Below are 138,599 nucleotides of genomic sequence, written 5' to 3'. Positions count from 1 at the left end.
ATTTATTATTATATGTAAGTACACTGTAGCTGTCTTCAGACACACCAGAAGAGGGAGTCAGATCTTGTTACGGATGGTTGTGAGCCACCATGTGGTTGCTGGGATTTGAACTCTGGACCTTCGGAAGAGCAGTCGGGTGCTCTTACTCACTGAGCCATCTCACCAGCCCTTCCTTCTTCATCTTGACCAAAATGTGATACCTGGGAGATAACTTATCAGAGTGATGAGTTTATAGAATGACTTAGCACCTCTACTAAGTTGATTGTTTTGCTCCAATAAGTTGTTTTGCAGGAATCCCACTGTTGTTTCTGTCAGGTATCTGGAGCAGCTAACCTGCTTGCTATCTAGGTTGGTTTATTTTTCTGCACAATGAGGAAGAATTTCAGTGAATCTGTATGATTGGGCATTCCCTAGGTAGCTTTTGGTAACAGGCTTTTGATATGTCATATTTTGTATTGCAGAAATGATTCTGGGGACCATTCTGACCACATGCATTACTATCAGGTAGGCCTGTAACACTTTGTGAATGTTATTTTAAAATAATCAGGCAACTAAAAGGATGACAGAATTTCCTGTAGTTGGTGACCATTAAGGATAGTGACTGTTGTACACTTTCATAACTCTAGTTTTGGTTTCTCTAATAGGGTAAAAAATATTTTCGAGATAGGAGAGGAGGAAACAGAAATTCAGACTGGTCTTCAGATACAAATCGACAAGGGCAACAGTGTAAGTAACTTGTTTTGGTTTTCTTGGCTTTTTTTCCTCCCTGACTTACTAGTCATTACTTAAAATCTGTGTGGTCACAAAAGTAGCATAGAAATTGTTAACTTATCAATGAGTGTATATCTCCTATAGGCTCTTTACTTAATTGAATTGGCCACTGTAATTATTTATTTGTTCTTAGTAAGCCCCCCAGTAACTATTTTATTTGACAGGAACTAATGCTGGATCTGATTTTATTCCATGTAGCATCATCTGACTGCTACATATATGATTCTACTACTGGCTACTATTATGACCCCTTGGCAGGAACTTACTATGATCCCAACACCCAGGTTAGTTTTGTTTTTTTGTTTTTGTTTTTGTTTTTAATTTGCTCTGTCAGTAGATTTTTGAGAAAAGTACCCATAATGTGTTACTTTGAGTATTTTATTCTCTGGATTCTCTGGATGCTCTTTGCTTGAAAAGTGGAAACTTTATGGAATCTGAACTGTTTCCTATATGGAAAAATCAGTGCCCTGTGGCATTACAGGTAAGAACAGCGCCGTTCTGGGAACATCAGTGGTGGTCTCCGTGTATCCTCATTCGCCCCTGAAATGGGTTCTTAGATTGATATGGGTTCTTCTGCTGCCTTGAAAGGAAGTATATTCCATAAGCCTGAAATTCTTTAAAAACAAGCATTCTGTAGACTTACTTCTTTCATACTGTATCACAGCAAGAAGTCTATGTGCCCCAGGACCCTGAGTCACCTGATGAAGAAGAAATCAAGGAAAAGAAATCTACCAGTCAAGGAAAGTCAAATAGCAAGAAAGAAACATCTAAAAGAGATGGCAAGGAGAAAAAAGACAGAGGAATGACAAAGGTAAGGCAGCTCATTAAGTCTGCGCTGTTTATCACATAGTTACATGGAAAACGTGGCCACTATGAGCAGAGAGGGTGTGGATTTAAGGTGTAAAGTCACTGTAAACATTCTCTCGGAAGAGCTGGAGACAGAGCTTAGCAGTAAAGAGCTCTTGTTCTCATAGAGAACCCAGGTTTGATACCCAGCACCCACATGGGGCCCACAGCTGGCTATCATTCCAGTTAGCTCCAGGGGATCGAAATCCTTTCTGAGTGTATGCACTGACATAAATGCAAGCAAAATACTGGGGGTGTGGGGGTGCAGTGGTTGTGCACACTTTTATTCCCACCATGCAGAGTCAGAGGCAGGCAGATCTTAGAATTTGAAACCAGCCTAGTCTGCATAGCAAGTTCCAGGACAGCCAGCTAGGGCCTACACAGAGAAACTCTGTCCCAAAAAGAAAGCCAAGTATAAATACATACATATATATAATTTATAAACTATATAAATTTTGTATGTATGTGTGTATATATATATGTGTGTGTATATATAATATATATGTATATATTTATATATTACATAAATGATAAATTACTTTCTATAAACAACAACAAAATGAGGAAGGGACATCTGGAGAGATAGAACAATGATTAAGAGCACTGACTGCTCTTCCAGAGAACCCAGGTTCAATTCTCAAAACCCACATGGTAGCTCACAACTGCCTGTAACTCCAGTTCTAGGGGATAGAACTCCCTTTCTGATCTCCCTGGGTACCAGGAATGCATGTGGTCCATAGCCATACATATAATTAAAATATCCGGGGGCTGGTGAGATGGCTCAGTGGGTAAGAGCACCCAACTGCTCTTCCGAAGGTCCGAAGTTCAAATCCCAGCAACCACATGGTGGCTCACAACCATCTGTAAAAAGATCTGATGCCCTCTTCTGGAGTGTCTGAAGACAGCTACAGTGTACTTACATATAATAAATAAATAAATCTAAAAAAAAATGTAAAAAATATCCATACATACTAAAAAAACAGTTTTTTAAAATACTATAAGTGGGAGGGAGTTTGTGGAGGGGAAACCAGGAAGTGGGGGATAACATATTTAAATAAATATAGTAACCGGGACTGGAGAGATGGCTCAGCAGTTAAGAGTACTGATTGCTCTTCTAAAGGTCCTGAGTTCAAATCCCAGCAGTCACATGGTAGCTCACAATTATCCATAATGAGATCTGATGCCCTCTTCTGGTATGTCTGAAAACAGCTACAGTGTGATTCCATATTATAATAATAAGTAAATCTTTATAAATGAATGAATAAATAAATAACCAATAAAAAAATAAAATGACCAAAAAAAAAATACTGTAAGACCCTGCAGAGATGGCTGGGTCCAAGTTCAGTTCCTAATATATGCAAGTCATCTTATAATCTTCTATGGCTCCAGTTCTGGGAATCCCGTACCCTCTTCTAGTCTCTGAAGGTACCAGGCATGCACATGGTGTATGTAGGAGCTCACACAGAGTAGCATATTCACAAAGATATGTAGGCAAAACATTTAAACACATAAAATAAAAACAAATCTTTAAAAAAAAAATAGACCAAGTTTAGTGGTGCACTAGAGAGTCTGGCATTCAAAAAAACAATTAAACTGATTTCTTGGTGTAGTAGTCCACTTATCCTTTTCCCCATAAGGTAGCTCTCTTCATTTTACAAATGGTACATCCCTGTGATCCCAACACTCAGAAGGCTGGGGCAGGGGGATTGACAAAAGTTCCAGCGCATTCACAACCTTATTTTAAAAATTAAAAACCAAAATAAGGACTGGCAAGATTGCTTGATGTGTAAAAATACTTGCTGTGTAGCCTGATGAACTGAATTTGATCCTGAGGACTCAGATGGTGGAACAAGAGAAACCTCCCAGCAAGTTGTCTATGGAGTCCAGCACTGTATGCCACTACTACGAGCCTGGCTGGGCTTTTGTTTGTCTGTTTATTATTGGTAGGCGCATCCCGTGGCATGTATGTGTGTGGTTATTAGAAGACAGTTTGTAGAGTTGGTGTTCTCCTTCCGTTATACGGATGGCACTGAACTCAGGTCACTATCTGAGCTGTCCTGTCAGCCTATACCTTTCATTTTTATGCCTTGTCCTTTTAGTGTGTGATTCTGTATGTACACTTCTCGTGGTGTAATTGTAACAGAAATAGCTTTTGGGGGTTAGGGCACCTTCTATGTGGAGGCCATAGGACAAGTTGTAGGAGTCAGCTCTCTCCTTCCAGGTGGGTCCCAGGAGCTTTAGTATCTCTAAATTTTACTGTAACGTTTCACGGGTTTTTTGTTTTTTGTTTTTTTTGTTTTTGTTTTTCGAGACAGGCATTCTCTGTGTAGCCCTGGCTGTCCTGGAACTCACTTTGTAGGCCAGGCTGGCCTCGAACTCAGAAATCTGCCTGCCTCTGGCTCTGCCTCCTGGGTGCTGGGATTAAAGGTGTGTGCCACCACTGCCCAGCTTACGTTTCACTTTTTAAATTACTTTCTTAGGATAAAATTTCAGAATTAAAAAAATGTTCACATCTTGTCTGATCATTTTATGAAGAATTATATTGGTATTACCTCATCAGCACCCCTTCCCTCAAGACAGTCTCTCTATGTAGTCCTGGCTATCCTGGAACTTGTTCTATAGACCAGTCCAACCTCAGATGCAGAGATCTACCTGCCTTTCATTGCTGGGATTAAAGGCATAGGTCACCACATATGGATCATCTCATATCAGTTATGTATTTTTTAAAATGAGGGAATTTCTTTGAAGTTCAATGTGTAACTTTTTTGCTATTGTTTGAAAAATATAGAAAAAAGTTAAGAGACTTATTTTTGTTGAATCTGTGCATCTAATAAGTTAAATTTTCAAATCGTGCTGTCTTTATGTTTAGATTCTGTCTCTGCCTCTAACATTTTCTTAATTTTTTTTTTTTTTTTTGGTTTTTTTTTTTTTGTTTTTTTTGAGACAGGGTTTCTCTGTGTAGCCCTGGCTGTCCTGGAACTCACTTTGTAGACCAGGCTGGCCTTGAACTCAGAAATCCGCCTGCCTCTGCCTTCCGAGTGCTGGGATTAAAGTCGTGCGTGTAGTCTTAAATCTTTTTGAAGTAGTAATGGTAATGCCTGCTAGAATCTAGAAGGCTTGTAAGTAAAGACCAAAGAAAAGAATGCTATGTATTAATGCCGCATATGGTACCTAAAATGTTGTAAACACACAGTTACACTAAATGTTTCCTTGGGTAGGTGTTTGTTGGTGGAGGTCTTTTCACATGCTAAGAGCTCTACTCTGATATACTCCAGGCCCAAATGTTATACTTTTAAAGGTTCTTTCAAAATCACTAACATGTTGCAAATGTTTGAAGACTTGGAAAACCAAACTGATTTTATCAAAACTAACTCCTTAATCCAGTTTTTATTGGTGATTATCATATAAAAATTACTTTTGTCTTTGGTCAGTTTCAAGAAAGTACCAGTGAGGGGAAGCCTCCCCTAGAAGATGTTTTTAAGAAGCCTCTACCTCCTACTGTGAAAAAGGAAGAGAGTCCTCCTCCAGTAAGGCTGATTCTAATATTATGGGCTGGTCTGGGAGGGGAAGGAGCCCCAAAGCCTCTGTCTGGTTTTGGCTTTTTGACTCTATGTATCCCAAGTTAAGATTCCTCTTGAGTGTAAATAGTAGGGAAAAAATTGTTACATGCTAAAAGGGTGTTACTAACTAATCAGAGGCTGTTGTCCGACCACTTTCATCATACCAGGTATTGTCTCCTCTTTGTTTTGTTGTTTTGTTTTGTTTTTTAAAGATTTATTTATTATTACATCTAAGTACACTGTAGCTGTCTTCAGATGCACCAGAAGAGGGCATCAGATCTCATTACAGATATGTCGTTGCTGGGATTTGAACTCAGGACCTTCAGAAGAGCAGTCGGTGCTCTTAACCACTGAGCCATCTCTCCAGCCCCTGTCTCCTTGGTGTGTGTGTGTGTGTGTGTGTTTGTATTTAAGTGTGCTTGCACACATGCACAGAGTTTAAGACGAACTTTATGGAATCGGTTCTCTCCTTCTACTTTTATGTGGGTTTTAGGACTAAACTCTGGAGACCATGCTTACACAGCCTGCACTTTCGTGTGCTGAGCCATCCCGCTGTTCCTGCTGTTTCTGTTTAAGTTATGGTCTTGTTCTTGTCCTTTCTTTTCTAAACCATGTTTTCCTGGCCTTCACAAAGTCAAACTAAGCTGTGTCACTTTCATGTGGGAGGTGAGCCATATGGATAGTGGACATGCTCCAAACCTAGTCAGAGCGAAGAAAGAAGATACAGCCTTATCAAAACATCCCCAAAATGGAAGTTAAATTTCAACGCTAACCCTAGCCTCTTTGTTCTAGCCTAAGGTGGTAAATCCACTGATTGGTCTCCTGGGTGAATATGGAGGAGACAGTGACTATGAGGAAGAGGAAGAAGAGGAACAGGCTCCTCCTGTGCAGCCTCGCACAGCACAGCCTCGCGAGGAAATGACCAAGAAAGAGAATGAAGACGACAAACTCACTGACTGGAATAAACTGGCTTGTCTGCTCTGCAGAAGGCAGTTTCCCAATAAAGAAGTTCTTACGAAACACCAACAACTGTCCGACCTGCACAAGGTATTTCAGGACATTTTTTACTCTTACCATTGCTGTAAATTAAGATGCTTAAACCTCCTTTGGTTTTAATCATCTCAAATTGAGTGTGTGTGTACATGATATGTGTGTGCCCATATGTGCCAGAGCACGTATGTAGAATGCAGAGGGCTATATGGTCATGTCAGTTCTCTCTCCATTTTTACATGGATTCTGTGAATCAGATCAACAAGGCTTGCATAACAAGCCCTTTTATCCACTGAGCCAAATTGCTAGTTTACTCATATATTTTTTTTTTGTTCTGTTTTGTCTAGTTTTTCATTTATTCTCTCATTTTTCATCCCATCTGTAGTTTCCCTTCCCTCCGCTCCTCCCAGTATCATCCCACCATGTACCTTCTCATTCCTCCAGATCCGCTCTCCATCCTTTCTCCTCCCCTCAGAAAAGATCAGGCCTTCCAGGAACATCAACCAAATACAGCATAACAAGCTACTAGGAAGCCAGGCACTGATTCTCACAACAAGGTTGCATGAGGCAACCCAGGAGGAGGAAAAGAGTCCCAAAGGCAGGCCAAAGCGTCAGAGACAGCCCCCAGTCCTACTACTCTTCTGTTTTTAATTCAAGAGTTGTTATGAATTAAGAGGTTTTGCCTGGCCTTAGAGAGCATAGCAGTTAAGAGTTCTTGCTCCTCTTCCAGAGGACCTGAGTGCAGTTCCTAGTACCTACATGGTGACAGCACAAGACTATAAGTCCAGTTCCATTGCCCTCTTCTGGCCTCTACCCTTTTTTGGACTCTGTGGTTACTGCATGCATACAGGCAAAACATTCATACATGTAATTAGTTAATTTTTAAAATTTGTACCTGCTCCCATATTAGAACTTCAGTATTCAGACCCAGTACAAGCAGTATGACTATCAAACCAGATACACAAGATGTGTAGTGAGAAAAAGGACTTGTAGATAAATAACTTGCCATTAACTAACAGTTGAGATTCAGATAAGGTGCCAATCATCTTAGATACTGGTCAGCCTCACCTGGTTCTGTCCTGGTATGATAACATGTTGTTATCCCATAGGTATTCTAGTCCCTGTCTCTTCATGCAGTGATTATTGCTTTAAGTTGTAAACACAGGAGTATTTGAGGGCATTATTTTGATATATGTTGATTCTCCCCTGTAGTCTAACCAGCAAGCCAAATTATAAAGAAATAAAGCCTTTAGATGGGCTCATGTTCTCAGAGTAATTTCTTTCACAGTTCTTCTTAGCAGATGTTGCAACATATTTAAAGAGACTATTTTGAACTTCTCAGTATAGAACTAAAAGTCTTTCTTTGCCAAAACCTGAGAAACCCTGTTTTTGTTCCTAAATATATTGCTTTGTCCCAGCCACCATATTTTGTAAAACTTCTAGGATTCTAAGAAATTTCTCCTGATGACCCTTGGAATAGACAGCCTCCTAAGTGTCTGTGACAGTGAGATTCTGAGTCAAGAATTTCAGCACCTGCAAAATTGCTAATAAATGAGAAAAGAGATTAAAAAGTAGTTTGTTGGAAGAAGAAGCCAAAGATGTGGTAAATCCATGAGCTGAACCTGCCTGAGGACCACGAACTGGAGCACTTCTATGTTCATGCCTGAAGATTTGTGGAGTTTAGACCATGTTCAAGGAATAAGGGACTCTCAGAACAGTTTTTGTTCTTTCAAAATCTTGGTGTTTCTTTTTCATATTCCTCTGGGTCTGTGAAAGTGTCTAGGGTTTGGCTGGGAAAGTGGTAGGCAGAATGGGGCATGTGATTTTTCTTCTTTGGCTTGCCCAGACCCCTTTTCCATTATTTTTACCTTAAATCAGAAGATAAACCATGGGCTGGAGATAGGTCAGTGGTTGTCTTAGTCAGTGTTCTATTAAGAAATACCATAACCAAGGCAACTCCTTTTTTTTTTTTTGGACATAGTGACACAATTTTTTTTTAAAGATTTTATGTATATCAATACACAGTCACTGTGTTCAGACACACCAGAAGAGGACATCAGATCCTATTACAGATGGTTGTAAGCTACCATGTGATTGTTGGGAATTGAACTCAGAACCTCTGCAAGAGCAATGCTCTTACTTCCTGAGGCATCTCTCTAGCCCACTCGTGGTAACTCTTATAAAGGAAAATATTAGGGGCTGGAGAGATGGCTCAGTGGTTAAGAGCACTGGCTGCTCTTCTGGAGGTCTTGAGCTAAATCCAGCAACCACATGGTGGCTTACAACCATCTGTAATAAGATCTGATGCCCTCTTCTGATGAGTCTTAAGGCAGCTACAGTGTACTTACATACAATAAGCCTTCATAAAAAATAAAGTAAAAGCCGGGTGTGGTGGCGTATGCCTTTAATACCAGCACTCAGGAGGCAGAGGCAGGCAGATTTCTGAGTTCGAAGCCAGCCTTGTCTACAGAGTGAGTTCCAGGACAGCCAGGGCTATACAGAGAAACCCTGTCTCAGGGGGAAAAAAATTAAAAAAATAAATAAAGTAAAGGAAAATATTTTTTGGATGGCTTACAATTTCAGGGGTATAGTTCATAATTGTCAAGATGGAAAGCTGAGCTATGGGGGCATTCATATTCAAACCACCACAGTAGTTAAGACTAGTGGTTCTTGTAGAAGTCCCCCGGTTTCTACCAGCACCCTCATGGAGGATCAGAAACATCTGGAACTTCAATCCTGGATGATTCATACTCATACATTTTAAAAACATAAATTAGAGTGAAATTCTCTTGTGTGGTTTACCATGTAATTTGTGTGTCAAGTAGAATATAGTTTGCTTATTGATGAAACTCAGGCAGAACCAGCTAGATATTTTTCGTTGCAGGATATATTAGTCATTTAAGAGAGCCAGTCAGAACAAAAGTTACCACCCTAAAGCCTCTGGGAAAGGCCTAGAAACATTTCTTGGCGTGTTTTGTTGTTTTCCTAGACCTGTACTCATAAAATTTCTTTTCTCAGCAAAACCTGGAAATTCACCGGAAGATAAAACAGTCAGAGCAAGAGCTCGCCTATCTGGAGAGGAGAGAGCGGGAGGTAAGCTCTGGTGAACAGTTACTCACTTTGTCTAAACCTTTTTGCCCCGTGGTGTATATTTTGTATATTGTACTGATTCCTCCTTACAAAAAGACAGAGAAGAAAAGGGGTCCCTGAACATAATATGTGGTGGGAGAGACTGAGAAAAGAGGAGGGAGCTGAAACTGCAGTCCAGGTATAATAATGAGAGGATAATAATTAACTAATTATGTAAAGGTATATAAAATAAAACCACAGTAGAAGCTGAAAAAATATATATGTTCATTGTTTATACCTTAGTAAATTATTTAAATTATTTTGTTTTTTTTTTAAAGGTTATGTTTTGCTCTCTGGGTGTGTGAAATAAATAGCACTCTTATTCTCTATTCAGTTTCTGTACAGGTCTAAAGATTTATTGAATCTATTGAAAGATTTATTGAATCTACTGAAAATAACATTGCTGGGCGTGGTGGTGCACGCCTTTAATCCCAGCACTGGGGAGGCAGAGGCAGACGGATTTCTGAGTTCCAGGACAGCCTGGTCTACAAAGTGAGTGAGTTCCAGGACAGCCAGGGCTACACAGAGAAACCCTGTCTCGGAAAAAAAAAAAAAAAAAAAAAGAAAGAAAGAAAGAAAGAAAGAAAGAAAGAAAGAAAGAAAAGAAAAGAAAAAAACATCTTTCACTATTTTAAAACTAAGTTGGAGGAAGAAGCTTAGTGTAAAAACAAATGGACTAGCTATCTAACCTGAGGTTAGGCACCCACTGCTACTGCAGAGCCCACTGCCTCAGGCAAGGTTTTTCTTTTCTTGTTGTATTCTCATATTCTCATATATTCTCTCTCTCTCTCTCTCTCTCTCTCTCTCTCTCTCTCTCTCTCTCTCTCTCTCTCTCTCTCTTTCTCTCTCTCTCTCTCTCTCTCTCTTTCTTTCTTTCTTTCTTTTTTGGTTTTTTGAGACAGGGTTTCTCTGTATAGCCCTGGCTGTCCTGGAACTCATTCTGTAGACCAGGGTGGCCTCGAACTCAGAAATTCCTGCCTCTGCCTCCCATGTGCTGGGATTAAAGGCATGTGGCACCACTGCCCGGTTCTCTTTCTTTTCTTAAGGCAGGGTCTCAACTATGTAGCCTGGGCTCTCCTGGAACACACTATGTAGACCAGGTTGGCCTTGAACCCAGAGAGATCAGCCTTTCTCTGCCTCTGCAGTGCTAGGATTAAAGGTGTGCATCACTGGCTTTCATTTTTTTTTTTTAATTCAATCTCGGAATGGTGGCCTTGCCTCTACTACTTCCAGTGCTTTGAGGCTGAGGCAAGAGAATTTTCCTAAAATCAAGGTCAACCTAAGCTACAAGGCAAGACCCTGTCTCAGACCAAATGCATAACAATAAAGCATGTGTATACATAGCACTTGGAAGGCTGAAATATGAGGATCACATGATCGCAGCCTGTGAACATAGCAAGATCCTGTCTTCCTAACCTCAACCCCTTCCACAAGAATGTCAGGAGTGGGTAGAACTTCCCCTCCAACCTCTTAAGTGGAAATCTCAGGTCTCCTCTTCTGTTTCCCACAGGGAAGGTTTAAAGAAAAAGGAAATGACCGAAGGGAAAAACTACAATCTTTTGATTCTCCAGAAAGGAAACGGATTAAATACTCCAGAGAAACAGACAGGTAAGGACAGACATTCTTCATCCAGCCACTGCCTACAGACCTAGTAATAGAACTATTTTCTGCAAATGATTTTACTTTCTTTCTCAGAGAGAGATAAAGTTACTGGAAGCTAGTTTTGTCTGGACTCCAGTAAGACCACCATGGCCATTTGACCACTTTTTTTTTTTTTACACTGAATATATGCATGTTTTCATGGAAGGTTGGCTGGCTGCAATGCTTCTGCTACTGAAAGCCAGGGCTAAAGTGGCTATCCTCAAAACTCTTACCAATAGCACTATATCTTCTTATAAGCCTGATAATGTCATATTCTTGGACTATTTCTCTGTGGAATCTCCATTCTCCAATTGCATGCTAACTGTTGCTGGATATAATATGACCTCTCAACTTCCTCTTCTTGTTTCCAGTCAAACAGTTCCCAATCATAACCCCAGAATTCCATCAAGTCTGCTGATAATCTGCGATGTATTGCCGCTGTACTAAGTGCAAGAAATTAATATTAACATTAATTAATATTAATAATTGTTATTAGTAATTAATTAATATTAATAAAGTAGACAAGACATACATTTGATGTACAGAGTAGAGAAGGCTTAAGTGATAATGTAGCTCACAGGAAAGCTAGAAAGGAAGGGAACAGGAAAAGGTTTCAATGGGAGGAAACCATGTTCAACAGGATTTTTTTGTTCTTTTTGAATTGTTTTTGGTTTTTTTTTTTTTGTTTATTTTTTTTTTTTCTTCCAAGATAGGATTTCTCTGTGTAACTTTGGCTATCCTAGAAATCACTTTGTAGTCCAGGCTGACCTTAAACTCAGATCTGCTTGTCTCTGCTGACCATGCACTGGCATTAAGGGCATGTACCACCACCACCACCCAGCTTTTTTTTTTAAAGCAGATGGTGTATTTGACAAGTGGTTTGACAGAGCTAAACAGTTGGAGTATGTTGTTGAGTGACAGGAAATGAGGCAGCCTAACTGATTAGAGACCAGTTCACTTTCAGCATACTTTTAAGTTATCAGGAAACCATTTAAAGTGGGGTACTAATCTACTTTAAGAATTATTTTTTTGTTTTGTTTTGTTTTTAAGATTTATTTATTTTATATTTTGAATACACTATTGCTGTCTTCAGACAACTCCAGAAGAGGGCATCAGATCTCATTACAGATGGTTTTGAGCCACCATGTGGTTGCTGGGAATTGAACTCAGAACCTTTGGAAGAGCAGTCAGTGCTCTTAACCACTGAGCCATCTCTCCAGCCCTACTTCAAAAATTATTAAGTTTACAGAAGATACACTTAAACAGAGACTATTGATGATGCTTACCTTATGGGTCTAATGAGAGATGATTGCCAAAGGCAGACTGTGACTGGGTTAAAGAAACACTTGAAGTCCACCTTGCTTTGTGAGTAGTGGGATTGAAGAGTCACTGATAATTCTTGAGTTTCTTTCTCCTGTTTATAACAAGAAAGGGTATTTGAGGCCTTGAAAGAAGAAAAAGAAACTGACAAAAAATGTTCCTAAGCAGAAGGGAAGGAGGCAGAATGGCTTCAAACCAGACGAAATTAGCCTGCCTTCCCGCCCACCCCCTCCCCCAAGTATCTGGGTTAAAGGCAAATGTTACCTACCATGCTTGCTTCCTCTTCCTTTACAGGAATATTCCAGACATCTTCTAAGGTCCTGCTCACTGTACTCTTTAATTCTGATTCCTCCACTTTCTCTGTTTGGACTCTAATGTACTCAGTGCCTCAGCTGCCACAATAAGCCAGCATGTCAGTTCTGTTTTCTGAACTTCAACACTTCTGGTGCCTCAAACTTTTAATGCCAGCACTGTAAATTCACAGGCAAATGGATCTTAAGACTAGCCTGTTCTACGTAGTAAATTCCAGACCAACCAAGTCATAATAAGACCCTATCCCATAAAACAAAACTGTTTTCAGGGGCTGGAGAGATTGCTCAGTGGTTAAGAGCACTGACTGCTCTTCCAGAGGGCCTGAGTTCAAATCCTAGCAACCACATGGTGCCTCACAACCATCCGTAATGAGACCTGACTCCCTCTTCTGGTGCATCTAAAGATAGCTACAGTGTACTTTCATATAGTAATAAATAAATCTTTTTTAAAAAAAACAAAACTGTTTTCAGTTACATCTTGATTATTTCTTCTTGTGCTTGTCTGAGGCTCCACATTGCACCCCAGTTTAGTACTTCTAAACCTTCAGTCAATTCCTTCATAGCCTTCTGTTTCCCCTGTCTTACTCAATCTTTCTTCTTTATACTATAAAGTATATAAGTGGAATGAAAGTTTATTAAAGATAGTGTTTTTAGAATTATATATTTGAGGGTTAGAGAGATGACAGTGTTCATGAGTACTTATTGCTCTATTAGAGGACTCAGATTCCGTTTCCAGCACCCACATGTTCTTGCAACTGTCCATAACCCCAATCCAGGGAACCCGATGTCTCCTGACCTGCATGGGCACCAGGCACATGTGGGTACATATACATGCAGCTAAAATATTCATACACATAGAATAAGATAAACCTACAAGGATTATATATTCATATATTAATATTACAGAATGTGTAGTAAGGAGGTTGTATATGTGTGCACCATGTTTATGTAGGAGCCCATGCAGGCCAGAGAACTGGGTGTTGAATTCCCTGAAATGAGAGTTAAAAGCACTTGTAAGTGCTGGGAACTGAACGTGGGTCAAGTGTTCTTATATGCTAAGCATCTCTCTCAGCCCTAATGAAGATTTTTTCTTTTAATAATCTGACCTCAGAACCACCGTGTCTTTATCAGTTCCTGCTACTCCTCTACCAGACAAATACTTTTATATGCCTGCTACACATTTTCTAGCTCATAAGCCCCTCATTTGTCCAGATCCATTTCAGAGGTGTCTTCTTGCTTAAAATCCTTTGACTTTTGATGATAGCTGTTCAAATTCGTGTCCCCTTCATTGTATTTCTGTGGCACACATCCATCATTGCTACATCCATGACTGATCTCAGTGTCCTGTAAATATCCATTCACAAAGTCTTCAAGTTCTTTCCCATGATCAGGGCCCAGTCATAGTCACCTCTGTGCCCACAGGACAAGCCTAGTTACATGAATATCGGGTTGTGTTTAATATACTTATTAGGAAGCAGATCTCAGCAAGAGATCAGCAGCTCACCTTGAAAATGGTGGTAGAAGAGTATCTGTCTCTCTTACAGTGATCGTAACCCTGTTGATAAAGAAGACACTGACACTAGTAGCAAAGGAGGCTGTGCCCAGCAGGCCACTGGCTGGAGGAAAGGGGCGGGCCTGGGATATAGCCATCCTGGATTGGGTTCATCAGAGGAGGTAAGATGAATCCGTCTTCCTGGGAGTTATATGACCCTTGAATATATTTAACTTTTCTGTCTGGCCTCAGAGCACATGCCCAAAATAGAGATCAGAGGACACTTTCTAGAAATCAGTTCTCTCTCTACCTTGTAGTAATCAAATCAGGTCCTCAGGTTTAATGGCAAGTACCCTTATCCACTAAGCCAACTCACCGGCCCTTCCCACCTAGATCCTGGGTTATAACTTGTTGTGCTGGGCCTTTGGTGATTTCCCCGGCAGTGAGAAGAAGGCAGGGAGGTTGAATAGCGTTCATCATACTCCTGTGTAAGGAACAAGCAGTGAGGGCAGTGTAGGAGCCAGAGCCAAGAGAGCTGACCAGTGACGAGGAGGTGGAACACTCACTTCTCAATCCGAGACTCTAGTAATGATACCAAAAAACAAACAAACAAAAAGGTAGGGGTTTTGAGGGAACACAGTGACTAAAAAGAGCCAGGAAGCCAGTAGTCAAAGATTAGAGACCCCTATCTATGAGAGGGATTGTCAGCACAGATCTTTGATAGCTAAGATGTAGTTCCCTGGAAAGATAGAGCTCGGCTTATTTTCAGGGAGTGCACATAGCCAAGATGGTCAGAGGAAGTATTTATTGCCCATTTGGATAGGGTTGGGCCTCTACAATTGCTGACCAGCAAAGACTTACCCATTTCATTTCTGTTAAAACGCGTGTCTAATATTGAAATCTTTATTTTGAAAGCATGACATTGTGGTCTTCCTTATCTAAAGATCTCTTTTGATTGTTCTGCAGATTGAAGGGCGGATGAGGGGACCTGGGGGTGGTCCCCCAGGAAGAACCAGCAAGAGACAGTCTAATGAGACTTACCGAGACGCTGTTCGAAGAGTCATGTTTGCTCGATATAAAGAACTCGATTAAGAGTGGAGACACCCCGCAGGACACAATTTCCTCTTTGTTTTGTTTGTCCTTTTCTCCTTTTGTTTTGTTACTGTTCTTGCTGCTAGAACTTTTTTAAATAAACTTTTTTTCAATGTGAATAAATTTTGTTAAAGTTTTTTTTTTTCCTACAATGGGTAGAGATTAGAGCTTGATGTTAAAAAGTAGAAAATGGAGCTGGAGAGATGGCTCAGTGGTAAGAGCACTGGCTGCTCTTCCAGGGGTCCTGAGTTTAATTATCATCAACTACATGGTGGCTCACAACCATCTGCAATGAGATTTGATGCCCTCTTCTGGTGTGTCTGGAGAGAGCAACAGTGTACTCACATACATAGAATAAATACATCTTTTACAGAGAGAAGGAAAGTAAGTAGAACAGGCATGCCATCATGTAGGCATCTGAGTTAATGCTGAAATGCTCAGCTGTGCTAAAGCAGGCATGGAAGAACCACATTGATCTCAGCAGGGAAAGGAGTCTCTCTGACCTGTGGGTGTTGGTAACTGTTAAGGTAAAGCACACCTCCATTGTAGGTTCACTAATTAAAGACTCAGAAGCTCTTTGACCACCTCAAGGCTATAGGGAAAACAAAGTCCTACAATTGCCTCAAAGCAAAGATGTCTTTCACTTTTTTTCTATAGCAGTAGTTCCAATACTGGGACAAAACATTTAATCGTTTATTTTTTTGCCACATAATCAGAGAGGTGATTGGTTGGGTTGGTTTTAAAAGACTCATGAAAGTGATTATGTCACTGGGTTAGGTTGGTTTTTTCGAGACAGGGTTTCTCTGTGTAGCCCTGGCTGTCCTGGAACTCACTTTGTAGACCAGGCTGGCCTCAAACTCAGAAATCCGCCTGCCTCTGCCTCCCAAGTGCTGGGATTAAAGGCGTGCGCCACTGCGCCCGGCTTACTATTTTTATTTGTCTCTGCGTGTAGTTTAGGTGCATTTAGGGCCAGAAGACGGCATGGGATCCCTGGAGGTGGTATTATATAGGCTTGTGTGCTACCTGATACGAGTGCTGGGAACCAAATTTGGATTCCCTGATAGAGCAGCAAGCACTCCATCTCCAGCTTTTAAGTTTTTAAAATGAAAGACTTAAGATTATTTTATTAAAACTTTGTTCAATAATATATTTGCTTTTTTGTGTTGCTTAAATTAGAACAATTTCCATTGTCTTTGGTACATCGACTACCAGATAGCCTAGGATATATAGTCCATCTACTCACAAAAACAATTCTACTCAACAGACAGACACAATTGAGAGGATGCCATTCATCCCTGGATGGAATCTGTCTAGGGATAGGGGAGTAGCTTTTGAGTTTAAAATTGAATTGGCAGCATGGTGGCTCACCTTTAATCCCAGCAACCAGTGAGTGAGTTCTTTATATCACCCTGGCTTTCCTGGAACTCACCTTTTTAGACCAGGCTGGCCTTGAACTCAGAGATCCAATTACCTCTGGGATTATAGGCATGGATCACCACACCCTGCTATAAGTGGTTTCTATGATCTGCAGACAAATGTATATTTTCTGCGGTTAAGTGTGTTATATATACTCAACCATAATTGGGCATATCTTAACATTTACATAATTGTATACTGAGAATACATAGATACAAAAGAAAGATGTTGAGTATGTGTTCCTTCAGCTGTGTTATCAGGCATTTCTAGCCAGTTTCAGTCACCCTAATTCCTGCACACCGTTATTCTTATCAGACTTGTAATCCCAGAAGGAGGTGAAAACTGGAGGGTCAGAAACAGTCCCACACTAAGGAGATGGATCTTGGTCAGTCTACATTGTGAATTCCAGGCTAACCAGAACTATAGAGACCCTTTCTAAAGAAAACAAAAGGGAGGGAAGGGAAGAAAAATTAAAAAAAAAAATGAGGGAAATCTGCTCCCTAATAACTACATATGCAGAGGACAAGTTATGGCAACTGGATGACAATATCTCCACAAAAAGCAGAGAGAGGGGGGGGGGGAACCTCTAGGGTTTTGTCTGTTTTGTTGGATTTTTTTTTTTAATGTGTAGTTGGGTGATGATTTGGTTTGAATTTGGGCTGCTTTGCATTTACTTATTGTTGGTGTATTTGAACACACATCCATGTTTGCCACATCAGAAGACTACTCTCATGCGTGGTTCTCTTTCCATCCTGTGAATTGCAGGGATGGAACTCAGGGTTTTAGGCTTGGCAGTAAGCCTTACCTGATGAGGCTATCTCACAGGCTTGGTTTTATTGTTGTTTTGTTTGCTTGTGGCAGGGTCTTACAACAAAATATCCCTATTGTTCTGGAGTTCATATTCTAGTGCTGGCATGGCTTCTGAAAACAAGCTAGTTCAGTTTCCAGTTTACCGAATTATTAGCTCTGTATGTTTGTAAAACGACTAGGGAAGTAATCCGTAGTATGCCTTCTCTACGAACTGGATTATACGTTTTACAGTGTGTCAAGCGCTGGTAAAGTTCACATCCGGGTTCTCAGAAGCTGAATGGCAGCTTTGTCATGGAGCAGATGAAATACGCAAAAAAATTAACGCAGGGTATAGTGACAGGCTGCCTGGGCGACCACACTTCCCGGCAGCCCTCGCGCAGACCGGCACCCTCGCTGATTGGACGCCTCTGGAGAGGCGGGTAGGATGGGAGGTGGGGGAAGGTCGACGCGCGAGGGACTGTGGGTAGGAGAAGACGGTCGGTGGAGACGCCATTTTGTGGAGCGGCCGAACCTTGTAGGAGGTTCTGGGGCGCAGAGCCGCTACTGCTCCTGCTTTGTTCCCTCTGTGGGGGTGAGTGCGGCTGCCGTCCATTACACCCCAGTGATTTTGCAATTGGTGCTGTCCCTTAAGTCTGCCTGTCAGCCGCCAGAGGTGACCGCTCAGCCGAGTCTTTGAAGAGACTAAACTAAGCAAGCGCTTGAGGGCCGCGCCCCTCCTCGCCTCTGGCTCTGCTGGCTTTCATAGGTTGCCCCCTAGCCCGGTCCTCGACCCGCCTCTTTGGAGTTGTTTGTCTCTTGCTGGGACGTTGTCCCGAATCCCCTGTCGTGCGGAGCTGTGGAGCGCCTGGCAGTCTCTTAAGCCATCATCGCCCTGAGTCTCCAACTGAATCTCGCTGTGCGAAAGGTGGTTGGGAATGGGTGTGGGGAGGGATGGATGGAAGATAAGAAAGATGGACTGAATGCCGGATTCAGTTGCGCCGCCATCTCGGCTGCGATACCCCGCGGAGGTGGGCATGGGCAACCTCCCTGGGAGGTGGGTGCGGGCATCTCGGGCGAAAACAAGGGACAGCCGTAGCCGTTCGACCCCGGAACTTGACCCACTAGATGTCTCTTATTTTTTAAGTCAACGAATGTTTGTTAAGTGCTTGCTTTAAAAGACCAGATTCTAGAAATGGCAGTAACTATAGTTTCTGGGACATCACAGGCATCATAGCTGTGTGATGTTTTATTACGGCCAATCGGCCGGGGAAAGGCTGTGGGTCACTCGGTGGCCTGTTGTCGATCAGGGCTGGTCCAAGACATAGGTGTTATTGATACACAGATATTAAGCCGAGTCAAGGTTTGGTCTTGTCTTACTGAAATAAATTGAGATCAGGCGATGTGTTATATATGTAAATTTCAATCAGATCAGCATTCCAGCTTCTAAGTTTTTGTCAGAAAAATTTGAGATCGTGTTACAATTTTAGTGTTGAATTTTATATTAACGAAGACAGTTGGATGAATGCTTTAATCATTGTCCATCTCAATAAATAGCGTTGCTTTGGTTATGAAAATCAGGAGCTTTTTGCTTTGTAATTGTAGTGGGAGTGTCCAAGGTGTCTAAAGCCTTCACCCTTCTTGAGTTTCTTATTGAATATATGATCTTAATATGTTAAAGTGACCTTCATCTTCCTGCTTCTTAACACAATTATGACTTAGTGTTGACAGCCTCCTTTTCCTTCCTCTTTTTAGTCATTGTTAAGTATTAGCCACAGTTTCTATCCCAGTTTGTAGGGTTCTTGAATTAAGTGATCTCTGAAATTTGCAATTTTTCTCTTTCCCACCCCTAGGGGAAAATTTAAGCCTTTTGAAGCAGTGTGCTAGCTCTTCCGTGAGACGATGGGTTCAGACAAAAGGTGAGTTTCAATACATGACATGCCTTTGATCTCAACAGCTTAGTTGGGACTGAAATATTTGTTTAAAATTGTTTATTCAGCCCTGTGTGGTGATGGCAGCTTACAGGTTTTAATCCCCGCAGAGACAGGCAAATCTCACTGAGTTCAAGGCCAGCCAGGGCTACATAGAGAAGGCCTGTCTCAAAAAAGGAAAAACAAAAACAAAACAAAGCAACAACAGTAATAAATTATTTATTTTGCAAATGAATATTTAAATGTCTATTGTGTTTCAAGTGTTCCAAATGACTACTTTCATGATTCTGTTCTCACAAGCTTCAGTCTAGTGAGAGTTAACAGTTAGGATAAAAAATGTAAAGTACTGTCTGGACACATGAGGAGAAAGGGAAGTGTCTTGGGGAAAGTATTGTCGGAGGTGCAGTCCAAAGGCTAAGAACTAGGTTAAGGAAAGCAGTGTGGAGTAGGCCATGGAAAGTTCCAGCTGTGGGCAGGAGCTATTCAAAGCCTGCTTGAGAAGCAGTGAGTGAGTGCCAATCCTTGTTATTCCCTAGTGATAGATACAGTGGCCTGGGAGGCTCAAAGCTGAGCAGCCTAGGAGCGTGGCTTACATCAAGACGATCGAGAAAGGGAAAAGCTAGTTAACATAGAACAGATTAGGACTGGGATACAGCTCGCCTGTCAGTGGTTTATGAGGCATGAGTATCAATCCCCAGTAGGTCCAGATACATTAAACAAACAAAGGTGAAAACTGTTGGCTGTTTCAGCAACTGTGGATATGGAGACCTCAAATCATTTGACTTAACATAGCCTTCACATGATCTTATTATTGACAGGCCAGTTCTTGTGATAGATAAAATTGACATCCAAGAAAGACTTATTTATGTCATAGGATATCATGTAGTCCTGTGACAGACTATTGCTCCAAATAACGTACGTAATTAAAATGTACCCTTTTGCAAATGTACCTTTTTGCCCATGGCTAAAAAAAAATGTTATATGGAATAAATGTTTTCTGAGCCTGTCAGTTTGAAGTAATCATCCACTTCTGTGTACAGATGAACCACTTGGTTAACAGGTTGACTGGCAGTGGTTGGAGGGAAGACATAGGTCGTCTAGAGCATTGGTCCATTTCTGGTTTGTGTGGCGCCCTTGAGAGTCTAAGTTGTTAAGATTAACTCTTCCATGCTGGCAGTGGTTGCTCTCAACTTTGGTCCCTGCACTCATGAGGCAGAGGCAGGCAGATCTCTTGAGTTCAAGACCAACATGGTCTACAAAGTGAGTTCCAGGACAGCTAGGGCTACACAGAGAAACCCTGTTTGAAAAACCAAAAAGGAAAAGGAAAAAAAAAACATTTACTCTGAAATTGGATGAGATTTAAGTAACTACTTTCTTGCTGTCTTTGGTCAGTATTATCTGAAATGGAAATAAAGGAATAATATATCAACCATAGGCTTAAGAAAACACTAAGAATAAACTTTGAGAATATGTTCCCTTCTCAAAAACTTTAATCCAAATAACTAATAGTTATATTTTCTGACTTTCTGTCAATTCCTTAAAATTGTGTGTGTGTATGTTTTCTCTCTCCTTTTCTTGAGACCTGGGTGGTCTAAAGCTCTAGAGATCACCCTCCTGCCTTTGCCTCCTCGGATTACAGGCATGCATCACCACAACTTGCCTAAGAATGTTCTTTCAGTAGATATCTTTGTAAACTAAACATGGGTGGTATGTTTTAAGGGATACATTAAACTATTTGGATGTATCTTATAAACTGATATGTGAGGCGATTTTTTTTTTCTGACTGTATGAAACTATATACTTACATGATGTACTTAAATGAACATTATTTTTCTCGCAGAGTGAGTAGAACAGAACGTAGTGGAAGATATGGTTCCATCATAGATAGGGATGACCGTGATGAGCGTGAATCTAGAAGCAGGCGGCGGGACTCAGATTACAAAAGATCAAGCGATGATCGGAGAGGTGATAGATATGATGACTATCGGGACTATGATAGTCCAGAGGTGAGTAATAGCTATTGTCAATAAAAATTATATAAAGAAGTGTGGTGACTAGAAAATTACACTGATCACTCAGAAGCATACTTAAGTTGAATGTAACTTCGAGAGACGAAGTGGGCCTTTAATACAACCAATAGCTAAAGTCTTTGTAAGGGTCCTGTGACATGGACTCCTTTGAGTACTTGAACTTCATGAGCTTCTCTGCATACCAATGCACCCTTATAGAAGATAGGCTGCAAGGAGGACCGTCAACTCTGCCAGGATCTCCTATGTTACCTCTGCTGTCCTGGAACTTACTGTATAGAGCTGGGCTGACTTGAAACTCACAGATACTCCTGTCTCTGCCTCCCAAGTTCTGGATTAAAGATGTGGGCACTCTTTCCTGTGATGTGCTCACATCTTAGAGATGAGGTGGTGGGGGGTGGGACATAGCTCAAGGAGAGAACATTTGCATAGCATGTGCAAGGCCATAGACTTGGTCCTCAGTATTTGTAGGGCTATTGGTTTGATTTAGTTTGATTTTTTGTTTGTTTGTTTTTTTAAGATTTATTTATTTATTTATTATATGTAAGTACACTGTAGCTGTCCTCAGACACTCCAGTCAGATCTCGTTACGGATGGTTGTGAGCCACCATGTGGTTGCTGAGATTTGAACTCCTGACCTTCGGAAGAGCAGTCGGGTGCTCTTACCCACTGAGCCATCTCACCACCCCGATTTTGGTTTTTTGAGATGGAGTTTTTCTGTGTATCCCTGACTGTCCTGAATGTCCCTCTGTAGACCAGGCTGACCTCAAACTCAGAGCTCCACCTGCCTCTGCCTCCTGAGTGCTGGGATTAAAGGCCTGCACCACCATCCATCATCTAGCACTTTCTTTTTTAATATTGCATACTTGTTCCTATCTGTGTTTGGAAATAGTTATACAGCCTATATACTTTTTTTTAAAAAAAAAAAAAAGATTTATTGATTGATTGATTTATTTATTTATTATATGTAAGTATACTGTACCTGTCTTCAGACACACCAGAAGAGGGCATCAGATCTCATTACAGATGGTTGTGAGCCACCATGTGGTTGCTGGAATTTGAACTCCAGACCTTCGGAAGAGCAGTCGGGTGCTCTTACCCACTGAGCCATCTCACCAGCCCGCAGTCAGTGCTCTTAACCACTGAGCCATTTCTCCAGCCCCAGCCTATATACTTTTATACCTTTTGCACTTTTAAGGCTTATTTACATTTATCAATATTTATATTGATGTTTTACGTACATGGATGTCAGTATGAGCGTACAGAGCCTCTGGAACTGGAGTTATAGACAGTTGTAAGATGTTCATGTGGGTACTGGGAATTGAACCTGGGTCCCATGAAATAGCACTTAACTATTGTTGAGCCATTTCTCCAGTCCTATGGTAATTTGCATAACAGGACACTTTTTTTGGTTTTTTTCGAGACAGGGTTTCTCTGTATAGCCCTGGAACTCACTCTGTAGACCAGGCTGGCCTTGAACTCAGAAATCCGCCAGCCTCTGCCTCCTGAGTGCTGGGATTAGAGGCGTTCCTGTGCCACCACGCCCGGCTCAGGACACTATTTTTGTGTTACTATTTTATAGTGACTTATTAAACCATTCTTCACAACTAAGAGAATGTCAACTTAAGAAATACTGCATTGAAAGCTAGAGAGATGGCTCAGCAGTTAATGTTAGCTATTCTTGCAGAGGCTCCAGATTTGGTTTCTAGCACCCACATGGTGGTTTACAACTATCTTTAGCTCCAGTTCCAAGCTATCTGGCATCCTCTTCTGTACTCTCTGGGTACCAGGGATGCACATATGGGACACATAGGGTCTAGATTGAAGGGTAAACAGTGGCCTTAATTATAATTTTGCTTTCTTTGGACCAGAGAGAGCGTGAAAGAAGGAACAGTGACCGGTCTGAAGATGGCTATCATTCAGATGGTGACTATGGAGAACATGACTATAGACATGACATCAGTGATGAGAGAGAGAGCAAGACCATCATGCTCCGTGGCCTTCCTATCACCATCACCGAGAGCGATGTAAGAGAAGCAACAAACAGCTCTAACATTCTAGTAGGGACAACAAACTTACTCGTTGTCTCATGGTACTATCTGATGTCAATTAGTGGAATAGATTTTTTCTTGGTGAACTGAAGGAAAGTATTATTTATATCTAACCTTTGAAGATCAGTATAGAATTTTCTAAAGGTTTTGACTATAATAAGCCTTGTTTGTTCATTAACTGTTAGATGGAACAGCTAATTCATGCTTTAAAGGTTTTAAAGCTGCTCATGATACCTCACACCTGTAATCTTAGCACTTAAGTAGAAGCAGCCGGACGTGGTGGCGCACGCCTTGAATCCCAGCACTCAGGAGGCAAAGGCAGGCGGATTTCTGAGTTCGAGGACAGCCTGGTCTACAAAGTGAGTTCCAGGACAGCCAGGGCTACACAGAGAAACCCTGTCTCGAAAAACCAAAAAAAAAAAACAAAAAAAAAGAAGAAGAAGAAGTAGAAGCAAGAGAGGATCTCCCTGAGGATCCATCTAAGTCATATTCTGTCTCAAAAAAAATTAACTTTTGTTTTTGAGGATTGGTCTTTCCCAAGCTCAGTCCTCCACTTGTACCTGAGTCGCCTCCTCTTACCCCCATTAATAATAAACTGCCTCTATTTAAGGGACTAGAAAGATGATTCAGCAGTTGAGAACAGTGACTGCTCTTCCTGAGGATCTGGGTCCAATTCCAGTCCCCACATGATGGCTCACAACTTTTTGTAACTCTGACCTTCAAAGGTATGAGGCACAGATATGGTGCATAGCCATACATGGGGCAAAATACCTATGTGCATAAGATTTTTGAAATTTTTTGAAGAAAAATTAACTTTTAGTGCCCAGCCTGGTGCTGTATGCTAGTAATATAAACACTGAGGAGGCTGAGGCAGATAGACTGTTGATTTCAGGCCAGTCCAGGATATATAACAAGACCCTTAGAGCCCAAAGACTGAGCTCTAACACCACCATAAAGAAAGCCAGAAAGTAACAGTATTAGTAACCTGTCTTTTTATTCTGAACAGTTAGAGTTTCTACTTGAAATCTCAGAAAAACATGTTGAAAAGGATACTTCATTCTTTGGCCTGCCTGCCTGCCTTCCTTCCTTCCTTCCTTCCTTCCTTCCTTCCTTTCTTTCTTTTTTTTAAGATTTATTTATTGGGGGTGGGGCTGGAGAGATGGCTCAGCAGGTAAGAAAACTGACTTCAGGTCCTGAGTTCAAATCCCAGCATGGTGGCTCACAACCATCTGTAATGGGATCTGATGCCCTCTTCTGGGCTGTGTGAAGACAGCTACAGTGTACTTACATGTTATAAATAAATAAATCTTAAAAAAAAAAAAAAAAAAAAAGATTTATTTACAGGCTGGCGAGATGGCTCAGCGGGTAAGAGCACTGACTGCTCTTCCAAAGGTCCTGAACTCAAATCCCAGCAACCATGGCGGCTCACAACCACCCGTAATGAGATAAAACTTTGGGCCGGAGCAAGCAGGAACTGAGCGAGCTGAGTTGTTTATAGCATGCGGGGTTGACTGGAGTGAGCCAAGGTCCTAACAATTCCCAACAAACACATGAAGGCTCACAACCATCTGTACAGCTGTGGTATACTCACATACATAAAGTAAATAAATAAATCTTTAAAGATTTGTTTACTTTTATTTTATGTGCATTGGTGTTTTACCTGCAAGTGTATCTGAGGGTGCCAAAAGTCCCCCGGAGCTGGAGTTAGAGATAGTTGTGGGCTGCCATGTGGGTGCTGAGAATTGAACCTAGGTTCTCTGGAAGAGCAGTCAGTGCTCTTAACTGCTGGACCTCCACCCTGACATTTCTTAATTTCTAATAGTATTTCAAGTGTTAACTTTTTTCTAGCCACATGTACTTGCTTTTTATTTATTGTTCTTGGGAGAATTGCATTCGCTCCCCCTTGGAGTCCCTTCTGTGTCATGATTCAGGGTCTAATAGGAGGGACTGAACTCTTCCCCTTCACCGTTAGTCTTTTCACGTAGACCTGTGCTATAGTTATCAGTGCATTTCTCTACACAATATTGCATTTCTAAAAACAGCTTTTGTCTAAAGTAATTGTCCATTGTTCTTATCCCTGAAGGGCAGTATGCTGAAAGGAATGTGAGGTTAAACATGTTTTTTGTCCTGTGTGGGGGTGGGAGTCGGGTGCATTCATGACAGGGTTTTTCCAGGTTGTCCTAGAAGTCCTTCTGTAGCCTAGGCCGGTGTCAACTCAAGAGATCTGCCTGTCTCTGCCTCCTGAGTACTGGAATTAAAAGCTTATGTTTTTACCACTACTACCACAAAATATGTTTTTGTTTTTTAAGATCTATTTACTTATGTATATCAGCACTCTATTTACATGTATGCCTACATGATAGAAGAGGGCATCAAATTCCATTACAAATCTTTGTGATCCTCCATGTGGTTGCTGGGAGTTGAGCTCAGGACTTTCGGAATAGCAGTCAGTGTTCTTAACTACCCAAAATGTTTTTAAAAGATATAAATGGGGCTGGTAAGATGGCTCAGCCGTTAAGATAACCGACTGCTCTTCCAAAGGTCCTGAGTTCAAATCCCAGCAACCACATGGTGGCTCACAACCATCTGAAACGAAATCTGATGCTCTCTTCTGGAGTGTCTGAAGACAGCTACGGTGTACTTACATATAATAAATAAAAATTAAAAAAAAAAAGATATAAATGCCAGAATCTGTTGCCCAGGAGCAAAATAATCAATGTCATAATGTTTAGTAAAACTTAAATCTAAAGATACAGATGTTTAACCTGGAAGTAACTATTATAGTAAATGTGAGATGGGCTGTTTACAGTTAAGTTGTTATTTCAATGTCACCTTGGTACAAAGCCACCTACTGTCCCTTGAAAAACCATGAACAGCCAAGTCAGCATATGATAGTTATAGCATACAAAGCAAGTTGGCATTGCTGGATATGATAGCATGTGCTTATACTCTCAGCTGCTGAGGACTCTGAAGCACGATGGAGGTTTGACATGAGTTTTAAACCAGTCTTGGCAAGACCTTTATTATTTGTGTGTGTGTGTATGTGTGTATGTGTGTGTGTGTGTGTGTGTGTGTGTGAGAGAGAGAGAGAGAGAGAGAGAGAGAGAGAGAGAGAGAGAGAGAGAGAGAGAGAGAGAGCGCGAGCAGACATGGTGAGAGTATGAGTATTCAGGGAGCCAATTGTGTGGAAGTTTTTGTTTGGGAGTGAGATGGGGATCTATGTGGTGTTGACCATGCTAACCTCAAAGATATCCTCCTGCCTCTGCCTCCCAAGTGTTAGGGTTAAAGACATTTGCCACCATGTCTAGACTTTCTTCATAAGACATTGGATATAACGTCTTGTTTGTTTGTTTGTTTGTTTGTTTGTTTGTTTGTTTGTTTGTTTGTTTGTTTCGAGGCAGGGTTTCTCTGTATAGTCCTAGCTGTCCTGGAACTCACTTTGTAGACCAGGCTGGCCTAGAACTCATAAACCCGCCTGCCTCTGCCTCCCAAGTGCTGGGATTAAAGGTGTACACCACCACCGCCTAGATAAAGTCTTAACTGAAGAACACAGGAACTTTTTTCAAGAGAAATTTTAAAAGATGAGAAAAGAGCTACATGGGGGTAGTTGACCTCAATTTTGAGAGATAGAAATGCTTGGGTTGTGTAGAAAACTGGGGAAAGGGTATAGTGAATGGAATTATGAGCTGATACACAGTATGGAAACATACTGAAGGCCTTACACAGACAGCTTTATTTGGTGATGGTCAGATGCTACTGGCAGGAGAGAAAGGTAAGAATATTAGTTGGAGGCTTTGAAAGCGCAGATAGCTATCGTTCCTGCCATTCCCAACTGGTTCAGTATCCCTAGACAATGTGCTTGTTAGGATCCCAACAGTTTCTGTCCTATGTGCTATCAGTCAACTTGATTGATTGCTGTTACATTGATTGATTCAGGAGCACACATGTGAAGGTCAGAAAACAGCTTGCAGGAGTCAGTTCTTTAGTTTCAGTGTGAGTCTTGGAGATGACCTTTGCCCACTGAGCCATAAGTTTTTTTCTTTTCTTGTTTTCCAATAAATAATAGAGAAAATCTGTTTCCTTTGTTTATTAACAAGCTAATATCAACCATACCAAACTTACAACTAAAACTGGGTTAAAAAGTGAATCTGTATGTTCTTTTATTGGTCAGTCCAACAGTCCAGAAAAGGATGACATTGGAAGGATTAGGGGTGAGAGAGTGGGCTTAGAGCACAGGAATTTTAATTTACAGCATTTCTATATCTATCTTATCTGTCCTTCCTCTCCTCTTTTGTAGCTGTTATGTAGCTCTAGGTATCCTGAAACTCCTTGTTATCAGGCTGGCCTTGAACTCAGCTCCACCTGTCTCTGCCTCCCAAGTATGCCTCAAACTTTTTTTTTTTTTTTAGGTTTTTCGAGACCGGGTTTCTCTGTGTAGCCCTGGCTGTCCTGGAACTCTGTAGACCAGGCTGGCCTCAAACTCAGAAATCCGCCTGCCTCTGCCTTCCAAGTGCTGGGATTAAAGGCTTTCATCACCACGCCTGGCTTGCCTCAAACTTTTGATCCTTTGTTTCCATCTCCTGATTGGGATTTGAGGCCTGAACTTGGCTGACTCTTTTATTCTTGGTCAAATATGCTTCTGAGGACAGTGACATATCCTGTGTTCTTCAGAATACACGTCCACGAGGTTAAGGGTTTAGTCATGTCATGATCAGAACTGTAGGATAATGTAAATAACTGGACTGGAGGAAAGTATCTAGGTAGCACATAGCTAGATTGTTAGCTTTCTTTTTTTTTTTTTTTTTTTTTTTGGTTTTTCGAGACAGGGTTTCTCTGTATAGCCCACTTTGTAGACCAGGCTGGCCTCGAACTCAGAAATCCACCTCCTCTGCCTCCGGAGTGCTGGGATTAAAGGCGTGTGCCACCACGCCCGGCTGTTAGCTTTATTTTTATGAAAAATACTATCGATAGCCTTTAAGATAAATGTATTTTAGGGTGGTATAAGTGAAAAACTTGCTGATCCTACTTCTTACGGTTTTTTATGACTGTAGCTTAATCTAACTGTAAAACCCTGTACAGATTCGAGAAATGATGGAGTCCTTTGAAGGCCCTCAGCCTGCAGATGTGAGGCTGATGAAGAGGAAAACAGGTGAGAGCTTGCTTGGTTCCTGCCTGTTATAGTTCTCTTCCCCGTTCCCACCTCAGTCCCTAAAAAACATCCTGATAAACCCCAGCCTTCAAACACATGAATTCAGAATGAAAGGTTTGCCATGGCTAAGGAATATGAATGACTTTGAAAACGATGCTAGCATCTGAGGAACTTTTTAAAAACTTTGCTTTTAGGGATTTTCCTTTCCTTCGGTAAGTAGTGATTTATGAACTCCTTGTTTGACTGTTGCATGGTTACTTAAGTGTGGAATCAAATCAAGTGGCATTTAATTCAGGTGGCTGTTCCTTGCCATGGCAAAGTATCAAGAAGATCCCCAAGTCAAGTCACATTTGTAAAGCTGCTTCCCAATTGGCTTTGTCACGCAGTGTTGAAGCAGTGGGAGAGAGATTCACCTGTTATAAAGGAACTGACTAACACGAGTATCCCGTCTATATCTGAATGCTGTCTCTAGGTGTAAGCCGTGGTTTCGCCTTCGTGGAGTTTTATCACTTGCAAGATGCTACCAGCTGGATGGAAGCCAATCAGGTTGCTTCACTCACCAAGTCTAGATATTCATGAAAATGGAACAAGTCTGTACAATTTAAAAAAAAAAAAAGGTTGAAGGTGGTTTGTTCCAAAGGAGTGACTTGACTTTAATATTTTTAACAACAACAAAAAAGCTTTGTGTATATTAAAATTGACATTGCTAGAGTAAATACAGTTCCAAGGAGACTGTTAGAGAATTTGTTCTGATTTTAAACATGGCTACCTAACAGAACTTTACCTGTGTAGAAAATCTGTGTAGGAGTCAACAATATAACCTTTCCCTGACTGATTACATTCCTGCTCGTTGTAAACATTGAGAGCATCTAAACTATCAAACTCCATTCGACAGTGAAGAGAACACAGTGGAAGTCTGTAGCAAGACACTTTTACGCCTGATTCCAACCATATGCCAACCAGAGGCATAACCTCACAGATGGAGCTTATGAGGCTGTTAAGGACCAAGTAGAGTATTTGAACAATAAGATTGGTATGGAATCAGTGTGTTCTTTCTGTCTAATATAGGCATAGTGACATTAAGAATCTAATGTCCCTGAGAATGCCTCTTAAAATAAATCATCTATTGAAGCCTTAACTCTGAAATATTCTATACTATGTCAAAATAATGTTAAGTGTTTGTCACTTAACAGATTTTTTTTTCTAAAGAACAATATATTGACTTCCTTTAACTAGGAAATTACTTGACTTGTATGTGTGTTTTTTTTTAACAGTGTTTTATGATTCGAGTCACCTAAGAGTTGGGCTATAGAATTGGCCAATAATAACCATTTATAGCCAGACTTAATTTAAGATAAAGGTATTTCTTTGGCCCATTTGTATTGCTTTGTAGCATAAGACTATAATCTTAATGCACTATCTCAAAAATATATATATATATATTCTTAGTTTCTTTACCCAGAAATTAGAACCTGTCAAATATGGTGACTCACTCTTGTAATCTCAGAATCAGGAGAGTGAGTTAGACAGTCATAAGTTCAAGGCCAGGCTGGGCTACAGAGTAAGACTTTTATCTTTTAAAAAAATCAAGCCAGGCAGTGGTGATACACACCTTTAATCCCAGCACTCAGATGGATCTCTTGAGTTTGAGGACAGCCTGGTCTATAGCATGAGTCCCAGGACAATAAGCTCTACCTAATGAGACCCCGTCTCTAAATAAATAACCAACCATCACGGTCCTCTCTTTTAAAATAGAACTTCATTTGTTTTACCATGAATACCATTCTAGTAAATCTAGAATGTCACAAAGTTTCCTGTGTAAGTCTATTTTCTTGACAGCCATTTTTGGTACAGTATATGTGTCAGAATGGATAACCTAAGAAATTAAAACCAATAAGACATTTTAAAGTTTTTGCAATTTTAATGTATACAAAGCTCTATTAATATGAATTTTTTTATATAATTCAAATTCACTCCAGAAATGAAAGGCCAGTAGGATTAGGAACCCAGTGGTAGATTGGAGTCTCTCCCAACACACATCCCTCCTAGTGGGATATGTTGATGTCTTACATTTGCTTCTGTACATCATAGTGCATAGATGGCCTTTCTGTTCTTTCCAACTTGGCCAGACATGCAATTTTGCCTTTAGATGCTACAAAAACAAAGTTCATAGCATGATTTGTAAGAACCATATTGCCCAATGGTATTTATTTGTAAAGGGGTCAGACTCCTTTTAAACATCTGAGCTGGATATGTTGGCTCACGCCTTTAATCCCAGAACTCCAGAGGCAGAGACAGGCAGATTTCAGAAACACATAGTGAGACCCTGTCTCAAAAAAATGTAAAATAAAATCTGGATATCCTATTTAAGTCTGTTCTTATAGTTTTAGACAACTATTAGAACCACCATTCCCCTTCCTGTGAAAAGAACAGAGAAGACATTCCTATAAATGAAGGCTCTCTGGGGGCAGGTGCCAGGGATGCTCTTGGCTTGATTCATTCAGCTCAGAGTTTTGACCTTTCAAAGTACAGTCCCTTTTACTCACTCGGCTGACTTAAATGATGAGGTGTTATATATATACTTTATGAACTTTCCTAACCCCCTGAAGAAACTTCATTGGCCTCCTGGTTACTCATCCTGACAAGAATACAATCCATTTCAGAGAAACAGCACACCAATCACCTAGGACATGGCATGAGACATGATCACATTTGGCAAGAAAATCTTTTAGCTGTTTTAGAGTTGGCAGCATTAAGAGTAGTCCTTACTCAGAAGGAGATAAGATCAAGTTCCCTTTTAAAATGAGACCCCCGCCCCCTCTCTCTTTGTCCCTCCAAAGAATACATCCTGAAGCAAGAATTTGGGGGAAGGGAAAATACAAAGACTTTTACATTATATAATGATGGGGGACTGGGAAAAGGTGACGCCAAGCCTAAGGACACCATGTTAAGGGCTAATAAAGGAGACAGTCTCAGAACTGGAAGAGGTCTGTCTTCTGTTTGAAATATACTGTCACTCTCAGGCATCCTGTCAATGCTAAATAGTAGGACTTCTGTCTCTGCGGGAGACAGCCTGGTGCATGTCAGCGTTTAGTGTTTGGCAGCTTTCTCAGCACTCCCTGACTCCGTTTACCTTTACTCCGCATCCCATTCTCTTACTGCCTATCTGAAGCATTGGATGGGCAGAGTATAGGTGGCGGTGGTTGGTCTTCCCCGTATGTTGTCCATTTAATTCCAGAGCACTGATTTTTCCGAAGTGTGCTCTGCCCTGGGAAAATGGACACATATATCTCACAATGGGAATAACTAATTGCTTCTTTTTTTTACAGAAAAAATTGGTGATTCAAGGAAAGCACATTGCAATGCATTATAGCAATCCCAGACCTAAATTTGAAGATTGGCTTTGTAACAAGGTAAGCATATATTCTTCCCAAGTTACATATACTAAGTTTTTCTCTCTGTTCATTTGTTTGGTATCTTAACAAGAAAATGAGAACAATGACTGGCTTGTATCAGAAGTCTGTTTTTATGTGCCTCCTGACTTTTCTTTGGTCTTCCTGTGCTGGCATTAGAGGACAGGATCCCTGGACTCTCTGGAGCTTTTGTTTTATGGAGAGCGAGGATTCTAACCTAGAGTTTCCATTACAATTTTTAGATGTGTTTCACTTTGTTGCTTATGAAATTTGTTGTTGTTTTTTAAAGATTTGTTTATTTTATGTATATGAGTACACTGTTGCTATCTTCAGACACACACACCAGAAGAGGGCATCAAATCTCATTACAGATGGTTGTGAGCCACCATGTGGTTGTTGGGAATTGAGCTCAGGACCTCTGAAAAGAGCAGTCAGTGCTCTTAACCACTGAGCCATCTCTCCAGCCCCTCTTAGGAAATTTTTAAGGTCTCAGCTTTTGACGTACCCTGTATATCACCCTCTTGTGTTAACAAACATCCCTTAGAACTTTGGTGTACAGTAGTATTGCTCCTGTCACCAGTCCTGAATGTTGAACTTGTTTGGGAGTTTTATTATTTTGAGAGTACTAAGATTACTCACTGCAAATGTGTCTACTGTGGGGAAAATTCCTGTTCATGTTATATTGTGTTTGTATATATAATTACAGTTCATGTAATGCTCTTAATATAAGAAAGAGCTTTTGTCAGTAGCTGCTTCCAAAAACCTCATCTTTGTGAAAGTGGAATCCTACTTCAAATTACAATGTTTTTCTTGGAAGAATTCATAGGGTGTGAAATTTTAGGCATATGCCCTTTGTCTAGGATAAATACTAGCAGCTTTTGCTTTTGTAGTTAGTTATTGAGTTACTGGTGGCTTCACTGCTCTAACCCACATGATGACTAGAAAGCCTGGACCAATGTAAGAAATAATTACAGATAAAACTTTTTTTTTTCCAGTGCTGCCTTAACAATTTCAGGAAAAGACTAAAATGCTTCCGATGTGGAGCAGACAAGTTTGGTAAGCGTGGATTCAGCTGTTTGGAAAATGCAATTAAACCTGACTTACTGCCTGTAAACCCGAGGAAAAAAATGTAGCTTTCTAGGATATTTAAACTAGGAACTTACATAATAATGTAACGCTTTTTACCTTGGGCTAAGTAGATGCTGATGCTGATTGTGAAAGAACAGAAAATTCTTTTCCAAAATTAAGGTGCTGTTCGCCTGGTTTGCATGCTACGTCTGCTTTTGTTTAATACATAGTGGTACTATCTCCCACTGGTCCAGTAGTTACATTCCATATTAGCGGTCAGAATTACTAGGTTAAAGTATAGCCATAGATTTCCTAAAAGAAAAGACAATATCATGGCGTCTCATACTTTTGCTGAATTAGAATAAAAAGTTCAAAGCCTACATGGGCTATATAGTAGGCTTCAAGGTGACCTAAGTTACATAGGAATATTATCAAGGAATGGTAGCAGGTAGAGAGTGGGAGATGGTTCAGTAGCTAAAGTATTTTCTGTACAAGCTTGAGGACCTGAGTTCACACCCTCGACACCCATATATATAAATAAATAAATAAATAAATAAATAAATAAATAAGTTCACACCCTCGACACCCATATATATAAATAAATAAATAAATAAATAAATACATACATACATACATACATACATACATGCATACATACATTAGGCAGGGCATGGTGGCATGATTGTAATTGTAGTGCTGGGGAAGCTGGGTGGCAGGGCAGTCCCTGGTACTGTGGCCAGCTTGCATATGGGTCAGCTCAAAGTGAATGAAAAACCTTGTCCAAAAATAAATAAGCAGTAGACACCCCAGACATAGACTTCTCCCCGCACTTACACTCATGTGACTCAGCATGTGCATATACCATACAGAGAGACACCATTGCCACCAATTTTTTTTAAATGTCTGCTAGATATGATTAAAATAAAAAGGGTTGGCTCTCAGGAGATGAAAGCAAGTTAATATAGAGTCCAGGTCATCCTCAACTATATATCAAGTTTGTTACCAACCTTAACTACAGGAAACTGTCTCATACAGAAGTACTTCAGAGTTACAATATACTTCGTTAAAAATATTTTGGCGGTGGGAATGGTGGTTTTCCTCTCTAATCCTCACAGTTCTCTGAAACTGAGATAGGATTACCAAGAGGTCAAGACTTGTCTAGGCTTTGTACTAAGACCTTGTTAAGACTATTGGAAACAAAAAGAAAATGCTCTGGGGAGGTGAAGATGAGAGCTCTTGCCAAACATGCACAAGGGACCTTGATATGAGACATGTACCCCCAACGGCCATGAAAAGGAAGAAGTGGCGCTTGTCTGTCTGTCTGTCTTCATTTGTATCTCTTTTACTCCTAGACTCTGAACAGGAAGTGCCCCCCGGAACCACAGAGTCTGCTCAGTCCGTGGATTACTACTGTGATAGTGAGTTCAGCCACGATCCTTTGACCTTTATGTTAAAAGTTGACCTCCCAGCTCCCTTACATTTTTAAAATGAGCATCCACCACTTTGGTTTTGGAAGATTGATATTTGGAATTTTCTTAGCCTATCAGGGTGAAAAATATACTAGAACCTACGAAATGTATATTTTTGCCTGTAAACCTACCTTTAAAAAGCATTGATGGTAAGAAAGCTTAATTGTTATTTTTCTCATTTACCAACAGCTATCATTCTTCGGAACATAGCTCCGCACACTGTGGTGGATTCCATCATGACAGCCCTATCTCCCTATGCTTCCTTAGCTGTCAATAACATTCGCCTCATAAAAGACAAACAGACACAACAGAACAGAGGGTTTGCATTTGTGCAGCTATCTTCTGCAATGGTGAGGGTCTCCATTGGTCTTTCAGAGTTCGTTGTGTTCCCCACCCCCGACCCCATCCCCCCCTTTTTTTTTCTTTTTTGAAAAAAATAGGTTGTTCTAGGCTGTATAACTACAAAGAGTTAACAGAGCTGAAATTTGTACCTTTAGATTGGTTGTTGTTTTTGTGGGGGTTTTTTTTGTTTTGGTTTGGTTTGGTTTGGTTTGGTTTTTCGAGACAGGGTTTCTCTGTATAGCCCTGGCTGTCCTGGACCTTACTTTGTAGACCAGGCTGGCCTCAAACTCAGAAATCTGCCTGCCTCTGCCTCCGGAGTGCTGGGATTAAAGGCGTGCGCCCACCAGCCTGGCCCCTAGATTGGTTTTAGTATTTGTTTCTGTAATAATTCTTGATATCTTCATATCTGAGGGGTGGGGTTTTTTTGTTTGTTTGTTTGTTTTTTTCCCCTGAGACAGGGTTTCTCTGTATAGCCCTGGCTGTCCTGGAACTCACTCTGTAGACCAGGCTCGCCTCGAACTCAGAGATCCACCTGCCTCTGCCTCCCGAGTGCTGGGATTAAAGGCGTTGCTACCACGCCCGGCCCGAGGGGTGTTTCTTTTCTCAGACTTTATGTCCAGAAGCAGGTTAAGAAATTATTGCTTATTTTCTTTCTTCCTTTCTTCCTTTCTTCCTTTCTTCCTTTCTTTCTTTCTTTCTTTCTTTCTTTCTTTCTTTCTTTCTTTCTTTCTTTCTTTCCTTCCTTCCTTCCTTCCTTCCTTCCTTCTTTCTTTCTTTCTCTTTCTTTTTCTTTGTTTCTTTTTTTCTTTCTCTCTCTCTCTCTTTCTCTTTTTCCTTCTCTCCTCTCTCTCTCTCTCTTTCTCCTTCTTTCGTAATGGAAAACTTTATTTTCTTACAGGGAGTAGGTGGTAGGATGATATTATCTTTAATTCTTTTTCCTTACTTTCTCCTTCAGGATGCCTCTCAGCTGCTTCAGATATTACAGAGTCTCCATCCTCCATTGAAAATTGATGGGAAAACTATTGGAGTTGATTTTGCAAAAAGTGCCAGAAAGTGAGTGGTGTCATCGTCCTTATTTCAAACTCTTTAACAGCTGCATATTTCAGTATGTAAGGATATTTGCCATTGTACCTCAGCTCCATACTGTCACCACAGTTTCCCTGGGTAGACCAAGAGGGAAAATGTCATCTTCTCTTAGGGCTTAACCTTCCAGTCCTCGATCACCAGCTAATAATGGTTGCCAGAAATGGTTTCATTGTATGGGTTGAAAACACATTCTATTCAAACTCAAGCAGTGTAATGCAAGCCTGTCCAGAAATAATCCTTAGCTTGCAGGAGAGCATGCTAATATAGTACATCACTGTCTAATGCTGTAAGTATCCTTTGTTCAGAGCCTAGAGATGGTTTAGTAGGTATAGATAGCGCTTACCATAACTGTAACCTTGGTGCTGAGGTGGAGACAAGGATATCCTGGCAGACCTTGTCTCAAAAAATAAGGTAGAGAATGAGAAGAGGATACCATATGTCAACCTCTAGTCTCCACATACAGTGAGCATACCTTCACATCTTCACATGTACAGTACACAAAGTTTCCTTCTCTAGCATCGCTAGTCATCTAACACATACCTTATAAGGATCACTTATAAAGTAGATCAGTGATCTCCACAAAGGTTTACAAAGGCCCCTCTTCTTAGGAAATGCACCCTTACTAGCATTTGAGACACATATCCCTTCCCCCAACCCCAAAGGCTGGAATGAATTTGGCACAGTGGAAGCACAAACTTTAGACATACAGAGAGAATCACATGATATTACATCTTTGTAATTTCAGAGATTTGGTCCTTCCAGATGGTAACCGAGTCAGCGCCTTCTCTGTAGCTAGTACAGCCATTGCTGCTGCTCAGTGGTCATCCACTCAGGTAAGAGTATTGAGGAAGGGTCTTTTTCCTTAAGATGGCTTTTCTTGTGCTGAACATAAGCTTGCTTGCTGAAATGTTTTTAGGGATTGCTTTCTGACATCTTTATTTATTGTATACTAATTTTACCTTTGGTTCTCTTTCTTTTGATATTCTATAGTCTCAAAGTGGTGAAGGAGGCAGTGTTGACTACAGTTACATGCAGCCAGGCCAGGATGGCTACACACAGTACACTCAAGTAAGTGAACTTGGCTGACCTTCAGCTCTTCTAATCTACAGACTGTGTCTAAGATAGCAGCTCTAATGGTGGACCTTCCTTCAGTACTCACAGGATTACCAGCAGTTTTATCAGCAGCAAGCTGGAGGGCTGGAGTCTGATACATCAGCTACATCAGGTAATCAGCATCATCTTAGTTGTGCTTTTGTTTAAATAACTGTGGTTAAGGAAATATTAACTAGACCCAAAGCTACAAGTTCATATCCTTGCAAGAATTGAGAGGGCATGTTGAAGACTGTCATTATTAGCCCAGAAGTCCCGTAAAAAATTGTGTACACTGACTCAATATAACTTCTTAGAGACAATGCTATGATTAACTCTGTTCTTGGAATTAAGCTGTGTTCCTCACCCCACGTTGAATCTTGAGTGACCACAGAAGTTTAGCTCTTCAGAGAGTACGTGGCCCTATAGCAACACCCACCAGCAGAGTCACAGTAGGAGAATGTTGGTAGGCAGTGTGATGGCCCACACCTTCAGACCAAGCACTCTGTAGACAGAGTCCAGCCTGACCCAGAGATGGAGTTCCAGGACTTCACAGCGGGCGGGGGGGGGGGGGGGGGGGACTTGGGTAGTTAGCTATGGTGGTTGTGTAGCCCGGTGTGGTGGCACACACACCCTAGAGTCCAAGGCTGGTGGACCTCTGTTTTGCAGGTGCAAAACCTTCATAGTGAAGTTTGCAGGGAGTGGAGTCTTTGGGACTAGGAATGAAGCTCAATTTGTATAGTGTTGTGTGGCATAGATGAAGCCTGGACTAAGTCCCTAGCACTGTATAAAACTGGGAATTGTTTGTGCCTTTAATGTCAGTACACAGAAGGTGGAGATCAGAAACGAGTTGGAGGTCATCCTTAGGGTTACAGCAGGTTCCAAATTAACCTTTGCTACATGAGGCTGCCATAGAAAAAAGAGCTTGCTTTAAGTTTTTTCCCACGACTATAAAATATAAAGTCTTAAGAGTCAAATCTTTTCTTTGCCCAAAGGTACAGACTTTGCTTCTCTTACTTTCTTAGCCATAGTATGGAGTGTAAAAGTTTTGGGTTTTTTGAGTCAAGGTTTCTCTGTGTTGTCATGGCTGTCCTAGAACTCACTATGTAGACCAGGCTGGCCTCGAACTTACATCCCATGTAGAGGATTCATGAGTTTGAGGCCACCATTTAAACTAAATAACAAAACCCTACTCCTCTCACACACACCCCAACCCCCAAAAAGAGAGACAGAAACAGCTTACAGTGTTACGGCTAACACGAACAGTTGTGCTGGCGCTCTGCCTAACCTTTCTGTTTATCACCAGGCACCACAGTGACTACCACCTCAGCAGCTGTAGTATCCCAAAGTCCCCAACTCTATAATCAGACCTCCAACCCACCTGGCTCTCCGGTAATCTTTTGCTCTTAAATACAGAATTGATAACTTTGTTGCTATGTTGCTATTAATCTTTCCTGGTGTGTGAGCCAGGATTGACTAATTACATACATTTTACCCAATTTCTTTATTAGGCTTTTTAAAATTATTGTATGTATGTGCATGCGTTTTAAATATAAAGTATCAAGCAGGTCATAGTTATACTTTGTAAATGCTTCCGCTTGACTTATAGAAAGTTGTCAGCATGTTTTTTGCTATAGAGCTGCCCTAGACCCTGCTGCAGAGCATCTGTCAGGGGAGTCCTTCCTCCTAGATGATTACAGTGACTTAGTTCTCTTAAGAGGCTTTACAGTTGAAATTACATTGAAGCTAATGTTCTTTCCAGACTGAGGAAGCACAGCCTAGCACTAGCACAAGTACACAGGCCCCCGCTGCTTCCCCTACTGGTGTAGTTCCTGGTACCAAGTATGGTAAGCCAATCTCATGGGACTCTTGACAGTTGGAAGGTCATAATTTTTGCCTTTGTTGTTAATAAAGTTCCTCTCCCTTTGAAACGGGTGTCAGAGGGACAATTGGGAATGTGAAGAAAGAATATTGAGGCCTACGTTAGCTCACTGGCTTAGAGATTAACATCAAGTTTCTTACATTGAATGACTTGGCTGCATTTTGTTTTTGCAGCAGTACCTGACACGTCTACTTATCAATATGATGAATCATCAGGATATTATTATGATCCTACAACAGGGCTCTACTATGACCCTAACTCACAGGTAAGTGCTATTTCCCTCCTTAATATCACTAGAAAAAACTTGGTTCAGGGCATGAGATGAAATATTCCCTAAAAGGATTGTGTGACCCAGATAAGTTGTAAGATTTTTCTTTCATTGCTACAAATAAATAATTTTCATTTCAGGACTTAGGGTTAAAAAAATATTTACAGTCCTAATGGGATGCCTCAGTGGGTAAAAGTACTTGCCATGCAAGCCTGACAACCTGAATTTGATCCCTAGAACCAAGGCGGCAAAAGAAAGCCAGCTTCCCCATACATGCCCCATTCACACACCACACATACACATTGCACACAGTACTGGTAAAATGTTCTGAGGTGAGCTAGGGCATGGGCTGAGCATTACACGCTACCTTTGCACAAACCTACTCAAATCCCAGCGCCAACATGGCAGCTCACACTGCCCATTCTTCCAGTTCTAGGGTATTTGATGGCCTCTTGTGGCCTCCATGGGCACCACGCACAAACATGGAGGAGCAGCATGTGTATGCATTCAGGAGGCAAAACACTCTTACACATATAATAGGTTTTATTGTGGGTTTTTTTTCCCCCATTGTTTTGAGGTACATTGTATATACATAAAAGTGTATATGAGTTGTGTATGTGTTTGAGTTCTTGTAAATTTTTTTTAGGTTTATTTTGTGTGTGTTTTGTCTATGTTTATATCTGTTCACTCTGTGTGTACAGTGTCCATTGAGGCTACAATAGGGCAGTGGATCCCCTGGGACTGGAGTTAGAATAGATGGTTGTTAACCACTGTGTGGGTGCTAGGAATTGAATCTTAATGTTTACATGGATGGATGCATGCATAAGCAAACACACACACACACACCACTGATAACATTCCCAGCATATCTGCATAGTCCTCATTCCTGCTGCCAATTAGTATCCTCCCTCTTCAGCATCCAGTGTTTTGATTCTATTTTTAGAGGAAGTTTTATCAAATTAAGATGTTGTGCTAGCCAAGTGATGGTGGCACACACCCTTGATCCCAGTAGTTAGGAACAGAGGCAGGTGGTCACCGAGTTCCAGAGCAGCCTGATCTACAGGAGTGGTGATACAAACCTCTAATAACCCCAGTACTTGGTGGATAGAGAAAGGCTGTGAGTTTGACCCCAATCTACATGGCAAGTTCTAGGCAGCCAGTGAGCTACAAAGTCAGGCCCTGTCTCAAAAACAAGAAAAAAAGGAAGATGTTTGTGCCAAGGATGGTGGTACACACTTAATCCACCACTTAGGAAGCAGAAACAGGAATATCAGAAGCTGGAGGGATACATGGATATCAAAACAAAAAACGCAAAACCTAAAATTGTAGGGGGCTGGCGCTCAGCACTTGATGTTCTTCCAGAGGACCTTGATTTTGGTCTTTCTCCCCGCCACTACCCCCACCCCACACCCACACCCACACCCATGGCTGCTCATCACCATCTACAGCCTCCCATCCAGGGGACCCAGAGCCTTTATCAAACTCATACACCCAGATGCAGACACACACATCTACACACACATGACTACAATTTATAAAAATAACTTTTCCTAAAAAATTTCTTTTCAGGGGATATAATACATGAGAGAAGAATTTTATTAAAAAAAGATTTAAGAAAAAAAAATTACACAGAGAAACCCTGTCTCAAAAAAAAAAAAAAAAAGAAAAAAGAAAAAAAGAAAGAGAATTGAAAAGCCTAGCTAGAAGCTTTAAATTCTAGGTGGGGTTTTTCCCCTTAATTGAAACAAAATTTAACATTTTACTCAGAATATATAATTTGGTGGCTTTTAGTGTAGTCATTTTGTTAGCAGTTAGTACCTCTAATCTACAGAACATTTTTATCTCAAATCACTCCCCTTCCTTTACCCCTGCCTTCCACCAACCCCCCCCCCAAAAAAAAATAAAAAAACTAATAGACATTTTTGTCTCTGAATTTCCCTGTTTTTTGGACTCAGACACTGGTCTAGCTTCTTTACTTAGCATGTCTGTGTATTCTTGAGGATGGGGTTTAGCACGTCTAGGAAGTATTTTATTTTTGTTAGTGTCTATAACTTAAGGAGGGAAATAACTTTAACACTCCATAAATAGTATCTATTTATACCTAAAAACTGTGTATATAACATAGCAAAACAAGAACATTCAGCAGGAAGTTGGCACTGAGTGCCTGTGGTTTCTGAGAGGGAAGTGTGAACAAACAATATGCTGCCTGCCTGTGTGCCTTGCTTCTTCCTTGGTCATTCACTTCCATCATTTGTTCAGTCTGACATCTCCATGGCAGTTCTATCTCAGTCAGCCATAGATGTGACAATCCCACAGTTCCTTTCTCTGTAAGAGACAATGCAGAGGACCCAGCTAGTAGAATAGGAGGTAAAGGCCCTTGCTATCAAACCTGATGACACAGAACCCAGATCATAGAAGAAAACTAGCTCCTACAAGTTGTCTGTGATCTCTGAGCTCAGTATGAGCAACCAAACAGACACATGCATACTAAACAGGATTTTAAGGAAGAGAAGGAGGGCAAGGTGTGGTAGCAACACATACCCTAAACAGAAGCTGGTGGGTCTCTGAGCTCAGAAGACCTAGTCTACATAGTGAGATCTGGGACAGCCAGGCCCTGTCTCAGAAACGAGTACATAAGCCAGGTGTGCACATGTTTTTCTTCCCATGTTTCTGAGGTCAAAGCAGGAGGATGAGGAAGTTCAGGGTAGCCTCTTCTACACATTAAGTATAAGCATAGCTACATGAGATCCTGTTTTAATTTTTAAATTTATATTTATTATATGTGTATGATTTCTGTGCTGCATGTACACCCGCATGCCAGAAGAGGGCACCAGATCCCTTTATAGTTGGTTGTGAGCCACCATGTGGTTGCTGGGAATTGAACCAAGGACTTCTGGAAGAGCAGTCAGTATTTTGCTTCCATGTATACCACTGGAGTACCGAGTAGTCAGTGCTTGAAGGAGCTAGGAAAGGGGGAGTCCCCTGCAACTGGAGAAGAAATCATATTCTACTTTTTCTAGAAGTTTCTGACTTTACTAGCTGGTTCATCCTCATGCATACAGAGGTGTTGTATGAGTTACTTCTGAGCAGGAAATAGGGAACACTAGTCCTAGGTATGTTTTGTTTTGTTTTTGCCTGCTGTGTTGAAAGGTATCTGTCTGGCTTAAGATTCCCTTTGTAGCTGAGAATGAAATCCTGATCCTCTCTGCTGCTCCTCCCACCTTCCAAATGCTCGGTTTACAGACAGGGGTCCAGACCAGACTATTGAGGGTTTTGTTTTGTTTTTAAGATAAGTTCTCAACTATATAGTCTAAACTGAATTTACATTTGCAGTCCTCCTACCTAAGGCACCTGAGTGCTGGGATTACAGACATGCATTACTATTGACATAATAATATTTAAAATAACAGGACTTAAGGTATAGCAGTGGTAGAACAATTGCTTATATAGCATATATATAATCCAATCCCCACTACCACAAAATCTTTATCAGCAATCACTGCATATTTTTTTCTTTTTTGTAGTACTACTATAACTCCTTAACACAGCAGTACTTGTACTGGGATGGCGAGAAGGAGACCTACGTGCCAGCTGCAGAGGCTAGCTCGAACCAGCAGACTGGCCTGCCTTCCACAAAAGAGGGAAAGGAGAAGAAAGAAAAGCCCAAGAGCAAAACTGCTCAGCAGGTATGACCTGTCCAAGGGCACCATGGTCCTTAGAGAATTAAAGCGACTTACTTCTTCGTTTTGGGCTTATTACACTTAAAGTCAGCTATATTTGGATTCTTAAAAACTGGGCTACTGGTCCTGTTGGTACAGGCCTACAATGAAGCAACCTAAGATGCTAAGGCAGAAGGCTCACAAGTTTAGAGCCAGTATGGGTTTCTTTTCTTTTCTCTCCTTTTTTCTTTCCTTTCTTCCTTCCTTCCATTTATTTTCTCCCACTAGCATCTTAGTAAAACCCTGTCTCAAAGTAAGTAAACCGCTGGTAATACAGCTCAGTGGTAGAGTAAAGTGCTTTTTGCACAAGCATGATATAGTCCTCACAACCCAAATTTAAAAATCCAGGCACAGGGAGATCGTTCAGCTGCACACAGTGCTCTTGTAGAAAAACGGAGTTTGAATCCCGGCGTTGATGTTGGGCATCTTCTATCTGAACCTCTGGCTCTAGGGAATGTGACACAATTTCCTGGTCTCTGCAAGCACTGCACTTGTACACACAGATGCGTACACATTTACGTAATTTAACATAGTATATAAATCTTTATGTGTTTGTCTACTTGTGTGTGGAATAGAGGTCAGAGACAATTTAAAGGGATCAGTTCTCTCCTCCTGTACCATGGGTTCCAGGAACCAAACACAGATTACCACTGAGCTGTCCTGTGAGTCCAACATAAGATTCCTGTTGGCTTATTGTTAGATTACAGAGAAGTAAGTGCTTTTTGATGGTGTTTGTTGTTTGATACTAGATTGCCAAAGACATGGAACGCTGGGCCAAGAGTTTAAATAAGCAGAAAGAAAATTTTAAAAACAGCTTTCAACCTGTCAATTCATTGAGAGAAGAAGAAAGGAGAGAATCTGCCGCAGCAGATGCTGGCTTTGCTCTTTTTGAGAAGAAGGTAATGTTAACAGGAGTAGCCACACTTTGTAATGGCTGTCTGTGTAACAATTGAGGCTTATGTCTTGTTCTGTTTTCCAGGGAGCCTTAGCTGAAAGGCAGCAACTCCTCCCTGAATTGGTGCGCAATGGAGATGAAGAAAACCCCCTTAAAGTAAGGAAGGGCACCGCCTATGTGTCACCCAGCTGTGCAGTTTATGTCCCGCTTTGAATCTGCTGCATCTTGGCTAATGCAATTCCCTCTTAAAATGGGATGCTTTTCTCTGTCAGTGGGTATTTGGAACAGCTTTGGCATATAGAATCCACATTGTGGGCTTTGTTTTCTGTGCCTGAGATCAGGTGAGATGGACCGATGAATGAAGCCTGAATCCCTAAGCTAAGTAAATTGGCTTTCAAGGCATTTGTAAATAGGATTTTTAATGGTCTGGAAAGAAAATTAGGACAAAGCGAAAACTTACTTTCCTTGATAGATAGATACTGGGCTAGCTGAGCCATTGCTCTGATTTGTTGTGTTTGGAGTTTTTATGCACGGTCAGTGGTTTGAAAACAGTTGTCTAAAAAAACCATTTCTTGGGCTCCGTGGGGTTGGTTCTAGAAGGCTGTTCCATTCAGTTGATGAAGTGTTGTTTACTACTAAAAGACAATGCAGAGCAATGGAGATTCCCTCAAATTTTGACGCTGTTTTATCTGTGGAATTTCCAATGAGCATTGTCATTTTTTCCCCAGAGAGGTCTGGTTGCTGCTTACAGTGGTGACAGTGACAATGAGGAGGAGCTGGTAGAGAGACTTGAGAGTGAGGAAGAGAAACTAGCTGACTGGAAGAAGATGGCCTGCCTGCTGTGCCGACGTCAGTTCCCAAACAGAGATGCCCTGGTCAGGCACCAGCAGCTCTCCGACTTACACAAGGTGGCCTTGCTTCTCAAAGCTTATTGGGGAAGGGAGGGAATTTAATGTGAGTGGTGACTCTGGTGAAGGTTCAGTAAATAACCTTCTGTCGCATCGGTGCCCAGTGCTGTAGGAGGTCAGAGAGTCATTGTGTCTTCATACACCCCAGGATTTGGTTTGGATGCTATGGTGTATTGATTTGGCCAGAATATAAAACAAAACACTAATGTTATGACTTTTCATATTAAAGTAGTCTGAATTCTAAGTGTGTCTGTAAACTCTTTTTTAATAGCAAAATATGGACATCTACCGAAGATCCAGGCTGAGCGAGCAGGAGTTGGAAGCCTTGGAGCTGAGGGAGAGAGAGGTGAATACATGGATACTGTGTTTGGATGAGAATCCTGACATACCTGCCTTTAATACTTTGTTTTGTTTAGATGGAGTCTTGCTATGTTCACAGGTTGGCCCTGACCCCCTGGGCTCACGTCTTCCAAGTGGCTGCCACTCTAGGCCTGTACTGCCACACCAGGCTTTTATTTTGCTTTTGTGTTTAGCATTTAATTCTAAGTTCCTAAGCAAAATTGAAGGGTATATCAAAAGCACTTGTTGTCCAGCCATTGTACCTCTGTAAACTGGCCTGGCCTGCAGGTGGAATGGCCTGTATCTGCTGAGCCCCACAGTGGCTTTTAGTCAGGAAAAAATGTTTCCTTGTTTGTCCTGATAATATAAGCTTCCCTGAGTAATAATGAGGCACTGAATTCAGGAAAGCACTAATGATTTCCTAGTCGTGTAGAAGTGAGGAGTGGCCTGCAAATGATAAACAGGGCTGAGAACTAAGGTTTACTAGTCTGTCGTGCCTGTGGGGTTAGTGGTTGATGAGACAGGGCCAGACAGAATAGTAAGCACATATAGAGGCCTATACATTACAAATAATTTTTTAAAAAATGTTTGTTTATGTGTATGAGTATACTGTAGCTGTCTTCAGATGCACCAGAAGAGGGCATCGGATCCCATTACAGATGGTTGTGAGCCACCATGTGGTTGCTGGGATTTGAACTCAGGACCTCTGGAAGAGAGCAGTCAGTGCTCTCAACTGCTGAGACATTTCTCCAGCCCACATTAAAAGTACTTTAGACGTTTCTTGCCCCAGGATCAATGTGAGGTGTGTGTACTCAGAACTTTTGCTTTCCCCATGGATTATAATGCCAGCTCTCCGGGGTTTTCTGGGTGAGTCTCAGGAAGCGTCTTTAACACTTCTCTGTTTCTGGAATTAGACCCGTCCAAATGCTACCTGGGGATGGCCAGTTCTGGCCTCCTCATCTTTAGGACAGTACCAAGCAATGAGACCAAAAGTGGTAAAAGAAACAAAGGGATTTGGTTTTGAAGTCTAAATAGTCAGGCTCCAAGTTAAAAGGTACTACTGCAGGTTAACATCTGCATGTTTAAGACTATTGAAAGTTGAAATGAGGATACTCCTACCTTATTTTTGTTGTTTTCTATATTAGATGAAATACAGAGACCGAGCAGCAGAAAGACGAGAGAAATACGGAATTCCAGAGCCCCCAGAGCCCAAGCGCAAGAAGCAGTTTGATGCTGGCACTGTGTATGTGATGTGCACCATTTTCCAGTTCATTAGCTAGGGCTCTGGCTGTTTTAAGTAACTGTGTGTTTGCCACTGGCAGGAATTACGAGCAGCCCACCAAAGATGGCATTGACCACAGTAACATTGGCAACAAGATGCTGCAGGCTATGGGTTGGCGGGAAGGCTCAGGCTTAGGAAGAAAGTGTCAAGGCATCACAGCTCCCATTGAGGTAAGTATAGACTCTGACATTCATGGGTGCTCGGTGTGCAGGTTTGCAGGGTATTAGACAAAGGCACACTTTCATTGAAACCCTTTCCTCACCTCCCCCATTGTGTCCTTTTGCTTTGGGGAGGGAGTTGTTTTACTTTTTTTTTTTTTTTGAGATAGGGTGTTTCCCCCACCCCTGTGTAGCCATGATTTCCCCAGAACTCACTATGTAGACCAGGCTGGAATCAAACTCAGAGATTTATATGCCCCTGCCTAGAGAATGCTAGAATTAAAGATGTGTGCCATAGGCCTAGTGCCCTTGTTTAAAGATTAAAACTTGCAGAGATGGTTTATCAGTTGAGAGTGCTTGCTGTTCTGGCAGAGGACCCAGGTGCAGTGCCCTGTACCCACTTAGGAGTCCGTTATTCCAGTTGCAGTTTTTTGACTCCCTCCTCTGGCCTCCACAGGCACTGCACACACATGTGCTCAGACATATAGGCAAAATATTCACAGACACAAAAATGACTGAATAAAGTATTCCAGGACCAACAAAATGGCTCAACAGGGAAGCCTAGCAACTTAGGCCCCCAGAACCTACATAAAACTAGACGAGATCCATCTTGACAAAGTTGTCCTCTGACGTGTGCACCAAGCCACACATGACCCCCGCACGCATGCGCGCTGTGACTGTGGGTTTAGTTTTAAAGAAAAGGCAGGTACAGTCGTACAGACCTGTTTTGAGTGGGAAGGATCCCAAGGCCTAGCTGATCAACTTAGACCCTGTCTTGAACCCACGGACCCCAACTCGCTCATCTGGAATTTAAATTTAGGAGGAGAAGAAATCACTCAATTTGTCGGAGCACAAATTGAGACAGTCCTGGGCTCAGAGGCCCAGACCCATTGGCCAAGACAGGAACTGTCCCAGAGACTGCCCCACCCACCATGCTCTGGTCCGACAACCATTCTCAAGCTTTTCTTGTTTTTATTTTATGCAAGCATGTTTCCCCTGTGCATGTGAGTTTTATTGGCATTATCCATCCTGTTGGAATATGTGCCTATAATTACCTTTGCTGGACCTCAGCAAAATGCTTTAGAGGCCGTACTAGCTACAAATGTCCACTGAACAGGCATTCAAGGGTATGAGTGAGCTCATTTTCCTTAGCCACTTTTATCGCCACAGTCCTTAGAATTGCCTGCAGGCCCCGTCTCAACCCTTGTCTTCTCTTTATGGGTAGTTTTGTTGAGTGGTGTGGGTGGGATGAGAAGTGGGTACAGTCCATACTGTGCTTACCAGCTACTAACAATCTTTTTGTTTCCCCAGGCTCAAGTCCGACTAAAAGGAGCTGGCTTGGGAGCCAAAGGCAGTGCCTATGGGTTGTCAGGTGCCGATTCCTACAAAGATGCTGTTCGGAAAGCCATGTTTGCCCGGTTCACTGAGATGGAGTGAAACTGGGGAAGCAATGCTGAGCACAGGGAGCAAGCCATCTCCTCAGTTGCTCTTACTGCCTGTCTCTAAGGGCATGCCTTGTGCTATTAATAGTTTTAGGATGAACCACTTCATTCTGAGGGGTTCTCCTACCTTAAATGAGCTCCCTTACGTGGGTAAACAACCTTCCTTCCCACCTGAGGGACTGTGAACAGAGGGGACAATGGGCTTTTTATACTAAGGTGTATATAGTGTAAATGTAATGAGTTTTACATGTTGTAGCCTGTGTTGTGTCCCTACTTCCTGGGGGCTTGAGAAGCTCGGAGTGGTTGTCAACACCAAAGCCACCACTGTCATTTATTGTTGTTATGTCTTTTCTTGGCAATAGCCTTGTGTATATTTGTATATTATACATTTGTACAGAATTTTGGAAGATTTTCAGTCTAGCTGCCACGTCTGGCTCCTTTACAAAAGAAATACCTTCAAAACTGGGTTTCCTGTGTCTTTATTGAGAGAATGGGTGGTAAAGGCTGTTGAGCCAGTTGGATCTGTGGTTTTTCTTTGTTTTGTTTTTTTTTTTTTTTAAAGATGAGTTATAAAACCTAAGCTAGCCTTAAGAGACTCTTTATGTAGCCTAGACTGGTTTGGTACTTGTGGTAATCTTTTGACTCCCTCTACTCCCAGTTCCTAAGCATGGCTAGGACTGACTGCTTCTGTCCCGGTATTCAGGTTCCGGACCTGCCAGGGCAGAGAGTACATGACTAGGTTACTGCTCATCAAAATAGAACCTCCCTTTGTTTTTGCTCTTCACTTTTTAAAAAACAATTTTAGATCTATGTGTATTCAGTTAGTGCCCACAGAAGCCACAAGAGGGTGTTAACTGAAGTTAGGAACTGCCGTGTGGGTGTTGGGAATCAAGTGTGAGTTCTCTGAACCACTGAGCCAGCTCCAGCCCTTGTTTATTCTGTCTCACTCTGTAACCCAGGCTAGCCTTGAACTTGGGGTCTTCATGTCTCAGCCTCCAGAGTGCTTCATTTATGGGTATGGTCCTCCTTGTCTTGACAGTGGTTCAGCTAAAACCTCGTCCTTTGCTGGAATGGAGGTGTCCACACCCCAGCACTCCTCGCCTGCAGGCGGAATGGCTGTGTACGTACGTGTATGGGGCTTCTATCCGTAACACTAGGGCAAAAAGACTTAAATGCAATGGTAATTGATCTTAAGGCCTAGTGCATGAGAAATGTCATTCTTATGTCTGCATGTCGGTATCTGTGTACCAGAAGTAATGGCAGATCCCCTGAGAGCCCTCATGCGGGTATTGGGAATCAAATTCAGATTTTCTATAAGAGCAACCAGTGCTTAATTGTTGATCTGTCTCTCCAGGTTGTTACCAGGGAAGAGGGAGCAGTTTATATAGCCCTGGCTTTCCTGGAACTCCCTATGTAAGACTAGGCTGGACTTGAACTCACAAAGATCCTCTCAAGTGCAAGAACTATGGGTGTACCACTGCAGCTAGGCACAAAGTGGGTGTCCAACTCAGATGGGTGCTTTAACAGCCAATGTGAAATTGCTTTAAACCCCACTGATTTGCTATTGTCAGTGAAGGTAGCCTCTGTTCAGGCAGGCATGGACTTTACACAGTTGGGATGTACAATAGGAAGGACTTTAAATTGGCCAGTCCCCGCCAGCTGAGTAGTTCCCTGGAGAGGTGTGTTGCAGCTTTGCTCGGCAAAGCGAGACCAAATGTAAACCTCCCAAGTGTGGGCATACATGGCAACCACTCAGAGATGAGGCCACGCATTCCCTATGCTTGGGCACTGGATGTGTCAGCTGGACAAGTGTCTGCCCTGGGGACGACCAGCCAGTCCTACCTCCAGAAGCCTCTAGGGGGAGGGCAGTGACTTTACCACCTGAGCAGCAGTCATAGCAACCTAATTAGCTGCACCTGACAGCCAGCATGGATGACTTCAGGTGAGTACAGGTAGGATAGGCTCTGGAAGCTCCTAATTACCTGCAGTGGGCTCGCCAAAGCTTGGATGATAGTGTCTGCCCTGCAGAAGGCAGCCCGCCCTCAGCCATCTCAAACCTTAGATTGACTCTGCAGCACACCTACAGGAGTACTTGAGTCCTTACACTGCTTGTCAGGGGAAGCCTTTCACATTGTTCTTCAGCCACGCTTGCTACCATGCATCTGAACCTGTTTTGTTTAATTTTACAGACTTGGGGATCAGGTCTCACACAAGATTGGGTTTGAGGCACCCTGGCACTGTATAGCTCTCACCCCTGATAACTAAGGCTGAAGTCCTAAGGGCGCAGATACTCTCCTGCTTTCAACCCCACTGTCAGTAGTTTAGCCAGCCTATGGGGTGCCTTTCCTCCTAAACATCTTTGATTGGGTTTGAGAAGGTGTGTGCTGCTGAGGTAATGCAAATTCCCCATCAGCCTAGGCTGACCTGCAGGAAGCCTCCAGGGTTTGTGAGTCCAGACTGCCCTTGGCTGGGACAGCTGCTACAGGGCTTTGAGGACCATCCAGGAGCAGCTGCCATGGCTGTGCATCAAACAAGTTTCAAAGCCCAGATGAGTAGCCAGGCCTGAGCTAAGCTCTCCAGGCATGCAAAGTCTGGCTGGGGGATCTCAAGGGTGCCGAGGTCCAGCCACCCCTATTCCGGAGGGGTGAATGCCCTAAGGGACAGGTGGAGTGATTGAGGGGGAGGTTGCTCTCAGGAGACCCAGTTGTTGAGAACACAATGCCGAATGTGGCCACAAGGTGGCAGCACTCCATCATCTGCCCAGGCCTGTTGAGCAGTAGTAAGCCAGAGACCTGAGGCACTAGAAATGCACACTTCTTCCTAAGCTGAAGACAGGGAAATACTGCTAAACTCCGACCATAAAGTACTTTGTCGTCAAGGCTGTGACCTGCTCAGGGGTCCTCCAAAGCTTCATTAGCTACAAAGATGTCTGCAATATAGTGTATAATCCTAGCACTTGGGAGTTACTCTGTAGGACTTATAAGTTCAAGGTCAACCTGAGCTACATAGTGAGGCCTTTGGCCTTGACTAAAAAGGGGGTGGGGGGTGCTGGAGAGATGGCTCAGTAGATGATTGGGAATGCGTGCGGCTCCTGTACAGCACCTACTTTGGGCTGTTGACAACTACCTCTAACTCTAGCTCCAGGGGATCTGACCCCTCTGATCTCCGTGGGCATCTTCACTCACCCACACAGACTCATACACATACACATAATTAAAAATCTTTTTATAACATTGTCACCTGGCAAGGTGCCATGCACCTTTAATCCCAGCATTTGGGAAGCAGAGGTCGGTGGATTTCTCTAAGTTACAGATCAGCCTGGTCTAGATAGTGAGATCCAGGCCAGCCAAGGTTACAGAATGAGCCCCTTTCTCTAAAAAGATAGAAGAAAAAGGTAGTGCCACAGCCACAGCACCTAGCTCTGGGGCTGTGGAGCAAGGACCAGGATGGCCCTGTATACTGTGGCTGCTCCAGTCTCCGAGCAATCCTTTCCTACCCAGGTAAAGAAGTTCTTGGGTCGATAAAATGCATTTCTGCCTCGTGTATATGCATAATTATTGACTCAGACGTCGTTCACATCAGACCTGAAGCTTGTAGCTCCACCTTCCATGGGGAGTTACTAGAGCTCTCAAATGGGAGCTAGGGAGGCCCACGGGCCTTTCTTTACCCTTTGTCTAAGTGGAGGTGACTGCTGGGGAAGCTGAAGCCTGATTCCAACCTGGGTACCTTGTCAAACCTCAAGATCGGAGGCCATCAACTCAGGTTCAGGGTTACCTGCTGGGTAGGATGGTGACAGGATTGGCAAGCTGAAAGCTAGAGTCTCAGACCCTCTGAAGAGCTGACAGGCCCTCATGTCCACAGCCCGTGGAAACTGACAGGCCTCGGTACCATACTCTACAATTCTGGAGTGATCTGGGCCTTTAGATGTACCCTCAATGCCCCAGGGAGAGAGAGAAGAAAGACAAAGAGCAAGACCTAGAGGATGCTGGGAAGAGAAGCTGGAGAGATCTGCAGCTGCTGCAAGGGGGTGGGAGGCTGAGATTAACTCTTGTGCAGCCAGACTCGATCTAATCAGGTTGCGGTGACCTGGAGCAGCCATGGAACTTGGTGAAGACCAGGAAAGTTGTTCAGCTCTTCCCTTGGTGGCAAGAGTGGCAGATATTCATCTGCGATCTATCCCTTGTCCTGGGACCAGCCCGACAGGTGCAGAGATTTCTTACCTGAAGAAGGCAGCCTGGATGGAAAAGGGAAATCCTTGATCAAGATATAGTCTAAACCTGGCTGAGACCTGGAAGGAAGGGTAACTAGCTAACAGGCTGTGTGTCTTGCCCTCCCTCATCTATATACCCATATATGGGAGGTAGAACCCAGACGTCCTGCACAAAGACCCACCTTTGAAATCCCCTCCCTCTCTCCTCCACTCCATAGATCCTCTGGGACCATCAGTGTGACTGGAGTGGGGACACTGGAGACAGGGCGTTTGGGACCCCAGATTGGATGCCCAAGGACAGTTGGCATGAGGGGACCAGGGCAGAAAGGCTTTGGCTAGGAGCCTGCAACATGCCCTGCTTGGCTTCCTTCCTTTAATCTGAATGCTTGATCTGGCACAGCCCACAACCTGGCCCCAGCGGAGCTGTTTTACTGCCTTCCGTGGCCCGGACAGGGATGTCTGCTTCTTTAGCGGGGGTAGGGGAAGAGTCTAAGATTTCAATTTCTCCCAGGTGTGGCTCAGTCTGGAGGATGCCTTAGGGAGGCTGGCGGAGCCACCCCACCCCCGCCCCCCCACATTCACGGTTGGTGTGTTAGCGTACCCGAGAAGCTCAGAGGGGTGGGGGCAGGAAATGGGGAGGAGAGAAGGAGGGAGGGAGGGAGGACTCCCTGGGAGGAGGTAGTGGCCCTTTGAAGGACAGTGTCAGGAGGTGGAGATGATAGGGGACAGGAGCAAAAAGATGAGGAAGGAAAGACAGGGTTGGGGAGCTGGTGAACCATGGCTGAGGGCTTGGTGAGCAGGAGCTGAGGAAGAGGGGAGAGTTAAAGGACAGGGGCTCAGAAAAGAACTGACTTCCAAGAGGGACAATAGGCTGAGACGCCTCCTCCCCTCCCACACCTGTCAGGCAGCTGGGGGAGGAGGGCTGACCCACTTAGCTGCCTCTCCCCGTAGGCTTCCACTAATGAGCGCTCTGGGCTTTGGGAGGGAGCCTTCCCCCCCAGGCTGTGCCTGAGGCTGTCCCTTCCCCCTGTCCCCTCATTATTTACCGGGGTGTTCATTGGCTCTGGCTGTCCTCCTTATCTTTAGGAGTGTTTGAGAAGAAAACACTGGGCCCCAAAATATGCCCCCTCTACCCATAGTCCCCCTCTTCCCCAGGCCGGGGAGGGAGTCTTTGTCTCCCCGCTCGGTTCTGTGCTGCGGAGAGCTTTGATTCCACCTGTGGGTCTCACCAGCATGCCAATGAGGAGAGGCAGCGGCAGGGTGCCGGTGGCTCGCAGGAGAGCTAGGCTGAGGATCTGACAAGACCCCCTCCCCCAGGTGGCCAGTCTGCGTGGTTCACCTAGGTCTGCAGCGCCCGTGACTAAAGAGAAAAGAAGCTCATGTGGGCAAAAGGGGGAGCCCAGATCTGGAGGGTGGAGAAAGGCAGCAGCTTAGGGGGACATTTTTGGAAGATGGGAGCAGGGTGCTGAGAAGGGGGAAAGGCCTGGGGCGCTCTGGGAGGCGGGTGTGGGGTGGGAGAGATGGTGGGAAAAGGTAAGAGGCTTGCACCAGGCGCTATTCCCTCCACAGCAAAGGCAATAAGCTCTGCAGACACTGGGATCTAGAAAAAACATTGCTCTGGAGAGCACTGTGGCTGGTAGTCTATGGTGCAGAAGTACCACTCTCAGGACATTTGGGCAGTGCGGGGGCCCAGGACTGTGTGGGGAATGAGGTTACCCCGGGAGGATGGTGATGATAAGAGCCAACTGTGTGTGAGGAACACAAGATGGGAAGACAGTCTAAGAAGACTACCATGCCTCAAGTAGCCTTGTTTCTTTGGCCTCCTTCCCCGTTTTTCCGGGGGGCGGGGGGACACACACACACACAAGGTCTGCTTGCTGGATTATACCCAAGCTCTCCTTTCCTCTGTCCCGCTGTCCATCTGTCCTCTTCCCCCAGAGGCTCCAGGGCCGCACTCTCCCCTCCCAGCACCCTCATTAGGAAAGGGCTTTGAGATCCTTCTACAGCATCTGCCCCCCTGCTCCCCACCCCTCTCCTAGCCAGCTGCAGGCTCTAGGCCCTGGAGCCTGATAAATATTTATGCAGAGATAAGCAGAATCTGCCAGGTCCTGGCCCGAACCTTTGTCCTGAAAGCAGGCGAGAGAGGCTGCTTCAAAAACCACAAGTGTTTAGCTTCTGGGAGCAGCCTCTTCTAAATAGTCTTCTTACTAGACACGGTGGGTCAGACTCAGAGAAAGCCTACTGGACACAGGACAAGGCTCAGGAGCAGACAGTGGTGAAAGAGCCACTTGTAAGATGCCACACTAGCCAGAGCCCATCACCCCTCCCTCACCCTGACCCCTCCACTTCCAGGCTGAGTCTGTCAAGGAGGAAGGCAACCAACGACCCTCTATACTGGTTCACCACCATCCACCAAGATGCTCCCTGCCACTCTGCGTAATGACTTAAGTAACCCTCCATGCCAAGTCTCCCATTGGGGGCTGGGAAGGATGTCAGTAAACCAGTGGGGAGCTGGAAGGGAGAGGAGGAGAGCGACTCAGCACACCTCTGAGAGAAACAACTGTAGGAGAAGAACCTCAGCTTCCTGTCATGGGTTAAGAATCTCAAAGATCACCGGGTGGGTGTGGTGGCGCATACATTTAATCCCAGCACTCAGGAGGCAGAGGCAGGCTGATTTCTGAGTTCAAGGCCAGCCTGGTCTACAAAGTGAGTTCCAGGACAGCCAGGGCTATACAGAGAAACCCTGTCTGGAAAAAAAAAAAAAAAAAAAAAAAAAGAACAACAACAAAAAAAATCTCAAAGATTCACCCCCAGCCTGGGACTTGCTCTTCATGGCTCTCTTGTCCTCCATATATGCCTCCCATGAGAACACCAGGACAAACAGCAGGAAAGGCTAAAGGTTGTTCGACGAGGAAGGCAGAGCCTGGTGGTGGCACACACCTTCAATTCAAATACTCAGAAAGCAGAGGCAGGCAGATCTCTGTGAGTTCGAGGCCATCTGGTCTACATATCTAGTTCCAGGTCAGTCAAGGCTACATAGGAGACCCTGTCTCAAAAATGAACAATAAATAAATAAAATAACTACACTGCAAATGCTGAGTAGCGGTAACCTGTGGGCACGGCCCCTGCTGCCTGAGCGTGTCTTCTCAAGGTACAGCTAAGCTCTGCGCTCTGGGAGCCACCAGAGCTCCTTGCTGCTAGGAAACAAAACAACTGGAGTTTGGGGTAAACACTGTTCAGAGTTCATGAGCAAATGCTGCATTGGAGAAGAGAAGCACACGTCTCCCAGGCGGGGGGTGGGGGGGCTCATAAAATGTGGGTAAATATTGGTGATTTCCAGACATAAATATTGTCTTGTGTTCGTGGGTGTACATATGTCACGTTGAGCTGAATGAAAATGTTGCCGGCACAGGGTGGGAGTGACGTGCTGGATGTGGTAAATCGGACCTCACCTGGGGTTAGGGCTGGGGGCAGGGTGGAAAATGTGCTTTGTCTCCTGTGTGGCCAGCACAGTGACAGCCCTTAGCTAATAGACATGGTAGCTCATCCCTGTAATCCCAGCACCCTGGGGCAGAGGCAGGAGTTCGAGGCTAGCCTGGGCAACATCATAAATTAGACTACAAGGTGAGTTTTGAAATTGAGTCATTAGTAGTAGAAATGCCCAGTAGAAAGCCAGGCATTTCTGTGCCAGGGCCTGAGGCCCAGGTGACCTATGAGACCAGCCATGATTTCTTGACTTGACGTCACGTCCACTTCCTATAAGGCTTTTAGGCCAGGCCTGCCCCAGCTAGGTTCATGAATTTAGGGAGGTAAGGGCAACCAAGGAAGCCGAGGGGGAACCCACACATAGACCTAGGAGCCTTCCACCCCCTGGCTCCTGTTGGTTCTGTCTGGCCCCAGTCCCTCTTCCTCCCGTTCATGGAAAGCTTGGGAGCCGCACAGAAAAACCAAGTGCACTCTGTGCAGGCTACGGGCACAGATGGACCCAGCCTAGGGCTAGAGTCCTCCCCCTTCGGGTTAGCCTGGTGCCTAATGTCTCAAATGGTCGTATCTGCAGGGCACAGGCAGATCAGAAAGGAATACAGTGAGACAGTGGCTGAGTCCCACAAGGCCCGGCCCACCCCTGGTTGAGTAGAGATGAAGATGTGTATAAATTTGTTTGCCAAGGACAGCTTGAAAGCATCTGTTGGGACTGGAGAGATGGCTCAGTGGTTAAGAGCACTGACTGCTCTTTCAGAGGTCCTGAGTTCAATTCCCAGAAACCACCATGGTGGCTCACAACCATCTGGAATGAGATCTGATGCCCTCTGCTGGTGTGTCTGAAGACAGCTACAGTGTACTCACATACATGAAATAAATAAATAAATCATTAAAAAAAAAAAACAAGAAAGAAAGCCGGGCAGTGGTGGCGCATGCCTTTAATCCCAGCACTCCAGAGGCAGAGGTAGGTAGATTTCTGAGTTCGAGGCCAGCCTGGTCTACAGAGTGAGATCTAGGACAGCCAGGGCTATACAGAGAAACCTTGTAAAAACAAAACAAAACAAAACAAAACAAAAAGAAAAGAAAGAAAGCGAGAGAGAGAGAGAGAGAGAGAGAGAGAGAGAGAAAGAAAGAAAGAAAGAAAGAAAGAAAGAGAAAGGAAAGAAAGAAAGAAAGAAAGAAAGAAAGAAAGAAAGAAAGAAAGAGAAAGGAAAGAAAGAAAGAAAGAAAGAAAGAAAGAAAGAAAGAAAGAAAGAAAGAAAGAAAGAAAGAAAGAGTCTGTCTAGAGAGGGGTCTTGGCCATCTTAGGACACATATGCCTGTGCAGTGTCCACATGTGTGAAAGGCATGAGCTGGGTCCCCTTATGCCCAGTCCTATCAGGGGTCCAGATCAGTGTCTCCTCCCTGCCAGCCAGGATGGTTTCACGCCAAGGGCCCCAGATGACAAAGACTCCAGCTTACTCTTATTGGTCTCTGCCTCCTCCGTGCTGGTAAAAACAGCACGCACAAAGCCATGCAGGGTGGTCTCCATGCTTCACAGAAGAACCTTCTAAGACCGCTGAAGCAGGTCATGGATCCTGCTGTCACGTCAGGCTCGGTGATAAATTCAGTCCCCTAGACTCACAGGATAGGAGAGAACCAACTCCTGCAAGTTGTCCTAAGCATGCACACACAAATATACAAATAAACACACAAACACACACACATACCACACACACACACACACACACACACACACAAATGTAATAAAAAATATAAACAAAACTAAATGAAAACCAGAACAGTTGGTCAGCACCTCCAGAGTGGCTAATCTAGGGTGACTGGAACCTGAGGGTAGGGTCCCAAAGGGGTATCCCTGAGCCCCCACCTCTGGTCCCAGTCCCCATACCTGGGACAAAGGTCCTGGGTCCAAGAGCTGAGACGATGGCTTGTCCATGGACTTGGGGGATAGAAAGGAAAGCCTTCGCCGCCCGCCCTCGCACCAGGAGAACCAGGCCTCCTGGAGCAGCAGGCCACACCGCACACAGCAGACTCCTGAAGCCCAGCAGGCAGCTTTAGCTGCTAGGGGCTTCTTCCTCTTTCAAGGCCCTGCTAGGGCTGTTCTTCCAGACCTCCACCAAGACTTATTCCCCTCACCAGCTCTCCTAGGCAGTCTGGGCTCAGCAGCCTGCCAGGTACCCCTGTGTCTTCTCAGAATCCTGGTGACCAGGCCAAGCCCTCAATTCAAGGGAACTCTGACTAGAAGAAGCCCACTTAAAACTGTCCTGGTGAGCAGCACCTCAAGTCCCCACCTCCTCTTCTGACTTGTTCCTGAGACTTCCACTCTCCCCACCCCCAGAGCCAGGTCTCCAAGGCCACAGGCAGCCCATAGACTCTCTGAAGCTCTGCTTCACTAATGCATTAATGGAAAAGCCTGAGACCCCAGGAGCCACGGTGCTCCCAGGTGTGTCCATCAAGCATCTTACAGTGTCACTGCATAACCCAAGAGATTCACTCTGCTAGCAGACTGTCAGACCATGGGGCCAGCTGGCCTGAATGTCCAGTCCTTAGCACAGGGCCTCTGTGTGTGAGAGGTCAGAAGTACAGTAATGGTTGCATAGTCAGGGCTGAGCCTGCACCAGCCCCTCCTCAGTTCACCCGTGGCTTTAACTGCCAGGTTTGTCCTGAAGTCTCTGAGAGTGTCTTCCGGGACCCTCTCTGTCTCTCTTTGGACCATCACACTGAATTAGAGTCTGGTGTCTCGGAAGAGCAAGTTTGTAGATAACTGTTTCCTGTATAGCCATCCTCTGGACATGTGACTGTCATCGCGCAGGCATGTGTATAAACCCTCCAGGTGTGTCTGCATACCTTAAGTAAAGCTGTGTCCCAGGCCATCTGGGCCTGGTCCCTGCCATGTGCTACTTTCTCAGTGCCTGAGACCAGATGTGAGTGATGACTCTCCAGAATGAACCTTTCTGAAGTCAGGAGCCCAGCCAGACAGTGTCTAAGTTCTGGGTCCTGCCCATAGATAGAGGAACCCAATGTTCCACATCACTTTCCCAGGCTAAAGATGAGATGGTGGGAGACAGAGGATTACTCCTCAAAATTCCTTTTCTTCTGACCCCCCCCCCTCTTGCTGCCAGGAAGAAAAGATTCAGCCTGGCCTTCTGGTCCCCTGAAAAGATAGGGGTGAATAATTCTAGGCCCTCTAGTCCCCCACCCCCAACTGCTCTAGCCCAAACCCGCCTCCTCTGCCCACCCCCTCCGGCCATATCCCAAATCCCCAATCCCAGCAGCAGACCTCGGTGTTTGCCTGTTGCCATGGTGATGGGATGCACCTTTCTGTTACTATGGCAACCAGCCAGGGGTTTTTAAAATTCAGTTGAGGTAATTTCCACCCCTCAATCCTCATCCTCAGACACCTTGTTTCTTCTCCTTTCTTCTTTGACTGTTAGAATGTGTGTGTGTGTGGGGGGGGGGGTGCCCATAGCTACCAGTGAGGAGTGGAAGGTTAAAGGACCAGCAGCAAGGCTGGTCCAGGGAAGATCCAGGCTAGATCCTAGAGAAAAGGATGGCTCTCTTACCACTTGTCCTCAGGCCCAGGTCGGGATAAGTCTCACATGGCTTGGCAGACAGAGGCCGGCATACCTAGAGCCTGGGTGAAGGCACAACCCATGTGGATATGTGGATATAGAGAGGTACAGGAATATGGAAAGTCCACAAGGATCCTTGTCAGGCCTCCCAGGTCCCCAGGGATCATCCTAGAATCTCAAGATATCAGGGCTCAGACCCTGGGCCAAGGGACAGATGTTGTTTGTGCTCTGTCCTAGTGCTAAGGAGCTTAGCATAGCAGAACCCTAGGCTGACCGGATTTGGGCAAAGGGCATCTAAGGAGGTACTGACAATATTGTCCAGCAACTTCCTGTCCATCCTCCATCTGGAGACATCATTAAGTGCACTCATTGCAAATTCATGAGGGTCAATATCCCCTCTCTCTTTCTTGGGTGAAGAAGAGACTGATAAACCTGGACAGACAGATAGATGTCCTCGACTCCAGCCAAGCAGAGTAGTCTAGGAGATAATGGGGTCACAGGCAGCACACACACACACACACATATACACAGAGTAGCCAGAGACTTCCTTATGTGCATATCTTTCACACCTTGGCCTCGGAGCAGGCAGACAGAAGAGGTTTGAAGAAGGCGAGGAAGTCCCTGATAGTCTTGCAGCAGACATGAGAGGGCCCCTCCCCCAGCTCTGCTCTGTGCCTGTTCCCCATCTCTTCCAGCCCTTGGGCTGGGGGCCTGTGGGTTTCTTCCTCAGATTGTCTGTGGTTTATCAACTCCAGCCCCAGGCCGATTTTTTCCCAAAGCCAGGAACTGCAATGAGTCAGATGGGTGTCAGAGACAAGGGGAAGCTACTCCCAGCTTCCCTGTCCCCTGGACATTGCAGTCTTTCTGAGGGTCCAGATGGATGAGTCAACTTTGGGATGTTACAGGTAAATGAAGGCTCTGCCTAAGGCCGGGCCTATCGTGCCTCTCTTTCCCAATCAGGGATGCCCTAGAGACCAGAGTGTTTAGGGGTAAGCATTGCCCTCCCATGGCTCCAAACCCAGATTCTGTTTCACCTGGGGTAGAGAGTAATAGGATGAGATGAGGGAGAGGCGTACACCTGGTGGGCTGGTGCCAAGGTGTGCCCCTGAGAAGTTACTCTACGCAGCTACAGATGTAGTGTAAGAGGTTTATTGGGGGAGGGTAGAGCAAAAGGCCATCTTGGAGTGAGGACATAGGGAGAGAGGCAGATAAGCAGACAGACAATCAGGAAGACAGAGGAATGAACACACACACATGGGAGAGAGACAGACAGACAGAGAGACACAGAGAGACAGACACAGGGAGTCAGAGAGAGACAGAGACAGAGAGAGGGAAGAGAGAGAGAGAGACCTGGGGTGGCTGGGGGCCCTTTTATATGCAGCACCTAGCACAACTGGTGGTGGCAGGTGATATAAACTGCTGCTAGGTCCCCAGCAAGCCATTAGGACCCCTGATTACTTCCCCCGCCCCCAGACAGTGTTTCTCTGTGTAACCCTGGCTGTCCTGGAGCTCACTCTGTAGACCAGGCTGGCCTCAGAGATCCACCTGCCTCTGCCTCCCAAGTGCTGGGGTTAGAGGCGTGCACCACCACTGCCCGCCGAGACCCCGATTACGAACAGAGAGTTCCCACTGCCCTTTCCACCAAGCCCCAAGGCCTGTATAAGGTCCACGAGAGCCTTAACACCTGGGTCTGTTGCCCTCCATGTGCAGGATAATAAAAGTCTGTGTTTGACACTCTTTGTGAGTTATTATCCCCACCAGCCTTGTAGGCCCCACTGGCCCAGACAAAGCCACACAGTTTTCAATGGCAGGCATCATTAATTCTTCTGTCCTCCTGCCAGCTGGTGTGATGGGTGGAGGAGGAGGGGTTAAAGCAGGACTTCAGACAAAGAGGTGAAGAGGCAGAGGGGGCATAAGCTTGGATGGAGGAGCGCTACCTGCCTTGTCCAGACTCCTAGACTAGACAAGCCCCAGGCTAGGCTGGGGAGGAGGAGCCCAGGTAAGGGGCCCAGGGGCCATGTCCCAGGCCCTTGCCTTTCTCTAACCAATGGTCGTCTCCCAAAGTCATGCAAGCTGGGAGCAACTAGACCTCCCTCCATGATTCCCAGATTCACCAAAGAGCTCCCTGGATTCAGGAAGTTGATGTTGAACCACACTGCAGGTCTGCTGGGCCCTCCACACTTGAGGCCCTATGGCTAAAGTCCTGAGGCTATAACTGCAGAGCTTAGGCAGTGTGACTTGCTAAACCTTGCCATTAGGTCTCTGACCGTGGACCCATCCAGAGTCAAATGAGGGTGGCAAATTGAAAGACCACCAGGGCCTGTTGAGGCTGATCTGAGGCCCTCTGTTGGGGTGGGACAGGTAAAGAGCTCATTTAGCACTGGGCGCTGCCTAGACTCCTGGCACATTCTCTTCTCTGACGTCAGAGCCTGCACCTTGCCCCTCCCCCTTGTGTGCTAATGCAGGGAGCTTGCTATTCCCTTACAACAGCCTGATTCTGATTGCTCCACCTCAGAGACAGGTCCCTGGGGCTCCAGGATCAGATATCAGGGTCCAAAAACCTGTCTCCTTCTGTGTTGGGGGAAGGCATTTAACAGAAGAGCTGAGAATATGCTAACAAGTAGCTATAGCCTAAGGGATGTGCCAGCTCAGACACAGAGCTGTGTGTCCATGCTCTCTGGGCAGCCACCGGAGGCCAGGGGTGTGCACTTCTAATTTGTGAGATCTTCAAGACTCAGAGTGATGAGTGAGCCGGTGGGTGACTTAGCTAAATCCCACAGCTTTATGCACGGCGGGCCTCAACACCCACCTTCATCTCCTGGTGTTCTCCCTGGCCCACCTAGCACCATTCTTTCTGGCCTTCTGTGTTGTAAACAGCTCTTTCCTAAATTCCAGTTCTGTCTTTCTGGAAAGATGCTGAGTTCCCTGAAGGCAGAAGCCACATCCAGCTGACACGTCTAGCTGATATCCACAGCCTTCCTGCCTGTTACCTACCACCTACTCTTTCCAAGGGCCAGGAAAGAGAATGCACAGGCTGTGTACGTGCAAAGCAGGGGGAAGAAGTTTGCTAACTAAACCTTTGAAAGATGCTTGTGTCTTATGGATGGCTCAGTCCTCAAGGTTGACATCTGACCAGTTTGAACTTGCTATACTCTTTTTTTGTTGTTGTTTGTTTTTTTGTTTTTCGTTTTTCGAGACAGGGTTTCTCTGTATAGCCCTGGCTCTCCTGGAACTCACTCTGTAGACCAGGCTAGTCTCGAACTCAGAAATCCACCTGCCTCTGCCTCCCAAGTGGAACTTGCTATACTCTTAACCTCTTTTGCTAGGCTTGGACCAAGACTGATCAAGGCAAGTGTGGTCTCCATCCTACCAGAGGTCACAGGGAAGGACAGAGGGCAGATGAAGCCGTTTGCTCTGTGATAAGGACCACAGGAGATGTGAACTACTGAGCAAGACGGATAAGGGAACGCTCTTGAGGAGGAACCCTTGGCAGGAACTAGCTAGACTTAGAAGTCTCTGACATATAACCTCCCTCACAACTAGAAAGGATTGACAAAGAAGGTCAGAGGACAGGTGTTGGGGACAGGGACTTCTCTTTGTTCATAATTGATAGCCTGGGGTTGTTATGCCAGAACAAGGCAGGACAGGGCTTGGGTCATTTCCCATCCATGACCTGAAAGACAAGCCAGCTCAGATCTTTCAGCAGCTGTTCCACTGATCCACCTGGAGATTAAAACCAACCAGGAAGTCATTAGGAAATATCTCAGAGCAGCAACATTCTGAGATCAACATGAGGGGTCCTTTCTGACCCCAGTCTTATCTGGACTCAGCTGGGTCTTTTCCCAGGCTCTGCCAGGCAAACCCGGATGCATGAGGGAGTGAATACCTGCTTTACAGCTGATCTGCCCCTCCCAGGATGTAAGGGTCAGTTCTCTCACATCTGGACAGGTGAAGCCCGTTTTTCAGCAGCCGCCAGGACGGAGCCAGCCTCCTTTCTGGGAAAGTGACTGCCCAGCTCAGGTTGCTTGAAATGGGCACCAACAATGTGAACAAAGCAAGCCTGGGTGGCAGGTGGGGCTGAGGCCTCAACAGTGTGGTTTGTCACAGTGGCTGCAGTGGGACAGCCCGCCAGCCCTGAGCTCACAGAGTTCCCACAGTTGTTCATGAACCTCGACCCAAAGCCATTGTCTTTCCATGATCAGCTATGCTGAAGTTATCTCAGGGTCTACCCAAACAGCATGAGTGCTCTTCCTGGAACACAAATGGCTTTTGCTTCCCTTCTGGAAGACTTTTTTTTATAGTCTTTTCTTCTTCCTCTTCTCTTCCTTCTCCTCCTCCTTCTTCTCCTCCTCCTCCTCCTCCTCCTCTGGCAGGAACACTTTACATAGCCCTGGCTGTTCTAGAACTCACTACATAGATCAGGCTGGCCTCAACCTCACAGAGATTCACCTGCCTCTGCCTTCCAAGTGCCGAGATTAAAGGCATGTGCCACCATGCTCAACTGGTCCTTCATTTCTTAAAATCACATTGAAGGAGCCAAGCTGTCTTTCCCAGAGTTCCAGAACCAAGGACATGTTGGCAAAGCTAGCATTATGTGTAGTAGTCTCTAGTCACATGTGACCAACTAAAGTGACATGTGACCAACTCTAACAGGCTGGGCTCCTCCTTGTTTCTTCAAGGCCATGGTTTCCTTTAGACAGGGAACTAAACCCAGGGTGCCACAGAGGCTCAATTGTGCTTACCCTCCTCCCTTGGAAGGAAGGAACTGATCTGACTCACTTTCCTCTCTCCTCACTTGTGAATTAGCCTTGGGGTAACCCTATGACCCAGAGAGAGGCAGCTGGTCTGGGCTCAGAGCACTCTTTCTGGGAAATGGGGATGACTGTCTTCATGGATGGAATGCGGAGCTGGTGAAGACCCTAGGGTCTAAGCCTCTGGACAGAGGGGTTAGTCTTGACACATCTTCCCCCTTGATCAGTTCAGAGCGCTCAGTGTCTTCTGTATTCAGAGCAGACTTTGAATGTGTCTCCTACTTTAGCCATTGTCCCCAGTAAGAAGAAACGCAGGCCTGAGCCTAGTCCTGGCTTTGTGTGTGTGTGTGTGTGTGTGTGTATCCTGACACTGTTGGACAGTGTTTGGCTATGGTCTATATGGTCCTGAATGCTTTCAGGGCTGTGTAAAGGGTTCCAGAGGACCCAAGGTCACACAGGATATTCCAGCTCTGCCCTTGCTGGGAGACCTTGGACCATTGGCAAGAGGGAGAAGTGCCAACTCCTCCCACAGGGTACTCCAAAAAAGCAGTGACGACATCCTTCAGAGTTCACTTCCCATTTCCTGTTGATTGGGTCTCAACCAGACAGGCATCCTCTCTCACCTCCCAATCACCATTTCCTCCTCCCGCCCCTCCCCCACCCCCACCTAATGAGAACCTGCTCCCACCCCCGCCGCCCACCCGATGGCTTCCTCTTACTGCTCCTCCATCCTACTACAGTTAGGAGGGGCCATGATCCTCTGACTTTGTCTCACTTCTGGCCCGTTGATCCTCTTTCCTCTGTCTTAAGAAAGCCCCGTCCCATCCTGAAATACCCCACCCTGCTAGATCCTCCTTCCCTAACTGAGGTTCAGGGACCCGACCCCACCCCCAACAAACTTGGCCCCTTTCAGCTCCCCTCCCTTGCGGGCAGAGGCAGGGCGTTCAAGTCCATTTAATCTTGGCAGAATGCAATTTCCTGCTTCAGGGAGCTGGCGGGTTTAGGAGGCTTAATGAGGGGGGAGGGGGGAGACAGGGAAGAGGAGAAGCTGAGACAGAGCTGAGAGATGGAGACAGAGAGTCCCTGAGAAGGGTGGTCCAGGAAGCCTAGGGGGTGTGTCTGGGGTTGCCCCAGGGTGGGAGATCTTTGAGATCACACAAGGGTCAGCTCCCGGCCTTCAGTCTCCCACTGGTAGGTCAGGGACCCCCACCTGCAATGTTCTCTATGCCCAGCTAGGAGGGTCAAAAGAAGGGGCATTGTCAACAAAATGTGGAGGGTCAGGGATAAGGACAATGTGTATGGTCAAGGGGGTAGTCGGGGCTCCAATGTTTGGGGGGGGCGGGGATTTAGTGAAAATGTGCAGCTAGCTTGCAGAACTGTAGGTGGAATGTACGTGTTGGGTGGGTCCCGGGAGAGTGTGCAGCTGGCAGGGCCCAGACCCCCAGGGGGTGGAGTAGCTGCCAGGTTGGAATTTCAGCCCAGAAAGGGCTGCTTATCTGTACACTGCCACCAAAGAGGCTGAGAAGATAAGGGACAAAGGGGCCTCTGAGGTGCCGGAAGCCTCACACCTGGTGGGGGCAGCGTAGCCTAGAGCCTGCCTGACACCTGGAACACAGGCAGCCCCTCTGGGGAGACTGAGGCTGGCCAGGTGTCCTCCTGTGCTCCCTGCCCTGGATCCCTACCTAGCCCCCATCCTGGGCTCTGCCCTTAGGTGGTCTCCCTAACCTGACTCCTCAGAAGTGCTTAGTGGAGCCGCAGCTCCTGCAAAGGAGTCCCCCAGGATGGGAAGATAAGTAGTCTGGAGCTAAGCAGAGGATTCTCCGACCCAGGAGAGGCTGATGGCTGATGACGGGCACAATGGAGGGTTCCTACAGGGAAAAGCCGCGTGGGAGCAGGGTCCTGAGGATGGGGAGCTGCTGAGGCTGGGCTGCTGGGGAGGGGAGAAAGCAGGTGCAGAGAGGCCGGACCAAGGCTGCCAGACACAGCAGCCACGTAGCCTGAGGCCAGAGAGAGCCCCACTCTTCCTGCTGTGTATGGCCTTGCCAGGACTTGAGAAGATGCTGATGTAAGTGAAGTTCTTTGTCCCTTGGTGCTTTGGACAAGGCCTTCTCTCTGGGCCTCAGTTTCACTATTTCTGACCAAGGGTCATAACATTTACTAAACGGGAGCCTTTGGAAGCAGGAGCCCTGCCTTGTCCAGCCAGGGTTATCCGTCGATACACATGAATAGTAGCCAGGTTTGAGAAGGACTAGGGAGGTAGGCAGAGAAGAAGGTAACTGGGACACAGTGGCCTTGTATCCTCCCAGAACTTGAGATTCCCCCAGCTTGTCAGCATTTGAGAAGACAACATGTCCCACAGAGATGGTGTCCTGTCACTCTGGAGACATCTGTCAGCCAACCAGTAGAAGGAGCAAAGTTTCCCCAGGTTGGGGATTCCACAGGAGGGCTCATGCCCTCCACGAGCATTTTGTCCCCTTGTCAGAGGGTCACCCAACTCTTTGCATCTCTGCTTCCCCTGTGACCAGTCCTGCAGCTGCCTCCTCAGCTGACACTAGCATCTAGCTTTACCCTCAGGCTCCCAGCTCTCTGAGCCTTTTCACTTGCATCCCTCCATCAGAAGAGTTCCCTGCTCACCCCTAGAACTTCATCTTGCTGATTGCTGTAACTCCTGGAACATCACAGTTGGAGGAACTATATGCTGGACATGAAGGGTCAAGACTGTGGCCTGTTTAAGGAGGGGGCGGGACGGGACCCAGGAGTCCCAGGCAGTCTGCTTTGCTGACGCCGTGTTCCCATGACAGCCTGCAAACAGGTTCTCTCCCAGGGGGACAATGAGGCTGCCATCCCTGAGGAGGTTCCAGTGGCTGTGAGAATCATATCTACTGTTGCAGGGCCTGAACACCTGACAGGCAGAGGCAGCAGCAGGTGGGTTCATAGTAGAACAACCATGGGCCACCCCAACCTAAGTGCATCCCTGTGTCAGATGAGAAAACAGACACCTGATTCTTCTTTTCTGGGGCTTCTGTAGAGCAATTCTGGGCAGTGTCCCTGTGCCCCTGGTATTGGTATTCTGGTCTCCCTGTCACTAGTGAGGAGGGCAAATAAGTTATAACTTGGGGAGACTGTGCCGTGCATAATAACGGGTGCTCTCAGAGCCTGTTCAGGGAGGTTAATTCTAATCTCCCACAACCTGGTGAGGAATGGATGGACGTGTTCCCACTTATAGATGAGGATTCAGGGGCAAATGAAACCCCCCTGCAATGAGACCCTGCCAGCAGCCTTTCTACACAGCTATCTAGATATTCTCTGGTCCCAGCTTGATCAGGCTTCGAGAGTGAAGACCAGTGACGTCAAAGGTCCCCAGGGCCGCCTGGCCAGCTAGGCAGGCTCTTCCTGTATCTGAGATCTGACTTCCATGGAAGCTCTAGAACTCACAAAACAGCTTCATCAGAGCTGTGCCTGCTTTTTTCTGGCTCTGGCTTCACTAAACACCTGGCTTCCTCTTGCCTGGGCCCTTCTCCTGCCCTGGGGAACTCCAACCACAGTTAAAGTTTTTGGTTCTGAGCTGCCAAGGCATTCCCTTCCTGTGGTAGGTCCTAGCCCTTAGCCCTTTACCTCAGAGCCTAACCCTACCACTAGATATGGTTTCATTGAAATAACAGGCCAAACTAGAACGGAGAAATCAGCCTGTGTTGCTCGGGAATGGAGGGTAACACGTGTGATGTTTGCGTAGGGTGTGGTTCCGAATCTCTTCAGGACGTCAATTCTCAGCCTTCCTAACACTGCGACCCTTAATACAGTTCCTCATGTTGTGGTGACCACCAACCACAAAATTATTTTCGTTGCTACTTCATAACTGAACTTTTGCTACTGTTATACATTGTAATGCAAATATCTGTGTTTCCCTATGGTCTTAGGCGACCCCTGTAAAAGGGCCATTTGACCCTCAAAGGGTCATGACTCACAGGTTGAGAACCACTGCCTTAGGAGGAGCTAACAGGGCCCAGGCTGGCTGGATAAGCTAAAGGTGGCTTTTAGGGAGACTATTCCAACTAGGTCAGAAGGACCAGGACATGGGACCTATCAGGTGACAGGAAAGGATATTGCTCATGCCTTGGGCTCCTAGCCTTGTCTAATCCCCACCTCCCCGCCTGAAAGACCCAGGATGGCTTACATTGTATCTCTAAGGCTCTGCACCCTGAACAAGATTATGACCCAGGGCTGGCCTCTCTGTGGCTAGCCCTACTCAATGGTTCTCTGGAGAATGCTACCCTAAAGACCAACCCAGCCCTTGATGGGCAATGCCATTCCCTGAAGCTCTATGCCGACACGGAGTCTACCCTCAGTCTCGTCTGAATGAGATTAAGATTTCTCTCAGAGGGGCTGGATATGCGGCTCTGCTGGTAGAGTGTGGTGTAGAATGCTGAGAGCCCTGGGTTCCAGCACTGTGTAAAATGAAAGTAAAGGCGGATCCTGTGATCCCAGCACTCAGGGGCTGGAGGCTGGAGGATCAGGAATTCAGGACCAGTCTCAGCTACATACAGAGTTCATGAAGCCCGGCTACATAAGACCCAGTCCCAATCTATCAGTCAATTAAAAAAATGTTTTTAGGCTGGGTGTGGTGGTACATGCCTTTAACCTCAGTGGAAGGCAGAGGCGGGTGGATCTCTGTGAGTTTGAGGCTACCCTGGTCTACAGAGAGAGCTGTAAATAGCAGGTTTATGTAGAGAAACCCTATCCGCAAAATAGAAAACACAGGAAAGACATTTTCAGACTTATTTAATGTGTATGAATATATATGTATAGGTGTGAATATATGTGAGTACCTGGGCATTGCAGATGGTGTGTGGATGCTGGGAATTTAAACCAGGTCCTCTGTAAGACAGACAAGTGCTTTTAACTACCGAGATATCTCTCCAGGACCAATAAATAATCATGCTAGAAGACTTGTCTGTCTGTCTGTCTGTCTGTCTGTCTGTTTTGAGACAGGGTTTTTTCTCTGGCTGTCCTGGAACTCACTCTGTAGACCAGGCTGGCCTCGAACTCAGAAATCCGCCTGCCTCTGCCTCTGGAGTGCTGGAATTAAAGGCGTGCGCCACCACGCCCAGCTTTAGAAGTCTTTAGCTGGAGTCCTGTGCTGCTGCAGGTACTGAAACTTTGATGTCTGGGCTTGAGCAGGGACAGGTAATGCTAAGGACAATTCCTTCCTAGAAAGGGAAACTTAGACTTAGGGATAAACGTTGAGATTACCTCCATAGTCAGGTCCAGTGTGACAGGCTGCCCTCACCATAGCCGCCCTGAGACTGGAAAAACCTCATAGAGAAGGGCTGAGCTTTCCTGGTTCGAGTCACAGGGCAGTCACGTGCAGTGCAGCTCCCCACTCGCACATGACTGGGTGTCTGGAGAGAGGGACTGGTGGCTGCCCCATGGCTGAGACAAGAACCAGAGGACTGAAATGTCATGGCTTAGAGGATAGCAAGGAAAAGCGTTGCTTTCTGAGAAACAGCTGGGTGTGGAGCTGCATAATGCTAGCCCATGAAGGTAGCACAGGATGTTCTAGCGTTCTTGTTCTTGCTTGTTTCATCTATGCGCATCAAAGCCCTGTAGCAAGAGCTACAGAGTTGACTCAGTGGCTAAGAGCACTTCAAGAACCCACATCAGGCACCTCACAACCTGAAGAGGGTAGGTTCAATTCACTCTTCTGCCTTCCGAGAGCACTGACATGCACGTGTGCACACATACACATGAAGACACATGCATGCTTATAAATAAAAAAAATCATCCTTCTTTTTGGGGAAAAAAAGTTTGGGGAGATGGCTCATGAGTTTGGGGAGATGGCTCATGAGTTTGGGGAGATGGCTCAGTGGTGGAAGTGTTTACTGCACAACCCAAAGGCCCTGGACTCAGATCTCAAGAACCCGGTAAGTACTGGGTACCCAGTAGGTAGGTTGAGGAGCTTAAGTGCAGTCCAGTGGCTGGTGGGAACAATGCCCGCAAGTGTAAGCTGTTCTGAGGGTTCTCAAGCCAAGAGGGCTTGAGATCTGTTCTCTGCTCTCAACTAAATCACGCCCCTCCCTATACCCCCACCCAACGTTCCCCCCACCAACGTTCTTATCCCTCCATCTGGGCTGCTCCCTGCTCCTCTGACAGCAAGCTAAGGCTCTGTACAAACTTGTCCTCAGATTAAGGTCTAAATCACTCTTGAAGGAGAGGAGGGCAGGGACATCTGCCAAGCTGGCCGTGTCCAAGGGTAGAAGGGCCAGGTAGATAGCCTGTATCTCCAGCTCAAAATCCAGGGCAGACCCGTTGGGTTAGAATTCAGAAGAAAGCAGAGTGAGTCCTGGTTTTCTCTGAAAAAAAAAAAAAAATCTGGCAACATCTCGGTGATCCAGCCAAATCCGGGCCAATTCTCTGAGTAACCACAACGCTCTCTTTAGGTTCCCATTAGCCAGGGGAAATACTTTAAAATCCAGGGGTGTAGCTCAGTTGATAGATTGCTTATCTAGGATGAAGGAAGCCCCGGGATTTGATCCCAAGTACCACATAAAATCAGACTTGGTAGCCACATGCCTGTAATCCTAGCACTGGGGAGGTGAAGGTGGGAAACTCAGAAGTTCCATGTCGTCCTCATCTGCAGAGAGAGCTGGAGGCCAACTTATGATGTTACAGCAAATAAATAAATACGATTAATTAAATCAAAATAAAAACATATCATATCCCAGCACCCTCAAGGGAGTCCTAGTCTTTTCTCTTTCAGAGGTTGGACCTCAATATTCAAGGGGTCCAGGTCTGGAATTCACAGACAAAATCAGATAGATACGTTCTTTTTCCTCAAGATTGCCGTTCTAGGGGCTGGAGAGATGCCTCAGTGGTTAAGAGCACCGACTGCTTTTCCAGAGGTCCTGAGTTCTATTCCCAGCAACCACATGGTGGCTCACAACCATCTGTAATGGGATCTGATGCCCTCTTTTGTTGTGTCTGAAGACAGCTACAGTGTACTCATATAAATAAAATAAATATTAAAAAAAAAAGATTGCCGTTCTATGGATATATAATGAGGTACAGCCAAAGTAAGTTCAAGGCCTGTCCGTAGGACTCCACAGATCTCCAAAAAATACAATGGAGGCTCCCTCCCCCACCCTTGGATGAAGGGCTGGAGACCACAAAAGGTGCAGGTCTCCACTCTTCCCAGTCATGCTTGAACACCAAGCCCTGCCTGGACAGAAAGGTCTCCACTTGGCGTGGCAACTACATAGAGCATGGAGAGCCAGCTCTCTGGACAGAGTGAGCCCAGGGTTGAGTTAGCTCCCTGCGCATGTGCCTGGCATTGAACCTGGTGCCCCGGCATCCTCCAAGAGCACGAAGGCTACATTCCTATAAAGGGGAGGTTTTTCTAGGAGCAGCGTTCCTGGTAGGCCCATCCTATTGCTGTGGTATCTCAGAGGACTTGCTGGCGGAAGCCTCTCAGATTCCATGATCAAGGAGGCTAGGGATCTAATTGGGATGCTCTGGGCTCAGCTCTCTGGAGGTAGAGAAGGGACGGTGAACTTAAATTGCAATCCCTCCTCTAGGATGACCTGCAGCCAGGCCTTAGGAGGAAGGCATGATGGCTTGATGCCCAGTGTCTGTGCACTAGCCCTATGGGGGGCTGCCTTCATCTGGGCCCCACTCCCCTGCTGGGAGAGAGGGACTGGAGGGGGAGGGCACGCCACCGCCGCCACCACTGTCACGGAAGGGACATTCCCCAGTCATTTGGAACTAAGTAAGTCCAGATTCCAGCTTGCAAGCCTGGCTGCAGAACCCTCCTTGGGCCCCCCTCCCCCAGGACGGGGCCACACAGACACATGGAGGGAGTGTGCACAGCAGATGCTGTCCTGGGAGGTAGCCAGAAACCTCACAAGACCACAGGCTGCCATGGTCCACTTTGTCAGTCAGCCGCTGGGGTCTCTCCTAGCCCTGAGGTCCACCTCTGCCACTGTGTCTGTCCCTAGAAAGCTCACAGTACAAATGTCTCTGCTAGGACTCTGCTTTGTAGAGGCGGAACAGAATCCACCCTGAGTCCTAGCCGCTGCAGCTGCTGCTTTTGGGAGTGTTTCTCCTGAGACCAGTTCTTATGGATGAAGCATTGAACAAGTCCCCTTCTTTGCCTATCCCCACCCCGGTGCTAGGAGAGGTCCCAAGGTTGGGAAGGCAGCTCCCTGCCCGTGATCAGAACATGGAGCACCCTCAACCCAGCTGGGTCTTTCACTCACTATCTGGAGAAGCAACTTACAAAGGGACCTACCTGCCTGCCCTCTTGGGGCAGACTAACCACTGACCATGAAAACAGGGATGTTGGGAGGAGAAAAGGAGAGGGGAGGGCAAGGGGGAAAGGGAGCATCATGGTCAGAAGGGGACCGCTGAGGAGGCAGGCGCAGGGCACAAGTCAGTAAGGGTGAGCACATGCAGGTGTCTTCGAGGAAGAATTATGCAGGCCCCAAGGCTGGGAGGGCCCAGGTGTGGAAGGAGAAGGTTGTAGCTAGGAGGACAGGAGTCAGAGAGGTAGGGACAGACTGAGACAGAGACAACCCCCTTAAGACAGCTTTCCTACCCCCCTCCTCCTCAAGGACAACCAGAGGGAGACAGCTCTTTGCTTCTCCTGAGTCTAGCATTATAGGTGTGTGCTACTATGTCCAACTTGGATTTGACTTTCAACAAAGTAGGAGCCATGGAGACCTTTGGGTAAGCAAAGAAACGTGACCTTGCACCTACCTTACCCTGAAAGCTTGTAGGAGGAAGGAATTGAAACAGGGGGAATGAGGGAGGAGGCCTTCACAGAGTCAGATACGAGGTGAAGCCAGCCTTGGAGGTGGTAGCTGTGGCTACTAAACAAGTCATGGTCAGAGGTAATCTGTGCTTACCTGGTGGTCAGAGAGGTAACCTGTGCTCGCCTAGCATTTTGCACACTTTAAAGGTGAAGCTGAAAGTCTTTGCAACCGTGAGAATCCAGACTAGCTTAGGCTTTGGGCCTGAGCTGTTGGAAGGAAGAACTGCCCACAGAGCAGGCAAGGCCAGGATTAGGAGAGTGGCAGGTGTCCTCAGCAGGCCCATTGCTTTGCTGTCTGTCCCATCATCCCTGACCAGGTTCTCAGAGGAGATGTCTGTGCCATGGGAGCAGAGGAACACTGAGTTCTGCACACCAACTCTTGCTGGGGGTGTGGCTCTGCAGAGCTAGGTAGGGATGGAGTTCTAGGCCTGGCTCTTGGCTCCCCATGAAGGCTGGCCAGACCTGATGGGTTGCAGGAGGGCTACATGGCCCCTGTCTAAACAGGATATGCTCAGGATGGCCCTGAGTCATGGGTCACTTCAAAGCCAGCGAGCTTAGGTCCTCTCAGCTCCACTTTCCTTACCAACACACACACACACACACACACACACACACACACACACACACACACACACATACACACACACACAGAGAGAGAGAGAGAGAGAGAGAATGAAAGGATAACAAGCAAGGATCTTAGTCCTGTGTGTCTGTCTCTGTAATATTCACACTGAACTCACTTGGGCAGCCGCTGCTGATAGTTCTCTGGTCTAAAGAATGTGCCGAGTTTAGGATTTCCTAGTATTTGGATGACCCCAGGAAGCTCCGATTCAACCATCACTAAGGACTGGCTTTCTGGGTACTCTGCCCAGGGACCTGAGGGATCTAGAAGGAAACTGGAAAGACATTCTAGATGCATTCTAGAATCTAGATCTAGATTCTAGATCCCACATGTGGGATGGCTCCAGAAATGAGAGTCCAGAGGTTCTGGAAGAGGCTAGGGATGCCTGAGAGGTTCCTAGTAAGAGGAACCGAGCCGACTTGAGGAGGGAACCTGAGTCCCATGTTAATGGATGAAAGGGATGACCCAGGCTCAGTCCTGGAGGAAGTGCAGGACACTAACTGGCATAGCCAGCTGGGAAGAACATTCCTAGTGAAGGGAACAGGGGCAGAAAGGCTGGTGAACCGCCAGGGAGGTGGGTCATTCCAGCTTTTGATCGGCTCCTAGCCAGCCTCTGGGGCAGACTGGGCAGGAGGTTGAACCAAACCTCATCCTGGCCCTGGGCCAGGGGTGACTCCTCACTGCCTCCCCCTCCTGGTGCTGCCCAACCGGCTGCCCCACTCCCCTTCTCAGGCCCCTTCCCAATTCTCCCCCTCACTGGTTCCAGTTCCGGGGGTGGGGGCTGGGCGAGAAAGAGCAGGCAGTGGCGCCTGGGGCAGGGGAGATGAGAAAACCAGAAAGTAAGGAAATCTGAGCCAGCAGAGCTGGGCGGGCCAGGGCCTGCTCTGCCTGCTCGGCCCGGGAAACAGGTTCCCTGGAGACTGGTGCAGGGGAGGGAGTGTAGACACCACCTTCGTCCAAGGGGCGTGGCAGGTCTCTGAGGTCTTCCAAGTCCAGCCTTCATATGCAGAGGGCTGAGGACAGGGTCCCTCTCAGGTTAGCTGGGGCAATGCATCTTCAGGCTTCCATCTCTAGCCTGTGGTAGGCCTGGCAGCCAGATAGAGATGTATAGGCAGCGGGAGGCCAAGAGGCTGCAATGCAGTTCCCACAGAACAGCCTGGAAGAGCTAGAGAGAGAGAAGCTGATACAAAAGCTGCCAAGAGAACAGTTTGGGCCAGGTTGAAGGGCTGGAGGACCGGAGGCAGGAGTTTTTCTCATGTTTTTGGGGAATGCCATCACCCAGGGTGAGGTCTAAGCCAGTTCCTGCCCACCTGGAACACCTAGAAGGGTGCAGGAAGCCAAGTCATAGATGCCCTCCCCTGACCCTGTCATGTGACTGGAGTGGGAACTACAGAAGATGCACATCATGCCTGGAGCTGAGGGTCTCACAGAGGACTTTTTGTTTACCCCTAGAACATCCTCTGGAGGGGGGACATGAACAGCTAATGGGTGGGTGGGGGACAAGAAGACTCTGGGTGTCAGGGTGCATACGGTGAAGACAGCCAGTCCATTGAGCTAGGTATGATGTCATCTCTCTCAGCTCTGTCTGGGCCTCTTGGCTCGCGTTATCTTTTAAATGGCTCCGGTGCTACTCAGACTTACTCTCACGAGTCATTCGATAATGATTGAATTCAGTCAAAATACTGAACTTGTGATCAAGGCTTGGGGCTCTAGCACCCTGCCAAACCCTGAGCACCTGTCTGTTACCTGCCTTTGGTTCCCGGTGGGCATCACAGCCTGGTCTTCTGTCCTGGGGCTTTCTCTCAACTCCTGAAGATGTCTGTTCTCTTCAGCGTGGTGGTCACATGTCCTGCCCACTTTACTCTGCCGACTTCTCCATTCCCTGGTGGGGACAATAGGGCCACTTCCTTTGCAAGACTAAAGAACATCTAGAGTAAGTAGCTAGGATCCTTGTTAGAATAGGAGTTCCCCCAACTTGTGGTTGCTTTTCATTTGTTTGTTTGTTTTAGTTTTTTGAGATAGAATCTCACCATGGAGCCCTGCCTGGCCTAGACATTAGAATATAGACCAGGCTGGTCTCAAATTCACATAAATCTGCCTGCCTCTGCTGGAATCAAACCAGGGTTGGTTTTAAAGGTTCTTTGTCTCTCTAAAGTTGAAGACAAATTTGCAGAAAACTATATTCTATATTCAGATAGTACTATATTATAGGCTGGGAATGTAGCTTGGTTGACAGACTGACCAGGCATGCACAAACCCCTGCCTGGGTTTGACCCTCAGTACCACATACCAATATAAGACTGCAATCCCTGACTGTGGAGATGGAGGTAAAGGAGGTTCCCTTTAGTCATTCTAGGCTACTAGTAAGTTTGAGGCTAGCCTGAGATACATGAGATTCTACTTCACAGAGATTTGCCAGTCTAGGCTTCCCGAGTGCTGGGATTAAAGACCTATGCCACACCAGCCCCACCCACACATCCCCTAGTACTTATTTTCTATAGACAGTATTTCATTCCGCAGCCCCTACCTCAGACTCTGACGCATTGGGATTATAGGATAGGCATGTGCTTCTGTGACCAGCTTAGTACTTGGGTATTGGGGGCTTTTTGTTTTCTCCTTTTCCTCTTCCTCCTTTTCCTTTAGGATTTTTGAAAGAGTCTCATGTAGCTCAGGTTAGCCTTCAACTTGCTATGTAGCTGAGGATGACCACAAATTGCAGATTATCCTGCCTCTACCTCCGAACTGCTCGGATTGTAGATGTATGCCACCATGCTTATAATTAAAAAAAAATTTTTTTTTTATGGGCTGGAGAGATGGTTCAGTGGTTAAGAGCACCGGCTGCTCTTCCAGAGTCCTGAGTTCAATTCCCAGCAACTACATGGTGGCTCACAACCATCTGTAATGGGGTCTGATGGCCTCTTCTGGTGTGTCTGAAAAGGGCAATGGTATACTCATTGACATAAAATAAACAAATCTTTTTTTTTAAATCTTTTTTTTCAAGATTTATTTATTATATGTAAGTACACTGTAGCTGTCTTCAGGCACACCAGAAGAGGGTGTCAGATCTCATTACGGGTGGTTGTGAGCCACCATGTGGTTGCTGGGATTTGAACTCGGGACCTTCGTAAGAGCAGTCAGTGCTCTTACCCACTGAGCCATCTCGCCAGCCCTAAACAAATCTTTTTAAAAAATGTTTTTTATTCATCCCTCTCCATCCACTTAGAGAGAACCTTAGAGTGACCTTCCACTCTACACACAGTCAGGTTCAATACTTGTTCCTCGCCCCTTTCCCATCATCCCATCACCTGAGGCCTTTGTGTGATAAACTGTTCTGTGTCTGAGCTGTTCCTCACACAAACAGATCAGTTGAGAGCAGTCCTTTCCAGCCCTGAACTTGGAGCTCTGCCACACCCTTACAATTCTGCCTTTGGGACTTTGCTGCTGCTACTGCTACTGGTGACAGAAGAGTTTCAAGGAGACAGGTGGGGGCTGTGGAAGAATGGAGGTCCTAGAAGCCATAGCAGTGGCAGTAACCATTTATGTATTTCAGTGTTTAAGTGCTCTGCCTGCATGTATGCCTGCATGACAGAAGAGGGCATCAGATGTGATTATAGATGGTTGTAGTTGCTGGGAATCGAACTCAGGACCTCTGGAAGAGAAGCAGCACTCTTTCTTAACCGCTGAGCCACTATCTTCCTAGTCCCTGGGATAGCCATGTAATCACAGTGAGGAGTCAGGGTAGGTCTAAGCGGCCCACCGTGTTGGTGTTGGTGTTGGTGCTGTGATGGCGATGGTAACCACAAAGATGTTCCTGGTGAGGATGAGGGAGGCGATTAGCAGTGATTGACTTGGTTCTGGCACTACACACCGAATACATGTGATGCACATGCCAAGCCTATGCTTTATCACGGAGCAATACCCTTAGCTCTGTCAGCATGCATGCATGTTTTGTTTGTCTGAGCAAACTGGATTTTACTGTATAGCCCTGGCTGGTTTAGAATTTGCCATGTAGACCAAACTGGCCTGGAACTCAGAGAAGGGCTTAGATTAAAAGCTAAAGGCATATGCCAGCTCACCTAGCCTCTTTCGAGAGAGACAGGGTTTCTCTGTGTCGCCCTGACTGTCCTGGAACTCACTTTGTAGACCAGGCTGGCCTCGAACTCAGAAATCCACCTGCCTCTGCCTCCCAAGTGCTGGGATTAAAGGTGTGCGCCACCACCGCCCGGCTTTGTTAATGTTTTGAGTGAAGTATGACATTAGGGAGAAGATCAGATCGGTGCTGTCCCTCACTACAGCAGGTAGACATTTCCTCACCTTAAACAGCCAGGCCCTCTTGGAAGCATAGGAAGTACCCCACTTGTGAGTCAGGTGACCCTCAGTAGTATCCCAGCAGCCCTCTGATACCCACCTAATGCACACAGTCAGCCAGCCAGTGGGTCAGAGGAAGAGTGGCTCTTCTGGGAGTTGTAGCCAGGAAAAGGAGAGGATGGAGGAAGAAGAAAAGAGAAATGGAAAAGGAAGACAGGAGGAAAGAGGGGTAGGAAGGGGAGGAAGAAGACAAATGGAGGACTGAGTGGGGAGAGAGCAGAAGGCAGAGAGAAAGAAAGGAGGAAGACAGAAGAGAAGGGAGAGAAGAGGAGGGAATAGGAGATGGAGGACAGGGAGGAAGCAGAGGACAAAGAGGGCCAAAGCCTCCTGGGACCACAGCAAGAGTGTATGGGGAAGGGCTGAGAAGTGGTTCTGGCTGATGAGGCCATGACCTTGGGGGATGGGCTGCTCAGAGGGACCCTTCCTGGGGTCAGGGGAGGCTCTTGCTCAATTGTTGAGATTTGAAAGCAAGTGCCCTTTTCATAGCAGAGGGGTGGGGGGTATGCCTTGAGTCGTCCTCCTGTCATCTGGGTTCTCTGGAATATGGCACTGTAAAGGGAAAGTCTGTGAGGACCGCTGGCTTGAAATGAGACTTACTGGTGTTTGAGGTGATCACTTGGAGCATTTGGCTAGCTGGACAGAGCTAGTGGCTGGGCTGCACCCACTTGACCTACTCTGGAGGTAGCCATCTGTCGGAAGGTCCAGAAGTGCCAACCGTCCCAAGGGCTGCACCGCCACCTGCTGAGAGGCCTGGGCCATCCCAGGTCCTTCGCCGCTGGGCCGTGGCTGGCAGCAAGTAGGAAGGAGGAACGCGGAAGGGGGCGCGCAGGTGAGTGCTAGCTGGTTGCTCCCCTGCGCTCCAGCCCTTCTCACCAGGGAGTTGAATGCCCGGGTAAACACCAGGCGCGATGTGCGCCGTGTATCCACGGAGAGACAAAGCCAGGGCGGGGCGGGGGCGCCGCCCGCGATGCCAGGGCGGGGGTGCAGGGTGCAGAGCAGTCTCCCCTGGCGCGGGTTGCCCACCGCCTGGGAACCCTGAGCCCTGCCCGCGGACAGGTGGAGCGGGGGCGGGGCGGTGGCCGGGAGGGTCCCGCCCCGGAGGTGGGGCCGGGCGGGCCCGGCGGGGCGGGGCCGTGCTATGCAAATGTCGCCCACGGGCGGCCAATTGCCTGCGCTCCGCGCGCGGCTCCGAGCGTCCCGTCCCGCCAGCGGCCTCGAGACCTGAGCAGCTAGGGAACAAACCGCAGCGGTCCAGGGAGCCCCGAGCGCAGCGTAGAGCCAGGGTACGCTTCGAGGACCCGCGCAGCCCCGCTCGGTCTCCGGGCCCTAGTCAGACAGCCAGGCAAGCGCAGCGCCACCCGGCCGAGCCCAGCGCAGCGCTCTGTAGCCTAGCGCGCGCCACCGCCCGCGCCCCGCACCGGGGAATGCGCCCTCGGCGCGCAGGCCAGGGGGCGCCCGCAGCCCGCCCCGGGGGAGGCGGCCCCGAGCGCCCCTGAGCCTTTCCATGGCCCGGGCTAGGGCCCGGGGCCTCGGCTGCTGACGTGCACGAAGCCAGGGGACCCAGTGAAGCCGAGTCCGCGGTGCGGATCCCGGCTCAGGCTAAGAGACAAGAGGGCGCGGACAGGGCCGTGGCCCGGGGGGGGGGCAGCTAAAGCGGACCGGCCGGACGCGAACCTCTCCGCTGCTGCGGCGGCCACCGCTGCCCGGGCGCCCAGGCCCCGCCGCCGTGGACGAGGTGAGTACGGAGAGAACACGACCTCCCGACCCCACTAGGATCCGCGGCACTGCAACTCCTTAGAAGTGCGCGAGGTCTGGCGAACCGTGGCACACTGTCTGCGGGTACCAGGCGACAGAACTAGGATGTGCTTCATACCTGTCCCGGCGTCCTGAACCTCCCCGGTTCCCGGGCGCTGTAAAGATGTGTGTGTGACTAGGTGATGTGGCCTGCGGGATCACTGGTGTGTGAATTAACTTTTTCCACCCCCGCAAGGTTTTGGGTGGGTACCCTTACCCTCGTTGAGTGGGAGTTCGGATCCTTCTGTTTTAGTCCTCTGCTGACGCCTGCACTCTTTCCCAAACGGCGCGTTTGCACTGCCACAGTGTCTCTAATCTGAAGACCAGGTCAGCCCCAGGGGAAGGTCTAAATTGGAAGCCCCCACGTGGAGGGTCGCCCGGAACCGCAAGACAAGGGGATCTGTTTCCAAATGGGCTTTTCTTTCAGCCATTTGCCGATCTCCTGGCCCCCAGCTGCCTCTCGGTCCTTCTCCGGTTCAGGGGTCTCGGTGTAAGTGAGGTGTTGTTAAGTTGGAAGAGCCTGGGGTCAAGCCCCAGTTTGAACCACGGACCCTAGTGGTGAAGTGGGCAAGGGACCATGGGGGGTGGCGGGTTGTCTAGAGCAGGTGAGGTAAGGAAAGTGTCAAGATGAAGAGTCCTTTGGAACTAAGGCTGGGGTCCCAGCCGGACCTATAACTCCTCATTCTTGAAATAGGTGCATTTTGCCACCAGACCATTAACATCTGGGGAGAGGACAGACTGAAGCCTCCCTGTGTCCACCGTGGAGCTGGGCCAGGTAGAAGGAGTCCTGTTTCCCCGAATTCACTCTTTCTCCAGTACCCGCTACCCTAGTTACAGATAGGGGAAAACTGGGCCCGGGGGTGGGATGGAGCCGGGGCTGCTTCTCCAGCTGCTCAGGGGGTGTGCCTGGACGCAGTGGACTATCTTGTCTGGGCCAAGCAAGAATGCAGTCAGATCTACCCCCACTGTTCCCCCGTAGTTCCAAAGGAGCCAGGCCCGGAAGTAGGAAGGTGGGGGGTTGGAGAGGCCAGAAGCCCAGCCTCAGCCCCCGCTACTCTGCGTACCTTGGGGGTGGGGATGGAGCCTGGCCCAGGTGACCTTGACTGGGAAACCCTGGCCACAAAAGGGGGTTTCGGTCCCAGCAGATCTGCTTCCTGGTCTATGAGGTGTTGGGGGAGGGGGAAGCTAAGGCTCCAGGAAGGAGTCTTGGGGTGTGTGTTGGGGGGGTGTTAGCTGATGAGCTGGTGGGGTGCTGTTAGTAATTTCCTCCGTGTTCCTCCACAGCCCTGTTCTTGCCTTGCCTCCCTTCAATTGAGGCAGTTCTCTGCTAGAGGAGCCAACCTTCCTCTGCTAAGACAGGCTCCCCCTGACACACACATACACGCACATAGACACACGCACTATGAGCTTGGGAGGTCTGGATCAGGCTGGACAATCTGACCACCTGGCCCCCTGTCCCGCCCCCAGGTGCCTCTGGACCCCTTCCTCCGTCCGCCCCTTTCCTGCACCCCTTGCCAGCCCCAGCTCCTCGTTTCTTTGTTCAGGCGCCTCTCCTCCGTCCCTCCCTCTCTCCTCCCTCTCTCCTCCTCCCGCCTGCTGCCTCCCTCCCTTGTTCCCTCCCGCCAGCTTTCTTCTCCTCCTTTTCGGGTTTTTCTCCTGGTGGGCTCCCAGGTGGCGGTGACTGTTCTTCTCCTGTCCACCTACTGGAGCTTGTTCTGACTTGGGGGCTTTAAGGGGACTGGGGTTGAATGGGAGGTATTCAGGGGCTAGCTGAAGGGAAGGGACTGTAGCCGCCCCCTCCCCTCTCTGTCCCTCCTTTCCTCTTCATCCTTCTTTTTCCTCTGTCCTCCAACCCTAGATTCCCAAAGAGGGGCCCTGGATTTGGTCTTGAGGCCCTAACAGACTTCGCCCCACCCCCATTTACTCCTTCAAGGGCCAGAGAATTGTGATGCTCCCTGTAGGAGCCTCATGGGGAAAGGTCCCCTACTTTCTTGGACACCTTGAGTGAGTCCGACACTGGCTTTGGTGACCCTGACCATGTCACTGTGAAAAATGGGTATGGAAGAAAAATGAGGTCATGGGGGTGGATTGTTGACATGAGCCCCCTGATCAAAGCTCTCAGGGACTCAGACCTTCTAGCTTCCTTGAGCCGCACCCCACTAGTAGGTCAAGTTCTTGAGCAAACTCATGCTTGTGAAGGCGTGCGTGGGCATGCAGGTGTGGATGTGTGGATGTAGATACAGGACTGTTCACGGGGGCCTCCTGGTGCACCCTTAGGGTGGATGGAAACTGCTTAGCCCTCTCCCCCTCCTGCCTCCGTGCCGGAGCCTGTCTTGAATTCCGTCGGCACTAGCTTTGTGCCCCCAGCCGATGGGGGAGGGGCCGGGCCTGCTCCTCCCCTCCCCCAGTCAGCCAGCCTCCCCGGGAGAGAGCATCTGGGATGGGGGGATCTTGGAGAAATGAGAGGTGTGCCAGGCACTCTGAGAGCACCGCTGGAGGAGTCGGCTGAAGCTGCACTTCCTGTCTGAGGAACCACCAAGTGGTTTTCCTTGGCCGGAGAGGCAGGGCTCCAGGGCTGGGGGCTGAGTCTGAGGAGGGCACTGGAGTCTAGGAGGCCCAGGTAGAGCCTAGGCCTTGTCTCAGCCCCGAAATCCCTGCTGGGGGAGTAACGAGTCGCATCCTAATGTACACATACCCTGATGTCCTGGAAATAGGTCTGTCATATTGCTTCCCATGGGAAAATGGGATAGACAGGGCAGATCTGGGGCCATGAGGCTGTTATCATTAATGCCCTCACCCCCAGTGCTTTCTGGGTGGGGGGTGGGAGTTGGCGCAGACTTGTATCAGGAGGGAGCAATATGTTACAACAACTGGTGCTGGGCTACGTTTACCCAACAGCCAGCCTGCCTGGGGAGACAATATTTGAAAAACACAGTATTAAAATGTGGACTTGCCAGGGATATGGGTGACTTTGAAGGGAGCAGTACATCTGGCATACACCCTATCACAGATCCTCTGGACATTCTAGCATCCTTTCTGACCCCTGAGCTGGTACTTTTTCATGGAGGAAGTCCTTCTACCTGTCTAACCTGAGTGCTTCCTGCTTCCTGCTTTTTTAGTTAATGTGAGTCCTGTTATTACCTGTCTGTTCCTTTTTGACCGATGGCATCCCTCCTGCTTTGGGCCATCTGTATGTCTCTTTCTTGCTCCCCATCTTCCCATAGTTACCCTCTACTCCAATATTAGGTACAGACTTTCCTTCTCTGGGAGGAGAGCATTTGCTCAAGCAGATCTGGACATGGGAGAGAGCAGCCACTCTGGAGGTTGTGGGCAAAATGTGGAAACTTGCTGTGAGCCACAGAGGGTTCCTGTTGTCTGTTCCAGCAGGGAATTGAGGGGAGGGACAGTAGGGGGTAAAACTTGGCTCTCTAGCTACTCCCCTCAATTCTGCTGCTCCCTGTGGACTTCAGGCTTCTTTGTGACACTTCCCCTGACAAAAGGAGGCAGAAGAATGAATGAATGAGCTTTGTCCTGAGCCGAGGGCTATGAGCATGGAGACTGCAACAGTCTGTTCAGGAAGGGAAACTGAGGCACAAGGGAAGGTAGGCAGGGTGCTGCACTCCCTCAGTCTCAGCCCTTAGGAGGCAAAGACCGAAGGATCATTGTAAGTTCAAGACCAGAAGGTTATACAGTGAGGAGACCCTGTCTCAAAATCAAAGGCTGCATACGGAAATGGCTCACACATTCCAACTTTGCTCTCTTCCCAGGTGTCCACAGAACTGGAGCCTGCTTCCTGGGCCCCAGGCCCCTCCCACGATGCTTGTCACTGCCTTCATCCTCTGGGCTTCCCTGCTGACCGGGGCCTGGCCTGCTACCCCTATCCAGGACCAGCTTCCAGCCACACCTAGAGTCCGACTGTCATTCAAAGGTAAGGGGCTTCTTCGCTCCCCTCTCAAACTGTCCTTCCTCACAGTGCTGGTTTCCCTGCAGAGGGAAGAGGAGAGGTCAGTACACACAGACTGACTGCAGTCGCTTGGGGTTTCCTAGACAGGCACGAGGAGGGAAGCAAGCCTTGCTGGGAAAGGTTGGAGCACTGAGGACTGAGATATTTTGAGAGAGGGTCCTGAGCTGGGCACTGGTTTCTTTGAGTTCTGGGAGATTTGCTGGTGTCAAGGCTGTCTGTGTCCCAGGCAGCTTCTAGGGTAGAGGGTCAGAGACAGCTGGAAGAGCAGGAACATTCTGCTGTGGTATGTGGTACCAGGGCGAGTGTTCCTGTGAGCAGTGGGTGTCCCAAGGTCCCGGAGGAAAGGCACTGTGTTGTGCCTGGAGGATTGTGGGGGAATAGAATCCTTGGTGGGGTCATGGAGGGCATCTACTGCTGTGAAAGGTATTGCCCCCCCCCCCCAGCCCCCACGGAGTACTTTAATAACCCAGTGCCTTTGTGTCTTGCACACCTGGCAGGTGAACACAGTGGGAATCCAGGACCTGTGGCTTATTTGCTAGACACTTCCTCAAAGGGTGTGTGTGTGTGTGTGTGTGTGTGTGTGTGTGTGTGTGTGTGTGTGTGTGTGTGTGTAGAATGCACTGTAGGACTGAAGTGAAGAACAGTGGCCATGCTGGTGTTAGGGATTTAGAGTTCTGTCTTGGCCATCCTCTGGCGAGAGGCAACCTTGGCTAGCCTCCTGCCCTGGGTGGGGCCAGCTCAGCCCAGGCTGGCCAGATTTCCCAGCAGCCATATTGGGTGAAAGGCTGGGCTGACCTTTCCTTCCTCAGGCTTGGCTGAAGCCTGGGCCCCTATCTCAACACCAGGGCCCCTGGCCTCTTCCCACCCCACCCCCACATCTTGATTGGAGGAGGCGGGGAAATGACCTGGTTAACTTTCTCAGTCCTGATGGGCAGACAAGAGTTAAACGGTTCTGGTTCTTAAGGGCCTCCCTTCCCAGGCTTGGGAAGGTGAGATATTTATTCGGCTGATACATCCAACCTTCCCTGGTGGAATTCCTCAAAGCAGATTAATAAATCTTGAAGGGCCCGTTTTCCCCTCTCACCTCCCTGCCTAGGGCCATTAAGTGTCCCCTCCCCCAGCAAGAGAAGGGAGGGGGCTTGAACACCACACCTTGGGACCCTGCTGTGTCTACAGCTTGGGATATTATTTTTATTAACATTCATGCCAGAGAGCACGGACACATAGGGTGGTCCTCTGTGCGCTCCTTTAAAACTTGTTGGACCTCTAGGGAAAACAGGATTTCTTCCTGTTTTCTAGAGAGAGAAACTGAGGCTCAGGCAAGAGCAGGTCCAAGGTCAGGCAGGAGGCAGAGAGGAGGCCAGAAATAGAACCCTGGTGTCCTGGCCCTGCTGGCGCCCACATCGAGTTGGGTCGATTCCCTCTCAATTAGCTCTGAAGCCGACACCCACAGTGACTAAAAGCCCAGCTTCCTGGCAGGCGGCCTACGGTGTTGTTTGCTGTGCCTGTGCAGGCCCAGGGCAGGGCTGGAGGACGCTTGGGGCCACCCCATCCTGGAACCTAGCACCTTTGCCTAGGAGGGTTCATCAGCCAGGGTGACCTCCCTGTTCTCACCTGACTTTATGCCATAGTATTGTGCTTAGATGTGAGCTCAGTCTAGCAGTTACTTGAGCACCTACTGGGCGCTGTACTCTGCCGAGTCCTGGGAACACTGCAGTAAACAAGATGGAGTGTATATAAGGAGACTAACTGAAAACTCGTGTTAGGTGACTCTGCCACAGAACTCCCAGGCTGGCCCCACATGCCCTCTCCCCTTTAAGTTCCTTGGGTTCACAAAAACTGGTTGTCAGTGAGGAAAAATGTTTGTGGGGTGCGAGTAGAGACTGACTCAGAGATGGGGGTTTCACAGCTGGCTTAGGGCTGGAAAGAAGTGAGGGACTTCCCTTCTGGTGTGCACATACGAGGTTCATAGAGACTTGCTCTCAGGAAGAAGGACTGCTGGTACCGTGGGCTCCAGGACTCTTTCTTTTCCCTGCTTAGATGGATATAACAGCCGGAAGGCAAATTTGGGTGAAAAAGCCAGCCTTGGGTGTTACAGTGGAAGGTGCCACCTTGTGCTGGGTTTAGCTAAACTCTCCTAGGCAGAGGTGCTGGTGTGAGGGGCCACACTGCTCAGGGAAGATAAAAGAACAAAGACAGGAATCAGACCAGATTCCAGCTTGCAGCCCACCCATCCGCCCAGGCACCCTAGATCTAGAGCCAGGAGGGCATGAGAGCCAAGGGTTCATTCAGTTGGAGAGGTTTCTGTGGTCCATCTCCTGGGCTTCCATTAGCAGCACAGAGAATGCCAGGCACAAACAAGGAGCCAAGTAGGACCAACTTCCAGGGCACCAGATGTGCCTTTTCCTCCTGCTTCTGGGTGCCTGCTGGGATCCTAGACAGTAAGCCACCTCCACCACCCCCCACCCCTGATGGTGCCTGCAGTCCCTTTTGCCCAGAATCACAAGCCAAGTTAGGATAGAAAAGCTTTTCCTTCCCTGCCCTGGGCCACTCTAAGTCCAGAAGGACGCCACCACCCTCACAGCAGCAGGGAGGTGCCAGGCCCTGCCAGGGCCTTTGTTCAGTGCAAGGAATGTTTACTTTTTGCCAGGAAGCCCCCACCCCCATGCCACTGCTGCCTGGATTGGCTTAGGCCAGGATTTAGGGCTGAGCAATGGTTGATGGGAGTGAGGGACCTTGTGGTGACGTGACACAGCTGGGCTGTTAGGGAAACTGAGGTGTAGGAATCAGGAGAGGGAGCCAGTGGTCACCGTGTGAAGGGACATCAGGACCGAGACAAAGAACAGAAAGGCCCAAAAACCGCTGTGGAGCTGGGCTCTGACCTCAAGTGCACCTGGCTCCTCCGTAGGGAAGATCGCTCTGCTCATGGGGTGGGGGCAGCGGGGTGGGGCTGGGTGGCTGCCCACTCACTTCATTTGGCATCATCAGGGGACCCGATTGCTGTATCTTGTTGGGATTGAGGAAGCTAGAGGTCAGGGGTGGTCACAAGTCATCTACTTCACTTGGAGGCTGGGGAAGGTGAGTATAGGCCGAGGTGTAAGGGAGAAGGGTGGGGCTGGAAAGCTGGAGTATCGACCTGGCCCTAAGGGTTCCCCGAGTCTCCAAACTTTGAGTAGCTTCTAATTGTAGAGAAATGAGGAGGAAGAGGAGGAGGAGGAGGAGGAGGAGGAGGAGGAGGAGGAGGAGGAGGAGGAAGAAGTGGTTCAGGAGCTGAGGCCGTGGTGACATCTGAAAGTTGGGCAGGGGTCAGGTGGCTTTGACACCTACAGCGGGTTTGGAGCTCTTAAACTCCTGAGGGATGGACGTTCCAGGGTGAGCCGGGATGACAGTTGACTTTGGAGGAAATGGAGGCCAGCTTTGTGTAATGATGTCAGGAGGTTCAGCTGGAGGCCAGGAGCCTCTGCCTGTAACTCAGACCCTTCTCAAGCTTCGGATGGGGCACACTGGTCGGGCCTTCCGAAGCCCAGGCCTTGTCTCAGGCTCTGGCATGCCGCCCACCCCGCCCTGCTGGCTCCGGCTTCCCTTGGCACTGAGCGAGGAGCTGGTGCATGCTCGAGGAGTAAATCATGTTCCCTGGCAGCCCTCACGGCTTCGTAATCGTAAAGAATTTAAAGAGAAACTGCCAAGATAGAGATCTCACCCGAGCCCCTAAAGGCATCTTTTACCCTGTGGCTTGGGAGGCAGCAAACCCCAAAGTAGGTTCTTGGCTGCTTAACCTGCATGTGTGCACACACCTTTCACCCCTCCCATTCTCCAGAGCTTAGAAGATGGCTTCCTGGTTCCTGATTACTAGGGGGCCCGAGTGCCTCCTTCATTTAGAGAGTATCATACGGATGTGGTCAAACTCCAAACCTACCCCTGGTGGCTGTGTGAATTCCATAATGTGGCTTAGGCTCTCTGAGCCCCGGTTTCCCCTTCATAAGGTGGAAATGGTGGTAGCACCCTGAAAACAGCCTCAACTGTAGGACATGCAGGCCCTGGATTTGAGATCCTTCTGTCTCAGCGTCTGGGGTGTCTGGGATTAGAGGCCTGTGCTGCCAGCCCATCCAGAGAGCTATCTTGTTTGCATTGTGGTTATCAATACACCTTGAACAGCAAACTTGCCTGTCCCCACTGCCTTCTGGAAAATGGGGCTGGGAATAGTTCTGACTTCATTGTGGTGGATTATGTGGCTACTGTCCCTGGCAGAGAAGAAAGGCACAGTGACCAGGATGGTGGCTGACAGGTGAGGGTTGATGGGGCCATGCCCCAAGGGCTCCTCACCTTCCCAGAATTCAGACTTTTGGTTAGGGAGATGGTGGCTGGGAAGGACCTGCTGGGGTAGAGGGGTCGAGAGGGAGAGAATTCCTACCAGGGGCGGGAGGAGGGCAGGCAGCCCTCATGGGTGAGATGGTGCTTCAAACAGAGGAATAAGGGATGGAAAGGAAAGAGTTGGGGCAGAGGGGGGTGGGGGGCGTTTGCAGCACCCAGCACCCCATGGCTTTTAGTTCTGTTGCTTGTAGCAGGGTCCTAAGTATAAGTGGTGGGGGAACTTCATGGTAGATAGACTGGAGGGAAGCAGGTGTCCTGAGGTGCTGGCCTCCCGGTGACATGGGCGCCCCGAGCCTGGCCTGAGCACCTGGGCACCTGCAGTGACATTCACCCCTGACTCCACGGAATGGGTACTGCTCTGGCTTCTGCAGCTTGTCTAAGGGTGGCCAGCCCCAGGCTGCTCAAAGGGGCCAGCGAGAAGGTCTGTTGGCCTGGCCCAGTGCTATCCTGGGAATCTGAGCCCTGCCTCAAGGGAGCCCTTGGAGAAGTGGAGAGAATTCCTGCTGCATTTTTCTTAGAAATAGCAGGAGGGCCTCTGCCAGAGACTTGGATGCCAGAAGGCTACAGCCTGAATCCGAAGCCCAACTCACGTGGGTGCCTGAGCTTGGCAGGGCCCGTAGCTCCCACTCAGGCTGCTCAAGCCCCAGGAGAGAATGGATGCCTTCTGGGCTCCAGACCCTGACCTGTGGTCCTGACCTAGCAAAGAACAGAGCCTGGGCACTGGCTACTGGTCTGGGATCCAGAGGACCCGTCTAGGGTTGGGCTCAGCTAGGCCCACTGGAGTACACGCCAATCTGCTTGCCAGCACCGGCAGTCTAGGGCTGGCTCTACACAGGCAGGGACAGACACAGCATCAGTGCCTGCCTCTCCAGGGACCAGGAATGCTGGGAGTTTGGAGAACTCAGTTCTAGCAGCTCCTTCCTCCCACCGTCCCCCCTTTCCTAACTGCCACCTTGCTGTGACTTTTCTACTCTGACCCCATCTTTCCTCTTAAGTCTCCATAGCTAGCCAAGAACCAAATTTCTTCTCACTTGGGACTTGGTTCTGCTCCCTCGGTTCCCTCTAGGGGCCAAGTCCTAGGGGTGGTATACAACAGGCAGCTAGAATCTGGGGATTTGTGGGTTTCTGAAGCAGTCAGAGACTAGGTGGGTGGCACTCTAGGGGGCTGCAACAGAGCTGCTGTGATTTTTAACCCGTTCCTGACCTAGTGCCACCGCAACCTCTAAGACTGGCCCTGAGCATCTTTGTCTTCTGTTCTCTGTCTCAGTTTTCCCCCCCGTAAGAATGTGAAGGGGTGGGGGCTGAGACTGGGGCATCCTGTAAGGGTGATGGGAAGGGGCTGCAAGACTATGGGGAATCTGAGGATAGCAGAGATGAAGGCTAGGCCTAGGGCAGGGGGAAGGGTCTTGACACCCACCAGCCTGTCGTCCCATCCTGGCCTGTCTGTCTGGGTGATTTATAGCAGTAAATGAGCCATGCAGAGTTTGTTGTCTTTTGCAGTCGTGGGGGAGGAGGAGGAGGAGGTGGCGGTGGTGGAAGAAGGAGTGAGAGGTTTCCGGGCCAGGTCTGGAATGTGGGAGGAGGGGTGAGTCCCTGGGGCCTTTGGAACTGGAGGCCTCTGAAGACCGGCTTACTCTTTCTACCTGAGAAATGGAAGAGTGGCCCTCGTTACTCCTCTCCCATTTCTTGAGGATTCTGAAAATCCGTGATTGCCTGGCCCTAGTTACCCTACCCTGGTCACCTTCTCCCATCCCCTGCAAAAGGGCAACTAGGGACCACGCTGCTTCTTCAAGCCTAGTCAGGACTATGACTTCCGCCTACGTGACATCCCCGAGTGTGTTTACCCACGGCACCTGTGCATGGGAAGGGTCCTGATAGGACCTCCTGGCCTTCTGTCCAACAGTCCAGACCTAGAATCGTCAGATATCACAGGGCCATGGGAAAGACAGAGGCGAGGGGGCATCTGGGAGCTCTCTTCTGCTGAGATGGAGGGAGGGTCAGCAGTAACTGGACATCCTTAGTACACGGTGTGGCTCTCTGGTTCTGCGCTTGTGGGTGTTTGAGTGGATGTTGTGACCTTGCTGCGCCTCCCCTCTGGCTCTTCCTGGATTCAAGATGAGCTGGCTCCTGGTCTCTTGTCTGCCCTCTCCTGGGCGGAGCAGGTGGGCAGTGGGGCAGAACGGCCGGGCCGTGGGAATAGCACGTCTGGGTCTGCTGGCCCCAGCCCCCAACCCTGGCCCCTGAAATGGGACGGAAGAGTGGAGGAGCCTTAGTCCATCTGGGCGGCTCATACTTGATGTTTACTGAACTGCTGGGATGTTTACAGTAGCCCTTAAGAAGCGCCCTCTTGTTCTAGAGGATTTCCCATCTGGAGGGTCCCACCAGGGGCTCTTCCTACCTCTCTACCTCCCTGCTCCTGTAGGATAGAAGGGCAGAGGGTGTGGGCACCTGGAGCGGTGTCGCTCAGGAGTAGGTTTCCTGAAAGTGGCAGCTGTAAGTGGTGAAATACGGTAACTGGGTTCCCAGTTCAGACATTTAAATTAAATTCAATCAGAGTGGTTATTGAATATAAACACGCGGAGTCATTTACATGTTAATTATGTTGAACGGACTATGAGGCCATAATTAGTTGCTAATTGGGTGAGAGCGGTTGTAATTGGTTTTGTTGGCACCGACCTGGCTCACCTGCCTGGTGGGGGGGCGGTGCCTAGGAATCCTGGGAAGGCTCCTAGCTCTTAGTCTCAGTGCCTGGTGAGGTTTGGGATGGTCTACTCCCCAAGGACTCGCAACTTAACACTAAGTCAAAGGCGATCAGCAGCGAGGCCTTCCCTTGCCCAGCCCCAAGTGATTTATATCCAGAGTGCCCTCAGCGGCAACAGCACATAGCATTGTTGCTGATGGGCACAGAGTTGACCTGGTCAGTGGGTGAAGTCTTGACCCACTGGGTATGGGTGGGGTAGATATGCTGAGCTTGGGGGTGGGACATACTAAGGCTTCTGGGATGCCCTGCCCCCTACTCAGCCTGGCTGGGGCTCTCAGGCTTGTAGAGCTGTGGCCAGAGACTGAGGCCTTCCGGCTGGCCAGCCGGCCGCTCATTAAAAGAGGATTAGGCTGGGAGCCAGGGGGCCAGGCCAGCCCCTGGGCCTTCCTCTGGGGCCCCTCATAGCTTTGGAGGAGGGAAAGATGCTAAGGGTGACCCTTCCCTAGAGTCCATGAGAGTGTTGGGTGGGGATTGCCTGGGCTCTGCCACACATGTGACTGCCACTGTTAATATATGTATATAGATATATAACTTAATAACATTTTATATGTTCATATATATGTGTGTATACACACACACACACACATGCACACACACATAATCTTCATTTTTCTGTCCTCGGGTCAGGAGGCCTGTCTTCCTGGTGGATGATGCACTAACAAAGATCTAGACTGGCAGCCCCTTCACACCTAATCCCATTTCTCTTCAGCTCAGGAGTTAGGACTGCCACTCGCCCACAGGAGGTCAGAGGTCAGGGCTAGGGTACAGGGACCTGTCTATCACTCCCTCATCCCCAGCCCTTTTAGGGGAGGTCACGCTGTCAGTCAGAGCCCACTGCTTTGTGGATCTGTAACCAAGGGGGCGGGTCACCCACCTCTGGTCCTAGATTCCTCTCTTTGCAACAGCCACTGCCTCACTGGTAGCAGGTCTGGTGTCCTAGAGACAGGCAGCAGGGGGTGAGGCCCTCCCATTTAGGGGTCTCTGGTGAGGGCTGTGGACACGCCCACTGGCTCCTTTAAAGCAAGGCATCAGCCATTGCTTCCCACAGATGAGGAAGCAGAGACCCCCCCCCCAGGGTCAAGCCTCAAATGCAGTGGGATTGTTCCTGCCCCTGGGACCTTGGCCAGGCCACTCTGGGCCAGGACAGAATGTCTAACAGCCATGGGAGAGGTCTGGAAGCTGGGAAAGGCTACGGAAACGAGTGTCTGATGCCAGAAAAGGCTCTTCCTTCCCATGACGGGAAAATCCTTCCCGGATACCACCCCACCCAACCTGTGCCCAGCTTGGGTGAGAGCAGGGGTGTGGGGCTCTCCCCAGGAAGCAGCACCCAGGCCCCCACCCTCCCCTGACAAGCTCAAAAACCTATCTATTCAGGCTTGAGCCCGGCTGTCACACACTGAGCAGAAGTCAGCCCTGGTCTGAAGGTATGACCAAGCTGGGTCTGAATCAGGACATGTGGACTGATACCGTCTCAGGCCCCTGGAACTTTTTGGTTAAAGTCCCTTGAAGGCAGTGGTTCTCAACCTTCTTAGTTGCCACCCCTTAGTATATATAGCTCCTCGTGTCGGGGTGACCCTTAGCCATAAAATTATTTTTGTTGCTACTTCATAACTAATTTTGCCATGGTTATAGACCATCACTTAAACATCTGACATGCAGATGGTATTAGGCGACTCCTGTGAAAGGGTCATTCAGCCCACGGATTGAGAACCTATGCTTTCAGAGTACTGGGCCCAGAAGGATCGAAGGCAGTAGTATCTGCTGATCCTGCAGGTGCCAGCTATGGATTCCTGCTTCAGCTCCCCTTCCACTTTGAACCAGGCTTCTTGGGAGGTGGGTAAAAGCCTCCAGATCCTTTGCCCCGCGGTACACAGGTTAGGGCAGGTCAGGCAGCTAGTTCTACTTCCTAATTTTGAGCAGCACTGTCTTCCTGTCTGCAGCTAGGGATGTGGGACAGTCATGGGGCTTTTGATTTGCATTTTCTCGGGACATCTAGCATGAGTGGTATTAGCACTCCAGCTGTGAGTTAGCAAGGCTAGACCCTGACACGTGGCTCTCTCTAGACCCTGGAGGGAGAACTACCCAGCTCTGCCTTCGCTTATGTAGGCTGCCTCTGATGAATTCAGTTAGCTGTGCTTCTGTGGATGTCGGCTTGAGTCAACAGGATGCCTCTTCCGCCCCTGTAGCCCTCTCCGCCTGTCTCCCCAGCCTTAGGAAGTGGGGTAGCAGGGATGTGTGTGACTGCATGTTCTTCAGGTGATGCTGACAGCTGGAAGGAAGCCTGTTTCCTCAGGAAAAGACCTGGGAGCCCCAACCCGTTCTCCGGCCCCCCCCCTCAAGACAGGGAAGGCCAGAGGAGTGACAGCTCTCAGGCTCTACCAGGCCCACCTTGAATGTCAGATTTAGGCAGCTTGTGAAATGCTCTGGACTGTAAAAGGAGGCCCAGAGAGCCAGGATACTTCAGCCCAGAGTGGAAGTGGAACCATAGCCAAGGTTCCTGACCTCCCTTCCCCACCTCTTCTCCAGCCTGCCTTGCCTCCCGGGGGCTCCCCTCCTCCTCCTCCTCCTCACCATTTCCACAGCAACTAAAGCATCATGTCCTGTGACACCAGAGTGTCCCATAATACCAGAGCCATTGACGCCATATCCCGAAGCCATTTAGAGGAGTCCCCAGGGTTCTGAATCAAGTGTCTCAATGATGGAGGACGCGTCATCTTCCGGCTCTCCGTCCCCCGGCAGGCAGTCCCTATCACCAGGACTGACTTCCATGGGCTCCCCATCTTTATGCAGTCTGCCTGTCACTTCCCTTCTCTGTACCCCAACTTCCTCACCTGTGAACTGGATGTAAGCACAAAGCTCTGAGGAGAGTGGGTACAAGGCTGAGCGGCACCCTCTACCTAGGGACAGACTGGAGGACATACAGAAGCCATGTATGTTGGATCAAGGAGAGACTCCGGTCCCCTTTCTAGAACTCCCCTTCCTTCTCTGCTCAGTGATGTCTCTCTTGTCTTTCTCACAGGGAGCTGGGGTCCTAGTTTGGACTTGGATCTTGGGTCCTGGCAGTCATGGTGCAGCATGAGGTGGGGTCTAGACTATGGGGTCAAGAGTGGATAGGGATATGTGAGCTCAAGGCTTTGGGTTTATGGCTGTGTGGCTGTCAGGGGACTAGCTCTCTGAATCTTCCCCTACCCACTCCTCAGATGGAGTCCACTTAATCTTCTGCCCTCCTTTCTTCCATTGTCCCTGAAGTGCCCCCCAGCGTAGCAGAATGAATAAGGGCACAACCAAGGCCATGCCCCCAGCCAGGATATAAATAACCCCTGGCAGGCTATCCCAGCCTGGGGGGGCTCCACTGGCAGCCCCACTTCCTCTCTGGCCACTTCCCAGCCGTGGGGGTGGGGGAGTGTTTACTTTCCTGTTGTCACTATGACTGGGTGGCCAGGCAGGAGACTCCAAGTGACCCAACAACAGGTGCAGGACAGGTGCCCAGGCTGCCCTGCCCAGGACTTCAGAGGCACCGCCGGACAGGCGGGCAAGGCCATAGCCAGGCAGGGATTGGCCCTTTGATCTTTTGGCGTCCCTGCGTCCCTCTGTCCCAGTGGCTGGCCAAGGTCATCACCTATATTCTCTTGTTGCTACCTAATCAGGTCTGAGCAGGGCAAGGCTTCTCTTTGCACTGCAGCTCCACACAGTAATGCCCTGAACCAGACCCTGGGTTGACCGTCAGATCATCTGCCATAACCCACTCATCCCATCTTCCCACCCCCAACCTGCCCACCCTCTTAAAGATTGATTTATTTATTATATGTAAGTATACTAGCTGTCTTCAGATGTACCAGAAGAGAGCATCAGATCTCATTACAGATGTGGTTGCTGGGATTTAAACTCGACCTCCAGAAGAGCAGTCTGTGCTCTTAACCACTGAACCATCTCTCCAGCCCCCCTTTTAAAGATTATTTATTTATTTATTTATTTATTACATGTAAGTACACTGTAACTGTTTTCAGACACACCAGAAGAGGGCATCAGCTCTCATTAAAGATGCTTGTGAGCCACCATGTGGTTGCTAGGATTTGAACTCAGAACCTTCAGAAGAACAGTCAGTGCTCTTAACCTCTGAACTGGGATTAAAGATGAGTAGCACCAGCCAGGCATGGTGGCGCACTCCTTTAATTTCAGCACTTGGGAGGCAGGGGCAGGAGGATTTCTGAGTTCTACAGAGTGAGTTCCAGGACAGCCAGGGCTACACAGAGAAACCTTGTCTTGAAAAACCAAAAATAAAAAATAAAAATAAATAAATAAAAGATGCGTAGCATCACCAGCCTGCTGGCCTCAGACAGTGTCTCTAGCTTATCCTAGGGTCTCTACACACCAGTTGGAATCAGAGCCAGGCCAATCAGGGACAGCCACCTGCTGCTGCCACCTTCCTGCTAAGTTCAGAGCTCTGATCTCAGCTGTTCTCTCCCCAGGTGCCTAGTCTGCCCCTCCATTGTCCCATCTGTGAAGCTGGGTGCCAGCTGTGGGATCAGGCAGAGGGTACATATGCTCCAGTGGTACCTCATCTGTCGCAGGACACATTTGCATATCTGCTCCATGCATGATGTGCATATATGTGCGCTTTTGTATGTTGCCACCAAAGCCCCCTCTGCTGGTGAATATTCATGACCCTCAATCATGGTTTTCTCTCTCTTGAGCTAAAAATAGCTGGGGGCCGTCAAGGGACAGACTTGTCAAGTGAACCCTTTGGGTCCCCAAAGACAGGTTCACAAGCTTCCAGGAGTCCTGGCCTGTTGTTGGCTGTGCCACTGGCCTGTTGTTGGCTAAGCTACCCATCATTCACCCCAGGAAACTTTGTCTTAGTGTGCCGAGGGAGCTAAGGCCACTGCTGCAGACAAGCAAAGAGAAAGCAGAAGACCCAGTTGCAATGTCTTCAGCCCTTGTCATGTGCTCCTAAAGCATTGCTGGGAGGAGCCTCCTTCCCTCCATGACCCCCCACCGTTAGCAACCTTGTAGGGTCTGATGGGCCTGAGTTCTGTAGGGTATTAGGGCTCCTTTGGAGCTTTTTGGTATCTGGCTAGCCTATTTCAGGTCCAGTAGGGATCTTGCAGTGTGATGGCTGTGTCCCCTGCATGGTGGTCAGCTAGGGTGAGGGCAGGGTATCTGGGCTCTGTGCCAGCGTCTGTAGCATCTTCCACCCCAACACCACTCCCATCTGCTCGTTAACCCTTTCGGCCCCACCCTGAGTGGAAGCCTCTGCCCCCACCTGAGCAGGCTCTTTGATGCCATCGCACACCCTGGGTTACACCCACGGCCCTTTCATTGGGATTAGCTTGGGCTGCCTGTGAATCAGGGTGTAGCTTTGGGTGTGGCCCCTTCTCTGGCTTGTCTACATGTCCCACTTTCTCCTCCATGGACTGGCAGCAACTGTAGAGGGAGCTAAGAGGGCCCTGGGGAAGGAATGGGAAGTTTAGGACAGCCGCGGCCTCAGTGTCTCTCTTTCAGGGGGAATGTGTCCCTCTCATTGGTGCCCTGCTTCTCATCCACAGAACTTAAGGCCACCGGTACCGCCCACTTCTTCAACTTTCTGCTCAACACTACAGACTACAGAATCCTGCTCAAGGATGAGGACCATGACCGCATGTATGTGGGCAGCAAGGACTACGTGCTGTCCCTGGACCTGCATGACATCAACCGAGAGCCCCTTATTGTAAGGGCTGGCCCGGAAATGGGACGAGGCAGGGTGAAGGGCGTGGAGCCCAGGGTCAGGGTCCTGGCCAGCAGGCTGCATCCTCTAACCTTCATCTTTGGCAGATCCATTGGGCAGCCTCCCCGCAGCGCATTGAGGAGTGCATACTGTCAGGCAAGGATGGCAATGTGAGTGCAGTGGGGTCCACCGAGGGTGAGGCCGTGATCTCAGAGATGGACAGACATGGGCAGTTGTCTGGGCATCCACACAGCTTTCTGTCTGGCCACAGGGAGAGTGTGGTAACTTCGTCCGGCTCATCCAGCCTTGGAACCGAACACACCTGTATGTGTGTGGGACCGGTGCCTACAACCCCATGTGCACCTATGTGAACCGTGGCCGTCGCGCACAGGTAAGCTCCTGCCAACCCTAGCTCTGTGCTGTCCCCCTCTGGTGGCTGTGTTCCAAGGTCCTGATGGGAGGATGGGCTTAAGCCCCATCCTTAACCCTTCCAGGCCCCATGGCCTTGGGTGAGTAAGTTGTTCAGCTCTCTGAGCCTCGATTTTTCTCACCTGGAAATTGGGTTCACAGTTCCTTTCGAACAGGTCGATGTGAGGAAGAGGCAGTGAGTTAGTGCTCTCCAGCTAACGCTGTGCCTGGCGCATTAGTAAGCATTTGCCCTGCACGGGGCAACCGTTCTCTTGGCCATGTCTATGGAGCTGCCGAGTCGGAGGGCCTTGGTGGCGTCTTCGGTATTCCAGGAGGCTGGAAGCCTGAGCCAGCTTCCACCCTCTGGCCCCAGGGGAGAGCTGCCTTCTCCCCCAGCTCCGCTCCACCCTGCCTGCTTCTGCCCTTTTCCATTTCCATGTGGGCATGGATGTGAGTTGATGTGACCTCGTAGGGCATGCGTGAGAGCGACTGAACATACGGGGCACATGGTGTGCAGGCGTGAGCCAATCCTGTGTGTATGTGTGTGTACACATGCATATCTGTTCTCTGGGGGCCCATGTGTTCACGTGTGTTCCTGGCCTGTGTGGTATGAGAGGCTGGCAGCCCAGGCCCGCTCCCCCAGCCCCTGCCACCCCCAGCTCTAACATCTATCGCCCCCAGCTCTAACATCTATCTTCCCAGGCCCTACCGTGGACCCAGATGCAGGTGGTCAGAGGCCGAGGCAGCAGGGCCACCGATGGTGCCGACCGCCCGACGCCCACAGCCCCACGCCAGGTGGGCCTCCTCCTTCTAGTCTCTCGCCAAGCTAAACGACCTCTGAGCTCAGTTTACCCTGGGCCTGGCCCCAGGGCCAGCCCCCCAATGTCTCCCTATACCCTCATGCCCCCACCCCACTCCCACCCCTTCCCCTGCAGTGCCCTCAGGTTCTGAAAGCAGCTCCAGCTGGACTCTTGTCAGCCTCAGTGGGACCCCTGCAGGCAAGGAATCCTGAAGCCACCAGGTGGGGAAGACAGGAGTCCTGGGGTCAGTCATGCCTCAGCCCTGAGAAATGTGTGGAGACGCACATGACCACATAGCAACCTGTGCCTGAGCATATTCACAGTGGGTCTGGCACAGGACTCCTCCGTGTCTGTTCCCATGCCTTCCATGGGGCATGTATGTAGATACAGGTGTCCTGCCCATTCTCATATGTGGGATCTCCTTCAAGGTAGTGTGTCTGACAGTTAGTCTAGCCTGGGGGTCTGGGCTGGGGAAGGCAACCTGGGGCTGGGCAGGGGCGGGCAGGGGGGCAGAGGCTGCCGGTGAGTGACAGCATGTGAGTATGTGTGAGAATATATATTTGTGCATGACTCTGTGTGTGTGTGTGTATGTGTGTGTGTGTGTGTGTGTGTGTGTGTGTGTTTATCTGTCTGATGGGGAGTGTTGAACATCTCAGGCTATCTAGATTCTGTGTGTGTGAGTTTGGGATGAACAGTGGCTTAGGTGTGCCAGTTTGTTGTGTGCCGATCTGTGTGCAGCTCGTGTGTGTACAGGAAGTAACGTGAGCAGAGTGTAGCTGAAAGCAGACCTGTGCGTGCCTTCCCGTCACCATCCTGCCGCCTGCTGCCACTTCCTCTGTGCGTCTCTCCTCTTCCCTCTCCCTCCCTCTTCCCTGCCTTTCCCACCAGGCCTGTGAGCTCATCCTGGTCCCAGGGACTTCGCAGGCCTTCCTCCTAGCATCTTCCAGGGTGAAATGGGCAGTGTGGGGTTGGATGATGGTTAACTTTGTGAATTCCACGTGGTCTCAGCTGGATTCCCCCAACTTGGCTCTCTGGGGAGATGTGGAGGGATAGAAAATCCATGACCTCTTGGTCCATCCTGAGGTCCACAGGTAGAGCAAAAACCTGGAGACAGCCTTGGAGCTCCCTGGTTGGACCTGAAAGTAGGACAGGACCCCAGGTCCTTGAACTGTGGCTCCTGCCCTACCCAGGTCTGCAGCCCCTCCCTGGCCTAAGATAAACAGCTGTAGCTCAAACTATCCAGCCTCTGTAGTCCCAGGGGTTTGTTGGCATCTTCTGGGCTAGTTGGCACAAAAGTACTTTAGCCCTATAAGCCCACCACCAGTGGTCCTGAAGACCTGGACCTCTGAGAGTTGATTCTTAGGTCTTACCTGAGGCATAGAATCAGAGAGTAACCCCCTTGGAAATACCATGGGCTTGCCCTAGGAGACCTGGCAAGGACCCTGGGAGTGGGGTATGGTGGGTGGACTTTGGGTGGCCCTTGGGGCTCATTCTTGCCCTAGGAACCTTATGAAACTTATCCTTGTCTGTGGGACTGGCCTGGGTGTGCTGAGCCCCTTTCTGCCCTGCAGGATTACATCTTCTACCTGGAGCCTGAGAAACTGGAGTCAGGAAAAGGCAAATGTCCCTATGACCCCAAGCTGGACACAGCCTCAGCCCTCATCAGTGAGTGACCCCACTCCACCAGGGTCTATGGTCTCAGTACGTAGCCTTTGCCACTAGAATGAGGGGGGTTACCAGTACTTTAGGTCAGAGACCACGACCGTGTCTCATTAGCCCCCAGTGGGGACTTGCCTAGAGAGGGTTAGGATACAGCACAATCCCTGGTATGTGCTGAGAAGCAGAGACTAGGTGTGTAATCCTCTACCCAACCCTCTTTGGATGGGACAGTAGGGGGCCAGGTCTTCCCCTGGGATACCAAGTGTGCTCTTTGCAAAGCCTAGAACCCTCCAAGCCTGAGGTTGCCTAGAAGAGAAATAAAGCTGGGTCTGTGCTAAGTAAGAGTAAGGTAAGGGTTCCATAGCTCCTTCCTGTGTCAAGGAGACTGGAAGAGGCTCACGTAGAACCAGAGAGCACTCTGGGCATGTTTCGAGCAGGTGTCTGGGTGAGTTGGGGGCTGTTCTCAAGGTAGTGTCCTATTGGAGACTCAGAGCAGCTGCTGCACCTGTCTGCAGGTTGGGAAACTCACCCCCGGTCTGGCACTGTGCCTGCTTTCTGACGTCTGTCCCCAGGGTGTCTCATCGGGCAGCTGCAGGGTGCTGTGTCACCTGCAGACCTGGTTAGGCCAAGGGTTTTCAGGGGTGTGGGGTGCCGACGTTTTCTCTTTGGTGAATGAAAAGGGTCTGGCCTGATAACAGTTCAGACCAGGGGGTATAAGTGGGGGAAAGGTCAGACCCATTACCTGCAGAATCTCAGAGGGAAGAAGGGACGTCCTGGAGCCAGCTCAGCAGTTAAATTCTCAGGAATTCCCTGATCCAGTTATTAAACGCAGCTATTACTGAAAATTCAATTATCAAGGCTCATAACTAAATAAATTGTATTAAGCCAGAAGCACCGGCAACAAAATGTAATAAATGCTCAAAAGGTGTTACTTCCTAATTGTTTGACTACATCTCTACATTGTAATCTTTTGAGGCTACGTCCGCCTGTTGTGATTGGTGGGGCAGAAATCCTGTAGGATGGCATTGGCATGTCTTTCCCAACTCTGAGTGCAGTGACCTCAGGTTATCAGCTTGAGTTAAGCTGGGATGGAAGGATCATAGGAATTGGCCACTGACACTGACGGCCCTCCTCCCAGAACCTTATGAAACCTTATGCAACCTGTGCAAGCACTTACTGAGAGATAGGATCTGGCCCTGTGCCCCAGGGCATCTTGAAGGAAGGAGGGGTTGGCAAGGTGGGTGGGGGTGCGGGGCAGGGGGGGGTGGGGAGCATGGCAAACTTCACCCAAGGGTCCCAGAGTCTGAGCAGTGCCCTGACTGACCCACCAATGCTCCTACAGATGAGGAACTCTATGCAGGAGTGTACATCGATTTTATGGGTACCGATGCAGCCATTTTCCGCACGCTGGGGAAGCAGACAGCCATGCGCACAGATCAGTACAACTCCCGGTGGCTCAATGGTGAGCTCCACCTGCAAAGACCTGAGTGGGAAGTGTGGCCGGATGTGCCAAGACCTGCACGCCTCGGGGAGAGTTTAAACCTGTGACTAACTTGGGGCAGGTTCATGCTGCCATCTCCTAACCACCTCCCCCCCCTTCCAGATCCTTCCTTCATACATGCTGAGCTCATCCCTGACAGTGCAGAGCGCAATGACGATAAACTCTACTTCTTCTTCCGAGAGCGCTCGGCAGAGGCGCCACAGAACCCTGCTGTGTATGCCCGCATCGGGCGCATCTGCCTCGTAAGTGTCTAAAAGGCTCTGCTGCCACACCCCAGACCTACCCCAGCTGGTCTTGGGGGCGGTGAATGAACTGATCTAATCTGGCTTTCTGCCCCCACCCCCAGAACGATGACGGTGGCCATTGCTGCCTGGTCAACAAGTGGAGCACATTCCTGAAGGCTCGGCTCGTCTGCTCCGTGCCAGGCGAGGATGGTATTGAGACCCACTTCGACGAACTCCGTGAGTGTTCAACAAGCCGGCAGGGTCCTGTGGCTGCAGCAGGAGGGGTGGAGGCTGGATCAGAGGTCAGGGGGCCTTTAGGGGGCCTCCTTCAGAAGGCAGGAGTGGACGGGTCCATGAGACTCCTCCCTAAGGCAGCAGTGTCCCCAATACCTTCTCCCCTTTTTCAGAGGATGTGTTTGTCCAGCAGACCCAGGACGTCAGGAACCCAGTCATTTATGCTGTCTTTACCTCTTCAGGGTAAGGCTGGAGTTAGGGTAAACAGTGGAAGGATTTGGGGGTTATGGTTTGTGGAAGACCCTGGTGTGGTTGTGAGCTGTGGAGTAGCCTTGAGATGGGGAGAACCGTGGGCCCAGGGTCTGCCCCAGCCATAGAAGTAACCTGTTTGCACACAGCTCTGTGTTCCGAGGGTCTGCAGTGTGTGTCTACTCCATGGCTGATATCCGCATGGTCTTCAATGGGCCTTTTGCTCACAAGGAGGGCCCCAACTATCAATGGATGCCCTTCTCAGGAAAGATGCCCTATCCTCGGCCTGGCACAGTACGTACCCCTCTCTTTCTCTTCTTCTTTCCTCCCTTCTCCCTTCCCTTTCCTTCCCTTCCCTTCCCTTCCCTTCCCTTCCCTTCCCTTCCCTTCCCTTCCCTTCCCTTCCCTTCCCTTCCCTTCCCTTCCCTTCCCTTCCTTCTCTTCTTCCTCCTCTTTCTCCTCCTCCTCCTCCCCCTCCCTCTCCCCCTTCTCCTTCTCCCTCTTGTTTTCTATCTTGAGACAAGACCTCACTGTATCTCTGGCTGTCCTGGAACTCCCTATGTAGATCAGGCTGGGCTCAAATCCACAGAGGTCCGCCTGCTTCTACCTCTCAAGTGCTGGGATTAAAGTCATATCCTCTGTTTTTTTGTTTTGTTGTTGTCTGTTTGTTTGGTTTGTGTATGGGTGTTTGGCATGTATAGACACATGCACACTTAGCTCCTGCAGAGCCCACAAGAGGACATTGGATGCCCTGGAGTTACAGAGGTTGTGAGCCTCTGTGTGGGCTGCTGGGAACTAACTAGCCAGTGCTCTTATCTGCTAAGCCATCTCCCCAGCCCCTCTCCTTTGTTTTTAAGAGGCCTACTCAAGGCTGCCCTCTGTAGACATGGGCTCCACTATAATGAACCTCCAGTCAACAGGTCCAGTGAAACACACGATACTTAGAAAACTACTACTCACAGCTGGCCATGGTAGCAGATTCCTTTAATCCCAGCACTCAGGAGGCGGCAGCAGGTGGATCTCTGTGATTTCAAGCCAGTCTGGTCTACACAATGAGTTCTAGAACAGCCAGGGCTATGTAGAAAGATCCTGCTCAAAAAACAAAAGGCAAAAGAAGAAGAAGAAGAAGAAAGAGAACTATTATTTACACAACATACATCAGGCTGTAAAGAAAGCAGCCTCCCAGGATCTAGAGACAGATGAGAGGCCGTCTGTAGTGATGTAGATGAGAGGCCAGGAGTAGTTTGCTAATCCATGGAAGTCACTCCAGCTTCTGGGGAGGTGAAGGTTAGTGGGAAGGATCCTCGCAGCAAAGCTGGAGGTAGGCTGAAGTCAGATTGGCCGGCTAACAGCAGGAAAGGAGATGAGGAGTGGGCAGGGCCAGGCTGTGCTCATTCTGCAGCCTTGAGTGCTGGCTCACTTTATCTGGGTATGGCCTGGGCCTGCCACAGGAGCCCGAACGTGTGGCCTGAGTGTGTGGCTGATGTGACCGTGGGCTCCATGCCAGCATGGGGAGGTTGGTCTTTGAAGGGGTCTGGGGAGGCTTCCTTCAAGAATGAAGTTGGAATTGAAAGGCTGACAGGCTGAGCCCAGGGCAGTAGGGACAGCATCAGGGGGAAGGGGAGAGCATAGATCTTGAGGCCTCTGGCCCCACTGCACAGGAAAGAGCAGTGAGCCAGCCAGAGGGACAGCCAGAGAGGAAGGAGACAGCTGGGTGGAGATGAGAACATGGGAAGGGAGTGGTCAGCTCAGGCAGATGCTGCCACAAGGTCATGGCGTGTGACAGCATAGATCTGTGGGGAGGACAGAAAGCAGGAAAGGGTTTGGAGAGAAGCAGGTGGATGTTGAAGAGACAGTATGGACACTTCTCCTCAGCTAACGGGTGCACATGCCCCACGTGGGCAGCCTAGGACTGACACTCGTTATTTGCCTGCAGTGCCCTGGTGGAACCTTCACGCCCTCGATGAAGTCCACTAAGGACTACCCTGATGAAGTGATCAACTTCATGCGCACTCATCCGCTCATGTACCAGGCCGTCTACCCGCTCCAGCGGCGACCCCTGGTGGTCCGTACAGGCGCTCCCTACCGCCTCACCACTGTCGCTGTGGACCAGGTGGATGCAGCTGATGGACGCTATGAGGTGCTTTTCCTGGGCACAGGTACCCACTGCTGCTCTCAGACACTCCCACATTGGGCCCACTGGATGGGAGGAGCTGATCCTGAGGCCAGAGCCTGCCCAGCTAGGGGTTGCCCTCCTTGGCCAGAATAGCCAAAGCTAGGAATGGGAAAACTACCATCTCTTTTCCCATTTTGAGGGGCCCACCCTATATCAGGACTTTAAAATAACTTAGGATACAGGGCTCTAACTGTTTGCCCGTATACACACATACACAACGCATGCATGCGTGCTTACTTAAACACACCTTCAAAATCATAGCAACATCCAATTCAGCTGCCCGTTTTCTGTTCTTGGTAGGGCCCAAATTGAGAGTCTGGGTGCAGAGGCAGACCCCGGCTGTGAGCCCCTTTGTCCTGTTCCCGTCCCCCAACAACTCTCCCCTCCGTCCAAGGGAGGTTCTTGAACCTCAGCATGGAAGCCCCGCTCCAATGCCCTAGAGGAGATGGGGCTTTGGTGGGGAAGGGGCTGAGGCTTTGCCCCTTCCCCAGCATCCTCAGCCCCACTGAGGTCCTGCCCGGCCCGTTCCAGACCGCGGGACAGTGCAGAAGGTCATCGTGCTGCCCAAGGACGACCAGGAGGTGGAAGAGCTGATGCTAGAGGAAGTGGAGGTCTTCAAGGTAGGTGGTCCCGCCCACGCCTCGGTGACCCTCTCCGGTCCCATCCTTGACCTTAGACTCCTCAGGAGCCGACGCTGACCCCTTGCTTTCTTCTAGGAACCAGCACCTGTTAAGACCATGACCATCTCTTCCAAGAGGGTGAGTCCTTGGCAGTGTGGGCTGGAGTGAGGTTGGAGCCTGTGTCCCGTTGGGGTCATGCCCTTGGCATAAGGGCTAGGAGTCAGAAAAGGAATCCAGCCCAACTGGCTGCTGACAGGGCTGTCTGTGAGGAGAGAACTGACTCCTCCTGCTCCTGCTCCTGCTCCCAGCAACAACTGTATGTGGCCTCAGCCGTGGGTGTCACACACCTGAGCCTGCACCGCTGCCAGGCCTATGGAGCTGCCTGTGCCGACTGCTGCCTTGCCCGCGATCCCTACTGTGCCTGGGATGGCCAGGCCTGCTCTCGCTACACAGCATCCTCCAAGAGGTACAGACCGCCAGAACCTCGGGATTCTATCCAAAGCCCTGGGAGGTTGGAGGGAGATAAGGCTGAGGTGGGGGTTGAGAGTTGGGGACACAGCTGCCCTGGGGCACAGGACCCTGTTCTAGAGTCTTGGGGGTCCAGGAGCCTCCCAAGAGCACTCCTTTAGGAGTTAACCCTCATCCAGGCGGAGTCGCCGGCAAGATGTCCGCCACGGGAACCCTATCAGACAGTGCCGTGGTTTCAATTCCAATGGTAAGTAAGCCCATGGCACCTCCTGTAGCGGCTTCTCGTGTTTTAGAGTCCAATGCGCCCAAAGCCCGCAGACACCCTCAGAGTCCAGACTTGCGTATGGTGCCCTGGGTGGCAGGATGGGTGGCCTTAGGTCTGGGATTAGGAAGCCACCTCAATGGAGAGTCACCCAGCGATGTGGTCCTGTTTGGTGTGTGGGTGCCCCTTGCTGTCTGCCTCTCCCTACTGAGCAGACGGCCTGGGAGCAGCGCTGCTTCCACTCAGGGTCCTCTTGATCCACAGCAAACAAGAATGCCGTAGAGTCTGTGCAGTACGGAGTGGCCGGCAGCGCAGCTTTCCTTGAGTGTCAGCCCCGCTCACCTCAAGCCACTGTCAAGTGGCTGTTCCAGCGAGATCCCAGTGATCGGCGCCGTGAGGTGAGTTCCTGTGTCCTTTCCCCACCCCCCACCCCCACCCCCAGGGGCTATGCTGCACCGTGGATATGGGAGTTCTTTTACAGCGGTGAGTCCTTGAGAGAGAAATGTACTAGTGTGGCCAGCCTGGGGCAGCCCAGCACTGGGGAGGCAAAGGCAGGCGGATCTCTTGAGTTCAAGGCCAGTCTGGTCTACAGAGCAAGTTCCAGGAGCACCCCACCAGGGCTACCCAGAGAAACCCAAAAGAACAAAAAATTCCGTATCTGTACTCTGTCGGGGTTATACCTTCTTGTTTGGAACATCACGTGGGTGAGCTCCAGTATATGGAAATTCTGTGGATATTTTCTGGGAAAGCCCTCCCCGTGTTCCTCTTCCCGTGGAAATGCTATGCGGGTGTCGCAATTGGGTATTCTCATTAAATGGAAATTCTGTGTGCGCTCCAAAATTTTCTCATTCATTGTTCAGAAACCACGCCCACCGCCCCCCCAACCCCAACCCCCGGGTCATCATCCTTCCTGAAAGTGGGAATATTTGTGGATACCTTATTCATATCCCTCTCACGTACAAACAGTACCTGGGGCTATTTTTCTCTTCTTGGAATATGAAAATGCCACGTGGGTGTCTCTACTTGGAATGGTCACAAACGTGGTGGTCTCACCTGGAAGCTGGCTAGGGCCTTGGAGTGGTGACCCAACCCCTGAGCCCCACCCCCTGCCCCTGCAGATTCGCGCAGAGGACCGCTTCCTGCGTACAGAGCAGGGGCTGTTGCTTCGCGCCCTGCAGCTTGGTGACCGCGGCCTCTACTCCTGCACGGCCACTGAGAACAACTTCAAGCACATCGTCACGCGGGTGCAGCTGCATGTACTGGGCCGGGATGCCGTCCATGCTGCCCTCTTCCCCCCACTGGCTGTGAGCGTCCCTCCACCTCCTGGCACAGGCCCTCCAACGCCTCCTTACCAGGAGCTGGCCCAGCTCCTAGCCCAGCCGGAAGTGGGCCTCATCCATCAGTACTGCCAGGGTTACTGGCGCCACGTGCCCCCCAGACCCAGGGAGGCGCCAGGAGCACTTAGGCCTCCTGAACTCCAGGACCAGAAAAAGCCGAGGAACCGCCGCCACCACCCTCCGGACACATGAGGCCAGCTGCTGGAGGCCTGCATAGGACCAGCCTAGCCCCTCATCCCTTTTAATATAAAAGATATATATATATATAAAAATATCTATATTCTATACATACCCTACCCCTGCAAAGACAGTATTTATTGGTGGGTTGTATATAGCCTGCCTAGGTGGCAGCATTATCCAGAACTTAGACCCGTGTTGGTCAGCAATGGCACATGACTGAGCAATGCCCAGCCCGGCCTAGGGAGTTGCCAGGGCCAGCCCGAGACCACACAGTCCCCAGACTCCATGGAGATCTCCCTGCTGAAGAGCTGTCAAGATCTACAAAACACAGGGAGGGAGCGAGCCCTTCTTGTCAGGGCATGGACCGCATGCCTTTGCTGATGCGCGTTGTCATCTGTGCCTCGGCATAGACGTGGACACCAGGATTGCTGTGGAGTCTGGGGTGGGGGCTCAGGGCACTCGGAGGAGGGAGAAAGGGGCCATCCCAGGAGACAGGCCCCTGCCTGGGACAGAGGTGCCTAGTCAAGGCCAACCTTTCCCAGGTATTTTTTCCCTATTTATTGGGGACAGAAGAGACGTCTGTCTGGGTGAGGCAGAACCTTCTCTTCTCCCTTCCTTGCCTGTTGTCCTGGCAGGTCCAGCCCACTCTACCTCCTTAGCTTTTCCTGTGCCGCCTCGACTCATGGGTGGGGCTGGGTGCGGGCATGGCTTAAAAGAACCCCCCCCCCCGCCCTGAGGATACACGGGCCGTGGTGGAGGCCCAGGGCCTGTCTGGCATCCCCAAGTCTCCCTTCTGCCTACTGCCTCAGGTGACGGGTGTAACTAGCTCTGGAGGCAGTGGGGTAGATGGTCTGGGGGAGGGGTGTCCTGCAGCCTCTGCTACCCAGGCCACAGCCACTCTTGGGTTCCATCTTGCTAATAAATGCTGGCTCTGGGACTAGACTTTGGTTTCTCTCCTTGGTGATTGGAGTGGGAATGGAGGCGGGTTAGGGCCACAACTGCTGAGAAATTTCAAGCCAGGGAGGGACCTGAAGGCAGTGCATCTGCTACAAGAGGCAGGGGATCTCTGAGTTTGAGGCCAACCTGGTTACAGAATGTCTTCTAGGACAGTCAGAGAAACCCTATCTTGAAAAAAAAAACACACACACACACAACATCTGTGTAGAAGACAGGTTTGGTTTAATAATCAGGGCTCCTGCATTTCCTAAGCTCCAGAGACCCCTGCGGCCCAGGCTCCACTTAACCCTGTGCAGTTGAGGGTGGGTGGAGCCCAAGGGCTGAAGTGACAGATGACATTTGCTCCTGAACAGAGCCCTCCTCACTCAGGACGAATGACAAAATTGCCAGGACAGGGAATCTACTTCCTACTATCTTTAGGGACAATTCTATGCTTGGAGCTTGGGACCCTAGCACCCCCTTGTAGTCTGTCACAGAGTTGAGTCTGGTTTAGGAAAAGAGGCTCTAGACCCATAGAGAGCCCAAGATGGGGTTTCCGGTTATATGGGCAGAAGCCATCTCTAGCACCTAGATGCTCCGCACAGCAGGCTCCATATGTCACCAACTGCTACACCTGAGCAGGTCTCCAAACCCTGGAATAGAGGCTGTCAGGTTAGAGTGGTACCCTATGCAGGTCCCACATTATGAGTAGACCAAGCAAAAGCAGAGCAAGTGAGACCCCACTCACTCTTCTGTACTCTGGGGAGCGCCAAGATCTTCACATCTGACAATAGGCTTGCCAAAGATACACTGAATGTAGCCACCTCTATGGTGATCTTTGTTGCATCTAAATGCACATGTACGCTTAGACAGTGTGCATGGGCTGGCACAGGCAAGCATGTATGCACACACAGGCACACAGGTGTGCATCTAAATGCTTAGGCAAGGGCACTGTGAATTCACACAAAGCCCTGCAAAATGAGCACACACACACACCCGTGCCTAGACGGAGAACAGGTAGAGCATGCTGGACTGAAGTACATGCCCAGCATGCGGGCATCCTAGACTTGATCCCCAGTATACACACACAGAGCACCACTGCACATCCACAGGCTGCACTCATCATCATTTAAACAGGTATGTAAGAGCACATGTACTTAACTACTAGCAGGTACACATACATGCAGGTATACAGGACTGGGTGTGTGCACTTAACTTCGCTCGATTCTAGTAAGGAACAGAAAGACACACATGGGCTGTGTATAGCAGACTCACCCATCTACCAGCAGAGGACATGTAGACACCATGTACAGGGTCACATTTAACCCTGAGTGGTAGGCAAATAGTCACCTATTCCCTCAGGGCTCCCAGGAGGCACAGTACCCTCTGGTCCAGAGACACCCCACTCTTCTAAGCCACTGCTAATTATGTGAGCCTCTTCTAATCGGTAAAATGGGGCTGAGATTCGGGCACCACCTTCCTCCAAGTTCATGTAAGCTTACAAGATAAGGAGAGGTGACCACAGCTGGGAAAACATTAGGCCCTCTGTGCCTACACCTCCTTCAGCACTCTCCTGCCAGCTCCCAGTCCCCCCACTCCCGGGACTAAAGGGTCTGTTCCCTCAATTCTGCCAAATAAATGTATATAGGACAGGAGTGGAAGAGGACTCTCTAGGATCTCATCTGGAGACCTGGAGGGGGGCAGAGGGGTGCCAAGTCAGCAGTTGAAGGATTGGGGCCTTGCCAGCCAGATTAAAATGCTAGGAGACTGAGCTTCACCTGTCCTTGTCTCTGATTGGCCCTCGGGCATCCCTAGCTCCCAAATCCCACCGAGCTACCCCACCAGGACCTGTGCAGGTCTGTGGAGAGCCAGTTGATTGTTGGCTTTGGGGCCAGAAGGTCGTCTGAGGAGGCCGGGGAGGCTGCCTACCCTGTCCCTTTGCCTGCTGCTGGGACCATGGGGGCTGGGGCCAGCGCTGAGGAGAAGCACTCCAGAGAGCTGGAGAAGAAGCTGAAAGAGGATGCTGAGAAGGATGCCCGCACTGTGAAACTGCTGCTTCTGGGTAGGGGTGTGGGCCAGCGATGGGGAGGGGACAGCTGCCGGGCAGTCAGGCTAGGCAAACAGCCTCTCCTTGAAGCAGGGATTCCTTAGACGGAGGAAGAATGACAGTGTGGTGGGAGCCATTCCCAGGCAAGGCCAGGTGATGATGTCATAGTCCCCAAGGCAAGGATCCCAAGATAATTTCTTGGGACCCTTTTTTTTAAAAAAAAGATTTATTTTATGTAGGTGAGTACACTGTCGCTCTCTTAGACACACCATAAGAGGGCATCGGATCCCATTAAAGATGGTTGTGAGCCATCATGTGGTTGCTGGGAATTGAACTCAGGACCTCTGGTAAAGCAGTCAGTGCTCTTAACCACTGAGCCATCTCTCCAGCCCCTGGGGACACTCTTCTCTGCAGAAGGGTATACCAAACACCATTGTATGAATGTGTGTGTTCAGGCACATTTTGCCCTCAGACTATAGCTGTGGGTTTTCCAGGCCTGCTCAGCAAGGTATTCTTGGCTTTTCTTTCTCTCTTGAGAATAAGGTCTGAGAATAACTCTAGGATCACCCAGGTCCACAAAGGCACTGGGTGCCAGAACTTGGTCATCAGTAGACCTGTGAGACAGCTTTTAAAAGTGGAAAGATGCCAGGCAGTGGTGGCGCAGGCCTTCAATCCCAGCACTGGGAGGCAAGAACAAGTGACTCTCTGAGTCTGAGGCTAGCCTGGTCTACAGAGTGAGTTCCAGAATAGCCAGGCTTACACAAAAGGAAAAAAGGAAGTGGAAAGATATTGAGGCCTACATGGGATAAATAAAGCCAACCTCATGATCCCGTGGGTATTGAGGGGACATGCGGGTACCATTGCTTAACCCCAAAGGGAAAGTTGCTGCTTTAGAAGGGCAGCCAGAGGTACTAAGCCAGAGCCCCAAGAGAAAGGCCAAAGCTAAGCCGGAAATCCCATTAATTGTATCCAACACCCTTAAGGAGTGCAGGCTCAGAAAGGATATCGGCTCTGTCCTCTCCCCCATCTAAGGATGCTAATTCCCTCTGAGTCTCTCAGAGACATCTCCCTAGTTTCAGGTGAAAAGCAGAGGCTGGTCCATTCGGATAGTCCTATGCATGTGGTACTGAAAATCTCCACAAGGTGGCACTAGAGGGTCTTATTTTGATCTCGCAGCATACTAAAGACTTTCTTTTTTTTTTTTTTTTTTAAAGATTTATTTATTATTATATGTAACTACACTGTAGCTGTCTTCAGACACACCAGAAGAGGGAGTCAGATCTTGTTACAGATGGTTGTGAGCCACCATGTGGTTGCTGGGATTTTGAACTCTGGACCTTCGGAAGAGCAGTCGGGTGCTCTTACCCACTGAGCCATCTCACCAGCCCGACTTTCTTTACACAACAGAGTTTTGGGACGCCTCCTCCTTCCCACTGGACACAGTTGAGGTCCCTTAACTGATGTAGGTCCCTTTTGTCACTTACAGCCATTTTTCTTCAGGTTTTTTTTTTTTTTCTTCGAGACAGGGTTTCTCTGTTATAGCCCTGGCTGTCCTGGAACTCACTCTGTAAACCTCGAACTCAGAAATTCGCCTGCCTCTGCCTTCCAAGTGCTGGGATTAAAGGCGTGCGCCACCACGCCCGGCTTTCTTCAGGGGTCTTAAAGACTTTACTTTGAATAGAGATGAGGGCAATGATGATACTTTGACTATCTAGAGGTCTAGTTGGCACCCCAGGGCTCTGATCCAAAAGAAGTGCGGCTCTGAAGCACAGCTTTCCTTTCAGGTGCCGGTGAATCCGGGAAGAGCACTATTGTCAAACAGATGAAGTGAGTGTTCCCTGCCCATCCTAAGGCCCCCTAGTGGTGGGTGGGTGCATGCACATCAGAACCTGTCCTTCCCTACTTGCCCAGGTGGCTCTAACTTTGCTGGTCTTGGCTACAGGATTATCCACCAGGACGGGTATTCGCTGGAGGAATGCCTCGAGTTCATTGCCATCATCTACGGCAACACTCTGCAGTCCATCCTGGCCATCGTTCGGGCTATGACCACGCTCAACATTCAGTATGGAGATTCAGCCCGGCAGGTGAGGCAGGAGGCAGGCTGATGATGGTTAGGCTCATGGCACCTAGCTAGGCTCAGATTCACAACCACTACCCTGCCCCACCACTAGGATGATGCCCGGAAGCTCATGCACATGGCAGATACTATTGAGGAAGGCACAATGCCCAAGGAGATGTCAGACATCATTCAGCGCTTGTGGAAGGACTCGGGTATCCAAGCTTGCTTTGACCGAGCCTCAGAATACCAGCTCAATGACTCCGCCGGCTAGTGAGTACACATGTAGATGCAGGAGGGCAGGGGAGGTGAGTAGGCAGGACCCCGCGGGTGTGATCGCCCACGCCACTCACCCACTCGGACCGGGTGGTCTTCTTCAGCTATCTCTCAGACCTAGAGCGTCTGGTGACTCCAGGATATGTGCCCACTGAGCAGGACGTGTTGCGTTCTCGTGTCAAAACCACTGGTATTATCGAGACTCAATTCTCCTTCAAGGACCTCAACTTCAGGTAAGGCCCCTGCGCTAGGAGCACAGCTGGACTCACTGGGACGTCAGTGTCTTGAGTGAAGGTCCTTGCCAGGAGAAAGGCTGGTCATTTCAGATGCCAAGCGAGATGAGGGCTCTCCAGCTAGCTTAGGAGGACGGGGGTGGGGTTGGGGGGCAGTGGGCATATCCAGGTGACCGACCAGACACACCGATCTAAATCCGGACCCGGCTCTACCCGACAGAATGTTCGATGTGGGCGGGCAGCGTTCCGAGCGCAAAAAGTGGATCCACTGCTTTGAGGGTGTGACGTGCATCATTTTCATCGCTGCGCTGAGCGCTTACGACATGGTGCTGGTGGAGGACGACGAAGTGGTGAGTGCCAAGTGGGACCTGAGTGTTTGAGAAGGGAGGTGGAGCCCTGGGGAGGGGGGCGGACGAGGGCGGGGTGGGAGCCAGTGAGACTCACGGAACAGAAGCTGTCTGGGAGCCGTTGGTGTCGGGAGGGCAGAGACCCAGGGGCAGCTGCTTGCGTAGCCTGATGCCCAACAGCCGCTCCCCTCCCCAGAACCGAATGCACGAGAGCCTGCACCTGTTCAACAGCATCTGCAATCATCGCTACTTCGCCACAACGTCTATCGTGCTCTTCCTCAACAAGAAGGACGTTTTCTCCGAGAAGATAAAAAAGGCACACCTCAGCATCTGCTTCCCCGACTACGATGGTGAGATCCCTAGGCCCGGCCGCCAGGCGGTGCCCCAGTCCCACGATTCCCGCCGCGCGCGCCTTCCCGCGGGAGAAGGTCTTCCCGCGCAGAGCGAATGCTGCTCTTCTGCCGCAGGACCTAACACTTACGAGGATGCCGGCAACTACATCAAAGTGCAGTTCCTGGAGCTTAACATGCGACGTGATGTGAAGGAGATCTATTCCCACATGACGTGCGCTACCGACACACAGAACGTCAAGTTTGTCTTTGACGCTGTCACCGACATTATCATCAAGGAGAACCTCAAAGACTGCGGGCTCTTCTGAGGTGGAGTCCTAGCTAGCCAGACTTTCCGCCATCCTTCGCCTTAATCTCAGGGCGCTAATCCTGCCCCTAGTTCCTCATTAGGTTCACTGCTTCAGACTGACTGCCGCACTCCTAAGCCCCGCCCCACTGCTCTCAGGTTCCACCCATTACCAGAAGCCCCTCCCCCTATTCATTAGCTCAACATCTTTTCATCCCTTCCCAACCTCCAGATGCACTGATTCCAGGGCTGCCCCCATCCCCGCCCCATCCCATTTATTTTGCTGTTCAAGGAGCCTGAGATTCCATTTCTTCTTCTCTTCACAGGTACCTGAATTCAGGTGTGTCTCTTGCCCTGAGATTCTGTAGCCCTGCAGCCCTGTAGCCCTGTAGTCCCCTCAAATACCGTCCTTTCCACAAGCTGCTGCTCTTGTAGCCACACACCCAAAGGCATGAGGCTTGCAGTGCAGACCCTCCCCCAAGTACCCAACTCGACCCTGCTTTTCACCGCCTGGCTGCACTGGCCTCTTGGACCTACAGCAGCCAGCCTGAGCTAGGACACCTCAGGACTTGGGACAGCTGGAACTCACAGTGACTCAGCAGTGCCCTAGTGACCCGTCTGTCTCCAGCCTCTTCTGCTACCCCCAGCAGCAGCAGCAGCTCACCAGCAGATCCCCATTCCACAAACAGCCCTCCCTCACCAGTTTCCACGAAGGACTTGAGGTATCCCTCCCTCAAGCAGTAGGCCGGTCCAGCCTGCTACCTGCATATGACAAGTCCAACACGTGTCCACCCAGTGGTTAGTGACTGTCCCTCCCAGTAGCCTGAGGACTCCAAAGTCCAAGCTCTGGTTTTTGAAGCCTCGTATAGAGAAGTGAGTGACTTTGACGTGGGTGCCAGGGAAAGAAAGACACAAGCCAAACCCATTCCCGAACATCAGACTCAGGGTTTCTCCAGTCCCTTCTCCCTCTGGGTCTTGCCCCTCTGTCCTTGGACACTTCCACACCACACCTCATCCACCCACACACAATACTCAGGGCTGGCTGGTCAAGGTATGCTGTATTGAAGGAGGGTATTATTGACATAGCTATGACCAATAATGAAGCCATGCTGAGGGGTGGCTCAGAGCAGAGTCCAACCCCTATTGATCAACCATGGGCAAAGAATATCCCATGTGAGGTTACAGGCAATTCCATGTGACCATGTTGTCCCTCCTGATTCAGGGCCCATTCCTTAGGAGGGAGAACTGAAAACCAGGCCTAAACCATTAGAGACAATGTCCCCCAACCCCCAGCCACTTCTACAACCTTTGCTTAAGCCTGTGGACCAGAGCCAGTGCTGCTGGAAGAGGCAAGATGCTTCTGGACAGCAAGACTAGGGCACAACCTCTCCCTCCCTTAGCTAGCTGCAGACTCAGCAATAAACCTTTGCACCAGATCTGCTGTCCTTCCTTGGGTCGGCGGGGGAAACTCAACCATTCTGTGTCCTGTACATTTATTAAGGTCCTAATACTAGACATCAGTGATGTAGGGTTCCCAGTACTAGACATCAGTCATGTAGGAAGATTACCTTCTTCCAAGGTAAAGGATCCAGCCTGTCATGGGCTGTGGGATCTCAGAGGGGATTAGTGGATCCAACTCATGGCGTCAGACAGAGGCTGAAGGATATGGAAAACATTACTGGGACAGGTTATGATCAAGAAGGAGTTTTTGCTTACTTGTTTTATGAAACAGGGTCTTACTGGGTAGCCTAGGCTGGCTTTGAACTCACCATCTTCCTGCCTCTGAGTGCTGGGATTATAGGCATGCCTCTTGGATGGCACCTAGTGCCAGGGCATGTGAGACAGATGTTCATCTGACAGATCATAGAATGCATAAGAGCTGGCTGAGCACTTGGAACTGTGGGCACAGGAGCTCAGCGAAGCAGAGAAACAAAAGATGGTGGAAGACAGCGGACAGGGCCAAATGCCAGGAGAGGACTTACAAGAAGCTCTCAAAGCTCGGACGTGAGTGTAGCTAGGATTAGGGTGAGGCAAAGGAGACTCATCACCTCCAGAACAGCAGTGGCAGCCAGGGGCTGGTGCACTAGCTCATGATCTGAATCCCAGCACTCAGAGAGCAGAGGCAGGTGGACCTGTGTGAGCTTGAGACTCTCTGTCTAAGTAGCAAGTTCCAGGCCAGTCAGGGCTACATAGTGACACACACACATACACACACACACACACACACACACACACACACACACAAAGAGATGCTCAGCAGTTTTTTTTTTATTACGTATTTTCCTCAATTACATTTCCAATGCTATCCCAAAAGTCCCCCACACCCTCCCCCCCCCACTCCCCTACCCACCCATCCCCATTTTTTGGCCCTGGCGTTCCCCTGTACTGGGGCATATAAAGTTTGCCTGTCCAATGGGCCTCTCTTTCCAGTGATGGCCTACTAAGCCATCTTTTGATACATATGCAGCTAGAGTCAAGAACTCCGGGGTAGTGGTTAGTTCATAATGTTGCACCTACAGGGTTGCAGATCTCTTTAGCTCCTTGGATACTTTCTCTAGCTCCTCCATTGGGGACCCTGTGATCCATCCAATAGTTGACTGTGAGCATCCACTTCTGTGTTTGCTAGGCCCCGACCTAGTCTCACAAGAGACAGCTATATCACAGTCCTTGCAACAAACGCTTGCTAGTGTATGCAATGGTGGATGCTCAGCAGTTAATAACACATAATGCTTTTACAGAGGACCTGAGCTCAGTTCCCACAGCAGGCTGTTCACAACCACCTGTTGCTCTAGGTCCAGAGGATCTGATGCCTTCTTTTAGCTTTAGAAGGCACCTGGACTCACATCCACATATCCCCACATGCATAGACCCACGTAAAGATAAATAATTAGCAAAATAAGCGGTTGTTGTTGTTTTAATTTGGGTACTGGAGAGAGATGGCTCAGCACTTAAGAGCACTGGCTGCTCTTCCAGGGGACCTGGTTTTAGTTCTCAGCACCACATGGTAACTCATAACCACTTGTAACTCCCATTCCAAGGAACTCAATATCTTCTGCTGGCTTCTGTGGGCACCCTGCATACACATGGTACACACATGGTACATAGACACCCCTACAGGCAAACACCCACAGGCATAAAGTAAAATAATTTTTTAACATTTTTAGTTGGGTGTCTTGGCACACATCTTTGCTCCCCACACTCCAAAGGTGAGGCAGGTGAATCTCTGTGAGTTTGAGGCCAGCCTGGTTTACACAGTGAGTTCCAAGACATCCAGAGCGACATAGAGAGATAATGGCTTTAAAAAGGCAAAAAATTTAATCTTAAAAAAAAAATTAGTTGGGTAGTGGTGGCACACCCCTTTAATCCCAGAGGCAGTCAGATCTTTGTAGATTTGAGGCCAGCCTGGTCTACATAGCAAGTTCTAGGACAACCTACACAAAGAACTATACAAAGAAACACTGTGTAAAAAAAAAAAACAAAAAAACAAAAAACAAAACAAAAACAAACAAACAAAAAAAAAAAACAAAAGCAAATGCCACAACTGAAACAAAGAAGTCAGGAAGTGGCATGGTGGCAGAAGCCTTTGGTCTGCCGAGGCAGGCTGACTTCCTTGAGTTTGAGGCCACCCTGATCTACACAGCAAGTTTCAGGCTAACCAGGGCTACATAGAAAAACTCTGTCAGTAATTTTTTTTCTTTTTTTTCTTTCCTTCTTTCCTTTTCTTTTTTCTTCTCCTCTGTCTTCCACATTTGCACTTCGGCATGCACCATAACATAAAGAAAAATCTCTGTGCCTAGATATGCTTTCTCTTTCTTTACATACTTAAAGAACAAACACCCATATTTTATTTGCACTATAAAATACTGGACATTGAGTATTTGGGAGGATCAGGGTTCAGGCCCTCCTCAAATTGATAGCATGAAGTATGTGAGACTCTGTCTTCAAAAAATGATCAAAATGTCACGGATACCACAGGAAGACCTACAGAGTCAACTAACCTAGGCCCATGCTCACAAAAACTGAGTGACCCAACCATAGAGCATGCATAGGCTGCACCTAGGCCCCCTGAACATGTATAACAGATGTGCAGCTTGGTCTTCATGTGCCTCCCATAACAACTGGAGCAGGGGCTGCCTCAGACTCTGTTGCCTGCCTTTGGATCCCTTTGCCCTGGCTGGACTGACTGGTCAGGCCTCAGTGGGGGAGGAGGGGCTCCCTGTGCCAAGGTGGGTTGAAACCCATGGGGGCGGGTATGGAGGAGGAGGGGGTGGGAGTAGAGGAGGGAGGGAGGGGGCTGTAACAGGACTTAAAGTGAATTAATTAATTAATGAGAAAAATGCCAAAAGAAGAACAAAGCAATGACGGTTTGGAAAGTAGCCTTCCTTGGCTTTCTAGTAAGATCAAGTGAAAACTCTTTTGAAGGAAACAGGGAAAGCCAGGAAAGATGGTACAAAAACCTTTCATTCCAGCACTCCGGAGACAGAGGCAGAGGTAGACAGATTTATCTGAGTCTAAGGCCATCCTGGTCTATATACAGAGTTCTATGCAGTGCGGCCCTGTTTCACAAAGAGAGTGAAAGAGAAAGAGAGAAGGGTGTGGGAAGAGGAAAGGAAAAGGAATGACTATAATTTGTTTGTTTGTTTGTTAGTTTGTTAGTACACTAGGCTGGCCTCAATCTCCTGAGTGCTGGGATTAAAAGTGTTCCACCACTGCCCAGCAAATGTACAAATGTAGTAAAATTTTTAAGAAAATTAGGAAAATTATATATCCCACCTTTAATCCCAGGATTCAAGACAGGCTGGTGGGTCTCTGTGAATTTGAGGCCAATCTAATCTACAGAGTGAGTTCCAGGACAGCCAAGGCTGCACAGAGAAACCCTGCCTCAAAAAAACCAAAAAGCGGGGAGAGGCAGACTAATGGAGTCTCCTTCATTAGCTGCCCTGTTTGGGAAAGCTCTTGAGTAAGGGGAAGAGAGGAACTTCAGCTCTGTATGTGAGCTGGACTCCACCTTCCAGACAGGGTTCTGAGTACAGGGTCTAGGCCTGAAGAATAACATTCCCGAGTCTTGTGTGAGGGAGACATTGCCTGGCCCTAAGCTGCACTGTGTGTGAGGGAAGTCTCCGAGGCAGAAGTCCTTAGCCCCACTTACAACAGCAGTGCAAACACACTGTGAGAGATGAGCCCAATTAGTGCCTGACGGCTGAAGGCAGAGGGTCCGACAGAACACCATGGTCATATCTGTCATATGGAGTGTGGGTGGGGGGCATTTACTATGTGCCCTACAGCCATCCTGTCTGTCCTATAACCTCAAAGTGTCCCCGAGGGCCCTCATGATCTTTTTCTCTGGCTCTGACAGGTCTCGCCTGGCCAGGCCACTGACCAGAGATTAGACAAGTGGATGGTTACGGCCACTGACGTCAAGCCTGGCTGAGCCCTCCCATGGGCAGCAGCATGGTCCATGTGACCTGGGCTCATTAAACTGCTTCAGTGGCCAGAGAAGCTAGGGGCCAGATCTCAGGGGAGAGAGGGCAGACATGCCAGACCTGCAGAAGCAGGGAAGGCTGGGAAGCTACCGGCTCTAGGGGCCCCAGTTGGGGAAGACTAGCTAAGAGGATTGCCTATGAGTTACCTCCATTCTTTTGCATTCTGTAGTGTGATGTTCAACTCTGCTTGTGTCCAAAGAGCAGCTTCCTGGGCACTGAACAATGAAAGAGTGTAGCTTGGGTCTTCCCCTCTGGAGTGTGAAACAAGATTTCCCTCTTCTGTGAACCCTTTAAGTCTCCAACTTGTTTCCTTAACATGTATCTCATCTTGTTACATAGTATACATAGTGCAGAATCTATTAGTGTATACCTGGCCTCTCCCTGGAGAGTTCTTTTTCATCCAGCCCAGACATGTCACTCCCATCCCCTGAGCTGAGTCTGCTGCTCCACTGGGATTTCATTCATTGGTGCACTGATTCTGATAGACATTTGTCATCTACATGTCCTACGAAAAGCACATGAAGATGCTGAGGCTGGAACTGAGTGTGTTGGGGGCGTTGATTGGACAGCCACAGCAAGACCTAGAATAGCCGGCCGCTTCTTTGGCGATTTGGGCACCTTGGAATGCTAAAGGACAAACCGGAGGTTGCCAAGGACTTAGGACTGTGAGGCTCTCGGGCTGGTGAAGCAAGGGAAGAGAGGCACAGAAGCATGACATTTGGCCTGTTCTAAAAAAATGGTAGGATCATGTGTGGTCAGCCAGGCTGCGTCAGGAGTGGGCTGAGCAGGAGCAGGTGTGTGTGTGTGTGTGTGTGTGTGTGTGTGTGTGTGTGTGTGTGTGTGTGTGTTTAAAGGAGGATCTGCAGATGCCCATGGAATTCGTGGATCCAAGAAGGACTAGGTTAGAGGTGAAGATGGGGCATCAATGCCATAGAGGGTCTGGAGGAACTGTGTAGAATGAGGTATGAGAAGAGCCTGCCCTACTGGAGGCTGGATAGGTAAAGGCTAAGGAAGAGGGAAGGGAATGGCACCAATGTGACCTTGGAAGGAGAATTGACTCTAAGCTCTATCCCACGTGTCCGGCAATCTTTTAGGCCTGTGTCTGAAATGTGGAAATCAGGGAATAGAGGCAAGGGCTGGCCTAGCGCCACAGATAATAAAGCTTTCTTTCTCCTGAAAAAGGTACCTCACCATGGAGGTTACAAGGACCTCTAGAAGAAGGTGCCTGGCCTCTCTTGGCGTCCTATCCAGGCTGTGCAGCTGATATAGGCTGGGCTGGGAGATTCTGCAGGTGGCGTGGCAAGGAAGGTCTCAGAGCTCTGTTTACCCTGGCAGGGGTCCAGGCCTAGCAACAACAAACAGTCACCCTTCCCCCAGCTTCAATGTGATTGGCCTTACCCAGGGACCCCTCATCACTAAGTCTCCAGGCCTCCCTCAGAAGCCCAGCACAGCCAGTCTCAGCCTGTTCCCTTTGGACTGAGGACACCAATGTCCATATGCTGAGTGACCTTGAGCCTAGTCAGGACCCTCAGGAACTGCCCGTGGGTGCCACTACCCCTTGACAAATAGCTCCTGTGAGTATCCAAGGTGATTCTGTCTCAGCCATTTTGTTCTCCCTGCTCCCCTCGGGGCTGGGATTGCAGGCATGTGCCACTCTACCTGTTTCTCATGCTGTTTTAGAGGTTGGGAGTCTAATGGCCCTTCACAATGTGGTAAGTAAGCTCTGGTCTGGCAATTATGTCAGCCTTGGGTAAGGATGCAAATCTTTCCTTCCTGTCATCTAGCTACCGGAAAGGTAGGCTTGGATGGCCTGTGTTCCTGGAGTTGTTGTCACCCCAGGGCCTGTTTCCTTAGGCCCTCAGCTCCCTGGCCCTCTTAGGCAGCATCTGGTCTTAGTTCATGGCTTTCACTTTACCCCACCCCCACCCCCTTCTCTCAGGCCAAAGGGCAAGACGACCATTTCTTTCTGATACAGAGGGAAACTGAGGCACGCTTGGGCTTGGCTGTGCTAGTGTTATGAGTCAGCAGGAAGGGAATCCAGGGCTTCGGGATTTGAGGAGTCCCGACTCCCAGCCTCAGGCAGGGAAGCATGAGACCCGGCCTCTGAAGGCATGCTTCACAGCGCCAGGAAGTAGATATGACATCAGGAGGTAGATATGACAAGAGAAGTCCAGCTTGGAGAGGAACAGCAGAGGCCATGGAATTAATCGGATCAGAGCCAGTGGCTGAGAAAAGAGAGGCACAGCTGTTGTCCCGGCCCCTTTAGCCTGAAAGGTCAACGCCTCCCCTAGCTCCCTACCCTCTGCCACCTGCCTCTGAGCACCGGAGCTGTAGGTGGGAATCAGGTAGAGGTGGCACTGACTACCAGCCAAGAAAGAGCCCTCCCTAAAATCTCTTTCTCACAAGTCCTGCCCCCGTTTCTGATGGGCAGGCTGACAGCAGTCACTCACTCGTAGAGTAGAGAGCATAGCGGTGCAAGGCTTGAAAAGACACAGTGCGATCTCCCCTTGTTTTCGCTGTCCTAGACCGTATTTGCTTCAGCCTCTAGGGTACTATCTCAGGGGAAGAAAAAAACTGATTGAGATAGCCCCTCCATCCACCCCTGCTAAGCAAAGGCGGTCGACCCAGGCAAGGTAGAAAAGGCGTAAGTCTGAAAGCCGTCCGTTCCAAGCCCCTCACTGAAGTTAAGCCTTCGGTATTCCTATTTCTTCTGGTTGAAGATCTCTTCGGGGATTTAGAGAAATGTAGGCAGAATGTTTCAGGGGTTCAGGGCAGTCACTGTCCTCACAAAGATCTCTGCTTTGACCTGAACCATCGCCCCGATCCTTCAAGGCTCTAGCGACCCCTCCCCAATCAGGCTCTCCCACCTATAGGCTTCGAGGTCACCAAGGGCACCGACTACCCCTTTGAGACAAGTCGGCCAGGCCCCCGCTCCTCCCCGGACCAGCCCCTCCTCCCTCGGGCAGCCTGGGATTGGCGGGCCGGGGGCGGGCCAGGGGCGGGGCCGGGCACCCTTCATCCCCTGCTGCTGCAGTTGCCGCTGCAGCCCTGCGCTCAGCCTGGAGCAGAGCGGATCTCACCCTCTGGAACGGAGTGTGCTGAACGTGCCCACCACGAGGCCAGGTACGGCCGGGGGATATAGAGCCACCAGCACAGGGGCGCTGGGCAGAAGGAGCCCACAATACCTCCCCCAGTGCATAGTCGGCTCTGGGAAGCTCTCCTTGTACCCCGAGACCCGGGCAGGCGTCTCAGCTTTCCGAGAGTCAGAATCTTGCGAGCTCCAGAGCACAGGTTTGTGAGCTTGCGGGTAGGCACCAGCTCCAAGCTTGCGCCAGGGTGCGGGGAGGGGCACCTCGTTGATTCCGCTTCTTGGTAGAGCCAAGCAGAACAGAAGGGGACAGCAGCCCGGGGTTAGATCCACAGAACACCTAGTTTGAAGCTCAGGAAACAGTGGACCGACTTCCTGAGTCAGGACCCGCGGGCACCAGCTAAAGAATGGCCGGGAGTAGACCCTGGAGCGCTGCCCCGACGGGCGCCTGAGAGGCAGATCCGCCGGTTGGCACGCCGGCGATCCGGGTATATTTATCCCGCTCTCTGGGCAGTTTGAGGGCAGATCGGGCCGGGACGCCTGAGGGGCCACGGGGTACATGCTGGCCCCAGAACCAGTGCCATTTGCAGTGAGGCCAGCGGGCACTGCCTGCTCTGGGTTTTTGTGACACTTAGGCTTGAGGGCGGGGTGCAATGGGCGCTCCTGTCCACCTGTGGACCTGGCTGGCCGAGGTGTGAGAACTAGCCAGGGCGCAGGACTCAGTTTTCATGAATGCGTGCCGTTTGTTTACACTAGAGAAGGGGGCCAAGGATGGAGCACGTGAGAACTGCGCCCCAAGCGCAGCTCCCCCTCGTCACGTGACCTGAGACCTGAATCCAGGTCTTCTTTCTCCTGTGTGCGGAGGGAGGGGGCTCTTGCACCCTGAGGAGTAACCACGAAGGACATCTCCATGGCACTTTAGCCCACCAGTCCTGTTCTTCCCCCTTTGCTTTCTCCACGTCCCGCCATTACATTGTCCCCTAAAAGAGACCCCTGGCACACAATCTGGGGTAGGGGCTTATTTTCCAGAAAAGAGGTCAGTCCCTTGGATGATTCGTTGTGTGATAGGGTGTTAGAAAGCTAGATAAATCCAAGGATCGTTCGATTTGGAAATAGGGAACATCTGCACAGCTGTGGAAACCTCCCCTAAGAAGCCCCATGATGGGAGAGATCAGGAGTGCATGAGGCCATGCCCGGCACTTTGGAGAGGCTGGGATGGCAGAACCAGGAATGCAAGCTCTGATTTCTTGGGTTTGAGCATGAGACTGTGTCTCTAGGAAAGATGAGAACGGTGTGCCTCAGAGCTTCGTTCACCCTGGGTCTGGGGATCCCATCTCTTCACTGCCTCTCAAATCATCCTTCTGAGTGTGGTCTTATCCCAGGCTTGCTGTATCCCACAGTCCAAGGCTCCAGAAAGCCAGGCCCCAAGACTTGCTTATCCCTGTACTTGAGTCAGGGGCCATGGCCCCCCTCCGACCACAAATGGAGAAACAGGCCCAACGAAGGCAGGTAGATCATGAACTCCAGGCTGAACCAGGAAAAGATCAGAAGCTGAATGAAGCACACCCTGGGAGTCTGCGCTGGGTGTGAGTGGAAGCAGAAAGACTGAGGGCAAAGCATGTTTGCAAGGCAGTGCCTGCGAGAGACTAAATGCAGTTTAGGCATTTGTGTGCCCAGCAAGCTGAAATGTGATGTTTGTGCTGTCGTCGTCGTTGTAGGAAGGGGCCCCGTGGGAAGAGTTCTATTGTAGATATCACAAGGAACTGGGTCCCACAGAGTAGGTAAGTTAGTCTAAGAACTTTGAATGCATTCCATTCATTCAGTATGATTATTGAGTACCTACTATGTGTCTTGCACACAGTGTGACCGGTGAAAGCATACTGAAGAGGTGGGCCTTTGACTTTGGATGGGAAGACAGACACAGGAGGCTAGGGTGGGACCTCTAGAGGACCAGGCAGCACTTCTGGGGGCCAACGGGAAGGACCAGCTGCTGGGGCAGGAGGGGCTTTCCTGCCAGTGGCCCAGGGTTGCTTGGCTTTGAATTTCCGCTCTGCGGGCCACGTCCTGTACACAGCCCCTCAGCCAGCACGTCTGCACCTGTGTGTGACCACTGACAATAGGAGCCGCTCCAGCTGACCATCGCCTCTGCTTGTCTTTTCCTCTGTTCAGGTAAATAAGTCTTGAGGTCTCTGAACTTCCTAGTAGAGCCTGGCCTTATGACCTTCCTGGTCTTGGCTCCACTGGATGTGACATGGCATCGGGCTGGTGGGATAGGACTTGAATTTGTGGAGACCGGAAGATGCAGTGGTGGCCTTATGGAGTCCTCCCTGGGTTCTGCCTAGGGACTCCATGGTACATACTACGGAGCCTGACACACACCTGCCTCATACCCTATGCATGGCCATTTTGTCTCCTTCTCCCTCCTTGCTCCTTCTAGGACTCTCTGTCTTTGTTGGGGCCCCGAGGTTGTTTGATTGTTTGTTTTGGTTTTGTGGGATTTTTTTTTTTTTTGGTTATTTCACGGCAGGGTTTTTTCTGTATCCTGTCTGTCCTGGAACTTGTTTGGCAAACCAGGCTGGCCTTGAGCTCACAGAAATCCATCTGCTTTTGTCTCCCAAGTGCCGGGATTAAAGGTGTGTGCCACTTCTGACCCAACTCTGTTTTTGTGTTTCTTCTTTCTTTTTTTTTTCTTTTCTTTTCTTTTCTTTTTAAGATTTATCTATTTATTTATTTATTTATTTATTTATTTATTTATTTATTTATTTATTTATTTATTGTAAGTACACCGTAAATGTCTTCAGAAGAGGGCATCAGATCTCATTACAGATGGTTGTGAGCCACCGTGTGGTTGCTAGGATTTGAACTCAGGACCTTTGGAATAGCAGTCAGTGTTCCTAACTGCTGAGCCATCTCTCCAGCCCCGTTTTTGTGGGTGTTTTTAAGACAGAGTTCTACTATGTAGCTTTGGCAGCTCTGGAACTTGCTATGTAGCTCCGGCTGGCCTCTAACTCGTAGATATGCCCCTGTCTCTGCCTCCCAAGTGCTGGGGTTTAAGGTTTGCAGTACCATCCCTGTAGGGCTCTGTCTTTTGCTGGCTATTTCTTGGCACCATCTTTCTGCAGCCTCTGGAGGGTCCTCTTTGTTTCTTACCTCTCTCATTGTCTCTTTCTCCTTGCCTGAATAGCAAACCATCCGCTTATATATGATTTATGATTCTTTCTGTTTTCTTCTGTCTGTCACCCTGTATATCTACCCATGTTTCTCTAGCTCTCTGGGCCCCTGGCTGGCTGGCTGGTTGTCTGTCTAGATCAGTATGCATGGGCGCATGTGTGAAATGTGTGTTTTCTTTTGCATTCTCTCCCTTCAGATCTTTCCTCTAGCCCTCTCAATCCTCCTGACCTTGGATGTCTCCCCTCCTCCAAGCTGACCTTGCTTTAGCCCCCCCATCAGGGTCTACAATGAGTCCCAAAATGCCTCAGGCTTGTGTTCCAGTTTTCCTTGAGGCCAGAAGTCCGGCTGTCCAAATATTTGGCCACCTCCAGGGGATTCCGGGTCGGCCCAGAGGAAGATGGGCTGGCTGGCGCAGGGTCTCCCCTGCCTCTTGGGGGCCACAGTCACGTGATGTTCTGTCCTTTGCCTCAGCAGGACTTCTGGCTACACATCTCTCTGAACAAGCTGGCAATGGAGTCGGGGGAGGGGGCTGCTGTTGGCTCTGGACAGCTTGCATTGAGAGGTTCTGGCTACGCTCTCCCTTAGGGACTGAGCAGAGGGCTCAGGTCGCGGTGGGAGATGAGGCCAAGGTGACTTGTAAGCATCTGCCTTGTCTAGGAAGTGTACCCTGTCACAGGAAAGTCTACCTTCCGGCTCCAGCTGAGTTTCTTAGATCCTCCTAGATGCTTCCGGATAGCCAGAAACACAGACACAGGCTACACAGATCCCAGGGCCAGGGAGCTGAGGCTGAGGCATGGAGTCGCTGGGGCATCATTGTTCCAGGTCTGCACCTTTCCCTGGCTTCGCCTGCTCTTACACACTCACCTCTTCATGCCAGCTGTGCCGACCACACACTGGCCACATCTTGTCCTCCTGTTCCGTTGTCTTTTAGTGATGAGACAGTGGTTAGGTACAGACTGGGGTCTTCTGTCACCAAAGTATGCTGTGGCCTGGGGGGGGGGAACGAGGCGTGACTGGGTGCTCTATCAACCTTCTACTTGCCCTGAACCTCACTCTCTTACAGCAGCAGCTCCCAGCAGTCCCTGTGGCTGTGTGTTAGGGACCTACCGTTCAAACATGTTAACCATATACTGATCCCTCGGCCATGCACGCTTACTCCCAAGATGGAGTCCCCTCTTTAAACCCGGAGAAGCAGGAATCTAGAGATACCCTGACATAATGGCTAAACCAGGGATAGGAGCTTTCCCTACCTTGGAGCCCTCCAGTAAGGAGCTCTGTGACTCTTCATTCCAAGCAGCCTGCTTCTTACCAGGTCTTCCTTGGGCTAAGTTCAAGGCTGCCCAGGCCCAGGAAGGCAGAGCTGCCGAGGTGAATTTTATATGACATACACACCCCCGTCAGAATATATGGTTACAGGACTGGGAGAAGTACAGTCCACCCTGTCGCCGGCCCACACTAGCAAGCCCACTTAGGTCCCTGAGAACTGAGGGGAAGAACAGAGCCTAGGGACTCGGATAGGAGAGGAAGCTGTGGTGCCCATAGTGGCTGATGCAAGCAGCCAGCCCATCCTGGCCTGGATTCCTGGGCCTAGAAGTCTTTAATTAGCCAAAGTCAACACCTGCCGAGGTGTGCCTGATAAATTCTCACTCTGTGATGCTTGCGTGGGCAGGCGTTACTTGATGCACCGTCCTCCTGATGCTCCTCCCTTCTGTCTCCTGGCAGAGCAAACAAGCCTCAGAGTGGTATGCTGGGCCAGGCCATCAGCTCACTGCTCACACTACCCACAACTGACGCCATCCTCACCACTGTCTGAGGGCTCAGGGACCTCTCTAGCCTAAGACTTGTCTGTCCTTTGGACCCCCCGGGCCTGCTCTTGGAGGTGAAGCCTCATGAGAGCTCCCTCATTCTGTCATAAGCTTTGATCTAGCCTCCCAGAACCCCTAGACTTCAGGGAGCGATGAGGTCCTGGTTGAGGGTGGTCTGAGTAGTGAGGCTGGTCTGAGCTGGGGGCTGGTCTGGGCTCTCACCACCATTGGAAACAGCAGGCCCAAGGTAGGAGCTGTAAGAGATGGGCTGGCAGCCCTAGGAAGTATCTGAGATCTCCCTCATAGGATAAAAGCCAATCTCCACTCTGGGGCTGTGGTCCTGAAACCTGCCCACACTGAGGTACCAACCTTGACTTAGTCTTTAAGGCTCTGGAAGGTTTGTCTACACTCAGACTCTTCCTTCTCCCCTCAACCCCTGCTGATACCACACCTCAGAGCCTATGCCCGTGCTGCACTCTCTGCCTCTCTTCCTTACTTCATACTTTGGAGCTTCTGTTGGAAGTTTAGACCTGACTACACTGCCTCTTCCAGGAAGCCTGCCTTCCTTCTTTCTTTCCTTCCTTCCTTCCTTCCTTCCTTCCTTCCTTCCTTCCTTCCTTCCTTCCTTCCTTCCTTTCGTTCTTTTGTTTTTCCAGACAGGGTTTCTCTGTGTAGCCAGGCTGTCCTGGAACTCACTCTGTAGACCAGGCTGGCCTCGAACTCAGAAATCCCTCTGCCTCTGCCTTCCAAGTGCTGGGATTAAAGGCATGTGCCGCCACTGCCACCACCACCACCACCACCACCACCGCCACCACCACCTGGCTAGGAAGCCTTTCTTGATACCTCTCTCCCCTAACTACTTTTTTTTTTTTTGCAAGGGAGTTTTAGGGCTGGAACCTGGGGTCTTTTGCATGCCAGGGAAAGACTCTACCAGCTAACTATATACCTAACTCTCCTCTCCTTTTTAAAGTTCCAAGAGATTGTCTCACATCCAGTCCCAGCAGGAGATATAAAGGGTTGATGGTTGGGGGCAGGGGTAATGGAACATGGAAGGACATTACTTCAACCAGATTGGAGGTCATTTAAGGACAAATATTCTGCATCCTTCCTGGGATCTCAGGGCAGCCTGAGACCCAGCAATGACTGGTTATGAATAATAGCCATCAGGCCTCAAAGGCTTTTAGCCCACATCCTGAAAGGGGACAGGGAACCTAGAGCCAGAACCTCAGGCACCTCCCATAGCCATTCCACAGACTTAGTCTCCCTGGAGGCAATGCTAGGCTGCTCCGTATCCTGATGCCAGAATAGAATGAAGCCCTACACACACCGGCCCAGGCAAGCCCTTGGGGGCCTCTGTCATTATAGCAGAAACAGTTGCTTGGCCTAGACTGCTGACTCAGCACACTCCCAGGGCTTGTTCCAGCTTGCTCAGGGTGGGGACCGAGCAAGGGCAACCTGCTGAGTGCCAGGGGGCTTTGGAGACCTGGCAGTGGCACCTTACATCTAGGTGAGATCCTGGCAAGGCTCAGCAGAAGGGCAACATGAGGACAACCTAGGAATGATGGATGATCTACAGGAGAGAGGACAGCTTAGGGATGATGGATGATCTATGGGAAGAGAGTCCTAGAGTCCACATGGTCAGGGTCCTGGGTAGGTAGGCTGGGATGATAAAGGGCTCAAAACTGGCAACCAGGGAAACAGCGGTAGGTAATGGTGTCAGGTGTGGAGTTCCCAGGGCTAAGGTATTTGAGATCTGAGCTTTGGGCTGGGGTGGGTGAGGTTGCTCCAGTAGGTATAGGGAGACAGATATCTACATGGTGTGGGGCCTAAGGCCTGAGCCTGGCTCCCTGTAAGATCAAGGATCAATCCCAGGTGTTTGTTTGAGCTCCTTGGAGCATCGCACTTCAAAGAAGGTCTGAGACCATTGGGGGCTAGAGTAGGGCGAATGGATTCAGAGCTGCATTTGGGATACCCCGCTCGCCTCAGGCCCAGGCTCTGGCTATCCTGCCTGGCAGAGACAGCCTTTCCTGATCTCCACTCTGGCTCAGAGCCCCTCCTGGCCACTTTAGCCTTTAGGATGTCCTGACGGAGCCTGGGTTCAGTTTGCCCAGACATCTTCTGGGCACAGTAGGTATCCCCTGGCCCCAGGGGTGGGAGAGGAGCCAGTGAGTTGTCTGGGCAGTGCTCACTGCGGAGCAAGGAAGCTGGATCATCTGCAGTCCAGCCTGGCCAAGCCCAGAGAGAGGGGGCACCCAGCAGTGACATGGGCTTCTCCTCAGCCGGCCAAGCCCTAAGCTCCTGACCCAGGGAAATGGGAGCTCTGTTTAGAGGGTGTCTTGGATGGCAGGCTCTAAGGATCAGGGCTTCCTGGCAAGAGAGGAGATGCTAGAAGGAAGGCAGGGCTGTGAGGAGCATGAAGAGCAAGTGGCCCGCAGAACTGTGTGCCCTGGGACATCTATTTCCTGGAAGGGCCCCTGAGGGCCTTTCATGACAGCCAGGCTGGATGGACCCAGGTGTCCAGCCCCGGCACTGCCTCAGGCCTCCTGGCTCTGGAAGGGGCACCCTCTGCGCCTGCTGTCCACAGCGCCAGCTCTCAGCACACAGAGGGCCCTTTGTTCTGACTGCCAACAGAGCCCGCCGGGCAGCTGGGAATGGGGCCCACACCCCTCACCCTCTCCCAAGGCCTCCAGCCGTCGGGCAGTGCCATTCTAGGTTGGCCAGGAGGCCCCTGGCACACAGGACCAGTTCAGGAAACGGTGTCCCAGGGCTACTGTGAGGAAGGAGACTTAATTCAAGGTGCACACACGGAGTGGGGTCAGAACCTAGGGCTTAGCATTCAGGACTTCTGGTGCTATTCAGCTATGGACTTGGCTCACCCAAATGACCCTCACTTCACAGGTAGAGAAATTGAGGTCCCAGCAGCTTGCTTGGACTGTTCTATGCGGGAGAGTTAATGTCCTGTCCCATCCTGATCCCAAGGAAGTGCCAAGTCCCAGTGAGCTTTCATGTGCCTGTCTGTCCCAAGTGACCCACTCAGAGATGTATTATGGTCATTGACTCCATGTGGGAGACTAGACCATGACCCCAAGGATAACCAGAAAGACTGACTGATCCACAGATACCTGACTGTCAGTGTGAGAGCAGTGTTCTGGGGTGGTCTCTGAGCCATGGAGATACCCCGACAGACAGAGATGGTGGAGCTGGTGCCCAATGGCAAACACTTGGAGGGGCTTCTACCAGTGGGCGTGCCTACAACAGACACCCAGAGGTAAGCAGAAAAGGGAGCCAGTGGTGGCTGAGGGCAGCCTTGGGCAGAGGTCCAAGAGTCCCACACGCTGGCCTCCTCTTACAGGACTGAAGACACCCAACACTGTGGAGAGGGCAAGGGCTTCCTTCAGAAGAGTCCCAGCAAGGAGCCACACTTCACCGATGTGAGCTGGACAGCCTGAGGGAGTTGGGGGACTGTGGGGAAGTTGGACACGGTGATGAGGTTCTCTAGGGACACAATGGTAGACCGGGAGGTTAACAAGGAAGATGACCACAGTGCACCCACCCCACCTCCCCTTGTGCTGATTCCCCTCTTGTCTCCATCCTACTCTGGTGCCCGCAGTTCGAGGGGAAGACATCATTTGGGATGTCAGTGTTCAATCTCAGCAACGCCATCATGGGCAGTGGAATTCTGGGGCTCGCCTACGCCATGGCCAATACGGGCATCATCCTTTTCCTGTGAGTGCCTCTGCAAACAGCCCTAAATAGCCACCAACCATAACCTCCAAGGACCTTCCAGCTCACTATCCAGTGGGTGGGCACTTCTTTCTCAGCACCCAGTTCACCGCTGCGAAAACATCCACAGCCAGGCAAAAATACCTCAGTGTTCTTCAAACCCACAAGGCCAGCCTTACAGACCTGTGTCTGTTCTACTACGTTTACACTCGATGGCTGAACCCTTGTGGCCAGGCCTTGTGTGGCCACACGAGTCCTTGATTTGGTGGCTCTGCCCTGAAGCCTGCATGGAAAACATGTTTGTCCCAAAGACTCAAGAAGACGAGGTGCTTAGAGGACAGGCTCAGGACACTCTTGACCCAGAGAGCCCCGACCCGGGTCATATTGCACCCTGGGTCAAAGAGAGTAGCATTCATAATATCTCTGGAGTCTCCTGATTTGCACCCACTCCCTCTGAGTGGGTTGGGAGAGATCAGACATTAATGTCACAGAGTCCTTCCTCCCAGTCTCCTTGAGCTCATCACTCCCTGCCAGCCAACCCCCAGTGGCCTCTTTCCCGCCCTGTCCTCCAGGTTCCTGCTTACAGCGGTCGCCCTGTTGTCTAGCTATTCCATCCACCTGCTCCTCAAGTCTTCGGGGATTGTGGGTGAGCCACTCGCGGGCTTGCAAAAGGGGTGGGGCCGAGGTGAAGAGGGCCAACCCCCACCCCCAGCTATCCTGACTTCCTGTGTCCACAGGCATCCGTGCCTACGAGCAGTTGGGCTACCGTGCCTTTGGGACCCCGGGGAAGCTGGCAGCAGCCCTGGCCATTACGCTTCAGAACATTGGAGGTGAGCAAGTGCCTGGGGTGGCAGTATGCAGAATGGGCAGGTCTGATGGCTGGCTGGTTCAGCTGACCTCAGCAGTTATCCCCCTGCCTCCTCCCCAGCCATGTCCAGCTACCTATACATCATCAAGTCTGAATTGCCTCTTGTCATACAGACCTTCCTGAATCTGGAGAAGCCGGCCTCGTGAGCTTGGGAAATGGGGGGAGGGTGGAAGTAATGGGTACCAGCTACCGTGATAGACAAGGCAGAAGTATGACTGGTGGCAAGCACAGGGCTGCAAAGAAAGCCACATGCAGTTCCCACTTGTGTGCAGAGCATCCAGGGAAAACCCCGAGAGCCCGAAAGCTAGGGCCCATGTGACCCAGGACCCTGCATAGGAGCAGAAGGGCCTCAGGCTTAACTCTAAGCACCTGCTATTCCTGATCATGGGGTTCACCCCCACCCTAGCTGCCACTACCAAGAGATTAAGCCCAGGACATGTGTGGGGGTGCCTACTACTTAGCTAGCACCAGCTGAGCACCAACCTCGCTTTGTATTTAGGGGAAGGGATCAGAGGCTTACGCCTGCTGTGGACAACCCAGTGCCCACAAGCAAAGGGGCTGGTGACTCAGAACAGTGCTGAGAGGAAAGGACTGGGGGTGTGCACCTAGGCTCCCGGGGGGACTTCTCCCTAGGAAAGGCCCTTGAATTTGCCCAAGAAGAATGAGTGGCCCTGCTCCATTTACCCTTATCTATGCCCCATGTTCATTTCCAGGAGGAAGGGGGCCCGGAATAATACAAGATGCAGGTGCCAAGAGAGACCACAGGGGGCACACATTTATTTGCAAGTCCCTGAGACACCCCCCCCCAAGAAAAACACAGATCCTCCCTGAGCCAGGTCCCCCCAGGAGACTGGACTCAGATCTCTGAGACAACACTACCAGCAACTTCAGTCACCGGGGACCCGCATGAGCTGTGTCCCAGGCCAGGTCACCCCACTCTTGAGTGTGACAACCAACGAGCACAGGGAGACTTGGAGTGATGGTTAAACATTCATCAGGGAACACAATGTGGTGTCACTAGTGTGCCACTGGGGAAGCCGGTGGCCCCACACCCAGCTGCGGGGTGTCCTCCTGACCACTGCTTATTCCTGTAGGGTGTGGTACATGGATGGCAACTACCTTGTGATCCTGGTTTCTGTCACCATCATTCTGCCCCTAGCACTGATGCGACAGCTCGGTGAGTCACCAGGGTCAGGCTATAGGGGGACGTTAAGGGACACAGGAGAGGCCCGAGTCTCACGGTCCCCTCCTTTGCAGGCTACCTGGGTTACTCCAGTGGCTTCTCTCTCAGCTGCATGGTGTTCTTCTTGATCGCAGTGAGCCACCCTCCATGTTGGTCAGAAAAGAGCAGTGGCCCGAGGGAGTCCTGTGTCAGAGGGAGGGGGCAGGGTCTCCCGGGAAGCTGAAGTGAGGAGACAGCTCTTCTAATCTTGACTGTGGCTTCCAAGTCCCGTTGCCGACAGCTCTGCCTGACTCTGACACTCACGCTTCTCCACCCCAGGTCATCTATAAGAAGTTCCAAGTTCCTTGCCCATTGGCACACAACCTGGCCAATGCCACCGGCAACTTCAGCCACATGGTGGTGGCAGAGGAGAAGGCACAGCTGCAGGGCGAGCCTGACACTGCTGCTGAGGCCTTCTGTACCCCAAGCTACTTCACCCTCAACTCACAGGTTCCAACAGGCCAAGCCGGGCCAGGGGAGCGGGGAAGGGCTTGGTGGGGAGGGGCTGCCTTGACATAGTCCTTTGTGTCTCCAGACAGCATACACCATCCCCATCATGGCTTTCGCCTTCGTCTGCCACCCTGAGGTGCTGCCCATATATACAGAGCTCAAGGAGTAGGTGTCTGTGGCTGGGAGAGGGACAGCGGCTGCCTTGAGTTGGTCTGGAGAGAATAGATGTGATCTCAGATGTCTGTCTGGAGGGAGATAAGCTGAGACTCAGGTCACCAGACCAAAGGTCTCCACGGTTGATAAGAGTGGGAGTTAGAGCCAAGAAGGAGACCGGGAGACCCCTCAGATATAAACAGGTATCACAGCATGGCTTAGCCTGCCACGCCACCAAGTCCCGTCTCTTACTGTCTGCAGCCCCTCCAAGAGGAAGATGCAGCACATCTCCAACCTGTCCATTGCTGTCATGTATGTCATGTACTTCCTGGCCGCCCTCTTCGGCTACCTCACCTTCTACGGTATGGCTGGATTGGCGCGGGTGGGATCGGGAGCCAGGCTGGGAGGCAAGGGCTGGTCAGTGGCCACAGTGACTTTAGGCACTCACTAGATGTGCGATGCCTGACTGTGTCCTGCAGCTGTGGAGGTGAGTCTGAGTACCACTCCCCACAGTGTCAGGGTCCACCGCCCCCTGGCCTGCTGACCACCCTCCCTGCCTGCCACAGACGGGGTGGAGTCGGAGCTGCTGCACACCTACAGCAAGGTGGACCCGTTTGATGTGCTGATCTTGTGTGTGCGAGTGGCCGTGCTGATAGCGGTCACACTTACAGTTCCGATTGTTCTGTTCCCGGTGAGCCGGCGGGCAGGTGGCTGGGCAGGCTGAAGGGAAGGGAGGGTTTAGTGGAGGCCACCAGACTGATGGTTCTTCCCCTGCCCAGGTACGACGTGCTATCCAGCAGATGCTGTTTCAGAACCAGGAGTTCAGCTGGTTGCGGCACGTGCTCATTGCCACTGGCCTGCTTACGTGCATCAATCTGCTGGTTATCTTCGCCCCCAACATCTTGGGCATATTTGGGATCATTGGTGAGAGCCTGACCCGGCTGGGCGAGCAGGGTAGAGCCACAGAGAGTTTCACTTCTACAGATCCTGGTAGACCCCTGGGTTCACATCCTACATTTATGAGCCCCCCCCCCCCCCCCCCCGTGTACATGGTTTGGCCTCCTACCTGAATGCTTATCTTTACTACTGCAATCCGTCTTGAAGGCTCAAAACCCCTGAGTTGGTCCTCTTTAATAGATGATGGTGTGGACGCCCAGGGCAAAGTCTCCACAAAGGATTTCACTGGGTTGGGCATGGTAGTATGTGCCTGTAATCTTAGCTTGAGAGAATGATACAGGAGAATCACTTGAACGCAGCAGAGACACCATAGCAAGACACTTTGGACAACCACAAAAAATCCCATAATGTCTTAGCCCATTTTACATATGGGGAGGCCCAAGGCCAGGGTGATTAAAGGAACACAAGAGCTACAGTTGATGAGTAGAGGGACCCAATTTAGATACAAGACTATCAGACTCCAAGGTTGAGGCTCTGTCCACTGTCCCATCCCAGCTGAGGTTTTGAGCTGGAAAATTAGACAATTCTGAAACATCTTTGGGGTGACCAAAGTCACCCCAAAAGTCATAGGACTGATTCCTTAACCCTACTCCTCAGTCTGCCTTACTGATCTGGGGGGCTGAGAATTGTGAGATTATCTTGAAAAGACTCGCTTCCGTGTGTTCAAAATCTGAGTCAAACTGAAGTCCACAGACTGAAGTGCATGGTTCAAGGGATGGGAAAGTCGTCTGTTAGTCAGCTCTTTGTCATTGTGACAGAATTCCCGAGGCAATTAACTTATAAAGAAAAAATGTAGGGCTGGTGAGTCTCAGTGAGTCTGCCACCAAGCCTGACAACTGGAGTTTGATCCCTGGAGCTCACATGGTGGAAGAAGAGAACTGACTCCTAAACAGCTGTCCTCGCTGGGCAGTGGTGGCACACGCCCTTATTCCCAGCACTTGGGAGGCAGAGGCAGGCGGATTTCTAAGTTTGAGGCCAGCCTGGTCTGCAGAGTGAGTTCCAGGACAGCCAGGGCTACACAGAGAAACCCTGTCTCGAAAAACCAAAACAAACAAACAAACAAACAAAAACAAAAAAACACAACAGTTGTCCTCTGATGGTCACATGTGCACAGTGACACACGTGCAGCCACACACATACACACACACATATACAAAGCAATAAATATAAAAATTACCAAGTGTGAGAGAGAGAAAAGGTTCAGGGACTGAGGACAGAGGACATAGCTCAGTTAGTAGACTGTTTGTAGTAGACTGTTTGCCTGGCTATGCACACCTGATGGTCCTGGTTAGACTCCAGCACATGTAAACAAGCTATTGCAGTGATATTCCCAGCATTGAGGAGGTGGAGGCAGGAAGAGCAGGGGTCCAAGGTCATTCTTGACTATACAGTTTGAGGCTGTCCTAGGATACAGGAGACAGCCTGTATCCCTCGGGACAGAACCTTGTCCCCAAACAAACAAAGAGGTTTATTTTGCCTCATACTTTCACAAGTGCCAGCCATAATTGACTGGTACCAGTTGATTTGAGGCTATAGTGCCCATCCTGACAGAAGTGCATGGCAGAACAAAACTGCTTACCCCATGGCCAAGAGCTAATAGGGAAAGAGGAGACAAGTCCTTACAGTCAGTCCCTTTAAGGGGCTCATACCCATGCTTAAGGACCTCCCACAAGGCTCCACCTCCTAAAAGCCCACCCCCTTTCTTTCTTTCCTTCTTTCTTTCTTTCTTTCTTTCTTTCTTTCTTTCTTTCTTTCTTTCTTTCTTTCTTTCTCTCTTTTTCTTTTTTTCTCTTTTTCTTTTTTTAAAGATTTATTTATTTATTTATTATATGCAAGTACACTGTAGCTGTCCTCAGACACTCCAGAAGAGGGAGTTACGGATGGTTGTGAGCCACCATGTGGTTGCTGGGATTTGAACTCCTGACCTTTGGAAGAGCAGTCGGGTGCTCTTACCCACTGAGCCATCTCACCAGCCCCTTTTTCTTTTTCTTTTCTTTTCTTTTCTTTTTTTTTTTTTTTTTTTTTTTTTTTTGAGACAGGGTTTCTCTGTATAGCCCTGGCTGTCCTGGAACTCACTTTGTAGACCAGGCTGGCCTCGAACTCAGAAATCCACCTGCCTCTGCCTCCCAAGTGCTAGGATTAAAAGCATGTGCCACCACTGCCCTGCTAGTCCTCCCCCTTTCAAATAGCACCAACTTCAGAACCTCCTAGAGACCCCACTCCCCACCTCCCCAAGCACCTGGGCCTCTGAGAACACTCAAGATCCAAACTGTAGCAAACTGTGTTAGGAAACCAGTATTCTTGTATGTATGTATGTGTGTATGTATGTATGTATGTATGTATGTATGTATGTATGTGAGTGCTCTACTGTGTGTATATCTAAATGTCACAAGAGGGCATCAGATCCACTTATAGATGGCTGTGAGACACCATGCCCTTGCTGGGTATTGAACTTAGGACCTCTGGAAACTGCTGAGCCAGCTCACCAGCCCAAAGAACCCAGTTTCCTTAGGGGTTTATTCTGTCATAAGTTTCTTTTCTTCATGGCTAGCTTCATTCTCATATATTTTCCTTACCCGCCAACACCATCGGCCTTGTAGCTTGGTGGAGAGAGAACAAGAGAGGGAAAGGCTGGTGGGCTCCCCCAGAATATAGGCTCTCCTCCAACGGAGACTACTTGATCTCACTGGGAGTCCACTTCAGACCTTGGCCAGTAGGCGAGTGAGAGCAGCTGTTGCTAAGTTCTGTTCTCTGCAGGTGCCACATCTGCTCCGTGCCTCATCTTCATCTTCCCTGCCATCTTCTACTTCCGAATCATGCCCACTGACAAGGAGCCTGCAAGATCCACCCCTAAAATCCTGGTAGGAGGGGCCTTGGTGCCCATGGGCTGGGGCAGTGCTAAGGGAATTCTCCCTAGCTCAGGCCTGACTCTCACTCCTGATCCCCCACAGGCCCTTTGTTTCGCTGCGGTTGGCTTCCTGCTGATGACCATGAGCCTGAGTTTCATCATCATTGACTGGGTCTCTGGGACCAGCCAGCATGGAGGAAACCATTAGGATGACCTCCATCTTGTCCTGTCTATTCATCCTAGCACCTCCTGCCCTCTCTCTCTCCAGCCCCTGCTCCCAGCCAGGGGCTAAGTAAGGGGAGAGAGACCGGGGAGAAAGACTCTGTAAATACTATGGCCTCTGGCTCCACCCATATCCTCTCCGTTGGAAGGTTTTTGTTGAAGAGCCAGGACCAAGGCCCATGGACCACCCCTGCTGGGCTCCAGAGCTGCAGGGGCTTCCTGCACTAGGAACAGGGTGGGGCTGTCATCGCCTTAGATCCCATGAAACCCTCCATCCTCCTCCAGCAGCTGTGCACACTGAGGCCTAGCGGCCACCTCCTGAGGTCACACAGGCAGTAGGGGCACACAGAGCCAGAAAACCCAGGCCTGAAGACATCCCCTAGTCCTGCTGAGAGACCACAGTCTAAACCCAAGGGCTCATCCCTGATCTCCAGCCCCGTTTCCAACACTTGGGCCCCAAATCTTGGGTACTCTTGTCTTCTTCCCTCTCCTCCATAGGGGACCCTATCCCATCCCATATTTGGGGTCAGCAGGTTCTGCTGAGGATGGGGCTGGTATGCACCCCAAAAGATCCCTGCTGTGGGCCTTCACAGTTCAGGGGAGGCTGGGACTCCCACACCTCACGCCTGGGCCATGACTTACATTCCACTGCTGGGAGAAGGGAGGCCAGGCCCAGAGTAGCCTGCCCTTGGGAGTCAAAGACCCTAGAAGCCAGGCTGGCACAGGAATGGGGAGGCTTGCCTTTTATAAATATTATACACAAGACCGATTGTGTTCTATATTCTTAGTCTCCACAGTTCTGGAAAATGGGGTAGGGATTAATAACAATTGTGGGGGGGGCACTGGGGTTCTCCTGTCTGCTTGCCTGCACCAGAGTGGGAACTGAGCAAGACCCTCCACCCCCACCCCACCTCCTGCCTCTCAGACCAAGCGGTGGCGGCGTGCTCAGACCCAGCTCTGGGCCTGGGCCAAGTTCAGCACAGACCTGCTTTCTCACGGGGTGAGGTGGGGAGGAATTAATGAGCGCCAGGAAGTGGGACAGAGAGGAGCCTGCGGAAGGAGGCAACGTGAGGCGCATCCCCAGCAGCTCCACACAGGGGGGGGGTCGTCTGAGCTGGGGGTAGCCGAGCTTTGCACAAGCCTCAGGATAGGGCCCCTGCAGCCCACCAGCTCTTAGACTACTTGTCAGCCCTCTGTCAATGCCTTAAAGCTGGAGACAGAAATCCTGGGATCCTTTCCCTTGCAGGACTGATTTTTTTATTAGTAATAAATACCTCTATGAATAAGGGTCGGTTAGTGCGTCTCACCAGAGTCGAGATAGTTCTGAACGGCTAAGGGAGAGTGAAGTCCGAGGCAAGGCAGAGACTCCAAGGAGGCAGGGCAGCCCCAGGTATCCGGGCCCAAGTGGGACTGGGAAGCTGCCCATTGCAACTCACAGGCCTGAATCAGCTACAGTCCAGAAGGATAGAACTGCCCAGACCTTGGCACCAAACCCTCATTAGGAAAGACCCTGCACTAGGATAGGCCACCAGCGAAAGGACAGCAAGAAAAATCCAGTTTGAACTTGGAAGGCAACTGCCAGCTTGGGAAAGCCCTGAAGAAAGAACTTCTTCAAACTGGTGGCTGCTTGGCCCACAGCTGTGCCAGCTAGACAGAGGGGAGCTTCCTGAGCCCCATTCCCATCG

The 138,599-nt window shown here is 49.2% G+C and overlaps 5 protein-coding genes and 2 long non-coding RNA genes across 47 annotated transcripts in view; 5 read left to right on the top strand and 2 right to left on the bottom strand.

The window, feature by feature from the left end:
* The window catches only part of Rbm6 (RNA binding motif protein 6), a 99,800-nt gene extending 84,525 nt beyond the window's left edge, over positions 1-15,275 (top strand). For 8 of the 11 annotated variants that reach the window (XM_006511651.4, XM_030244144.1, XM_030244145.1 and 5 more), the window contains 10 exons: positions 462-504; positions 645-726; positions 970-1,055; positions 1,436-1,582; positions 5,049-5,144; positions 5,970-6,224; positions 9,186-9,260; positions 10,807-10,904; positions 14,113-14,242; positions 15,027-15,271. In XM_006511651.4, the coding sequence (XP_006511714.1) occupies positions 462-504; positions 645-726; positions 970-1,055; positions 1,436-1,582; positions 5,049-5,144; positions 5,970-6,224; positions 9,186-9,260; positions 10,807-10,904; positions 14,113-14,242; positions 15,027-15,152 (1,138 nt within the window). In that variant the 3' untranslated portion in view covers positions 15,153-15,271. Of the gene's footprint in view, positions 1-461; positions 505-644; positions 727-969; positions 1,056-1,435; positions 1,583-5,048; positions 5,145-5,969; positions 6,225-9,185; positions 9,261-10,806; positions 10,905-14,112; positions 14,243-15,026 lie in introns of all 11 variants that reach the window. The other 3 variants (NM_011251.3, NM_029169.3, XM_006511650.4) reach the window with 2 other exon arrangements.
* A 2,551-nt stretch (positions 15,276-17,826) lies between these two features.
* Rbm5 (RNA binding motif protein 5) lies at positions 17,827-48,339 on the top strand. 14 transcript variants are annotated; one of them, XM_006511872.3, is made up of 25 exons: positions 17,828-18,385; positions 19,208-19,273; positions 21,126-21,291; positions 23,184-23,339; positions 28,443-28,512; positions 28,985-29,058; positions 31,842-31,925; positions 32,921-32,981; positions 34,346-34,411; positions 34,652-34,812; positions 35,760-35,857; positions 36,636-36,723; positions 36,881-36,958; positions 37,043-37,115; positions 38,286-38,371; positions 38,742-38,826; positions 39,035-39,126; positions 42,654-42,815; positions 43,598-43,747; positions 43,828-43,899; positions 44,472-44,651; positions 44,923-44,997; positions 46,136-46,233; positions 46,313-46,442; positions 47,742-48,339. In XM_006511872.3, the coding sequence occupies exons 2-25, from the start codon at positions 19,257-19,259 to the stop codon at positions 47,865-47,867; spliced, it is 2,448 nt and encodes an 815-aa protein (XP_006511935.1). In that variant the 5' UTR covers positions 17,828-18,385; positions 19,208-19,256; the 3' UTR covers positions 47,868-48,339. The 14 variants fall into 14 exon arrangements, 11 of the variants coding, with proteins under 11 accessions (XP_006511935.1, XP_030100595.1, XP_006511938.1 ...); NM_001359524.1 differs by having other exon boundaries at positions 17,832-17,949; positions 39,038-39,126; NM_148930.3 differs by having other exon boundaries at positions 17,832-17,949.
* A 3,561-nt stretch (positions 48,340-51,900) lies between these two features.
* Positions 51,901-58,862, bottom strand: Gm34605. Of its 2 annotated transcripts, none has more exons than XR_001779306.1 (3): positions 58,843-58,862; positions 57,024-57,176; positions 51,901-52,106 (listed from the first exon to the last, which is right to left on the bottom strand). It is a non-coding gene; the product is annotated as a predicted gene, 34605 (long non-coding RNA). The 2 variants fall into 2 exon arrangements; XR_001779305.1 differs by lacking the exon at positions 58,843-58,862 and adding an exon at positions 57,451-57,809.
* Positions 58,863-70,918: 12,056 nt separating this feature from the next.
* Gm51690 lies at positions 70,919-75,386 on the bottom strand. The gene is made up of 2 exons (XR_003948246.1): positions 75,060-75,386; positions 70,919-74,478 (listed from the first exon to the last, which is right to left on the bottom strand). It is a non-coding gene; the product is annotated as a predicted gene, 51690 (long non-coding RNA).
* Positions 75,387-78,358: 2,972 nt separating this feature from the next.
* Sema3f (sema domain, immunoglobulin domain (Ig), short basic domain, secreted, (semaphorin) 3F) lies at positions 78,359-107,335 on the top strand. Of its 11 annotated transcripts, none has more exons than XR_871078.3 (19): positions 78,810-79,416; positions 83,243-83,403; positions 96,118-96,278; positions 96,383-96,445; positions 96,547-96,666; positions 97,386-97,478; positions 99,055-99,148; positions 100,485-100,604; positions 100,746-100,885; positions 100,990-101,104; positions 101,275-101,344; positions 101,500-101,644; positions 103,287-103,509; positions 104,018-104,146; positions 104,243-104,284; positions 104,455-104,612; positions 104,794-104,861; positions 105,141-105,274; positions 105,995-107,335. XR_871078.3 is itself a non-coding variant. In XM_017313228.2 (19 exons), the coding sequence occupies exons 2-19, from the start codon at positions 83,292-83,294 to the stop codon at positions 106,403-106,405; spliced, it is 2,358 nt and encodes a 785-aa protein (XP_017168717.1). In that variant the 5' UTR covers positions 78,810-79,416; positions 83,243-83,291; the 3' UTR covers positions 106,406-107,335. The 11 variants fall into 11 exon arrangements, 8 of the variants coding, with proteins under 8 accessions (NP_035479.2, XP_017168717.1, XP_017168715.1 ...); XR_379758.4 differs by having other exon boundaries at positions 103,287-103,490; positions 104,058-104,146; positions 105,995-106,098; XM_017313228.2 differs by having other exon boundaries at positions 104,058-104,146.
* Positions 107,336-109,199: 1,864 nt separating this feature from the next.
* On the top strand, positions 109,200-114,397 carry Gnat1 (guanine nucleotide binding protein, alpha transducing 1). The gene is made up of 9 exons (NM_008140.3): positions 109,200-109,391; positions 111,161-111,203; positions 111,319-111,460; positions 111,548-111,705; positions 111,813-111,941; positions 112,162-112,291; positions 112,485-112,638; positions 112,756-112,947; positions 113,251-114,397. Exons 1-8 carry the CDS (start codon positions 109,286-109,288, stop codon positions 112,944-112,946), a joined length of 1,053 nt encoding a protein of 350 aa, NP_032166.1. The 5' UTR covers positions 109,200-109,285; the 3' UTR covers position 112,947; positions 113,251-114,397.
* A 5,468-nt stretch (positions 114,398-119,865) lies between these two features.
* On the top strand, positions 119,866-137,680 carry Slc38a3 (solute carrier family 38, member 3). 7 transcript variants are annotated; one of them, XM_030244696.1, is made up of 17 exons: positions 121,440-121,698; positions 123,357-123,664; positions 129,590-129,739; positions 129,824-129,902; positions 130,082-130,197; positions 130,767-130,840; positions 130,932-131,024; positions 131,123-131,204; positions 132,157-132,239; positions 132,320-132,378; positions 132,564-132,734; positions 132,820-132,899; positions 133,149-133,249; positions 133,454-133,578; positions 133,667-133,811; positions 136,602-136,705; positions 136,796-137,680. In XM_030244696.1, exons 3-17 carry the CDS (start codon positions 129,639-129,641, stop codon positions 136,898-136,900), a joined length of 1,518 nt encoding a protein of 505 aa, XP_030100556.1. In that variant the 5' UTR covers positions 121,440-121,698; positions 123,357-123,664; positions 129,590-129,638; the 3' UTR covers positions 136,901-137,680. The 7 variants fall into 7 exon arrangements, 6 of the variants coding, with proteins under 6 accessions (NP_001186147.1, NP_001186146.1, NP_076294.2 ...); NM_001199218.1 differs by lacking the exons at positions 121,440-121,698; positions 123,357-123,664 and adding an exon at positions 119,866-119,981 and having other exon boundaries at positions 136,796-137,679; XR_871103.2 differs by lacking the exon at positions 123,357-123,664 and having other exon boundaries at positions 121,413-121,530; positions 133,401-133,578; positions 136,796-137,679.
* Positions 137,681-138,599: the final 919 nt, after the last annotated feature.

The sequence above is a fragment of the Mus musculus genome, chromosome 9 (genome assembly GCF_000001635.26).
Source record: "Mus musculus strain C57BL/6J chromosome 9, GRCm38.p6 C57BL/6J".
NCBI classification, from domain to species: domain Eukaryota; kingdom Metazoa; phylum Chordata; class Mammalia; order Rodentia; family Muridae; genus Mus; species Mus musculus.
This window is presented reverse-complemented; position numbering and strand designations above follow the sequence as displayed.

What these genes read in the sequence shown, in the direction of transcription:
- Rbm5 (XM_006511872.3), top strand. An exon ending in CCAACCCACCTGGCTCTCCG is followed by an intron (nt 38,372 to 38,741) that starts GTAATCTTTTGC and finishes TGTTCTTTCCAG; the next exon opens with ACTGAGGAAGCACAGCCTAG. An exon ending in ATGAAGAAAACCCCCTTAAA is followed by an intron (nt 43,900 to 44,471) that starts GTAAGGAAGGGC and finishes TTTTTTCCCCAG; the next exon opens with AGAGGTCTGGTTGCTGCTTA.
- Sema3f (XM_017313226.2), top strand. Translation starts at nt 83,292, where the DNA reads ATGCTTGTCACTGCCTTCATCCTCTGGGCTTCCCTGCTGACCGGGGCC. An exon ending in CGCCCACAGCCCCACGCCAG is followed by an intron (nt 97,479 to 99,054) that starts GTGGGCCTCCTC and finishes TCTGCCCTGCAG; the next exon opens with GATTACATCTTCTACCTGGA. An exon ending in GCATCGGGCGCATCTGCCTC is followed by an intron (nt 100,886 to 100,989) that starts GTAAGTGTCTAA and finishes CCCCACCCCCAG; the next exon opens with AACGATGACGGTGGCCATTG.
- Gnat1 (NM_008140.3), top strand. Translation starts at nt 109,286, where the DNA reads ATGGGGGCTGGGGCCAGCGCTGAGGAGAAGCACTCCAGAGAGCTGGAG. An exon ending in TGTGAAACTGCTGCTTCTGG is followed by an intron (nt 109,392 to 111,160) that starts GTAGGGGTGTGG and finishes CTTTCCTTTCAG; the next exon opens with GTGCCGGTGAATCCGGGAAG. An exon ending in TTCAAGGACCTCAACTTCAG is followed by an intron (nt 111,942 to 112,161) that starts GTAAGGCCCCTG and finishes TCTACCCGACAG; the next exon opens with AATGTTCGATGTGGGCGGGC.
- Slc38a3 (XM_030244697.1), top strand. Translation starts at nt 129,639, where the DNA reads ATGGAGATACCCCGACAGACAGAGATGGTGGAGCTGGTGCCCAATGGC. An exon ending in CAAGTCTTCGGGGATTGTGG is followed by an intron (nt 130,841 to 130,931) that starts GTGAGCCACTCG and finishes CTGTGTCCACAG; the next exon opens with GCATCCGTGCCTACGAGCAG. An exon ending in TACGCTTCAGAACATTGGAG is followed by an intron (nt 131,025 to 131,122) that starts GTGAGCAAGTGC and finishes CCTCCTCCCCAG; the next exon opens with CCATGTCCAGCTACCTATAC.